Source organism: Mesoplodon mirus, assembly GCF_964341445.2.
Source record: "Mesoplodon mirus genome assembly, chromosome: 5".
In the NCBI taxonomy this organism is placed as follows: Eukaryota; Metazoa; Chordata; class Mammalia; order Artiodactyla; family Ziphiidae; genus Mesoplodon; species Mesoplodon mirus.
This window is the reverse complement of record NC_138980.1, coordinates 127050621-127194799: the sequence shown is the minus strand read 5'-3', so window position 1 is coordinate 127194799 and position 144179 is coordinate 127050621. Positions and strand designations below refer to the sequence as shown.

Below are 144179 nucleotides of genomic sequence, written 5' to 3'. Positions count from 1 at the left end.
CTCTAATAAACTGCTACTATTAAGAAAAATTATGTATTTTCCAAAGCAAAATACCTACAGCAACACGAACACATTCAAAATATCTTATTGAAACTCCCAGGAAAATGCTGGCCTCTACACAAGGTGAGGAGCTTACATAAATCTCAGAGGACTATCTGCAATGTTATAAGCAAATCAAGATGTTTCCATTATCACACACAAAAAATAATAACCAGAACTAGAGACAACTACCCACATTTTGGAGGATCTCAAAGATGAGACTGTGAGTTGTCATCATGCTTAACTGTGTATTGTGGATCATGTTTCACATATTCATCTCTTGGCCTAAACTGTAAGCTCCTAGAAAGTAGGAACTCAGTACCTAGCTCAATTCACTGTTCATAGTTAGTAAGTTAGTCTGAGTTCCCCCAGAAAAAAAGTGAATCTGAAGCAAGACTTTATTGGCAGGTGCAATCCCAGGGCAGCAAAAATGAAGGAAAAGGCAACTGAGTCAGAGGAGGATAGGAAGAAAATGCAAGATAATGCACTGAGCACACTGGCTACTAGTCTATAACAAGCAATCGCTTGACTGGTGTTCCCACTTGGCCATGCAGGACATGTCTGGACAGATTATATGGAAAAACCATGACTCAGAACAGTCTATTGTAGAAAAAATGGAGAGGAAATTTTTCTGCTAGCTCCATCTCGACTTCTATTTCCCACTGATCAAAGTTTGTTCTATGAGGATTTTATTCCCCTAAACACCCAGGCTGTGGCCTCTTCAGCAACCACTAGGGAAAATATATCATACTTCATACAAATTTGGAATTGGTAAAAGGGGCCAGAGATTTGGGGCACTGGTCTCAAGTAGCATAAATGCATGACCCCCACATAGCCCTTTACCACAGTAGCTATTGCAAAGCCATGAAAACCCAAGGTTTTAGGAACCAGGTGAGGCTGAAAGAATGCATTCAATACAGCCAGTGTGGGTAGATATCTGTGGATAGGACCTTCTTGTAGTCTGAATGACAAACAGGAGAATAACAAGTATCCAGTATATCTACAAAGTCCAGTTTTATCCAACTTTATACATAAATCTAACTTATCTAGTTAGCTCCAGCCCTTTTTCCCTGACACAAGCAAAATACCATTGTCTCAGAGACAGGGATAAAAGATGAAAGATTTTTACTGTCAACACTCTTTCAAGGCTGATCTTTTTAGGAACAATCATCAGGTTTTGGTTCAATTGCTCTTCTCATGTCTTCCCAATGATTCAAGCTGGCCTCAGAATCTCTAAAATGCAGCTTTCTCCTGCATAGCAGGCCAGATTAATTCATTTGCTTCCATTTTATGCAAATCTTAAGTACATGAATTTGAAATATAAGTAGTAAAGGCACATCTTGTGCATAAAATTTGAAATAGTTCAAATTCACTAATTTTTTTAACATCTTTATTGGAGTATAACTGCTTTACAATGGTGTGTTAGTTTCTGCTAAATTCACTAATTTTTAAGAAATTGTCAATAATTGCAAAATTTTGAAGCTGGTGAACTATGCTTATACTATTGTCACTTATTAGGACTATTTTGGATGGTAACAAGCAAGCCCATTATCATTTTTCAGAGTGAGTCATGAATTATATATCTCTAAGAACATATGTTCACAAAATGCATCTGCCTCCTATTCTTTTTTTTCCTGTTTTTTTTTTTTTTTTTTTTCAGTACGCAGGCCTCTCACTGTTGTGGCCTCTCCGTTGTGGAGCACAGGCTCTGGACACTCAGGCTCAGAGGCCATGGCTCATGGGCCTAGCCGCTCCGCGGCATGTGGGATCTTCCCAGACCGGGGCATGAACCTGTGTCCCCTGCATCGGCAGGCGGACTCTCAACCACTGCGCCACCAGGGAAGCCCCTGCCTCCTATTCTTGCTAGTGTTATCATTTTGCAGATGAGGAAATGGAGTCATCACATGATGGAATTTTGGGACTCAAAGCCAAGTCTTCAGTCATCAATGTCTGTGTCCTTTTCATTATATCATGCTCATGGTTCCATCATCTTGACTTTGTGTTATCATCAAACTTTACCTTCATGCATAGCATCAATGAAAATATTGGCTGAGCCTGCAGTATTCTACCTAACCTGTACCTTTAGGCAGACATAAAGCTATTAATGGATACACTTTTTACAGTATGATTCAACAATGCAGCCACTTAGCTACTTTGTGTCAATACACCATAGTTTGCCATTAATCTTCAAGAAAATAAAAATGACAGTAACAACCACAAGAATACTAATATCTATCATTTGGGGGGGCAACAGGTACTGTCTTAGAGTCTTCACATACATTATTGCATTTAACACTCACAACAGCCCTGTAAGGCAATACTATTATTTTTCTCATTTTGCTGATAAGAAGAGACTCAAAGACATTAACTAATTTGGCCAAAATTACCCTGCTAGCAAGCATATACTAAGTGCTGAACCCAGATTTTTTTCCACTGAACCAAACTGCCTTATATTTGCAAAGTACAGTAGAGTTAACAAAAGCATGTTTATTTTTACATGTGTATTAGCTCTTTTTAATCTTTATGACAAGTTATTTTATAGATAAAGAAATTGAGGCCCAAGAAGTTTAGGTATTTTTTCCAAATTCTTATAGCTAATAAGTGTCAGAGCTGGGAGTCAAAGCTTAGTTGTATTTCTTTCTATTCACTGCTTCTCACTGGATACTATCAGTTGAAATCAAGACTGCCTGTGTTCAACTCAGTGTTTGCTAATCTATCACCTCAGAAACAGTATCTAAAAATCAGTTTCTACAAAAAATCACTTAGAACAATTGTTTCCAAAGTTCCTACCTTCCGAAATAATGAGAAACCTCTAAGTTCATTGATGTAACTATAATTTTATGCTGGAAACTCCCAGGGATTTTGGAGAAGAGAGAGATGAGAACTGAGGAAATCATAAGACCCTTATAGAGATGTTGAAAATAGGGGTATAGCAATAAGGGTTCTCAAAACAGCTGACATCTTAATGGGAAGCCTGAAAGATTTTTGAAGATGGAAGATAGGACTAAGAAGCTAGAGATGAACAGAAACAAAACACCACATAATGGAAGTACTTTAATACACTGATAGAAAGAAAGAAAATTTCTCTTGAAAAGTTTCTGTTACTTCCTCAGAATACATATTAGGATTAGGTTTGGCTGCATATAACAGAGAGATCCAAAATGACGGTGGAAATGAGAAAGTTTGTACCTCTTTCGTATAGTGGCCAGAAATTGGCAGTTCTTGGCCAGTGTGGAGTCTCCACAGTGTTAGAGAGCCGGGATCTTTCTTTGTTGTTGCTTTGCCATTCTTGGCTACCATTCGAAAAGTCACCTCCTGGCTCAAGCAAGTTGCTAGAGCTCCAACCGTTATATTCACATTTCAGGGAATAAGAAGAAGGAAGAAGAAAAGAAGAGACTACTCTTTCCTTAAAAGGAGATTTTCCAGATATAACTCACAACACTTCCACTTATATATCACTGAACAGAATTTCATACCATAATCACATTCACACCTGGTTGCAAGGGAGGCTAAGTCCTTCAGCTGGATATATTGTCCCCATATAAATACAGGATTATATTACTGAGGAGGAAAGAGAACAGATACTGGGTGTGCAACAAGCAGGTTCTGCCACAAATGGGTAAAGGGTAAAAAAATAACAACAACAATAATATAATTCATTCAATCTACCTACCTCTTCAAAGACATCCACACCAGGATATTTCAACGTCATAAGTAAATTGGCACCATGGTACAACATTCTATTTACAAAATTTTAAAAGTGAAATTAATTTAGATACTTTTGTAGCAAGAATAAAGGGAACGGATTGACTATGAAGCCAAAACTGAGAAAATTTGAGTTTTACACTAAAATCACAATAATCTTCTAACCTGACAGTTGGCTTTTGTCCTCAGGCTGTGGTGCCTGGAAGCATGTGATAAGAAACTCTTTCACGTGTAACGCCCTCCGTATTCTCACGTCATTGCGCTGCAGATGACTTAAGCTGAACTTGCCATAGCCCTCTTTTCTACTTAACTACATGCACACTTCAAGCAAACACAGCTCAAATGTCAACTCTATCAAAAATGATATTTAACTTCTATATGTTCAAAATACTACATAGAAACTAGAAGTCCACTTCTCTCTAAAAGTGTACAGAAATACACAATTAAAGAAAATGTTGAAAAAAATAAGGTATATGACACATTCCTACACAAAACCACTGTTCTTTTTTTTTTTTTTTTTTTTTTTGTGGTACGCAGGCCTCTCACTGTTGTGGCCTCTCCCGTTGTGGAGCACAGGCTCCGGACGTGCAGGCTCAGCGGCCATGGCTCACGGGCCCAGCTGCTCCGCGGCATGTGGGATCCTCCCAGACCGGGGCACGAACCCGTGTCCCCTGCATCGGCAGGCGGACTCTCAACCACTGTGCCACCAGGGAAGCCCTCTTTTAAATGTATTTTTATTTCAAAAAATTATAATAATTTCTAACATTTATTAAGTGATTATTATGTGCCAAGAGCTTCAGTGTGTGATTTTGCTCGGTATGCTCTGTCATCCTTTCCATGAACATCTGCCAAACATGTATTATGTACCCAGCACTATGCTACTAGATAGGGATACACAGATAAAAAACAGCTAGTATCCTAAGGAAACTGATAGTATTTTTTTAAGTGAACAAACAGAGAAATAAAATGAGTACTTTCTAATTCCTGTGCACATGAGTTCTGGGACGAACTGGGGTTCAAATTCTGACTCCATGAATGCCTAGCTGTGGGACATGAGGCAAATCACATAACTTCTCCATATTTCAGTTTCCTCATCTGAAAAATGAGGATAACAAAGTACTGAATGAGAAGAGTCATGTAAAGCACTTAACTCACTGTTTGGCACAATGTAAGCATTCAGTAAATGTTAGTTATTATTGTTTGCATTAAAAATAGAACCCAGAGTGCTAAAGGAACACTAAAAAAGATGCTGGGCTTCCCTGGTGGTGCAGTGGTTGAGAGTCTGCCTGCCAATGCAGGGGACGTGGGTTCGTGCCCCAGTCTGGGAAGATCTCACATGCCATGGAGCAGCTAGGCCCGTGAGCCATGGCTGCTGAGCCTGCGCGTCCGGAGCCTGTGCTCCGCAACGGGAGAGGCCACAACAGTGAGAGGCCCGTCTACCGCAAAAAAAAAAAAAAAAAATACTGAACCCAGACACCAGGCTGAGAAGCCTTTAAGAAGATACCTGAGTTGATTGTTGAAGGCTGTACAACTCAAATGTTCCTCTAAGTTCTGAAGCTTTCAGGTGTCAACCTTCTTTTTCATGCCCAAATAACCCTGACTCACATCCCTGCAAAAGCAGAAAGTCTCATCTTTCATTGGGTTATCCTCTCAAGGACAGCAGTGAAAACTTGAAGAATGATGACATGTTCCACAAACACTTGGGCTCCCCCAGCCAGATGCTGTCTCTGGATTATTGCTCTACTTTGTGCACAGCATGTCTGCTCATACCTAACCAGCTGTTCCAGGCTGTTTCTGCTTTCCCAGTTACACTTCAGCCTCAAGATGGACACAGAACCCTCTACCGATGCCCCGAGGCAATCTAAGAAGGAGCTGTCCCTTTAAATAAGGCTTCACTGAAAGATTGGGAGAACAGAAATACATCAAGAAGGTAGTCCACAACTATGACTCAAGATGGTTACTCTGAGGGTCATAACCCAAACACAAGTTGTCTCCTCCTAGCTCTCACAGGTCCTTTCCTGATGCGGGTAGGTGCCAGCTGCACCCCATGCACAGGAATCCTTAGACATCTCACATTCCAGAGTCCAAGCTCAGTTCCCTCTTTGCCCCCAAGGAAGAAGAAAAACCTTCTCTCCGCAGTCTAAGACCCTTCTCTTTTCCACCTCAGGATGGCAGGTGCATGAACACCCGTTTCCTTCATGGTAATGCTGCCCTCAACTCAAAGACACCTAGGACAATCATGTGAGTCCTCAAACATTGCCCCAAATCAGGGTTATTCCATCTTAACTCCTGTGTAGGACACCAATGGCCTAATCCATCTAGTGCTGCTTCAAGCTTGTCTATATCCATATCACAGACCTCCCTCCCTTGGCCTTGGGGTAAAAGGAAGTCCAGGCCTGCATGACCTTCCTGCTGTGGTTCCCAGATTTTTATGGACACTTCTTGGAAAAAAATACACAGGACTGGACTTCCCTGGTGGCAGAGTGGTTAAGAATCCGCCTGCCAATGCAGGGGACATGGGTTTGAGCCCTGGTCTGGGAAGATCCCACATGCCGCAGAGCAACTAAGCCCGTGTGCCACAACTACTGAGCCTGCATGCTGCAACTACTGAAGCTTATGGTCTGCAACAAGACAAGGCATCACAATAAGAAGCCAGCGCACAGCAACAAAGAGTAGCTCCCACTCACTGCAACTAGAGAAAGCCCATGTGCAGCAATGAAGACCTAATGCAGCCAAAAATAAATAAATAAAATTTTAAAAAAAGAAAAAGAAAGAGAGAGACAGAGAGAGAAGCGGGGAGAGAGAGAGGGAGAGGGAGGGGAAGAAAGAGAGAGACAGGGAGAAAGAGAGAGACAGAAAAAAAATACACCTGACTCCACTGACACATCATTTTCAGGCAAAGGACAGTCTAAATCCAGATATACGGGAAGTTTTTTTCATTAGCTTGTTAATATACTGCATTTACTTTATCAAACAGAACACTTAATATGTTATTCTGAAGCTTTTGCATTTGGAGTTATTACGCTACTTTATGGGCTTCCTTGAGAAAAATGGGTAAGTGTTTGCCTTACAAATACATTACTAAAAGGATTCATCCAAGTGGTCCACCCTCAAACCAAGAGAAGTCTCACCTCAAAGACAAATGTTTCCCTGTCAAGTATCTCATTTCCTCAGAGTTCTGCTCTTAACCACATTATGTGTTAGGTATACTTTGCTTTTCCCTAAGTGTATGCTTCAGTTGTTTAGAATGAAAATAGCCAAGAGCATTTTAAAAACAATAAAGAACTGTCTTATTAAAAGGTATTTTAGAGACCTTCAAGATGGCGGAAGAGTAAGACGTGGAGATCACCTTCCTCCCCATAAGTACATCAGAAATACATCTACATGTGGAACAGCTCCTACAGAACACCTACTGAACGCTGGCAGAAGACCTCAGACCTCCCAAAAGGCAAGAAACTCCCCACGTACCTGGGTAGGGCAAAAGAAAAAAAAAAAAAGAGACAAAGAATAGGGACAGGACCCACACCAGTGGGAGGGAGCTGTGAAAGAGGAAAGGTTTCCACACACTAGGAAGCCCCTTCGCGGGTGGAGACTGCGGGTGGCGGAGGGGGGAAGCTTCGGAGCCGCGGAGGACGCAGCAACGGGGGTGCGGAGGGCAAAGCGGAGAGATTCCCGCACAGAGGATCGGTGCCAACCGGCAGTCACCAGCCCGAGAGGCTTGACTGCTCACCCGCCGGGGCAGGCGGGGGTTGAGAGCTGAGGCTCGGGCTTCGGAGGCCACATCCCAGGGAGAGGACTGGGGTAGGCTGTGTGAACACAGCTTGAAGGGGGCTAGTGCGCCACGGCTAGCTGGGAGGGAGTCTGGGAAAAAAGTCTGGACCTGCCTAAGAGGCAAGAGACCATTGTGTCGGGGGGCGCAAGGAGAGGGGATGCAGAGCACCACCTAAACCAGCTCCAGAGACGGGCCCGAGCCGCGGCTATCAGCGCGGACGCCAGAGACGGGCATGAGACGCTAAGCCTGCTGCTGCTGCCGCCACCAAGAAGCCTGTGTGCAAGCACAGGTCACTATCCACACCTCCCCTCCTGGGAGCCTGTGCAGCCCGCCACTGCCAGGATCCCGAGATTCAGGGACAACTTCCCCGGGAGAACGCACGGCGCACCTCAGGCTGCTGCAACGTCAAGTCGGCCTCTGCCGCCGCAGGCTCGCCCCGCATCCGTACCCCTCCCTCCCCCCGGCCTGAGTGAGCCAGAGCCCCCGAATCAGCTGCTCCTTTAATCCCGTCCTGTCTGAGTGAAGAACAGAGGCCCTCAGGCAACCTACACACAGAGGCGGGGCCAAATCCAAAGCTGAACCCCAGGAGCTGTGCAAACAAAGAAGAGAAAGGGAAATCTCTCCCAGCAGCCTCACGAGCAGAGGATTAAATCTCCACAATCAACTTCATGTACCCTGCATCTCTGGAATACCTGAATAGACAACGAATCATCCCAAAATGAGGCAGTGGACTTTGGGAGCAACGATATATATATTTTTTCCTTTTTCTCTTTTTGTGAGTGTGTATGTGCATGTTTCTATGTGTAATTTTGACTGTATAGCTTTGCTTTTACCATTTGTCCTAGGGTTCTGTCTGCCCTTTTTTTTTTAGTATAGTTTTTTTTTTTTTTTGCGGTACGCGGGCCTCTCACTGCTGTGGCCTCTCCCGTTGCGGAGCACAGGCTCCGGATACGCAGGCTCAGCGGCCATGGCTCACGGGCGCAGCCGCTCCAAGGCATGTGGGATCCTCCCAGACCGGGGCACGAACCCGTGTCCCCTGCATCGGCAGGCGGACTCTCAACCACTGCGCCACCAGGGAAGCCTTTTTAGTATAAATTTGAGAGCTTCTTATCATTGGTGGATTTGTTTTTTGGTTTGGTTGCTCTCTTCTTTCTTTCTTTTTTTTAACTTTTTAATTTTTTTTATTTTAATAACTTTATTTTATTTATTTATTTTTTTTTTCTTCCTTTTATTCTGAGCCGTGTAGATGACAGGATCTTGGTGCTCTGGCCAGTGTCAGGCCTGTGCCTCTGAAGTGGGAGAGCCGAGTTCAGGATATTGGTCCACCAGAACCCAGCCCCACACATCAACGGTCAAGTGGATTAAAGTTTTGCTGCGTTCTGCCCACTATAGCAACAGTCAGCTCTACCCACCACCAGTCCCTCCCATCAAGCCTCTTAGATAGCCTCATCCACCAGAGGGCAGACAGCAGAAGCAAGAAGAACTACAATCCTGCAGCCTGTGGAACAAAAACCACATTCACAGAAAGATAGACAAGATGAAAAGGCAGAGGGCTATAGACCAGATGAAGGAACAAGATAAAACTCCAGAAAAACAACAAAAGGAAGTGGAGATAGGCAACCTTCCACAAAAAGAATTCAGAATAATGATAGTGAACATGATCCAGGACCTCGGAAAAAGAATGGAGGCAAAGATCGAGAAGATGCAAGAAACGTTTAACAAAGACCTAGAAGAATTAAAGAACAAACAGAGATGAACAATGCAATAACTGAAATGAAAACTACACTAGAAAGAATCAATAGCAGAATAACTGAGGCAGAAGAACGGATAAGTGACCTGGAAGACAGAATGGAGGAATTCACTGCTGTGGAACAGACTAAAGAAAAAAGAATGAAAAGAAATGAAGACAGACTAAGAGACCTCTGGGACAACAGTAAACACAACAACTTTGCATTATAGGGGTCCCAGGAGGAGAAGAGAGAGAGAAAGGACCAGAGAAAATGTTTGAAGAAATTATAGTTGAAAACTTCCCTAACATGGGAAAGGAAATAGCCACCCAAGTCCAGGAAGCACAGTAAGCCCCATACAGGATAAACCCAAGGAGAAACACACCAAGACACATAGTAATCAAATTGGCAAAAATTAAAAACAAAGAAAAATTATTGAAAGCAGCAAGGGAAAAATGACAAATAACATACAAGGGAATCCCCATAAGGTTAACAGCTGATATCTCAGCAGAAACTCTACAAGCCAGAAGGGAGTGGCATGATATACTTAAAGTGATGAAAGGGAAGAACCTACAGCCAAGATTACTCTACCTGGCAAGGATCTCATTCAGATTCAATGGAGATATCAAAAGCTTTACAGACAAGCAAAAGCTAAGAGAATTCAGCACCACCAAACCAGCTCTACAACAAATGCTAAAGGAATTCCTATAAGTGAGAAACACAAGAGAAGAAAAGGGCTTACAAAAACAAACCCAAAACCATTCAGAAAATGGTCATAGGAACATACATGTCGATAATTACCTTAAACGTGAATGGATTAAATGCTCTGACCAAAAGACACAGGTTGCTGAATGGGTACAAAAACAAAACCCATATATATGCTGTCTACAAGAGACCCACTTCAGACCTAGGGACACATACAGACTGAAAGTGAGGGGATGGAAAAAGATACTCCATGCAAATGGAAATCAAAACAAAGCTGGAGAAGCAATACTCATATCAGATAAAATAGACTTTAAAATAAAGAATGTTACAAGAGACAAGGAAGGACACTACATAATGATCAAGGGATCAATCCAAGAAGAAGATATAACAATTATAAATATATATGCACCCAACATAGGAGCACCCCAATACATAAGGCAACTGCTAACAGCTATAAAAGAGGAAATCGACAGTAACACAGTAATAGTGGGCGACTTTAACACCTCACTTACCCCAATGGACAGATCATCCAAAATGAAAATAAATAAGGAAACAGAAGCTTTAAATGACACAATAGACCAGATAGATTTAATTGATATTTATAGGACATTCCATGCAAAAACAGCAGATTAAACTTTCTTCTCAAGTGCACATGGAACATTCTCCAGGGTAGGACACATCTTGGGTCACAAAGGAAGCCTCAGTAAATTTAAGAAAATTGAAATCATATCAAGAATCTTTTCTGACCACAACACTATGAAATTAGAAATGAATTACAGGGAAAAAAACATAAAAAACACACACACATGGAGGCTAAACAAAACGTTATTAAATAACCAAGAGATCACTGAAGAAATCAAAGAGGAAATCCAAAAATACCTAGAGACAAATGACAATGAAAACACGACAATCCAAAACCTATGGGATGCAGCAAAAGCAGTTCTAAGAGGGAAGTTTATAGCTATACAAGCCTACCTCAAGAAACAAAAAAAATCTCAAGTAAACAATCTAACCTTACACCTAAAGGAACTAGAGAAAGAAGAACAAACAAAACCCAAAGTTAGCAGAAGAAAAGAAATCATAAAGATCAGAGCAGAAATAAATGAAATAGAAACAAAGAAAACAATAGCAAAGATCAATAAAACTAAAAGCTTATTCTTTGAGAAGATAAACAAAATTGATAAACCATTAGCCACACTCATCAAGAAAAAGAGAGAGAGGACTCAAATCAATAAAATTAGAAATGAAAAAGAAGTTACAACAGACACGGCAGAAATACAGAGCATCCTAAGAAACTACTAGAAGCAACTGTATGCCAATAAAATGGACATCCTGGAAGAAATGGACAAATTCTTAGAAAGGTATAACCTTCCAAGACTGAATCAGGAAGAAATAGAAAATATGAACAGACCAATCACAAGTAATGAAATTGAAACTGTGATTAAAAATCTTCCAACAAACAAAAGTACAGGACCAGATGGCTTCACAGGTGAATTCTATCAAATATTTAGAGAAGAGCTAACACCCATCCTTCTCAAAGTCTTCCAAAACATTGCAGAGGAATGAACACTCCCAAACTCATTCTATGAGGCCACCATCACCCTGATACCAAAACCAGACAAAGATACTACAAAAAAAGAAAATTACAGACCAATATCACTGATGAATATAGATGCAAAAATCCTCAACAAAATACTAGCAAACAGAATCCAACAACACATTAAAAGTGTCATACACCACGATCAAGTGGGATTTATCATAGGGATGCAAGCAAGGATTCTTCAATATATGCAAATCAATCAATGTGATACACCATACTAACAAATGGAAGAACAAAAACCATATGGTCATCTCAATAGATGCAGAAAGAGCTTTGACAAAATAAACACCCATTTATGATAAAAACTCTCCAGAAAGTGGGCATAGAGGGAACCTGCCTCAACATAATAAAGGCCATATACAACAAACCCACAGCAAACATCATTCTCAATGGTGAAAAACTGAAAGCATTTCCTCTAAGATCAGGAACAAGAAAAGGATGTCCACTCTCACCACTATTATTCAACATAGTTTTGGAAGTCCTAGCCACGGCAATCAGAGAAGAAAAAGAAATAAAAGGAATACAAATTGGAAAATAAGAAGTAAGACTGTCACTGTTTGCAGATGACATGATACTATACATACAGAATCCTAAAAATGCCACCAGAAAACTACTAGAGCTAATCAATGAATTTGATAAAGTAGGAGGATACAAAATTAACGCACAGAAATCTCTTGCATTCCTATATACTAATGATGAAAAATCTGAAAGAGAAATTATGAAAACACTCCCATTTACCATTGCCACAAAAAGAATAAAATACCTAGGAATAAACCTACCTAGGGAGACAAAAGACCTGTATGTAGAAAACTGTAAGACACTGATGAAAGAAATTAAAGATGATACCAACAGATGGAGAGATATACCATGTTCTTGGATTGGAAGGATCAATACTGTGAAAATGACTATACTACCCAAAGCAATCTACAGATTCAGTGCAATCCCTACCAAATTACCAATGACATTTTTTACAGAACTACAACAAATCATCTTAAAAATTGTATGGAGACACAAAAGACCCCAAATAGCCAAAGCAGTCTTGAGGGAAAAAAACGGAGCTGGAGGAATCAGACTGCCTGACTTCAGACTATACTGCAAAGCTACAGTAATCAAGACAATATGGTACTGGCACAAAAACAGAAACATAGATCAATGGAACAAGATAGAAAGCCCAGAGATAAACCCATGCACCTATGGTCAAGTAATCTATGACAAAGGAGGCAAAGATATACAATGGAGAAAAGACAGTCTCTTCAATAAGTGGTGCTGGGAAAACTGGACAGCTACATGTAAAAGAATGAAATTAGAACACTCCCTAACACCACACACAAAAATAAACTCAATGGATTCGAGGCCTAAATGTAACACCAGACACTCTAAAACTCTTAGAGGAAAACATAGGAAGAACACTCTTTGACCGAAATCACAGCAAGATCTTTTTTGATCCACCTTCTAGAGTAATGGAAATAAAAACAAAAATAAACAAATGGGACATAATGAAACTTCAAAGCTTTGGCACAGCAAAGGAAACCATAAACAAGAAGAAAGGACAACCCTCAGAATGGGAGAAAATATTTGCAAATGAATCAACGGACAAAGGATTAATCTCCAAAATATATAAACAGCTCATGCAGCTCAATATTAAAGAAACAAACAATGCAATCCAAAAATGGGCAGAAGACCTAAATAGACATTTCTCCAAAGAAGACATACAGATGGCCAAGAAGCACATGAAAAGCTGCTCAACATCACTAATTATTAGAGAAATGCAAATCAAAACTACAATGAGGTATCACCTCACACCAGTTAGAATGGGCATCATCAGAAAATCTACAAACAACCAATGCTGGAGAGGGTGTGGAGAAAAGGGAACTTTCTTGCACTGTTGGTGGGAATGTAAATTGATACAGCCACTATGGAGAACAGTATGGAGGTTCCTTAAAAAACTAAAAGTAGAATTACCATATGACCCAGCAATCCCACTACTGGGCATATACTCTGAGAAAACCATAATTCAAAAAGACACATCACCTCAATGTTCATTGCAGCACTATTTACAATAGCCAGGTCATGGAAGCAACCTAAATGCCCATCAACAGACGAACAGATAAAGAAGTTGTGGTACATATATACGATGGAATATTACTCAGCCATAAAAAGGAACGAAATTGGGTCATTTGTAGAGACGTGGATGGATCTAGAGACTGTCATACAGAGTGAAGTAAGTCAGAAAGAGAAAAACAAATATTGCATATTAATGCATGTATGTGGAACCTAGAAAAATGGTACAGATGAACCAGTTTGCAGGGCAGAAGTTGAGACACAGATGTAGAGAACAAACGTATGGACACCAAGGGGGGAAAACCACGGTGGGGTGGGGATGGTGGTGTGATGAATTGGGCGATTGGGATTGACATGTATACACTGATGTGTATAAAATTGATGACTAATAGAACCTGCAGTATAAAAAAACAAACAAACCAAAAAAAACAACTAATACTAAACTTTCTTTGGGTTATTTGTATGGAAATATGTTAATATAAATGTCTCAGACATTACATGAAATTTATAAAAATCTTATATGTTCTGGTATAATGTTACAAGTCATAATTCTAGTCATTACTTTAAAATGTGTATCTCGGAAATAACTAAATTTCCTTGTCAATTGCATTATTATGAACTTTCATCAAACCTTTAACTGTGGTCATTTTTAAGTCTTTTATCATTTACAGACAGTTCTGGGTGTACTCTGATGCTTTTGCAAATATGTTCCTATAAAAGGGTTTCATCCTCAAGGAATTCATGGAAAAGACTCTGACAAGTACAGGTTTCTGGTAACTGACTATACTGCTGAACTGAATGAATAAGCATTTTCAGAACTCTAATGGAAAACTGATGAATTCATAAAAGGGCTAACAAAAGATCAAGATAAAAAAATTAATTACATGGGACTGAGTAAACTGATGAGGGTGATTATAATTTTTGTGACTTTCTGTTTGAATAAAAAAAAATCTCATAAGGACTCAGAGGCAAAAAATATACAAATCAATTTTCACTGCAAAGTAAAGGAGCTGTTACAGTAGAGGATTACTGGACGGAATGTCAATATTATGACATAGTATGAGTGGGTTTCGTGTTTGGTAATTGCAATCATTGTTGCTTTTCTTGTGGTCATCCATTTACAATGCTTGGTGTCAGTTTATTTATGTCTTGTAAAAATAAAATACAGTGTGTGTGTGTGGAAAAAAAAAAAGAAACAGGAAACCTCTCAAATAAAGAACCTAACCTTACATCTAAAGCAATTCAAGAAAGAAGAACCAAAAAAACCCAAAATTAGGAGAAGGAAAGAAATCATGAAGATCAGAGCAGAAATAAATGAAAAAGAAATGAAGGAAACAATAGCAAAGATCAATAAAACTAAAAGCTGGTTCTTTGAGAAGATAAACAAAATTGATAATCCATTAGCCAGACTCATCAGGAAAAAAAGGGAGAAGACTCAAATCAATAGAATTAGAAATGAAAAAGGAGAAGTAACAACGGATACTGCAGAAATATAAAGGATAACGAGAGATTATCATAAGCAACTATATGCCAATAAAATGGACAACCTGGAAGAAATGGACAAATTCTTAGAAAAGGACAACCTTCTGAGACTGAACCAGGAAGAAACAGAAAATATAAACAGACCAATCACAAGCACTGAAATTGAGACTGTGATTAAAAATCTTCCAACAAACCCTCTTGCACTGTTGGTGGGAATGTAAATTGGTACAGCCACTATAGAGAACAGTATGGAGGTTCCTTAAAAAACTACAAACAGAACTACCATACGACCCAGCAATCCCACTACTGGGCATATACCCTGAGAAAACTATAATTCAAAAAGAATCATGTACCACAATGTTCACTGCAGCACTATTTACAACAGCCATGACGTGGAAGCAACCTAAGTGTCCATCGACAGATGAATGGATAAAGAAGATGTGGCACATATATACAATGGAATATTACTCAGCCATAAAAAGAAATGAAATTGAGTTATTTGTAGTGAGATGGATGGACGTACAGTCTGTCATACAGAGTGAAGTAAGTCAGAAAGAGAAAAACAAATACCGTATGCTAACACATATATATGGAATTAAAAAAAAAGGTTATAAAAAACCTAGGGGCAAGTTGGGAAAAAAGACGCAGACCTACTAGAGAATGGATTTGAGGACACGGGGAGGGGGAAGGGTAAGCTGGGACAAAGTGAGAGAGTGGCATGGACATATATACACTACCAAATATAAAATCGATAGCTAGTTGGAAGCAGCCGCATAGCACAGGGAGATCAGCTCGGGTACTTTGTGACCACCTAGAGGGGTGGCATAGGGAGGGTGGGAGGGAGGGAGATGCAAGAGGGAAGAGATATGGGGATATATGTACATGTATAGCTGATTTACTTTGCTATAAAGCAGAAACTAACACACAATTGTAAAGCAATTATACTCCAATAAACATGTTAAAAAAAAAAAAAGACCCAAGAACGGAGACCCAATGCAGCCAAAAATAAATAAGTTCATTAAAAAAAAAAAAGGTATTTTAGCATTCTATTACTGTTGAACACAGTAATACCCCTTGGCCAGAAACTCTTTCAGGGATGTTAGACATATAAGCTAAAGACCCTATCTAAAATCCAAGAGAACCACTTTTTGGATAGTCAAAAACCATTTGGCATTCAAATGTGTACCCCAGAAGATTTTTACTTATATTACTCAAGCATTAATTTAAAGTTCAGTAGCTCTTATATCCGTAGTATCATAATACTCAGGGTAGAATTCAAACTATCTTCAATCATCTATTCACCAACCTCTCTCCTCTGTTTTAGACAAGAAATATTAAACAAGTTTAGACTTTCCTATCAATATATCAAGTTTTTTCTTTCCTCTGCAACAGGGAATTTTAAAAAATATTTTGTTACTATTAAATGTTACTATTTAACTGAAATTTTCAAAGATAATATTTTGCTAGCTACTTCAATGGATTGTCGGAAAAATCATCTGAGATAATAGGGTAATGAATAGAACAACTTTTAGGAAACTGTAAAAATTATTAACATTATTGCCTTGTTAAGGTGGTAGAAGGGTAGATAATTGTACAAATGGCATTTAATACATGACCCGAGAGAGCGAAAGGAAGAGGAATTAACGTGTATTGAGACCAACTTTGCATCAGTATTTCTTTTTTTTTTTTTTTTTTTTTCTTTTTGCGGTATGCGGGCCTCTCACTGTTGTGGCCTCTCCCGTTGCGGAGCACAGGCTCCGGACGCGCAGGCCCAGCGGCCACGGCTCACGGGCCCAGCCGCTCCGCGGCATATGGGATCCTCCCAGACCGGGGCACGAACCCGCATCCCCTGCATCGGCAGGCGGACTCTCAACCACTGCGCCACCAGGGAGGCCCTGCAATCAGTATTTCTTAATCCTTACAACCAATGTATGAATTAGATATTTCTATTTTACAATACTAAAGTAAACTGAAGATAACAGAGGTTAAGTGACTTGTTTTACAGCCACAAAACTAATTAAGAGCCTGAGTGGGACTTAGACACAAAAGAGAGGGCTCAGGAAGCATAAGCAGAAAAGTAGCAAGATCAGGACTGTCCAACCTACATCCCACTGTTGCCTGTCTAGCTTCACCTGGTTCTCTCCTAAGTGAAGAATGTGAGGGCCTTCCTTCCCCAGCCCTTCCAGTTCAGCCTCAGCCCCTGAGACCACCCAAGCAGTCCGACCCTGGCCATTCAACAGTGAGAGTGAGAGCTGGCACATGGAGTTGGTATGCTGTTGCAGGTCAAGTGTCTGGTGAACCTGCTCTCAGGCCCTGAGGATCCACAGACCCACTGAGCTATAGTATATAATATATATATTCTGCTTCTACCATTCTGACCAGGTGATAAAACTGAGGTTCTAACTGGGCTTTCCCATCTGACTTAGGGCGGCATGAGTCTTTGCCTCACTTAAGGTCCTATAAGGGTTTGCCATAAATGAAAAATGCCCAAGCTGAAAACAGGCCACATGCTGCAAATACCCGAGTGTCACAATTTATGAAGGCATAGCTTGACTAGAGAGTCACAGATTAAGAACAGAAGTTTGAGAAGAGGAAGGTATGATGAACTTGTTCCAGTTGCTAACTTTGTGATCTTTAGCCAATGTCTTTAGCTTCTCTGGGCTTCACTTTCCTCATCTGTAATATGAGGGCAGGGATACCCATGTGACTAGGTTTTTATAAAAATTAATTGAGATAATGTTTATCAAGATCAGGAACAGAACCTGGTATATAAAAGGCACTCAATAAATGCCATATATCATAGATTCAAAAATGCGCATTCATTTTCACATTTTAACATCTCGGAAATTGGAATGAATTTTATATCATGTTACAGTTTAGTCAACAGGTTTTTTTCCCCTTTCTTAATGGTACATAATGGTACAATCAATGGCATCTAAAGTTTGATCAAATACAGAAATATTTTTCTCTTACCACAGTATTCAAGAACATATTTTATTCCTTCCCAAACCTGACAAGTCACACAGCAAAAATAAAAACAGCACACTATAATGGATGGTGACTTATAACCATTTAGAACAACTGAGAACAATTTTTCCCCATCTTATGCCACAATTCCACTTTTAGGGCTGTGAAAAGAGCAACTGAGATTTTTGTGAAATAGCAAGAGCTTTAAAGAGGGCTCCCTTGCCTTTTTCACAGACAGCCTTGGTTTAGAGAAAAATAATTGCTAACTCTAGATAATGCAGTTCTATGAGAGGAAATATGTTCTTGTTTAAGAATGTTCCACTTAGACCATACTGGTTGGTTCTGCAAAATCATCAAACATTTCTAAACAGGATGAATTGTTTTGGTACAAATCCTGGTTTTAAAACTGATTCATATGACAATAGTTATGGGCAAATGAGTCACACAAACACACCTACACTCTCACTGGTCACCTGTCCCTTTGTTTCTGGGATGCCCTTTCTCCTTCCTTCTCCATCTATTGAATTCTTATCCCAAAGCCATCTAATGAAACAAGATAGACAAATGTAAATAATAGCTATAACTATTTTATAATATTAATAATTATCATTAAATCTGAGGTGAAGTAATGGTACCTAATCCTTTAAAGGTACATGTTGAAATTTCTGCAGATAAAATTATATGATGTCTGGGACTTGTTTCAAAATAATCTAGAACTGAGGAAAGTGGGTGGAGGTACAGATAAAACTCAGTCATGAAATTACTGAAGCTGGGTAATGGGTACATAAGAAGGGGCTCATTATACTATTCTCTCTAGTTTTGTATATATTTGAAATTTTACATAAAAAGTTTTTTAATATACCACTGTGAAAAGTACTACAACATATTTCACACCTAAGATGAATGAGTCAGATGAATCTTGTAGAATCTTCAAGATGGCATGCGTGCATATAAATAAACTCCCATTCCTTCAAAGTGGTCCTTCAAGATAAAGTATGGTATGGTATCCTTCAAGATAAAGAACACCATAGTCTGGAGGAAGTACAAATTTAGGTCAACACAAACTTACTTACCTCTACTTTTCATCCAAAGATGCATCTTTGGATAGGTTTGGGTCCAAACACACCAATCTTCGTGCATCATTACTTCTGGAAGATTCGCAGTCACCTATAATATTAATTATGTCATTAGAACATATTGGAAACAATCGTGCTCATTCCCATGGATCCCCTAGCATTGCTAAGGTTTTCCATTGGCACCTGTAGCCCTGTGTCTGGACCCCATGATTTTAGACTTACTGGTGCTAGCAAGTAATTTTATAAAGACATGCATGCCAGGCTCCTCTTCTGCAGCATTTTGGCTTAAATTTCCAAGGCCTTCGGTGCACAAAAGTACTAAATTTTCCTGAACAAGGCTGCCAGGCCAGGACCTAGGCCCAAACTGGCAGCAGCAATGGCAGTTGCAGCGGTGGAAGTTGCAGCGATGGCAACTGCAGTGCAAAAGCAGCGGCCGTGGCAGCAGTGGCCAGAGCCACGTGAGAAAGGAAGGTTTCTGCACACAGGCACTGCTGGGACCCATGGTGGGAGGCTCTTGCCCATCAGTCCCTAGAGCCTGACTGTGGCATCTGCACAAGTACTAACTCTGGCCTGAGGATGGGACAGGAACCGCCGGCACACAGGCAGTAAACTTTGACAGTAAGTTATTACAAGATAAAACTGTACACATGAATACTGCAAGAAAGCATGTCAGGGAGTCATTATAATCTTTTTTCTTTTCACATCTTTATTGGAGGGTAAGTGCCCCGCAACGTTGTGCTGGCCTCTGCTGCATAACAAAGTGAGTCAGCCACAAGTACACACGTATCCCCACATCCCCCACCCCCTACCCTACCCCTCCAGGTCATCACAAAGCACCAAGCTGATCTCCCTGTGCTATGCAGCAGCTTCCCGCTAGCCGTCCATTTTACATTTGGTAGTGTATGCATGTCAATGCTACTCTCCCACTTCACCCCAGCTTCCCCTTCCCCACCTGCACCCTCAAGTCCATTCTCTATATCTGGGTCTCTATTCCTGACCTGCCACTAGGTTCATCCGTATGCTTTTTTAGATTCCATATATATGTGTTAGCATACGGTATTTGTTTTCTCTTTCTGACTTACTTCACTCTGTATGACAGACTCTAGGCCCATCCACCTCACTACAGATAACTCAATTTCGTTCCCTTTTATGGCTGAGTAATATTCCATTGTATATATGTGCCACATCTTCTTTATCCATTCATCTGTTGATGGACATTTAGGTTGCTTCCATGTCCTGGCTATTGTAAATACGGCTGTAATGAACATTGGGGTGCATGTGTTTTTGAATTATGGTTTTTCTCAGGGTGTATGCCCAATAGTGGGATAGCTGGATTGTAGGGTAGTTCTAGTTTTAGTTTTATAAGGAACCTCCATACTGTTCTCCACAGTGGCTCTATCAATTTACATTCCCACCAACAGTGCAGGAGGGTTCCCTTTTGAATCTCAGGTTTTGAAAACTGCTTCAACATTGCAAAGCACATATCCACAGACTTTTTTTTTTTTTTTTGATGTGGACCATTTTTTTTAAAGTCTTTATTGAATTTGTTACAATATTACTTCTGTTTCTTTATGTTTGATTTTTTGGCTTCGAGGCATGCGGGATCTTAGCTCCCCCACCAGGGATGGAAACCGCACCCCCTGCATTGGAAGGTGAAGTCTTTACCACTGGACCGCCAGGGAAGTCCCCATATCCACAGACTTAGAAATAGAAAATAAATTGAAAGATCAGGGCATTTGACAGGAAGATACACTACCTACTATGAAGCTTCAGATGAACCAATTATTAATGAAGAGGATAATTTAAAAAAATTTTTCTTCCTTGTAGTTGAAGATGCATCAATAGAATGCATAAACCAGCACTTTGAATTTTATACAAATCATGAAGTCACATTTGGTTCTTGTACAACCTCCATAAATTACAGGAAATGTCAGAGGAAATATTAAAATGCCATTGTATAAATTTACATTTTAAATTAAATTTCAGCTTACACAAAACTGATTTGTATGAAGAATGAAATATTTTTAGAAAAATTGTTCTGTGGGATGCATTAGCTCTACATGCACTAAAATTTTTATTTCAAAATAATTTATCAGAAATTCATCCCAAATGTTGTCACAGCCTATAAAATACTCTTAATAGCTCCAATAATTGCATCAGCAGAGAGATCCTTGTCAAAATTTAAAATGATCAAAAATTATTTGCAATCTTTCATTTTCCAAGAGCAGCTAAGGTCTCTTACAATTGTATCAATTGAAAATAAAATTGACGAGGGGAAGACGGCGGAAGAGTAAGACGCGGAGATCACCTTCCTCCCCACAGATACACCAGAAATACATCTACACGTGGAACAACGCCTACAGAACACCTATTGAACGCTGGCAGAAGACCTCAGACCTCCCAAAAGGCAAGAAACTCCCCACGTACCTGGGTAGGGCAAAAGAAAAAAGAATAAACAGGGACAGAAAGATAGGGACGGGACCTGCACCAGTGGGAGGGAGCTGTGAAGGAGGAAAGGTTTCCACACACCAGGAAGCCCCTTCACGGGCGGAGACTGCGGGTGGCGGAGGGGGAAAGCTTCGGAGCCGCGGAGGAGAGCGCAGCAACAGGGGTGCGGAGGGCAAAGCAGAGAGATTCCCGCACAGAGGATCGGTGCCGACCGGCACTCACCAGCCCGAGAGGCTTGTCTGCTCACCTGCCGGGGCGGGCGGGGCTGGGAGCTGAGGCTCAGGCGTCTGTCGGAGCGCAGCGAGAGGACTGGGATTGGCGGCGTGAGCACAGCCTGCAGAGGCTTAGTGCACCACGGCTAGCCGGGAGGGAGTCCTGGAAAAAGTCTGGACCTGCCGAAGAGGCAAGAGACTTTTTCTTCCCTCTTTGTTTCCTGGTGCATGAGGGGAGGGGATTAAAAGCGCCGCTTAAAGGAGCTCCAGAGACGGGCGTGAGCCGCGGCTAAAAGCGTGGACCCCAGAGACGAGCATAACATGCTAAGGCTGCTGCTGCCGCCACCAAGAAGCCTGTGTGCGAGCGCAGGTCACTATCCACACCCCCCTTCCGGGGAGCCTGTGCAGCCCGCCACTGCCAGGGCCCCGGGATCCAGGGACAACTTCCCCGGGAGAACGCACGGCATGCCTCAGGCTGCTGCCACATCACGCCGGCCTCTGCCGCCGCAGGCTCGCCCTACACTCCGTACCCATCCCTCCCCCCAGCCTGAGTGAGCCAGAGCCCCCGAATCAGCTGCTCCTTTAACCCCATCCTGTCTGAGCGAAGAACAGATGCCCTCCAGAGACCTACATGCAGAGGCGGGGCCAAATCCAAACCTGAGCCCCGGGAGCTGTGCGAAAAAAGAAGAGAAAGGGAAATCTCTCCCAGCAGCCTCAGAAGCAGCGGATTAAAGCTCCACAATCAACTTGATGTACGCTGCATCTGTGGAATACCTGAATAGACAACCAATCATCCCAAATTGAGGAGGTGGACTTTGAGAGCAAGATTTATGATTTTTTCCCCTTTTCCTCTTTTTGTGAGTGTGTATGTGTACGCTTCTGTGTGAGATTTTGTCTGTATTAGCTTTGCTTCCACCATTTGTCCTAGGGTTCTATCTGTCCGTGTTCTGTTTTTTTAATTTTTTTCTTAATATTTTTTATTTTAATAACTTTATTTTATTTTATCTTACTTTATTTTACTTTATCTTCTTTCTTTCTTTTCTCCTTCCTTCTCTCCTTCCTTCCTCCCTCCCTCCCTTCTTTCTTTCTTTCTTTCTTCCTTCCTTCCTCCTTTCCTTCCTCTCTTTCTTTCTTTCTTTCTTTCTTTCTTTCTTCTTCTACTAATTCTTTCTACTTTTTCTCCCTTTTATTCTGAGCTGTGTGGATGACAGGCTCTTGGTGCTCCAGACAGGAGTCAGGGCTGTGCCTCTGAGGAGGGAGACCCAACTTCAGGACACTGGTCCACAAGAGACCTCCCAGCTCCACATAATAACAAACTGTGAAAATCTCCCAGAGATCTCCATCTCAACACCAGCACCCAGCTTCACTCAACGACCAGCAAGCTACAGTGCTGGACACTCTATGCCAAACAACTAGCAAGACAGGAACATAACCCTACCCACTAGCAGAAAGGCTGCCTAAAATCATAATAAGTCCACAGACACCCCAAAACACACCACCAGATGTGGACCTGCCACCAGAAAGACAAGATCCAGCCTTATCCACCTGAACACAGGAACTAGTCCCCTCCACCAGGAAGCCACTGAACCAACCTTAGCCACTGGGGGCAGACACCAAAAACAACGGGAACTACGAACCTGTAGCCTGCAAAAAGCAGACCCCAAACACAGTAAGTCAAGCAAAATGAGAAGACAGAAAAACACACAGCAGATGAAGGAGCAAGATAAAAACCCACCAGACCTAACAAATGAAGAGGAAATAGGCAGTCTACCTGAAAAAGAATTCAGAATAATGATAGTAAAGATGATCCAAAATCTTGGAAATAGAATACACAAAATGCAAGAAACATTTAACAAGGACCTAGAAGAACTAAAGATGAAACAGGCAATGATGAACAACACAATAAATGAAACTAAAAATACTCCAGATGGGATCAATAGCAGAATAACTGAGGCAGAAGAACGGATAAGTGACCTGGAAGATAAAATAGTGGAAATAACTACTGCAGAGCAGAATAAAGAAAAAAGAATGAAAAGAATTGAGGACAGTCTCAGAGACCTCTGGGACAACATTAAATGCACCAACATTCGAATTATAGGGGTTCCAGAAGAAGAAGAGAAAAAGAAAGGGACTGAGAAAATATTTGAAGAGATTATAGTTGAAAACTTCCCTAATATGGGAAAGGAAATAGTTAATCAAGTCCAGGAAGCACAGAGAGTCCCATACAGGATAAATCCAAGGAGAAATACGCCAAGACACATATTAATCAAACTGTCAAAAATTAAATACAAAGAAAACATATTAAAAGCAGCAAGGGAAAAACAACAAATAACACACAAGGGAATCCCCATAAGGTTAACAGCTGATCTTTCAGCAGAAACTCTGCAAGCCAGAAGGGGCTGCCGGGACATATTTAAAGTGATGAAGGAGAAAAACCTGCAACCAAGATTACTCTACCCAGCAAGGATCTCATTCAGATTTGATGGAGAAATTAAAACGTTTACAGACAAGCAAAAGCTGCGAGACTTCAGCACCACCAAACCAGCTTTACAACAAATGCTAAAGGAACTTCTCTAGGCAAGAAACACAACAGAAGTAAAAGACCTACAATAACGAACCCAAAACAATTTAAAAAATGGGAACAGGAACATACATATCAATAATTACCTTAAATGTAAATGGACTAAATGCTCCCACCAAAAGACACAGATTGGCTGAATGGATACAAAAACAAGACCCATATATATGCTGTCTACAAGAGACCCACTTCAGACCTAGAGACACATACAGACTGAAAGTGACGGGATGGAAAAAGATATTCCATGCAAATGGAAATCAAAAGAAACCTGGAGTAGCAATTCTCATATCAGACAAAATAGACTTTAAAATAAAGACTATTAGAAGAGACAAAGCAGGACACTACATAATGATCAAGGGATCTATCCAAGAAGAAGATATAACAATTGTAAATATTTATGCACCCAACATAGGAGCCCCTCAATACATAAGGCAAATACTAACAGCCATAAAAGGGGAAATTGACAGTAACACATTCATAGTAGGGGACTTTAACACCGCACTTTCATCAATGGACAGATCATCCAAAATGAAAATAAATAAGGAAACACAAGCTTTAAATGATACATTAAACAAGATGGACTTAATTGATATTTATAGGACATTCCATCCAAAAACAACAGAATACACATTTTTCTCAAGTGCTCATGGAACATTTTCCAGGACAGATCATATCTTGGGTCACAAATCAAGCCTTGGTAAATTTAAGAAATTTGAAATTGTATCAAGTATCTTTTCCGACCACAATGCTATGAGACTAGATATCAATTACAGGAAAAGATCTGTAAAACATACAAACACATGGAGGCTAAACAATACACTACTTAATAATGAAGTGGTCACTGAAGAAATCAAAGAGGAAATCAAAAAATACCTAGAAACAAATGACAATGGAGACACGACGACCCAAAACATATGGGATGCAGCAAAAGCAGTTCTAAGAGGGAAGTTTATATCAATACAATCCTACCTTAAGAAACAGGAAATATCTCGAATAAACAACCTAACCTTGCACCTAAAGCAATTAAAGAAAGAAGAACAAAAAAACCCCAAAGTTAGCAGAAGGAAAGAAATCATAAAAATCAGATCAGAAATAAATGAAAAAGAAATGAAGGAAACGATAGCAAAGATCAATAAAACTAAAAGCTGGTTATTTGAGAAGACAAACAAAATTGATAAACCATTAGCCAGACTCATCAAGAAAAAAAGGGAGAAGACTCAAATCAATAGAATTAGAAATGAAAAAGGAGAAGTAACAACTGACACTGCAGAAATACAAAAGATCATGAGAGATTACTACAAGCAACTCTATGCCAATAAAATGGACAACCTGGAAGAAATGGACAAATTCTTAGAAATGCACAACCTGCCAAGACTGAATCAGGAAGAAATAGAAAATATGAACAGACCAATCACAAGCACTGCAATTGAAATTGTGATTAAACATCTTCTGACAAACAAAAGCCCAGGACCAGATGGCTTCATAGGAGAATTCTCTCAAACATTTAGAGAAGAGCTAACACCTATCCTTCTCAAACTCTTCCAAAATATAGCAGAGGGAGGAACACTCCCAAACTCATTCTACGAGGCCACCATCACCTTGGTACCAAAACCAGACAAGGATGTCACAAAGAAAGAAAACTACAGGCCAATATCACTGATGAACATAGATGCAAAAATCCTCAACAAAATACTAGCAAACAGAATCCAACAGCACATTAAAAGGATCATACACCATGATCAAGTGGGGTTTATTCCAGGAATGCAAGGATTCTTCAATATATGCAAATCAATCAACGTGATACACCATCTTAACAAATCGAAGGAGAAAAACCATACGATCATCTCAATAGATGCAGAGAAAGCTTTCGACAAAATTCAACACCCATTTATGATAAAAACCCTGCAGAAAGTAGGCATAGAGGGAACTTTCCTCAACATAATAAAGGCCATATATGACAAACCCACAGCCAACATCGTCCTCAATGGTGAAAAACTGAAACCATTTCCACTAAGATCAGGAACAAGACAAGGTTACCCACTCTCACCACGCTTATTCAACATAGTCTTGGAAGTTTTAGCCACAGCAATCAGAGAAGAAAAGGAAATAAAAGGAATCCAAATCGGAAAAGAAGAAGTAAAGCTGTCACTGTTTGCAGACAACATGATACTATACATAGAGAATCCTAAAAATGCTACCAGAAAACTACTAGAGCTAATCAACGAATTTGGTAAAGTAGCAGGATACAAAATTAATGCACAGAAATCTCTGGCATTCCTATACACTAATGATGAAAAATCTGAAAATGAAATCAAGAAAACACTCCCATTTACCATTGCAACAAAAAGAATAAAATATCTAGGAATGAACCTACCAAAGGAGACAAAATACCTGTATGCAGAAAATTATAAGACACTGATGAAAGAAATTAAAGATGATACAAATAGATGGAGAGATATACCATGTTCTTGGATTGGAAGAATCAACATTGTGAAAATGACTCTACTACCTAAAGCAATCTGCAGATTCAATGCAATCCCTATCAAACTACCACTGGCATTTTTCACAGAATTAGAACAAAAAATTTCACAATTTGTATGGAAACACAAGACCCCGAATAGCCAAAGCAATCTTGAGAACGAAAAACGGAGCTGGAGGAATCAGGCTCCCTGACTCCAGACTATACTACAAAGCTACAGTGATCAAGACAGTATGGTACTGGCACAAAAACAGAAATATAGATCAGTGGAACAGGATAGAAAGCCCAGAGATAAACCCACGCACATATGGTCACCTTATCTTTGATAAAGGAGGCAGGAATGTACAGTGGAGAAAGGACAGCCTCTTCAATAAGTGGTGCTGGGAAAACTGGACAGGAACATGTAAAAGTATGAAAGTAGATCACTCTGTAACACCACACACAAAAATAAGCTCAAAATGGATTAAAGACCTAAATATAAGGCCAAAAAGTACCAAACTCTTAGAGGAAAACATAGGCAGAACACTCTATGACATAAATCACAGCAAGATCCTTTTTGACCCACCTCCTAGAGAAATGGAAATAAAGACAAAAATAAACACATGGGACCTAATGAAACTTAAAGCTTTTGCACAGCAAAGGAAACCATAAACAAGACCAAAAGACAACCCTCAGAATGGGAGAAAATATTTGCAAATGAAGCAACTGACAAAGGATTAATCTCCAAAATTTATATGCAGCTCAATAAGAAAAAAACAAACAACCCAATCCAAAAATGGGCAGAAGACCTAAATAGACATTTCTCCAAAGAAGATATACAGACTGCCAACAAACACATGAAAGAATGCTCAACATCATTAATCATTAGAGAAATGCAAATCAAAACTACAATGAGATATCATCTCACACCAGTCAGAATGGCCCTCATCAAAAAATCTAGAAACAATAAATGCTGGAGAGGGTGTGGAGAAAAGGGAACCCTCTTGCACTGCTGGTGGGAATGTGAATTGGTACAGCCACTATGGAGAACAGTATGGAGGTTCCTTAAAAAACTACAAATAGAACTACCATATGACCCAGCAATCCCACTACTGGGCATATACCCTAAGACAACCATAATCCAAAAAGAGTCATGTACTGCATTATTCATTGCAGCTCTATTTACAATAGCCCAGAGATGGAAACAACCTAAGTGTCCATCATCAGATGAATGGATAAAGAAGATGTGGCACATATATACAATGGAATATTACTCAGCCATAAAAAGAAACAAAATTGAGCTATTTGTAATGAGGTGGATAGACCTAGAGTCTGTCATACAGAGTGAAGTAAGTCAGAAAAAGAAAGACAAATACCGTATGCTAACACACATATATGGAATTTAAGAAAAAAAATGTCACGAAGAACTTAGGGGTAAGACAGGAATAAAGATATAGACCTACTAGAGAATGGACTTGAGGATATGGGGAGGGGGAAGGGTAAGCTGTGACAAAGCGAGAGAGAGGCATGGACATATATACACTACCAAACGTAAAATAGATAGCTAGTGGGAAGCAGCCGTATAGCACAGGGAGATCAGCTCGGTGCTTTGTGGACCACCTAGAGGAGTGGGATAGGGAGGGTGGGAGGGAGGGAGACGCAAGAGGGAAGAGATATGGGAACATATGTATCTGTATAACTGATTCACTTTGTTATAAAGCAGAAACGAACACACCATTGTAAAGCTATTATACTCCAATAAAGATGTAAAAAAAAAAAGAATACTTCCGAAATCAAAGAAAAAGAAAATGAAATTGCTAAAGGTATATATTTTAATGACTTTTAAAATGAATTTGCATAAAAGAAAGCCACAAAATTATGATTAATCAAGATATGACATTGATACAGTAGTATAATTTATTGTATTATATAAAATTATGGCACCAATAGTATTTTTTGCACTTTGTAAGTTATATTGTCACTCATATACCACTAGTACCTCTGTTGTATCTTATAAGTAACAAAATATTTTTAAAGGAAAAAACTGTATTTGTAATACTTTTAATGGCACTTTTTTCCTGCTTTTTCAGTAAGAGCCTGCATTTTCCTTTTGCACTGGGCCCCTCAAATTATGTAGCTTGCCCTATTCACGGAAAAGGGTATGTTTATGTCTCACCTGATTAAGAGAACAGCTGTATTTCTAGATATAATCAAGGCCTCTAAAGCTGGTTCTAGCACTGTTATATGGGAGAAGGGAAAAGCTATAACTCATAAATATTCAACCAATTCTTGCAAGTCCAGCATTATAGAAGATTCTAGTTGGGTGGGATGGCGGGGGGGAACCTTAAAGATGAACTATTTTCTTACATAGATAGCAAAACTGAGGCACCAAATTGTGATTGTTTCAAGGTCACAAGTAATTTAGAGGCAGACTTGGAATTAAATCTCAAGTCTCTCAAATCTACCCGGTACAATTTCTACCACCAGTTCTTTCTGATTGTATCAGTAAAGTTCCAGAAAACCAGAAGGTGCTCTAGGTATTTCAAACATAATAATGTGAGTGATGACCACAAAGGAAGGCCCATTCAAAGGGGCTGGAGCAACCGAAGGAAACACAGCTATTGCTGGAGGAGAGATACCCCTGCCTTCTTCCTCCCTTCCTGCCTTTCATCTTTCACTCCAGATTCCCATTAGCAGAACTGACCTTTAAGCCAGCTGACAGAGAGCCTGGAAAACTCAGTCTGTAGGAGTCAGCCCTCTGTGATATTGAGCAGAACAGGGAAAGGGTGAGCAGTGCATTGAAAGCAAACAAGCAAATGACTGGCGCACTGAATAAGCCAGGGCTAATAACTTCTTCAAGTCTGAGTGCTACCTGAAAATCTAAAAAGTGCTGGCAGCCAGATATTACTGGCAGGCCTCAATTATTGAGATAACGTATGTAAAGCCCTTAGCATGGTATATAGTTAAATGGAGCTTATATCATCCTCATCATTGTCATTACTATCGCTATTACTACTATTAAATGGGAAGAGGTTTAAAGAATTATAAAGGAATCAGGAGAGTTTGCAAAGGATGTTGAGACCACCACTCAGTATGTGAAATAAAAAGATAAAGCTGAATGGTCAGGCACAGTCTCTCCAAGCAGAGCAAACTGTTGACCTTACAAAGGGTCTTTGTTTGGCGGGAGCATGAAGTACTAGGAATTGTCAGATTTTCAGAGGTTTAAGTGGGTTGACATCAACTGTAGTCCGTGGTTACTCAGGTGAGACTGTTGTAGATTAGTTGGCACTCAGAGGTATGTTTATTAGAGTGAGTCAGTCTGTCCCTGATAGGCTGATTTCATGAGGGGCTTACTGAGGCAAGTTAGTCTTAACCGATTGAATGGGTTTAAAGCTGGTTTTTGTGGCTATTTGTTACCTTTGCTATAGCAAAAATCAGTCTTTTTCTAAGTTTATAGGAACTTCTTTATTCTCAGTCCTTCCTTTTGGTTGTCATTCAGTCAAGGCTTCAGGAGAGACCTTCAAGGATTGTGTAGGTCTTTACCACTGTTGTTGATTTTCCTTGAAGGTGAGGTTTCATCAGTGGAAATTTTATTTTCAGTTTACATGTCTATCAATGTGATTTTATTCTGTTTTGTCTTTAAATCATTTCTTGAATCATCTGTAAGGACAGTGGCTGCACTGAAGTGTTTAAGACTCTGGAAAATACACATTTAACAACAGTGAGCCCAGCAATCCCACTACTGGGCATATACCCTGAGAAAACCATAATTCAAAAAGACACATGCACCCCAATGTTCATTGCAGTTCTATTTACAATAGCCAGGACATGGAAGCAACCTAAATGCCCATCGACAGACGAATGGATACAGGAGATGTGGTACATATATACAATGGAATATTACTCAGCCATAAAAAGGAACAAAATTGGGTCATTTGTAGAGACGTGGATGGACCTAGAGACTGTCATACAGCGTGAAGTAAGTCAGAAAGAGAAAAATATCATATATTAACGCATATATGTGGAATCTAGAAAAATGGTACAGATGAACTGGTTTGCAAGGCAGAAATAGAGACACAGGTGTAGAGAACAAACGTATGGACACCAAGAGGGTAAAACAAGGGGGGCAGGGGTGGGCTGAACTGGGAGATTGGGATTGACATATATACACTAATATGTATAAAATAGATAACTAATAAGAACCTGCTGTATAAAAATAAATAAATAAAATTCAAAAAAATAAGCAGTGAGACAAGTATGACTGGAAGAGACTGGAAGACATTTCAAAACCATGATGCCAAATTTCCCAGACCTGATCATGAAAGAAGTCTCAAAGATTCTTGAGTCTATTTTAGAGAGCTAGGTTACCTTGCCTTTAGCTTAGATATGGATTATTCCAATTCACTTGTAGTATTTAGGTATAACATATAGTGTTAGCAGTGGTTCAGAATCTTCCCTAGTTGGCCAAAAGAAAATCCAAGGCCATTCTATTATCTATAACTACTTGGTTTAAAGATTTTAAACTGGTTTCTTGTGCCCCTGAGTTTGGGCTGTACTACTTACTATGTCAGCCAAAGTAATGAAACATATTTTTGATAAATGCCTTCAGTAGTTTAACTCCTCTGGATAGGATCATTATTCTCAGGATTCTCTCACCATTAAAAGTTTTATACTTTTGTACTCTTTGAAAGGAGATCTAGTCCATTTAGGATGTTGGGGAATTATATTAGTTATCCATAGTTCTGTAACAAATTACCTCAAACTTGGCGGCTTAAAAACAAGAATATTGACGGATACACCAGAAATACAGCTACACGTGGAACAACTCCTACAGAACACTTACTGAACGCTGGCAGAAGACCCCAGACCTCCCAAAAGGCAAGAAACCCCCTACATACCTGGGTAGGGCAAAGCGGAGAGATCCCCACACAGAGGATCAGTGCCGAGCGGCACTCACCAGCCCGAGAGGCTTGTCTGCTCGCCCGCCGGGGCGCGCAGCGCTGGAAGCTGAGGCTCGGGCTTCGGTCAGAGGGCAGGGAGAGGACTGGGGCTGGCGGCGAGAACTCAGCCTGAAGGGGGCTAATGTGCCACAGCTAGCCGGGAGGGAGTCCGGGAAAACTCTGGAGCTGCCGAAGAGGCAAGAGACTTTTTCTTCCCTCTTGGTTTCCTGGTGCGCGAGGAGAGGGGATTAAGAGCGCTGCTTAAAGGGGCTCCACAGACGGGCGCGAGTCGCGACTGAAAGCGCGGAGCCCAGTGACGGGCGTGGGACGCTGGGGCTGCTGCTGCCACCGCCAAGAAGCCTGTGTGCGAGCGCAGGTCACTGCCCACACTGCCCTTCCGGGAGCCTGTGCAGCCCGCCACTGCCGAGGTCCCGGGATCCAGGGGCGGCTTCCCTGGGAGAACGCACGGCGCGCCTCGGGCTGGTGCAACGTCACGCCGACCTTTGCCGCTGCAGGCTCGCCCCGCACTCCGTGCCCCTCCCTCCCGCCCGGCCTGAGTGAGCCAGAGTCCCCGAAGAGGCTGCTCCTTTAACCCTGTCCTGCCTGAGCGAAGAACAGACGCCCTCCGGCGACCTACACGCAGAGGCGGGGCCAAATCCAAAGCTGAGACCCACGAGCTGTAAGAACAAAGAAGAGAAAGGGAAGCCTCTCCCAGCAGCCTCAGAAGCAGCGGATTAAAGCTCCACAATCAATTTGATGTACCCTGCAACTGTGGAATACATGAATAGACAACACATCATCCCAAATTGAGGAGCCAGGAGTCAGTGCTGTGCCTCTGAGGTGGGAGAGCCAACTTCAGGACACTGGTCCACAAGAGACCTCCCAGCTCCACATAATATCCAACGGCGAAAATCTTCCAGAGATCTCCATCTCAACACCAGCACCCAGCTTCACTCAACGACCAGCAAGCTACAGTGCTGGACACCCTATGCCAAACAACTAGCAAGACAGGAACACAACGCCACCCATTAGCAGAGAGGTGGCCTAAAATCATAAAAAGTCTGCAGACACCCCAAAACACACCACCAGACGTGGACCTGCCCACCAGAAAGACAAGATCCAGCCTCATCCACCAGAACACAGGCACTAGTCCCCTCCACCAGGAAGCCTACACAACCCACTAAACCAACCTTAGCCACTGGGGACAGACACCAAAAACAACGGGAACTACGAACCGGCAGCCTGCAAAAAGGAGACCCCAAACACAGTAACATTAGCAAAATGAGAAGACAGAAAAACACACAGCAGGTGAAGGAGCAAGATAAAAACCTACCAGACCTAACAAATGAAGAGATAATAGGCAGTCTACCTGAAAAAGAATTCAGAATAATGATGGTAAAGATGATCCAAGATTCTATTTCCCAGATCCAAAATCTTGGAAATAGAATAGACAAAATGCAAGAAACAGTTAACAAGGACCTAGAAGAACTAAAGATGAATCAAGCATCGATTAAAAACACAATACATGAAATAAAAAATACTCTAGATGGGATCAATAGCAGAATAACTGAGGCAGAAGAACGGATAAGTGAGGTGGAAGATAAAATAGTGGAAATAACTGCTGCAGAGCAAAATAAAGAAAAAAGAATGAAAAGAACAGAGGACAGTCTCAGAGACCTCTGGGACAACATTAAACGCACCAACATTCGAATTATAGGGGTTCCAGAAGAAGAAGAGAAAAAGAAAGGGACTGAGAAAATATTTGAAGAGATTATAGTTGAAAACTTCCCTAATATGGGAAAGGAAATAGTTAATCAAGTCCAGGAGGCACAGAGAGTTCCATACAGAATAAATCCAAGGAGAAATACGCCAAGACACATATTAATCAAACTGTCAAAAATTAAACACAAAGAAATCATATTAAAAGCAGCAAGGCAAAAACAACAAATAACACACAAGGGAATCCCCATCAGGATAACAGCTGATCTCTCAGCAGAAACTCTACAAGCCAGAAGGGACTGGCAGGACATAATTAAAGTGATGAAGGAGAAAAACCTGCAACCAAGATTACTCTACCCAGCAAGGATCTCATTCAGATTTGATGGAGAAATTAAAACGTTTACAGACAAGCAAAAGCTGAGAGAGTTCAGCACCACCAAACCAGCTTTACAACAAATGCTAAAGGAACTTCTCTAGGCAAGAAACACAACAGAAGTAAAAGACCTACAATAACGAACCCAAAACAATTAAGAAAATGGGAATAGGAACATACATATCAATAATTACCTTAAATGTAAATGGACTAAATGCTCCCACCAAAAGACACAGGTTGGCTGAATGGATACAAAAACAAGACCCATATATATGCTGTCTACAAGAGACCCACTTCAGACCTAGAGACACATACAGACTGAAAGTAAGGGGATGGAAAAAGATATTCCATGCAAATGGAAACCAAAAGAAAGCTGGAGTAGCAATTCTCATATCAGACAAAATAGACTTTAAAGTAAAGACTACTAGAAGAGACAAAGAAGGACACTACATAATGATCAAGGGATCCATCCAAGAAGAAGATATAACAATTGTAAATATTTATGCACCAAACATAGGAGCACCTCAATACATAAGGCAAATACTAACAGCCATAAAAGGAGAAATCGACAGTAACACAATCATAGTAGGGGACTTTAACACCCCACTTTCACCAATGGACAGATCATCCAAAATGAAAATAAATAAGGAAACACAAGCTTTAAATGATACATTAAACAAGATGGACTTAATTGATATTTATAGGACATTCCATCCAAAAACAACAGAATACACATTTTTCTCAAGTGCTCATGGAACATTCTCCAGGATAGATCATATCTTGGGTCACAAATCAAGCCTTGGTAAATTTAAGAAAATTGAAATTGTATCAAGTATCTTTTCCGACCACAATGCTATGAGACTAGATATCAATTACAGGAAAAGAGCTGTAAAAAATACAAACACATGGAGGCTAAACAATACACTACTTAATAACGAAGTGATCACTGAAGAAATCAAAGAGGAAATTAAAAAATACCTAGAAACAAATGACAATGGAGACACGACGACCCAAAACCTATGGGATGCAGCAAAAGCAGTTCTAAGAGGGAAGTTTATAGCAATACAATCCCACCTTAAGAAACAGGAAACATCTCAAATAAACAACCTAACCTTGCACCTAAAGCAATTAGATAAAGAAGAACAAAAACATCCCAAAGTTAGCAGAAGGAAAGAAATCATAAAAATAAGATCAGAAATAAATGAAAAAGAAATGAAGGAAACGATAGCAAAGATCAATAAAACTAAAAGCTGGTTCTTTGAGAAGATAAACAAAATTGATAAACCATTAGCCAGACTCATCAAGAAAAAAAGGGAGAAGACTCAAATCAATAGAATTAGAAATGAAAAAGGAGAAGTAACAACTGACACTGCAGAAATACAAAAGATCATGAGAGATTACTATAAGCAACTCTATGCCAATAAAATGGACAACCTGGAAGAAATGGACAAATTCTTAGAAATGCACAACCTGCCAAGACTGAATCAGGAAGAAATAGAAAATATGAACAGACCAATCACAAGCACTGAAATTGAGACTGTGATAAAAAATCTTCCAACAAACAAAAGCCCAGGACCAGATGGCTTCACAGGCGAATTCTATCAAGCATTTAGAGAAGAGCTAACACCTATCCTTCTCAAACTCTTCCAAAATATAGCAGAGGGAGGAACACTCCCAAACTCATTCTACGAGGCCACCATCACCTTGATACCAAAACCAGACAAGGATGTCACAAAGAAAGAAAACTACAGGCCAATATCACTGATGAACATAGATGCAAAAATCCTCAACAAAATACTAGCAAACAGAATCCAACAGCACATTAAAAGGATCATACACCATGATCAAGTGGGGTTTATTCCAGGAATGCAAGGATTCTTCAATATACGCAAACCAATCAACGTGATACACCATATTAACAAATTGAAGGAGAAAAACCATATGATCATCTCAATAGATGCAGAGAAAGCTTTCAACAAAATTCAACACCCATTTATGATAAAAACCCTGCAGAAAGTAGGCATAGAGGGAACTTTCCTCAACATAATAAAGGCCATATATGACAAACCCACAGCCAGCATCGTCCTCAATGGTGAAAAACTGAAACCATTTCCACTAAGATCAGGAACAAGACAAGGTTGCCCACTCTCACCACTCTTATTCAACCTAGTTTTGGAAGTTTTAGCCACAGCAATCAGAGAAGAAAAGGAAATAAAAGGAATCCAAATTGGAAAAGAAGAAGTAAACCTGTCACTGTTTGCAGATGACATGATACTATACATAGAGAATCCTAAAGATGCTACCAGAAAACTACTAGAGTTAATCAATGAATTTGGTCAAGTTGCAGGATACAAAATTAATGCACAGAAATCTCTGGCATTCCTATATACTAATGATGAAAAATCTGAAAGTGAAATCAAGGAAACACTCCCATTTACCACTGCAACAAAAAGAATAAAATATCTAGGAATAAACCTACCTAAGGAGACAAAAGAAAATTATAAGACACTGGTGAAAGAAATTAAAGATGATACAAATAGATGGAGAGATGTACCATGTTCTTGGATTGGAAGAATCAACATTGTGAAAATGACTCTACTACCCAAAGCAATCTACAGATTCAATGCAATCCCTATCAAACTACCACTGGCATTTTTCACAGAATTAGAACAAAAAATTTCACAATTTGTATGGAAACACAAAAGACCCCGAATAGCCAAAGCAATCTTGAGAACGAAAAATGGAGCTGGAGGAATCAGGCTCCCTGACTTCAGACTATACTACAAAGCTACAGTAATCAAGACAGTATGGTACTGGCACAAAAACAGAAAGATAGATCAATGGAACAGGATAGAAAGCCCAGAGTTAAACCCACGGACATATGGTCACCTTATCTTTGATAAAGGAGGCAGGAATGTACAGTGGAGAAAGGACAGCCTCTTCAATAAGTGGTGCTGGGAAAACTGGATAGGGACATGTAAAAGTAGGAGATTAGATCACTCCCTAACACCATACACAAAAATAAGCTCAAAATGGATTAAAGACCTAAATGTAAGGCCAGACACTATCAAACTCTTAGAGGAAAACATAGGCAGAACACTCTATGACATAAATCACAGCAAGATCCTTTTGGACCCACCTCCTAGAGAAATGGAAATAAAGACAAAAATAAACACATGGGACCTAATGAAACTTAAAAGCTTTCGCACAGCAAAGGAAACCATAAACAAGACCAAAAGACAACCCTCAGAATGGGAGAAAATATTTGCAAATGAAGCAACTGACAAAGGATTAATCTCCAAAATTTATAAGCAGCTCAGGCAGCTCAATAACAAAAAAACAAACAACCCAATCCAAAAATGGGCAGAAGACCTAAATAGACATTTCTCCACAGAAGATATACAGACTGCCAACAAACACATGAAAGGATGCTCAACATCTTTACTCATTAGAGAAATGCAAATCAAAATTACAATGAGATATCATCTCACACCAATCAGAATGGCCATCATCAAAAAATCTAGAAACAATAAATGCTGGAGAGGGTGTAGAAAAAAGGGAACACTCTTGCACTGCTGGTGGGAATGTGAATTGGTACAGCCGCTATGGAGAACGGTATGGAGGTTCCTTAAAAAACTACAAATAGAACTACCATATGACCCAGCAATCCCACTACTGGGCATATACCCTGAGAAAACCATAATTCAAAAAGAGACATGTACCAAAATGTTCATAGCAGCCCTATTTATAATAGCCCGGAGATGGAAACAACCTAAGTGTCCATCATCGGATGAATGGATAAAGAAGATGTGGCACATATATACAATGGAATATTACTCAGCCATAAAAAGAAATGAAATTGAGCTATTTGTAATGAGGTGGATAGACCTAGAGTCTGTCATACAGAGTGAAGTAAGTCAGAAAGAGAAAGACAAATACTGTATGCTGACACATATATATGGAATTTAAGAAAAAAAAATGTCATGAAGAACCTAGGGGTAAGACAGGAATACAGACACAGACCTACTAGAGAATGGACTTGAGGATATGGGGAGGGGGAAGGGTAAGCTGTGACAAAGTGAAAGAGCGGCATGGACATATATACACTACCAAACGTAAGGTAGATAGTCAGTGGGAAGCAGCCGCATAGCACAGGGAGATCAGCTCGGTGCTCTGTGACCGTCTGGAGGGGTGGGATAGGGAGGGTGGGAGGGAGACGCAAAAGGGAGGGGATATGGAAACATATGTATATGTATAACTGATTAAATTTGTTATAAGGCAAAAAATTAAAAAAAAAAAAAAAGAATGTGAGCAGAGACTTCTCTCCTTCCTCTGTCCTGCTGCCTGGAACCTTGATGTGATGCTCGGTACCCCAGCAACTATTTTGGACGATGAGTCAATGGTCATGCTTTAAGGAAGGAGAATAAATGGCCAGGAGCAGTCATCACAAATGTGGTGCTGTCCTGTCGGCCCTCAATCTCCCATCTCCAGACTTTTTTTATGTGAAAGAAAAGTTAACAATCTTGTTTAAGTTTCTGTCATTTTCCTATTACCTGTTGTAGTAGTGTTTATCTGAAATAGTCTTGATAAAGTGGCTTGTGAACAAGAAAAAAAAAAAAAAAAAAAACCTAAATTTAATTTTAAAATACTTAATTCCCAGTTGCTAACCTACTGACTCAAAATTACATACATTGAAATACTCTTTCTTACTCAAAATTAAAAATGAAACCATGTCCAGTATAACATCTAACAGCTACTTTTTAAAAGTAGAATCAAAAATTCTAGTTTAACTTGTTAGACGTATTTTTCTCTTTTCTGAAATCCCCTGAAAATGACAGTAAAAGAAATTTTTTAAGGTATAAATTCACAAGCACAAAGACAGCTGGAAAGACACTATAGCAGACAAGAAATGTTAACAAATTTGAGGAGATGGAAAGCAGATGAAGAAGTGGAAACTGGCTTAAAAGAGAAGAGAAATCTGAAATCGAAGTGCCTAATGCCAAACTGAAGCAAGCTGAGTCTCTCCATAGAGCCCAGGAAGGGCTCAGGAATTGGAGGTACTAAAAAAGGCAGAGATGCAGAGTGGCACTGACAACAGGAGAACTGGTTGAAGAGAACACTGGAACCCTCCCCTATGAAGCCAGATGACTACTCTTTCTTGTCTCACCTTAAGAAAATGGTAATAAGTGAACCAGAGAGGCCCCAGACTTGAGGACTCCAGGCACAGTAGAACACAAGGATAGCACCAAAATGAAAATAAAGGACTAATCAGAGTTAGGCATAATGAAAAATGAGACCCCCCCACTTCCATCCTTATAACCTGTTCCTGGTCACAAAACACCGGGAGCCAGGCTTATTTCCCCCAATCAAGACATCAGAAAAGTTGTTGACACAAAAGTTGTCTCAGTGCCCCATCGCACTATGGAGATGCCCACCTGTCCACAAATTTCTCCATCACAACAGAGCCTACAATCTGCTTTTCAGTGCCTTACTCTTAAATATGTTTGGATGGAGAGCCAAGTCTCACCAGACATTTAAGGAAAGCTCCAAAATGAAAGGCAGAGACAAAAATAAAAAGAAGAAAAAGAACTTGGGGGGTAGGGAGGGGCAGAATGTAGGCAATAGAAGACAACTTTGTTTTGTAACTCTGATTAATATCCTCCAAGAGGTGAGAGGACTAACCCAGTCTTTTCCATCCATAAAAGAGCTGGATCTGAGATAACTTTAGGTAGCATTCTCACTAAGTTTTGCCACTATTTGCCGTTATTTCTGCCTTGCTGGGTTTAGACAATCTGCCCAATTCCTCTTTAGTAGAGTATAACACAAACACTCAAAACATTTATCAAAAAATAAACATTTTTAAAGAAAAAAGTTCACATTCCTCTATCATACTGTTAATAATGTTAGTATAATTAGCATTATTTTCAATTCACCTGGAAAAATTATTACTCTTTCCAAATAGCTGGAATTTATTGAGTGCTTTGTGCTAGGTGCTGTGACAAAACCTTTACAAGCATAGTCTCTTTTAATCCTCTCAACAACCCTAGTCAGTGGGTACAACTAATATTTTCATCACACAGATGAAGAAACCAAGGATTCCAAAGGTCAACTGACATCTCCAAGATGACAAAGCCAGGATTTGAATCTAGATATGCCTGGAACTAAAGGTTTGCCTTTAACCTCCCTGGTCACTACTTCTTAAAAAAATTTTAAAAGAAAATCAAAGTTGTATTATGAGGGTACAGGAGAGGGAGTAAATGGTAAATTGGTAATATGTGTCTCTTGATGGATGTGCTCCTCAAAAGTTTTTTAAGTTGAAGATAAATACAGACCTAGAAATATTACAAAGGGAGCAGAGATGTTCTCCTAGACAGAGCCTCACACAGGGCCCTTAACTTGATAGGGTATTGATAGGGTTACCACGGCCCAGTGGTGGGGGTCCTTAGTGCTGTTCCAAAAGAAGGTGTACAGCAAGATAAGGGGTCATCTGGAAAGAGTCTAAACCCAAAGGCACATCTCCCTTTCAGGAGCAAACTCTCGTTAACAAAATGTGGGGAGACACATGCATAAGAGCCAGAATATCAGTCCATGTCCAAAAACGATTAGAATGTTGTTTCTCCAATCATCAAATTTATGTGGGAAGTTAAGTTATAATCAGAAGGTTGCTTAGTAGCATGGAAACAAATCCAGGGAGTTAGCATGGAGTTAGGTTCTCTTAATGCTTCACCAAGCTAGTCATCCATTCATCCATTTATTTTTCCATTCACTAACTATTTATTGAGTACCTACTTTATGCCTGGCATTGTTCTTAATACTGAGAATGTGATTATTAGTAAGATAGACAAAGTTCCCACTCTAATGGAGCCTGCATTTTAGTGAAAGAGATGGACAACCTCAAACAAATAGAGAATGTGATTTTAGATACTGATACATGCTATGAATAAAATTAAGCATGGTAAGAAGATAGAGGTTTAATAGGGTGGTCAAGGAATAATATCTAGCAGGATCTTTGAGATCTGAAGAGATAAGAGAGATCGTTGTGTTAAGTCCTAGGGGGATAGCAATCGAGCAGAGGAAACAGAAAGTGTAGACAGCCTAAGGTGGAGATGAGCTCACTATGTTTGAGGGACAGGGTGGCTGGAGCCCAGTCAGCAAGCAGTAGACAGGTAGAAGGTGAGGTCAGAAAGTCGGTAAGGGCCAGATCAAGTAGGGCTTTATAGCTATGATAAGAATTTAATTCTAGGAGTTATTGGAAGCCATTGAGGAAGCTTTCAGAATGACAGAATCCAATTTCTGGGAGTCAGGCCTTGGACTGGAATGAGAGGAAAACTTAGACTTTTCTTTGGGAGTGGAGTTAAGCCTAGATGCTAAGCTACATATGTGTCATATGACAAGTGACAAAGTTCTAGCTAATGACAAATGAAAGTGGTGTGTGAAACTTTGTGAAAGGGAGGGTCCTATACCTCTCCTTTTTTTTCTCCTTCCCAGTGGCTGGGATGTGGTTGTAAATGGCTAAGCTGAAATCTGGTATTCCATATTAGACCTTGAGAAAGGAGCTTCATATTAGGGATGGAAAAGTAGCAAGATAGAGAAGCCTACATCCTTGATAATTATGAATCTTCCAGACCAGATGTGAACTGCCTCTGTTTACATGAGAGATAAATGACTATCTTGTTATAAGTTTTCTGTCACTTGCAGCTGAATATAATCCTAACTAACATACTTCGTTCTTAGCTTGTTTGAGACTGCACAATCATTAGAAATTTCAGGTCACGGCATTGACTCGAGTCTTCTCAGCAACACTGATGGAACATACTGGTCCCTATTTATAGTTTATAATAGGTTCTTCATAACTTGGCAGATTGCTCATTGTGGCACCCAAACTCCACTTAGTGGAGCCCTAGTTTATCACTGAGGTCTGCATTTTTATTCTGGTTGATGACTTGATTGGATGTTGTGTTCCTTTGGCTCTTAAGAGACGCAGATGCATTCTCCCTTCAACCCTAAAAAGACTTTTGAACTTGATGGAATCTTGAATTCTTTCTTAACTTAGAATCCCACAACTCTTACAAACATTAAAATCATATCCGGTTTAATTCTGGAAAAATTTTGGATCCAGTGGAGAGGGAGAGGTTGAAGATACAGGTTAGAGAAGGCTAGAGGAAGATGAAGCAGAGAGAATGAACTTTGCTAGAAGAAATCATGGATTAGCTTTTTTTCATTCATCATTCTCTGGAGATTCATCAAAGCTGTTGTGTGTATCAATAGTTTGTTTCTTTTTATTGCTGAGTAGTATTCCATGGTATGAATATACCACAGTTTTGTTAACCATTCATCCATTGAAGAACATATGGGTTGTTTCCAATTTGGGGCTATTACAAATAAAGCTACTATAAACATTCATGGACAGGTTTTGTGTGCAAGTAAATTTTTGTTTCTCTGGGATAAATGCTCAAGAGTGCAATTGCTGGGTCATATAGTAGTCACATGTTTAGTTTTTTAAGAAAGTGCCAAACTATTTTCCAGAGGGGCTGTACCATTTTATATTCCCAATAGCAACATATGAGTGATTCAGTTTCTTTGAATTCTCATCAGATTTTGGTGTTGTTATTATTTATTTAGTTAGTTAGTTAGTTTCAGCCATTCAGATGGGTGTGTAGTGATATCTCATCACCTGGGTTTTATTTGCATTCCTCTGATGGCTAACGTTGACTGGTTTTTGAACACTGATTTAGCCTTGCATCCCTGGAATAAACCCCATTTGGTCATTGTATATAATTCTTTTTATATATTACTGAATTTTATTTGCTAATATGTTGTTAAGAATTTTTGAGTCTATGTTGAGTCTATGTTTGAATCTATGAGAGATACTGGTTTGTAGTTTTCTTTTTTATACCATATTTGTCTGTTTTGGTATCAGGGTAACAGTAGCAACACAAAATAAGTTAGGAAGTGTTTTCACTTCTTCTCTTTTTCTAGGAGATATAACTGGTATTAATTCTTTAAATGTTTGGTAGAACTCTCCAGTGAAACCATCTGGGCCTCGAGATTTCTTTTGGGGGGAGTTTTGAAATTATGAATTCAATTTCCTTAATAGTTATAGCACTATTTCAAATTATATATTTCATGTTGGTGAGTTATGGTAATTAGTACTTTTCAAGGAATTGGCATTTCATCTAAGTTCTCACATGTATGTGTGCTGAGTTGTTCATAATATTCCTTTATCATCCTTTTGATTTCTGCAGGGTCTGTAGTGATATCCTGTTTCATTCCTGAGTTTTTGGTAATTTGTGTCTTCTTTCTTTTTCAGTCTTGCTAGAGGTTTGTCAATTATATTGTTTTTTTTCCCAAGAAGCTTTTTGTTTCATTGATTTTCCTTATTATTTTTCTGTTTTCAGTTTCAGTGATCTCTACTCTTATCTTTATTATTTCCTTTTACTTTCAACCTGCTTATATCACATTTGAAGTGAGTTTCTTGTAGACTGCATATATTAATACTTGGGTCATGATTTTAATCCACTCCTGCCAATCAAAATACAATGATGTTTTTAGACCATTTATATTTAATGTAATTGATATGTTAGGGCTGTCATTTTATTTCTTGTTTTCTGTCTTTTTTTTTTTTTTTTTTTTTTTGCTTTTCCTGCTTTCCTGTTGATTATTCACACATTTTTCTTTTTTTTTTTTCGGTACACAGGCCTCTCACTGTTGTGGCCTCTCCCGTTGCGGAGCACAGGCTCCGGACATGCAGGCTCAGCGGCCATGGCTCACGGGCCCAGCCGCTCCGTGGCATGTGGGATCTTCCCAGACCGGGGCACGAACCCGTGTCCCCTGCATCAGCAGGCGGACTCTCAACCACTGCGCCACCAGGGAAGCCCTATTCACACATTTTTTGAATTGCGTATAGATTTACCTATAATGTTCCTTAGTGTATCATTTTATATAGCTTATTTACTGGTTGCTTTAGGTATTACATTATATATATATTTAAATTACATACATTTATATATGATATATAATATATATAGTGTATGTATAACTTATCTGAGTATACTGGTATTGTCATTTTACCAGTTCAAGTGAAGTGCAGAAACCTTACCTCCCTTTATGTACCTTTACCTTCTCCATTTAAAAGTACAATTGTCTTAAATATTTCTTCTACATACATTCAGAATCATATCAGACAATGTTATAAATTTTGCTTCAAGCACCAAATATAATTTACAAGACTCAAGAAGAAGAAGGGAAACCTATTATATATTTACCTGTATTTTTGCTCAATCTGTTCTTCTTTCTTCCAGTGTTCCTATATTCCTTCTTTTATACTTTCCTTCCTGCTTAGAGTACTTCCCTTAGCCATTCTTTTAGAAAAAGTCTGCTAGTGACAAGATCTCTTAATTTTCCTTTATCTGAGAATGTCATGATTTTCCCTTCATTCCTAAATGGATATTGGTGCTGAATATAGGATTCTGGGTTGATAGTTCTTTCCTTTCAACACTTGAAAAACAGTTTTATTTCCTTTTGGCCTCCATGGTTTCTGGTGTGAAATTCACTGTCGTTCATATAAGCTTTTATAGGTAAGGTGTCATTTCTTGTTCCCTAAGCTTTCAGGGTTTTTTCCTTTGTTTTGAATTTTTAGAAGTTGAACTATGTGTCTTGGCATGGATTTTTTTTTTGGATTAATCCTATTTGAGTTTCATTTGCCTTATTTTTTTAAATAATAGCTTTCCTGAGATATAATTTATATACCATAAAATTTACCCTTTTAAAGTTTACCATAAAGTAAACTTTATAGTATATTCATGGGGTTGTGCAACCTCCACTGTCTAATTTTAGACTGCTTTCATCCTCTCCAAAAGAAACCTCTGATACATACTGGTAGTCACTCTCTATTTCCCCTCTTCCAATCCTTGGAAACTACTAATCTACTTTCTGTCTCTGTAAATTTGCCTATTCTAGATATTTCATATAAATGTAATCATACAATACATGGTCCTCTGTATTGGCTTCTTTCATTTGGCAAAATGTTTTCATGGTTCACTCAAATTGTAGCATGTATTAGTACTTTATTCATTTTTTAAATACCAATTAATATTCCATTGTATGGATATACTATATTTTGTTTATTCATTAATCAATTGATGGACATTTGAGTTGTTTCCACTTTTTGGCTATTACAAATAATGCTGCTATGAACATTTGTGCATAAACTTTGTGTAGACATATGTTTTCATTTCCATTAGGAGTGGAATTGCTGGATGTTATGGTAACTCTGTGTTTGTTTGAAGAAATGCCAAACTGTTTTCCAAAGCAGCTGTAGCATTTTACATCCCCCCTCCCCCACATCCTTGCCAATATTGTTATTATCTGTGCTTCTTACTATAGCTATCTTAGTGGGTGTGAGGTTGGGTCTCATTGTCTTGATTTGCATTTCCCTAATAGGTAATGATGTTGAGTATCTTTTCAAATGCTTATGGGCAATTTGTATATTTTATTTGGAGAGATGTCTATACAGATTCTTTGCCCATTTTTATTTAGGTTATCTGTCTTTTTATTATTGAGATATGAGTTCTTTTTTTTTTTTTTTTTTTTTTTGAGGTATGCGGGCCTCTCACTGCTGTGGCCTCTCCCATTGCTGAGCACAGGCTCCGGATGCACAGGCCCAGCGGCCATGGCTCACGGGCCCAGCTGCTCCATGGCATGTGGGATCTTCCCGGACCAGGGCACGAACCTGCGTTCCCTGCATCGGCAGGTGGATTCTCAACCATTGCATCACCAGGGAAGCCCATGAGTTCTTTATTCTAGAAAAAGTCTCCTATATGTGACTTGCAAATATTTTTTTCCCATTCGATGGGTAGTCTTTTCACTTTCTCTCTTTATGGTGTCCTTTGAAGCACAAAAGTTTTAAATTTTGTTGAAGTCCAATTTATCTAGTACTTTCTTTTGTTGCTTGTGTTTTTGACGTCATATCTAAGAAGTCTTTTCCTAACTCAAGGTCACAAAGATCTACTTCCATGTTTTCTTCCAAGAATTTTACAGTGTTACCTCTTAAATTTAGTTCTATGATCCATTTTGAGTTAATTTTTGTAATATGGTATGAGGCAAGGGTCCAATTTTACTCTTTTGCAGGTGGATACTCAGTTGTTCCCAGCACTATTTGTTGAAAACTGTCTTTCCCTCATTTAGTTGTTTGGGCACTTTTGTTGAAAATTTGCTCAACTTCTTAAATCTGTAGGTTTATGTCTTTTGTCAAATTTCAGAAGTTTTCAGCCATTATTTCTTTGAGTATTTTTAGCCTCACCTTCTTTCTTTTCTCCTTCCAGGACTCTGATGACACGAATGTTAGATCTTTTGTTACAGTCACTCAACTCCATGAGACTGTGTTCATTTTTTAAAAATCTATTTTCTCTCTATTGTCAGATTGGGTAATTTCTATTTTTCTATCTACAAGTTCACTAATTCTTTCCTTGTACTCCTCCATTGTGTTGTTAAACCCATCCACTTAGTTTTTTACTCCAATTATTACATTTTTTGGTTCTAAAATTTCCATTTGGTTCTTTTTTATATCTTCTACTACTTTGCTGACATTTTCTATTTTTTCTCTGTTTCAAGTGTTTTTGTAGTTGTTCATTGAAGCATTTTTGTCTGTTTTAAAATCTGTCAGATATTCCAAGATCTCTATCATCTTGGTTTTATCATTTATTGTCTTTTTTATATACAGTTTGAAATCTTCCTAGTTCTTAACATGACAATTGATTTTCAATTGAAATCTAGACATTTAGGATATTGTGTCATGAGATTTTAGATCTTATTTAAATCTTTTGTTTTAGCTGGCTTTTTCTGACACAGCAATGCAAGTGGAGTGGGGTTGGGGAGCGTGCACCACCTTATTACTGCCAGGTTGGGGGAGAAGTCCAAGTTCCCCACTTGGCCTCCACTGACACCCAAGGTGGGAGGCTCCTCATTACTGGCTAGTGGGATGAAAGTTCTAATTCCCTACTTAACTTTATCTGACACGAGGAGAGGGGAGGAGAGGTTGGGGCACCATGTTATAGCCTGCTGAGGGTGGAAGTCTAGGCTCTCCACCAGACCTTTGCTGGCATGAGTTGGGGGGGGTGTCACATTTGGGGTTTTTTCATAGTTTCTGTCTGGAGTAGAGCATTTATTGTCTAAATGTTTTCTATCTGCTATACTGCCCCTTTACTGGTCCTTCAGCTAAAGAGAGCAATACTTTGTTGGGCCTTTTGTTGTCTGTACCATTGGCACTTCCAGGTAGCCAGCTTCTTCAGTTTCAAGTCTGGAACATATGAGGCAAAAAGAAAACTCAGGGAACTAACCATCATGTTCCTTGGATTTCCAGGGCCCTAGATGGTCAGTATTCTCTCCATCTTTCAGAGTCTTATGTTTGTTTTATGTGTAATATTCAAGGTTTTTCATTGTACTTAGTGAGAGGAAGAGGGAAAAGTAGGTCTACTCCATCTTCCCAGAAGCAGAAGTCTAAGTAGACTTTTCTATAAATAGAATCATATTTTAATCACTAGGAGATATTAATAGTTACAGGAACTTTGAAGTTAATCCTTTCCCAGTTAATAATAATTCCCTTGTGTATCTCTTCTGTACATTCAAACTATATCTTGGATTTGATTTAAATGAGAAATGCTTATAAATTATATACACATTTCTGAATATTGACTACAACTGTCCTTTTCCAATATTTGAATTAAATTCCTCTAAATAATTACTTTTTAAATGTTTTTTCCTTATTGCCAATCTGAACATATTTCAGTAGAAGGCAATTCCTTAAACTGCCTAGTGTTAAAGGATTGAATGAGAATTCCCAACTTTCCAGAAGCATAAGATGGAAACAACATTTCTTAGAAGTTTTCTATTTTAGAAGCTTACCTGTATCTAATAGATTATTTCACTTCTCTTACTGAGTTTCTATATACTCACTAATAATTTACTATTGAAGATATTTATTTAACAACTTATGGATTTCCAGTCCTATTATTTTTTCAATAACCATTCCTCCTTCTCAAACATCTGCTCTTTTATACATATTAATACCTAGTAATACTGTCTTTTATTGCCCTCTAACTATCTGCCAGGCACTCTGCTAATGCGCTCCTAATATACTTTCATATTTAATCCTGTTTAAAGCAAGGAAAGTGAAGCTCAGAAGGACTGAACTGAAAGTGTTTGCAAGTACATACAAGCCCTCTGCCTCCCAGCTTCATGCTTGTTTTGACAGTGCTACTACATCCTACAGAGTAAGCATCTTTTCCTTCCAAGGTGAAAGCTTATAGGTATGTTTTCTCCCTTAATGCTATTTTGTAATTTCTACCATTCTTTGATTTTTATCTTGGTCAATTTTTTTACCTAAGAAATAAATTTTAATACAGAAATTTAAAATATAAGATATCTGTAATAGGTTCTGAAGTTAAGCTCAAAGTTTATTTACTGTTTTTAATTTCAGTATATGTCATTAAAAAGTACTGACAATTCTTCAAAGTTTTATCACATGAGCATTGCAGGACTGTATTTGGGTATAAAGAGGAAACACTACTGGGTAGCTGCTACTTCATGCACAAACTGTGCCAAGAGAAAAAAAATAACAGGAAATGTAAACTAAAATAAGCTGTGTTAATAAATCCTTGCTAATGATAAGAAGATTTACTGTTTACAACATGTATTTTTAATTTAACCTAAAGGATAAAGATAAAAAGGCTACATGTCTAAGTATCTCTTTATTCATTGCAGAACTATTTTATATTAAAATATTAATCCACTTTCATTTAAATTTTATAAAAGAATGGATATTTAATTTGCCTAGTCTTAATTTCAAAATACTGGTAATCAATATTTTTTCTTTCAAAAAATTTTGGCCAATAAATCCTCTCGCATACACTAAATAATACTTCACTTCTTTCCAATCCATTTCAATTATTTCCAAACTATTAATCAGGTGAATTCCTTACTAATTACTTAATCAATAGTTCTTTACATCGGTCATTATTCGCTACTCCTACACATTTAAAAAGTATTCCTGTTATTTTTCTTTAGCAAAGTAGAATACAGATACCACATACACGCTCATTTGTACAGAACAAGGCTCCCTATTCCATGATGGAAATTTTCAAATGCAGAAATAAACCCTGTTTGTTATTTGGACACATATCCCTGCAGATACACTGAACTACCATTTAGGAAGGTTTACATTAAGATTTTTTTCTTGGTAATCTATTTCTATTTTGGGGGCCTCTTTTTGCTGTACACTACTGTATTCACCTGCTATCGAATTACCATCAGAAAATGTTAAAATCATAATTACGAATACTTTAGTTATTTAAAATTTTTTTCTTGCCATGTTCAATTTCCTAATGACAGAAATGGTCCTTTTTTTTTTTAACGTGTTTATTGGCGTATAACTGCTTTACAATGGTGTGCTAGTTTCTGCTTTATAACAAAGTGAATCAGCCATACATATACATATATCCCCATATCTCTTCCCTCTTGCATCTCCCTCCCACCCTCCCTATCCTACCCCTCTAGGTGGTCACAAAGCACCAAGCTGATCTCCCTGTGCTATGTAGCTGCTTCCCACTAGCTATCTATTTTACATTTGGTAGTGTGTATATGTCTATGCCACTCTCTCACTTCGTCCCAGCTTACCCTTCCCCCTCCCTGGGTCCTCAAATCCATTCTCTAGTAGGTCTGTGTCTTTATTCCCGTCTTACCCCTAGGTTCTTCATGCCATTTTTTTTTCTTAGATTCCATATATATGTGTTAGCATACGGTATTTGTTTTTCTCTTTCTGACTTACCTCACTCTGTATGACAGACTCTAGGTCCATCCACCTCATTACAAATAACTCAATTTCATTTCTTTTTATGGCTGAGCAATATTCCATTGTATATATGTGCCACATCTTCTTTATCCATTCATCTGTCGATGGACACTTAGGTTGCTTCCATGTCCTGGAGAAATGGTCCTTTTATACTCAAAATTTAAGTTAAATAAACTTGTTCTTTCGTAAAATGATTGTTGCAAATGAAAATTATTAACAAGTTTATTAACAAGTAAGCTGTCTCAGTATAAAAACACTTCCTAGTATTGGTACTCTAATTTTATCTAGAATATTCCTGGAAGGCAACAATCACTACACATTTTCAAAACATAATATATACAGCACTTGCAAGTACGATAGTCAAAACTGTTGGCCTTTTGACAAACTGACCATGTGAGGAAGAATATCATCAGCGGCATCATCACCTTAGGAAATAATTATCTAGCTATGCAAATTTAAAATATTCACATATAGTAAATTTATATAGAAGAATACTGTGGGGTAAGGGCACTGCTTTTTATTTATTCACTACCATTATTATAATTGAGTATATAAAAAGTCTACCTCTCCCATTTTGAATTATTTTCTGTTCGGAAAATAGAAGACATTTTAATTTCTCGTGATGGCCGGTTACGGAGAGGAGGACTTGTTATTTCTAAGAGCAAGAACCTAGTTTTATATGAATACACGCCTGGAGACGTAAAACCTAATTTTAGAAGGCATTTAATTTCACCTACAAAGCAGTTGATGTGTTAGAAACAGCATACCTCAAAAGCTATCCTGCAATATTAGCGGAGGACCGTCCACCGAATCTATCCACTGAAGCCATTTCTACTTTTTACCAGCGGCGATGGAACTGTATTATTGTGGAATATGCGCCACGTTCGGTGTTTAAATAGGCTCCCAGGGAAGGGCTGTCACTTTGGAGGTGGTCCTGAGGTATGGAAGTTGGGCTGGGGTAGGGTCGTCGTGCTCGGAGGCAGCCACACTTACAGGCCATTTTGGTCGAGGCCTCACAGCGCGGAGCAGCGTCCGTGCGGGTTCCTCCAGTGAGCCAGAGGCTCGAGCCCGCGCGCCGGCCGCAGGGGTCGCGAGCGGGAGCCCGGCGGCGGGCCGAAGCCCGAGGCTGCGGCGCGGGCTTAGAAACCGCTGCCACGCGCCTCCGGACGTAGGTCCACAGGCCCGCAGGCCCAGGCCGCGGTTTTCCCAGCCCCGCCGCCGTTGCCAAGGCGACAGCCACCGAACGTTCCAGCAGCAGGCCCCGCCCACGCCCAATCAGACCGGCGCTCGCTGGAGCCCAGATTTTCTTTGTTCCGCAGCCATTTCAGGCCCCGGAGGGGAGGCAACGCCGCTTCGGCAGAGGGCCCGAGCGCCGGAGGCCTCTGGGATGGTGTGGGACCGGGTAGGTGGCGTGAGGGTGCGCGGCCCCGGACTGGAGGGCGGGAACGGAGACAAGCTATTCGGAAGCTGCCTGACGGGCCGCGGGGAGAGGCGCCGGACCCGCCGCCGCATTCTCGGTGCCCGCTCGGCCGTTTGGAGCCCGTCGGCGGCGGCGGCGCGGTTCTAAGGCCAACAGCTGCCCACCCGGGCGTCCCTGGGGATCAGGGCAGGGGGCTGGCGGCGGCTCTTCAGGTGTCCGAGGTTAGGGCCTGAAGCCCGTTAGGGGCGTTGGGAAGAGGGTGTGTTCCTCGGGGAGCCTTTGCCCCCGACCATTAAACCGCGGCGTTTCAGGGCCCTGGGTACCGCAGTCACTGCCCTGGGACACCTGCTTCCCGAGGGTTCTGGGCACTGTCGGGCGCCTCCCCGGATGCCCGGTCTTTGTCCCCGCCCGGCCCCCTCTGCCCTGGTGTCCCTGGTCCACACAGACCATCGCCACCACACTCCGCTGGCTGATCGCTTTCCCCAGACGGTTCTTTCCACTTGGGGACTCATGGTTTCACGACATGTGTACATAATTTTAATGTTTGTAACTGTACGGGTTTTGCGTGGGTTTGTGGGTTTTTTTTGCGCTTTTGCCCTTCTCTCACGCGAACGCGCCACAGGGAGCTGCTGCTGAGAAGCGGACCCACGCCACAGTCAACCTGTTTTGGTCATGGCTTTCATCCTTCAAAAACAATCGGCTGTTATTTGTTTCCTGATTTAAAAAATCAATTGGATTTTGCAAGGGTTGCTTACAGTTTAAGTCCATTATCTTAACAATCGCCTATCAGTTCGGTTCTTCAGCAGATAAAAATGTAGAAATTTAAAGTTGGAGACTGTCCACAAATTGATTTTGACAGTTGTATTAAGAAGCTCAGTAACGATCCTGCGTTGAAGCTCATGACTTCAATGATGAGTGCATAAATGGTGCTTTTCTTTTTTTTTCATCTAAAGGAAAGATGTTTTTAAAATACAAATTGTATCGTGGAATAGGTATTTGAAACTGTAAGGCTGTAAAATGGCTGTCCTGACATGCTCCTTATTAGGATAACAAGTTACTTTTGGATTTTAAGTTTTTCTGTTTTATTAAATTTTCATATTAGAATGGTAAATAAGTTATGCCTAATGAAGCAGGGGAGGATTCCGTCTTTTGAAAACGATTCTGTTTTCCACTTTCACTCCCTCCTGCACCCCATTCTTCTTAGAGAGTGACTCCGCCAAGTTGAAAACTTGCAACTGCAAAAGAGAAATATTAGCTTGAAGGTGCAGATTTCTTCTTTACTCCTCAGCATATGAATAAATAAATAAATGTGTAAGTTTGGCAGTACGGTTTTTACTTCACCTAATTTAACGGGAGCCTAATGAACTATTAGTGCTCCATTTTCTTTTTCCTAAAAGGGGCCACCACCAGATTAGCCTTGATGTAGTTACATCTTCATCCTAGATATTCAGGGAATTACTACATTCCTCCCACTGAAATATACATAAAAATATTTTAAGGTAATCGAGCTTATTATCGTTATATATTGTGAGCAGGATAAGCTTTTGGTAAAAATATGTATGATTCTGGTTGTAAATCTTTCCATTATCAACTTGTTATTGTATTCATTGTTTTTATGACTAGTTTTTCTTCTTTATATAATGTTAAAGCCATCTCATGAACTCTGTTTTTCTAAATACTGTAAATGAACTGCATTGAAATATAAATGTACTATGTTTAGAAGAATTGCTTGCAGTCAACCATGTTGGATTCTGCAGATACTGTTTTTAAGAAAAGGAATTTGGTTATAAAGGAAGCCAAACCAAGTGACATACGTAATGAAATAAATTTATCAAATGTAAACTGCAGAGAAGAACACAGCAGTAAGTGGAAGTTATTTTTATTGCCCAGGGTGTAAATGATGAATATTTTTTCCTGGAATTGATATTTGAATATGTATTGGTGCCAAAAAGACCTTGTTCCTAAAAAAACAATTTGGTTTACCAGCAAAAGGGTGAGAAAGCCGATAAAGTCAAGGTGATTGATTAACTGATGAAGTTTTTAAAAACAATGGAGAATAATGCCACCTTCAGAAAGGAGGATGAGAGACAGTTAAATTCCCCAGGTGTTGAAAATCTTTCTTAGTTAGTTCCATTCAGCCAGTGCTATGGTAGCTATCTGGTGAGTGTTGGCAGGTAAGAGGGGTCTCCTGGGTTGCAAGGGTAAGAACTTTACAATGGAGAACAGATGTTTGCAAAAGTGGTAACTGTAGATTTACCACTACAATTACAACTACAAACTGTAATTGTAGTTACATGGATGGGTGTTAGTGTGGGAAAGAGTTTCTAGAAGCCACCCTTGCTGGCTCTAAGACCTCCTTACTAGAAGAATTCTTTGAAGTACTGTCAGTAGGTGTAATAAGTAAGAATGTTAAGAGTTCCAGAGTCTCAATGGTTAAATGAGATATTGGAACAGGAAATAAGGGTGGAGATTTGTCTTAGAATTTTCTGGAGTAGATAGAACCTATGCAGGAATGGTGGCTACATCTTATTCCAAAATGGCACCTGATGGCAAAGCAAATATTTGAATTCAGAACTGAAGGAAAGCTGAAAGAAATCTCATATCTGAAAGGCCACAAGGTTTGAATTGACATGTGCCTTTTTAATGGTTAAAATTTTTAAACAAAGCAAGTCTTTTCAGTGTAGTATAACAGAAGCAGGAACTCTGGAGCCAGACTACTTGGATTCAAGTCTTGGCACGTTCCGTAATTAACTGTGTAACCTTGAACAAATTACTTCATCTCACTGTGCCTCAGTTATCTCATCTTTTAAGGAGGTAATCTTATGAGAATTAAATGAGTTAATACTAAGCTCTTAGAACTTGGCCTGGCATGTAGTAAACACTTCATACGTAATAACTGCTATTATTATCATCATTGTCATGATCATTGGAATTTTAGAAAACTATAGAAAACACCATAAAATAATAATTACTAATATCAGGACCATGAGGTAACTACTATAATCCCTTTGATACATTTCCTTCCAATATTTTTTCTCAGTTTGTTTGATCTTTACACAGTTGAGACTTTAATATTAACAATTTTGCATTCTGCTGTTTTCACCTAGCACCATAAGCTTTCTCTTGCTATTAGATTATTTCATCAGCATCTTTTCAAATGACCACAATGTTTTTTGTGAATTTCTCATAAGTAAACGTTTTACTGTTGGACAGTTAGCAAGTTTCTTTTTGCAGTTGTAAGAAACACTACAGTGAACATTCTTATACATAAAACAGTTTCTGTGTTTTAGATTATTTCATTAAGATAGATTTCCCAAAGTGAAAGTGTTGGGTCAGAGTATATGAACATCCAGAGCTCATGGTTCATATCGCCAAACTGCTTTTACTTAAGGGAATTTAATAAGGGACTTAAGTTGAGGAGCACAGCATTTATTGCCCTTTTCCTTGAGTTGGGAGGGAAGAGAGAGTGAATTAACATTTTTTTCTGTATAATATACTGGGCATCATTTGTAGGCACTTAGCATACATTGTTACTTTTATGTACATTATGCTCATTATCCTAGCCCTATGTTGCTTTACACATGAGAGTTACTTCCATTTTACTGGATGGGAGAACTGAAGTATCGGTAGGTAAGTACTTTGCCCAAGGACTCAAGAGTGTTCAAGGCTGGATCTGAGTCTAGATCTGCCTCATTACAAAACTCAAAACTTTGTAAAGTTTTATGTGATACACATATTCAGAATCTTATAATGAATATGTATACATTGAATGAATACAAAATCTTTAAAGGAATCTTATAATTCACTATAACAGTGAATCTATTAACTGTAGATCATAGATCACATTATTAAGATAGTGAAACTGAGCTGGAAGTAATGAATGAGTAAATTACAAAGTTAAAACAGGTAAGGCTTAACTATCCAAGTATATTTTAAAAAGGAAAAAAAACTCCTTACCTGGATGAGATGTAATATGTATGTATGTATGTAATGAATGTAATGAATATATAAAGTTGGTTTCTAAAATGATTGCAGCAAGCATTTGTGGGTGAAACACTCTTTGTAAAGACCTCAACACAAATAGAGGAGAAAAAAACAAATCCATCTAATTTAGGGTATAAGAGAAGTGACAAAGGCCCAGTAAATAACTATTTTGAAAAATATGTTTAGTGAAACCCCTGGCAAAGTAAACTAAAATCTTAATAATAAATAAATAAATAAATAATTGAGATATTCCAGTTAAGGAGAATAAGACTACCAACAAGGTGTGTGAGATTAATTTTATACTGAAAACTAAAGCAAGAAAATTTTTTTGAGTCACGTTTTATAATTGACTTTGAAGCACTCTGAAGCCATTAGTGAAATAATTATCAGTGAAGTCCCTGAAACCTCAGGTGCCAAAGTAACCACCATAGATGAAAAGGTGGATCCCAGAAAGGCCAAGATTCCATTGCTTTTGTCTTTACTAGGGAAGGAATTAGGGGAGAGAAATACTTCAGCAGATTGTGAGTATACAAAATAGATACAAATAAGTGATTAGGAATAGGTGGTATCCATCAAAATTGTAAGTAAATGAATATAAAACATTGATCATTATGCTGCCATTAGAAATAATGTTTTTGAAAAATACTTAATAAAGTAAAAATATAGTTTATTTTAGCTAGAGCATAGGAAAGTGATGAGAAACATGCCAAATTATGAAGGACTTGTGCCCTTTATTCATTCAGTAAGCATTTTTAGTGCTGACATTGTCCCTTGTCCTCAAGCCATTTAGATACTACTGTAGAGAGAGAGATGTAAACAAAAAGGTGCAATGAAGTGTAGATAAAGCTCTTATGATATAAATCTGAGGAGACACCTAGTAAATATTTTCTGCTTTGTAGGCCAAACCACCTCAGCCATTGTAGGGCAAACGCAGCCATAGACAATATGGAACTATAGGTGTGGCCAGATTTGATTGGTGGGCTTTAAGTAGAGAATCTCTTAAAGTATATCCTAGAAGGATTTCAGGAAGAGGTACCTACCAAGCTTTGTGTTGCCGTAGCATGAGCCATTGAAAGATTTGAAATGAGAAATATGCAGCGTTGATTTGTGTGATTCATTAAGAGCAGAGAAATAGAAAAATAAGTTATTTTTAGGTGCTATAAACTAGGAAGAGAATCCAGTTTTTTAAGTGGGCAAATTCACAGAAGAGGAAGTACACCTAGCCAATAATCATGAAACAATGCTCTACCCCACCAATAGGGAAATGCAAAGTGAAATTTTTTTTTACCCATCATATTGGCAAAAGTGATAAAGTTTTACTAGTATGTATCGATAAGATTGTAGGGAAACTCAAACATTGAATAAATCAGTATAGCCATTTTAATTTTAAAGTAAAAACATTTTCGACCTAAGCAATTTCCATTTCTTAGAGAAACGTAGGGGTATATCAGGAATCATGTATATTCAAGAATATCTTTGTCAGTTGCCACAGAACCTCCAGACTTCCAGGTCACCTTTTTTTTTTTTTTAATTTATTTATTTTATTTATTTATTTTTGGTTGCATTGGGTCTTTGTCACTGCACGCGGGCTTTCTCTGGTTGCGGTGAGTGGGGGCTGCTGTTGTTGTGATGCACAGTCTTCTCATTGCGGTGGCTTCTCTTGTTGCGGAACATGGGCTCTAGGTGCACAGGCTTCAGTAGTTGTGGCTCGCGGGCTTTAGAGCACAGGCTCAGTAGTTGTGGCACGTGGGCTCAGTTGCTCTGCAGCATGTGGGATCTTCCTGGACCAGGGCTCGAACCCATATCCCCTGCATCGGCAGGTGGATTCTTAACCACTGCACCACCAGGGAAGCCCAGGTCACCTTTTATCTCCTGCATTCTAAATCATTAAAAGGTCTATATTTGTCTTCTTTTTTTGAAACCGCTTAACAACTCTTCATATTCTTCTACTGTGCCCACTGGAATTTACAGTCATCTACAAAATCCAGTCTCAACCTAGCTACTATTCTCCCTCCCTTCTCCCTAAAAATCCTGTTTTGGACTATGTCATCAGATTATGTGACTACTACCCTTCATGATTGCTGTCATCTGCTAACTTTTCAGGTCATTCCTCCTCATTTCTCAATTATTTTAGCTCCAGGCTCATTGCCTCTCTCTCTAATATCCATCTCAGTCTTTATATTGAGATTAAAATGAGTATACCTGATCTTTCCTCCAGTGTTCTTCCCATCTGTTCTATCTTATCTCAGTCATTCACTCCCAAAGTGATACCCTCTTGCATTGTCAATAGCTACAGGCCCTCTATGGTTACCATTTCATGTTTTCTACTCCTTGACCATACTTCCTTTTTTAGTAGTTCACTTCTTCTAGTTAGTATCTCAGCCCCAACCTTCTTTTTACCCCAATGGAATCGCCAGTCCCTTGATCCTATTACTGTGTCCCTGCCATTCACCCTCTTGATGTTTTTACTTCCCTTTCTTACTCAGTTTAAATTCCATGGTTAATCACTCCTTTGGATAGCTCCCTTGCTCTTTGCTTGTTTAGTAGAACCATACCCTGGTTAAAACCAACTCTCTGCTTTCTTTGTGCCTGCCCCTATATAACTTAGTATGGCTGGAAGAAAACACACAACCACATATGACCACATACCTCACATTACTTGTTAATGCTGCCTGTTGATTATACTGTATTTTCCTAGTCTGTTCACTTTCCTACTTTCCTCAATAACTTTCATATCTTCTTCAAACCTCCAATATAACTTTTCCCATCTTCATTTTCAGTTCATGACCTTGCTTCTTATTTTGTTAAGAAAATTGAAGCAATCAGAAAACTTCCGCACACTCGCACCACCCCATGAACTACCATCATCTGTGTCAGTACATGCTATCTTCCTGCTTTTTATCTTGGATGAACTGTTTTATGTTCTTCTGTCTGCTTTTGTACTAGATCCATCCTTTCTCCTCTATCATCTGCTCAAGGAATTGCTTCAGCTTCTGTCCTTCCACATCAAATTTTTTCTTTACTGGATTATTTCTGTCAGCAAACAGACAAGCTATTATTTCTGCCATCTTAAAAAAATTGATCCCCATATTTTTGGTTTCCTTTTGCAGCATTATTCCCCGAAAGAGTCGTCTATATTTGCTATTGCCAAGGTTTCTCCTCCCATACTCTATTAAACCCACTCCAGTCAGGCCAGTGCACCATTCCTGCTGAAACAGCTCCTTAATTTCTCCAGTAACTTCCATGTTGCCAAATGCCATATGTCCTTGATTCTGTTATCTTACTTGACCTATCAGCAACATTTGACAGAGCTATTTCTCTTATTCTTGAGACACTTTCTTCTTTGCTTTGCAGGATACCTTACACCCTTGGTTATCTCCTACCTCAGTGCCTGCTTCCTTGTAATTCTCCTTTGCTTTTCTTCTCACAGACCTCTTAGTGTTGGAGAGCCCCAGAACTCGCTCAATCCTTGTTTTTTATTTTTCATAAATACTCAGTCCATTGATAATCTCATTCAGTCTCATGGCTTTAAATACCATCTAAATGCTAGCAATGCCCAAATTTAGATCTTTAGCCTCTCTCCCTAATTCCTTACATGTTCAACTCCCTATTCAACATCTCTACCTAAATGTCTAATAATAGGCCTCAAACTCAGCTTGTCCAAAACTTACCCCCTAAACTTCCTCCCCAGTACCTACTCTACCCATAGATTTCCCCATTTTGGTTTGTCAATGGCAACTCCATCCTTGCAGTACCTCAGGCTAAAATATTGGAGTTGTTCTTGACTTTGCTTTTTCTTTGACACTTTAGATCCATTCCTTCAGGGTGACCAGTTTTTTTCTATATCATCAAAATATATCCAGAATCTTACCATGCTGCACCTTTTCCACTGCCACCACCCTGGTCCAAGCCACTACCATCGTATGTCTTTGGATTACTTAAATAGGTTACTACCTGGTCTCCCTATTCTACCCTACCCTCCTCCCAGTAGTCTTCCCTCAGTATCGTAGCCAGAGCAAACCTTTCACAAATTAAGATAGTCCCCGTCACTCCTCTATTCAAAGCCCTGCAATGGTTCCCCCTTTCACTCAGAGAAAATCTAGTCCTTACAGTAGACTACAAGGCTCTACATAGTCTGCCCAGTCCACTCCCCTTTCTCCTTCCTTCCCTGACCTCATTTGCTACTACCACTTTCCCTCCTTGCTCACTGGCCTTACATCCAGGTCTTTGCTCAGATCTCACATTCTCTAAACACTCTGTTTAATACTGCATCCTAACCCCCCATCCTCCTTATCCTGGATTCTTTTTTACTTTGTGCATAGCACACACCACCTCCTAACACACTATATCAGGGATCAGCAAGCTAGAGCCCCATTGCTCTGTGGCCTGTTTTTGTACAGCTTATGAGCTAAGAATGGTTTTTACTTTTTTTTTTAAGGGTTGTAAAACAAAAACAAAGAACATACAACAGACGTATTCTTACTGTTTGGCCTGAACGTGGTCTGCAAAATCCAGAATATTTACCTTCTGGGCCTTTGCAGGAAAGTTAGCACTAAAAATTCTGTTTATTAGCTTTCTCCTCCCACATGAATAAGCTCCAAGAGGGCAAAGATCTTTGTTTTATTTATTGCTCTCTTTGCAATAACTAGAACAGTGCCTAGAATATAGGCACTCAGTAAATATTGGTTGAATGAATGAATTGCTTGTAATGGTATAAAATTATAATGAAATAGAGCTATATATACGATGAGTAGGAAAGCTAAGGCATATTTTGGATGAGTTTTTATAGAACAGAAATAAAATTCTTTTTATTTTGACAGAAACATACGATTTAAATAAGCAAAAAACAGCTCTGTAAGGATACACATCAAATGAATATTAGAGTACCTTTGGGGAGGAGACCGGGATTAGGAGAGGTACTCAAAGAGAACTTGCACTTCATCTATATTGTTTACTTTTTTTATACGATGGAAGCAGTAACATCAATTTTTCATTTAAAGATACTTTTTTTTTTTAAAGGAAAGGGCATCTATTTATTTATTTTTGGCTGTGTTGGGTCTTTTGTTTGTTTCTGTGCGAGGGCTTTCTCTAGTTGCGGTGAGTGGGGGCCACTCTTCATTGCGGTGCGCGGGCCTCTCACTATCGCGGCCTCTCTTGGTGCGGAGCACAGGCTCCAGATGCGCAGGCTCAGTAGTTGTGGCTCACGGGCCTAGTTGCTCCGCGGCAAGTGGAATCCTCCCAGACCAGGGCCCGAACCCGTGTCCCCTGCATCAGCAGGCAGATTCTCAACCACTGCACCACCAGGGAAGCCCTAAAGATACTTTTAATGAAGAGAAAGGGGAAAAAATAGGTACTGACTAAAGCAATGAAAAGAAATAGAGAGTAATGGGGTGGGGAGAGAGGGAAGAGAACATTGCCTTTCTTAAAGGTCATATTTGCAATCTGAATGAGAAGGAGTGAGCAATATGAATATTTGAAGAAAGAACATGCAAAAGTGAGACTCTTAAGTAGGAAAAAGCATAACAACATCAGGGAACTGCAAGAAAACTAGTGTGGAACATAGTGGAAAAGGGGGGTAGAGTCTGCTAGTAGGGAGGACCCCACATTGGGAACAATTTTGTAGGCCATGGTAAGAATATGAGGTTTTATTTTTAAGTGTGATGAGAAACCGTTGGATGGTTTTGATGGGAGAGAAGACATGATTTAATTCCAGTTCTAACTTGATCATTTTTGCTGCTTTGTCTCAGAATGGGGCTGTAAGTGAACAAGAGAGAAGGCTGGGAAACCAAATGTAGTAGACCATGCTTTTGTAGAAAATGGTATCTGGACTGGGGTAGACAGTGGAGAAGGTGAGAAATGGTCAGATTCAGAGTATATTTTGAAGGTAAATTTTAAGGGCATACTTTGACAGTACTGACTGATGGTTTAAATGTGGAATATAAGGGAAATGAAGGATGAGTCCTCGGTATTTTGGCCTGAACAACTGGATGAACAGTAATAACTGCATTTAGTGATAATAGGGCAACTGGAGGAGGAGCAGACTTGGGATGGGCAAGAGTTCCGTTGTAGTCAGCAAAGTCTGAGATACCCACTTAACAAACAAGTGGCTTTGTCTTATAAGGTGTTGGTTACTTGAGTCTGAAGTTCAGAGAGCTATTCAGTGGCACAAACTGGATGAGGTTATGTAGATAGGAGAAAGGTGCCTGGGATATTTAGGGGTGGGAGAGTCAGCAAAGGAGACCGACAAAGAGCAGCCAGTGAAGTAAAAGGAAAACCAAGGGAGATGTGGTGCCACCGGCTAACAGGTGAAGGCATTGTTGCCTGTCTTCAGCACTGTGGAGAAATTCAGATGAGGCCAAGAAGAAATCATTGGGTTTGGTAACAAGGAAATCTCAGTCTCTGAGGAGTGGAGTGAAGAGGGGGACATGGTGACTGTACATAACTTTCAAGATATTTCTGTGAATGGAAGGGAAATTGAGCAGTAGTGGAGGGTAAATGGAGTCAAAGCTGGTTTTTAAAGATATTTTTAAATAATTTGAAAATTAGAGAAAAGTTGTGAGAATAATTGGGAGAACTCCCATATACCCCTTACCTGGGTCCACCAATTTTTAATGTTTTGCCACATTCTTCCCACCCACCCCACACACACGTTATTATTTTTTTGATCATTTGAGAGTAGGTTGCATACATCTTGCCCCTCTACCCCTTAACCTGAGTCTGTATATCTTAAAAGCCAGGATATTCTCTTCTGAAAGCATACATAGTTATCGAATTCAGGAAATTTAGTTTTTTACAATCTGTATTACAATTTTGTCACTTGTCCCAGTAACATCCTTTATAACATTTTTCCTCCAGTACAGGATCCAGTCTAGGGTTTTATACTGCTTTTAGTTGTCATCTTTTTAGACAAAGAGTTTTTTTTTTTAGTGGAACTTTGCCATTTTCTCCTCATAACAGCCCCATGAGATAGAAGTACTATTAATTATATCATTTTATAGGTCATAGGTTAATTATTCTTTCCATGACTAATAAGTGGCAGAGCAAGAACTCAAAGTCAAGCCAAGGGGCTCCAGGGTTTGTACTCTTAAGCTCTATACAACAGTGCCTCCCACGTAGTGCTTGGAAAAATCTGAAATTCCATGTTTGAAGTGGGCAGATAAGTCAAATATATAGATCAGAGGCACTGATTCTTATATTAAAAGGATGATTTTAAGCTTCTGGATCTGGATTATAACTCTTTGTAATGGTGGATCAGAGTGTAATATGTCACCTTGATGAGCATCAGGCCAGAAGGAAAGCCCAAGGAAAGTGAAGATATTTAAACTTCATATGGAAATTTTACCAGACTTCAGTATAAATGATATGTTTTCAGAGTTACTGCTGCTGATTGTTTAGGAAGGTAAAATAAAGTACTTGGGTTAACTCTTTTGTGGTAAAGTTTAGTTGACAGTATATATGGACATGGACTGAAGAGTCCTGATATATGTTTCATCTCATAAAATGCTGCTTGTCAAACCTTTATAAGAAAATATTAGGAGACTTAATTTAGGAAAAGAGCATTAAACAGTGAATCATTGAAACCACAGATGCTCCAGAGCAGGAATTAGAATGCTCCATTGGATTTTTAGTTCAGTAATGTTCTATACAGTTTTCTGTTACACAGTTTTGAGGGGATAATGGGTAATAACTTCTGTTGGGTAGAAACTCAAGTTGTGATGAAAATTTTTGTACATAACATTTTCAGCTAAAGATTGTTCTTACTACTGAATGACTTCGGTAAGAAATGACCTAAACCTGGTGCAGTACTGTGCCCTTTCACAGGAGCCCAAGTATTTGCTGAAAGAATCAAATGACATGAAGCTCTCACTCAGGTAATTCAGTAGTCCCAGAACTACACTTGAACAATTGAGTTGAATACAAGTTTCCCTGAAGACTTGGAGAATTTCAGTAGCAAGTATAAAGAAAAGAAGTAAGGCTGGCTTTTGTATGTAGAATATGACCAGACTCATTATTTACTAAATGTTTTGCTTCTAGAAGCTGAAAAGGAGCATGGTCTTTAGTTGCTTTATAAATGAGGAAATGAACCAAATGAGTGTAAATGATTCGTACAGGATAGCCCAGCCAGTTCTTTGTGCAGAGAAGAACTGAGACAAGAGCCCCAGATCTCTGACACGCCTTTTTTCCTGATGTTATTTTGGCTCATCGTGGCACAGAAGACTTAAAGACCTGGGCAGTTTGTCTTAAAACCCCATGAAGTTACACTGTGGCTGGGAGTTGAAGTGTCTGTTTCGCTTCCCCACATGTCATCCTTCCCTTGGTCTGACACCACCCCACCGTAAGTCAAGGATGAAATGGTGGAGAAACTGTAAAGGTAGGAGGTTCTTCTGGAGTCTTGTTTTAGCACAGGTAGTAAGCTCAGAATCAAGAGAGTGGTATAGTAGTTTAAGATTTAATGTAGGAATTTGATGGGGAAGGTTAAGAGCCAGTAGAGAAATAAAAAGTTGAAGCATCAAAAAGAAAAGGCTCTAATAAAAAACCTAGCTTTATTTTAACCTTACATCCCAGTGGGCTAGAGGCTTTTGTGTTGGTGTTACTTGCTGATAAGGTGCACAGCAGGTATTTTTATTTGTAAAACAGAATCTACACATTCACCGGTGAGATTCTAGTAGAGTTGTCCTGTCAGCAACCAGGAAAAAAATGTGATTTCAGATAAAATTATCATTTGGGAATTATTATTTATTGGGAAGTACAAACTCCCATACATCTCAGATGCTTTGGAATCAAGTTCATCAAAATACCTAGCCACATATTGAATTGCTGAATTGAATAACATAAAAAAATCTTAGGAATTTCCTAGTTCATCTCTCTCCTTCCAGACTTTTATTGTATTCGTAGTTTCCAGCTATAAAATCCAGCTTATTACAAGTGCTGAATAAATGTTTGCTTATTGATTTAATTTCTGGAGTTTCTCCTTCTAGAATATGCATATTACTCCTGTAAGAGTATATAATGAAGAGTTAAATGAAGACTATGTATTTTATTAACTGTAAATAATATGGATTAGTGGCCTATGACATTTTTTCTAAAATTGAAATATTATATGACTTAAGACATAGGTTTTGCTTTCTATGTCCCCAACCCTACCCGAGGAAAATGATTTAGGAAAAATTTGTTTTATAATAAATGAATTTATTTTTCTAAGAACAGTTTAGTGTAGTAGAAATAGTGTATACTTTTAAGGCAGTTCATTAGACTCCTATGTCTACCAGTTATAAGTGTATGATCATGGATGGTATCCATCTCATAGACTAAATAGACACACAGAGCTATACCATTAGTGTCAAGTTATAATTTGTAAGCATTTTTTTCCCACCCTATCTTAGTTATTACATTAGCTTCCTTAGGCAGAAAAATATATTAAGAAGAAACTGTGGACGATTCTAAGATAATTTTTTTATCTTAAATGAAACAGTTTTCATTTATTTTCTAAAGATCTTAATTTTATTTCTTTCTGTTTTTTTTTAATTGGAATATAGTTGACTTACAATGTTGTTAGTTTCTGCTGTACAGCAAAGTAATTCAGTTGTACATATATATATATATATCCCCTCTTCTTTTTTTTTTTTTTTTTTTTTTTTTTTTGCTGTACGCGGGCCTCTCACTGCTGTGGCCTCTCCCGTTGCGGAGCACAGGCTCCGGACACACAGGCTCCGCGGCCATGGCTCGCGGGCCCAGCCGCTCCGCGGCATGTGGGACCTTCCGGGATCGGGGCACGAACCCGTGTCCCCTGCATCGGCAGGCGGACTCTCAACCACTGCGCCACCAGGGAAGCCCTCCCCTCTTCTTTAGATTCTTTTCCCATACAGGTCATTACAGAGTATTGAGTAGAGTTCCCTGTGCTATTTAGTAGGTTCTTATTAGTTTATAGACTTTATATATAGTAGTGTATATATGTCAGTCTCAGTCTCCCAATTTATCCCTCCCCCCTCCCTTTCCCCCTTGGTAACCATAAGTTTGTTTTCTTCATCTGTAACTCAATTTCAGTTTTGTAAATAGGTTCATTTGTACCATTTTTTTAGATTCCACATGTAAACTGTCTGACTGACTTCTAAAGATCTTAATTTTAAATTACTTAAATGATTTATGATTTATTTTCTTAAAGAGTGAAATAGTATATGACACAAATAACTAACAAAATGAAAAGTACTAGAACTCCAGCCTTTTTCAGTTCAGTATATGCTAAGTGACAAATTTAAATTATTTGTGGTATATGCTCATTGATTTATTTCTGTAGTCAAAATTTTCTTATTCATTAGTAATTTTTGCTTAAAATATTTATAGTTATAATTATTGAGAAAATCAATAGAACTTACTAGTACGGAAATCTCAAGAACTGTTGTAGAAGAATTGTAGATCCTCTTTTCTAAGGTAAAATTCATTTTAATTTGCTTTTGCTTTTACATTTTTGTGGGTTTTTTTTCCTCTAGTTCAGTGTATGGTTTAATTGAGCTATTTATTGATTTTTTTCTTAAATGATATTTCCAGAATTATGTATCGATGTTTTGAAAAATTAGGAAGTTGATGAGAGATGCTTGAAATTTTTTTTATATTAAAGAATTATGGTATTCTTGTTGTAAATTTTGTAGTAGGCTTACTGTTTTTGTGTATCTTTACATTTAAATGTCTTAACATTAATTTGTTACTATAGCACTGTTAAAAGATATCTCCATGCGTATAAGATATTAAAACCATAATAAAAAACTAATCACAAGTATGGAATCTGTAAATAATTCCCATTAAGCAAAAGTAAAACTGTGCTCTAATTCTCAGGACAGCCTTTCTCTGAGACTAGGTCTCTGGAATCATAAAACAATTTTTTAATCTTAAATAAACAGTTTTCTTTCATTTACTGTTTTCTAGTATAAGGTTTGGTACGGTTCCTTTGCTTTCCAAAGGTTGAATGCGTTTTTCCCCAGTACTACGAAGATACTCTTTATTTTCAATGTTATCTTCATGTCATTGTGTCTACTCATTTTAATGGCATGATCTGGGAAAAAGTTGCTGCAAGTGCATCACTTTTCTGTAACTAAAACTTAACACTTTAAGTACCATAACCTTTAAGCATTTTCACAAAAAAAACTTTCTAAACTATATTTCACACCTTCTTAAAAAGCAGGAGAGGTATAATTTAAACTTTGTAACAATTCTGTCATTATTATGAGTAGCAAGCGTCATACCATAATATAGTTACATTCTCCGGGGTCTTTTCTCCTGCCCTATTTATGACTTAAAGTAATTATACTGTTGGAGATTTTTATTATTTATTTTCATTATGAAGGTAATATAACCACAATATTGAAAATTTTTTAAAGAGAAAAGAAAAAAGCACTCATAATCTTAATATCCTAATACACTATGAGCTTTTCATTGTTTCCCTCCAGTTCTTTTCATTTAATAATTGTCTTTTTTTAATACATGTTTTTTACATATTTGTTATTGTTCTCTATTTTTTTTTTTTTTGGCCACACCTGGGCCCTCAGCAGTGAAAGCATGGAGTCCTAACCACTGGACCGCCAAGGAATTGCCTGTAATTGTTCTCTACATACAACTTTTTATCATTTTTTCACTTTCTGATCATAAACATTTTCCACGTCATTACAGAAATTATCTTTTTTCAGTTGGATGTTGTGTTAGTTACCCATATATTTATTGTTGTATTAGAAATACTCCTGGGTTAAAATCTTTGAGAATAATGCTTTCTTTTCTGTAATTAAGATTCTTAGGATGTAGTCTCAGAAATATAATCATGAGGACAAAGGGTATAAAAATGGATAATAGCTCTTGATATAGATTGCTGAGTTGATTTCCAGTAGGTTGTATTAGTTTACACCACCACCAGTAATTTGTTAGAGTTGATTCATCATGTCTTCAGCAGCATAGGAAATTGTTATAAAATTATCTTTGCTAATTGGTCTAAAAACATTACTTCATAATTACATTTATTGATTACTAGTAAGGTTCAGCATTTTCCCATGTTTGTTTACTGTTGTATTTCCTCTTGTGAATTTTTCTTTCATGTGTTATCTATTGGTTCTAAATTAGAGTTCCAGATAAGTAAAGTGATTAATGTACAGTTGTCCCTCGGTATCTGCAAGGGATTGGTTCCAGGACCCCCACGTGTACCAAAATGCACAACGCTCAAATCTCTTATATAAAATGGTGTAGAACCGTCAGCCTTCCACATCTGGCATGTGGAACCTGTGGATAGAAAGGGCCTACTGTATTACTGTTCTGTTGGATCGACTAAGTTTGTATTGATGAAATATGCTAGGCGCTCCCTTTTATAATTGTTCAAATAAAGCATGTGTTTATCCACCATATCTGTAAACAGTGGTGCCTCCTGGAAATCATGATAAGAGATGTTTTAGGTCCTTTGAGATGTGAACTGAGTCTTGGGAAGCAAGTATTACCTGAAAGCTGGCATCACAGTGAGGGTAAGTTACTACTGTCCCTACATATCCCACTATTATAAATGTTAATAAAATGAATTTGAGGCATTTTTTTTTCCCTTGATGGCAGCAGAGGCAGTGATGGCCAGTGCTCAGAACCAAAGTAATATAATTTGGAAAAGGCAAGAGAAGGGAGAGGAGGAATAGAAGTAGATGGGTAAGGAATTCTGTTGTCTGTAAAAAGGGTGCACACCTGAACTAGCAGCTGGCTTTGTTCTTGGCTTTCTCTATTCTTCCTATTCAGTTTGCTCTTTGCCCATCTGGGTGTACTCATTATACTCAGTACCTCTCAGAGACTTCCATGCCAGCTTTCAGGTTTACTCTGGTGTTCAGTCTGAGGAAATTGATTTACATGATAGTCATCAGCCTTCATTAGTTCCAAGCCCTACAGTTCTGAGAGAACTCCCCTAAAAAGTTCAGTTCCTTCTACTTAAAGCAAATACATTTTGGGAATAGTTTATTTTTATATATATATAAAATTATGTGATTATATATTTAAATAGTTATTTACTATTTCTATTCTGATTAAGTGCTTCTGGTTCCAAGGAAGAAAACTTAATTCAGATTGTCTTAAGAGAAAGGGAGAGATTTATTATTTTTTTTAAAGTCATTTGTGGAAATAGAAAGCCATCTGGAAGCAAGGCAGCTCCCAGAAGCAGATACTGTCATTCTGGTGGACCATGTAATCTTGCTCAGTGCTTCCTTGCTTCCTCTCTGTGCTGGTCCATTCTCCTCTGCTTTTGCTTACAATTCCTGCCTCTTTATAATTTTGTCATGTGTGTGGAATCGAATGATGGCCACTTGCCTACCACACTGTGACCTTTTAGCTTCTGCTTTGAGAACTGGTAAATGCTTAAATGATCCTAGTACTTCCTGTTTATATTTCTGAGAAGGGAAATTCAATTGACTTAGCTTATCTGTTTGTGCTGGGATTTATCATGTGGAGAGTTGGGTGCCCAATCCTGGTTTAATTAATTGCACTTAGGAAATGCAATCACAAAGTATCAACCTTGCCATTAGAACCATTGGTTAGACATGGGCTGTAGGCTACTTAGTTTCCTTTAGAAAGAGCCTTTGGTTTTACTGATAATTATCAGAAAATCAGTGCCCTATGCAAAAACAAAGAGAGAAAAGAACCTTATAATATAGAACTGGATGTTGTTACTATGTTTTTAAAAATAAAAATCAAATTATTTTTCTTAATTGTAATGTTGGTTTCTGGGTCTTGATATCCCCATTTTTAAAAAAACAAGATAGGGATGTTGTCTAATGCTGTTTTCATTTTGGAGATAAGATGTTGGGATCACTATTTTCTAATTACAGTCAAAGTTTAAATTGATAAATTCCAATTTCATGGGACGAGGGGGATGGATGGTGATAACAACATGATCTTTAGTTGGCTGATAGATAACTCAGTGTCTCTGTTTATAAGATAACAATAAGCTTTTCAACCCAAGGTTCAGTTTTTAAGGGTATATTCTTATAAACTGAACACTTCCTTAGTATGTATAAGAGATTAGTGTTATCTTTTTTTTTTTTTAATTTATTTATTTATTTATTTATTTATTTATTTATGGCTGTGTTGCATCTCCGTTTCTGTGCGAGGGCTTTCTCTAGTTGCGGCAAGTGGGGGCCACTCCTCATCGCGGTGCACGGGCCTCTCACTATCGCGGCCTCTCTCGTTGCGGAGCACAGGCTCCAGACGCGCAGGCTCAGTATTTGTGGCTCACGGGGCTAGTTGCTCCGCAGCATGTGGGATCCTCCCAGACCAGGGCTCGAACCCCTGTCCCCTGCATTGGCAGGCAGATTCTCAACCACTGCGCCACCAGGGAAGCCCCGAGATTAGTGTTATCTTTTATGTCTAGTGTAATCTCAGATTTCCTTACCATCTCACATTTTTTTCTAGGTTTTATATTCATTAATTTTTTTATGTGCCAGTCTTGGTTGAGCCTCATTGTTTCTTTGTCATGGTAATAAAACAACAGACTTGAACACTCAGAGTATGTGCTGTTGTTTTTCATACTAAACAATTTGTTGTATATACCATCTATCATACAACATTATTTCCTGCTTTTTGTCCATTTGTGGACTATCTGTAGAATTTATTTTGTGATATTCTTTTTCTGTCTCCTTGCATACCATGACGACTGCCCTTAATCACCTACTTAGTTTTCACACTTATAAAATTTTTACAGACTGATTACACTTATATCTGATTTAATATTCACCACTTGATTTCTGGTTCTTTTCTTTGTTCCTCTATTCCTCCAATATCTCTCTTTTGATTTTTCTATTTCTTTAGAATATCAGCTCATTTAAATGACAGGTCAAACAGCCCATTTTGTTGCATATTCTTTGATCATACAAAAATAATGTAAGTAATCTTCATCTTAATTCTATCTGACGATACAAACTATCATCAGTAAAACTGTGTCTTAATGATAATTTTAGTAGGGGGGTGAAGTGTGAAGGGATTGAACGTTAAGTACCTACTATTGCATCATTTTACATTCTCAGTTAATCTTCTCATCAATACCATTTCACAGATGACTAAACTATGGCTCTGAAAGTTAAGCTACTTTCCTAAAATAGACAACTGGGAGAACTAAGATTGTATGTATGACTCTGGAGCCCATGCTTTTCCTCTACTCTTATCTTCCTGCTTAGCAACAAAAATAGTGTAGAACAATATTCAGCTCAGGCACTAACATTGTGTTGAATAAAAATTGATTTCCTTTCATGAGTTTTTTCTGCTGTGTCTGTCTTCCCACAGCTGAAATCTGAATGATATATGCCCCTGTATGTGTGAGTGAGATTTCAATGAACAAAGGAAAGATTAGATAAAAACTAATGATAATCAGCCTACTGACTGCTTACCATTTATCACCTTTCTGTTTTACTGTCTAAACTGCTCTGACCCTTTTACCAATTCAGCCCTGGCCAGTGAGCATTCTGCTATGTTCCTTTTTCTGTTTACACTTGAAAATGTGAAATATTGAATCAGCCCATTACACTTTAACCATCAAAGGTAGTTTTGGACATGAATGAGAAACTCATAGGGCCCTCTCACTTCAGAACTTTAGGAGGAATCTAACTAATGAAACAGTATACTTGTAGTTACCAAAATGATCTGTAATGGTTGTCCCCATGTGCTAATTTTTAAAAAAACTATCAGCTTAGCTCCCTATCAACTATACAGGCATGTCTCACTTTAAAGTAGATACTAAAATAGTGAATCATACCTTTTTTTTTAACTTATAATTTCAGATGTGTTATATGAGAAAATATTTGGCTATTTGCATTATAGCCCTTTTTACCATCGTCTTAAATACAGTAAGTGCAGCTATAATCAATAGCTTGCCTGGTGCTGATACGTTCTTAATCATTCATTACCAGCATTTTACCAAGAGCTATTACAGTCTTGCTAAGGTACCTACAGATTTGTCTCCATCTTGCATGTATGTCCACACATGAACCATCAAGTAAATAATCAGTGTAGAGTGATGTTACTTTAAGACAAGCTGTTCTTTTAATTAATTATACTTCCATATTTTATGAACTATGAATTAAAGAAGCAGTTTGAAGTAAAAGAAACATTGGACCAGAAAGACATACATTCCAACCCAACGTGTTTTGTTTTCTTGTAGAAGTAATAGTAAAACTTACTTATTTTTTATATATTACCAGCTTTATGGAGATATAATTGACATATAACATTGTGTAAGTTTAAGATATACAACATAATGATTTGATATATGTATATATTGAGAAATGATTACTGCAATAAGGTTAGTTAACATATCCATCATTTCGTGTAGTTACAAGTTAAAAAATATTGGGGGGCGTAGGGTGAGAACTTTTAAGATTTATTTCTTAGCAACTTTCAAATATATAATACAGTATTGTTAACTATAGTCACCACGCTGCACATTACATCCCCAGAATTTATTCATCTTATAACTGGAAGTTTGTACTCTTTGATCACCTTCACCCATTCCTCCCTCCCCTGGCCACTGCCCATCTGCTCTCTGTGAGTTTGAGGGTTTTTTTGATTCCTCATATAAGTAAGTCATACAGCACTTGTCTTTCTCTATCTGACTTGACATCATGCTCTCAGGGTTCATCCATGTTGTCACAAATGACAGGATTTTCTTCTTTTTTATAGCCAAATAATATTCCTGTGTGTGTGTGTGTGTATCATATTTTCTTTATTCATTCTTCTGTCAGTGGACACATACCTTGGTTCCATGTCTTGGCTATTGTAAATAATGCTGCAGTGAACATGAGGATACAGATATCTCTTTGACATAGTGCTTTTCTCTCCTTTGAATATATACCCAGAAGTGGAATTGCTGTCTCATATAGTAATTCTGTTTTTAATTTTTTGAGGAACCTCTATCCTATTTTCCATAGTGGCTGTACCAATTTACATTCCTACCAACAGTGCACAAAGGTTCCCTTTTCTCCACATCCTCACCAGCACTTGCTATCTCTGTTCTTTTTGGTAATAGCCATTCTAACAGGTTTGAGGTGTTATATCATGGTGGTTTTGATTTGCATTTCCCTGATGATTAATGATGTTGAGCATCTTTTCAGTGTTGTTGGCCATCTGTATGTCTTTGGAAAAATGTCTGTTCAGGTCTTCTGCCCACTTTTTAATTGAGTTGTTTGGGTTTTTTTGATGTTGAGCTGTATGAGTTCTTTATATATTTTGGATATTAACCCTTTATCAGGTACATCATTTGCAAATACCATTTTCCTTTCAGTAGGCTGCCTTTTCATGCCAAAGGAGTTTAGTTTGATGAATCTCATTTGTTTATTTTTGCTTTTATTTTCCTTGCCTGATCCAAGAAAATATTGCTAAGACTGATGTCAAAGAGGGTACTGCCTCTGTTTTCCAGAAGTATGTTTTCAGGTCTTACATTCAAGTCTTTAATCCATTTTGAGTTTATTCGTGTAAATGGAGTGAGAAGGTGGTCCAGTTTCATTCTTTTGCATGTGAATATCCAGTTTTCCCAGTACCATTTATTGAACAGACTGTCTTTTCCCCACTGAGTATTCTTGGCTCCCTTGTCAAATGTTAGTTGACTGCATGCACATCGGTTTATTTCTGGGCTGTCAGTTCTTTTCCATTGGTCTGTATGTCGGTTTTTATGCTAGTACCATTTTGATTGCTTTAGCTCTGTAATATAGTTTGAAATCAAGGATGCCTCTAGCTTTGTTCTTCTTTCTCAGGATTGCTTTGGCTATTCAGGGTCTTCTGTGGTTCCATATGAACTTTAGGATTGTTTTTTCTATTTCTGTAAAAAAAATGCCATTGGAATCTTGATAGAGATTGCAGTATCTCTGGATGGCTTTGGGTATTATGGACATCTTAATACTATTAATTGTTCCACTTCATGAACATGGGATATCTTTCCATTTGTTTGTTTCTTCTTCAGTTTCTTTCATCATAGTTTTATAGTTTTCAGTGTACAGACCTTTTACCTCCTTGGTTAAATTTATTCCTAAGTATTTTATTATTCTCTTTGATGGTATTGTAAATGGAACTGTTTTGTTTTTTATTCCAGATAATTTGTTGTTAGTGCATAGAAATGCACCTGGTTTTTGTATGTTGATTTTGTATCCTGTAACTTTACTGAATTCATTTAGTTTTTTGATAGAATCTTTAGGATTTTCTATGTGTAAGATCATGCCATCAGCAAACAGAGACAATTTTACTTCTTTTCTAACTTGGATGCCTTTTACTACTTTTATCTTGCGTGGTTACTTGGTATTGTGGTTAATCGTAGTAGTGAGAAGGGGCACCCTTATCTTATTCCTGATCTTACAGGAAAAGTTTTCAACCTTTTACCATTGAGTATGATGCTTCCTGTGGGTTTGCCATATATGGCCTTTTTTATGTTGAGGTATGTTTCTTCTATACCAAGTTTGTTGAGAGTTTTTATCATGAATAGTTACTGAATTTTGTATGTTTTTTCTGCCTCTGTTGACATGATCACATGATTCATATCTTTCATTTTGTTAATGTGATGCATCACATAGATTGATTTGTGTGTATTGAATCATCCTTTCATCCCAAGGATTAATCTCACTTGATTATGGTGTATGATCTCTTGAATGTGCTGTTGAATTTGGTTTGCTAGTAATTTGTTGAGATTTTTTTCATCTTTATCCATCCGAGATACTGGCTTGTAGTTTTCTTCTAGTGTCCTAACTTGGCTTTGCTATCAGGGAAATGCTGTTACCTCGTAAAATGCATTTGGAAGTGTTCTCTCCTCTTCATTTTTTTGTAAGAGTTATAGAATTGATATTAATTCTTCTTTAAATGTTTGGTAGAATTCACCAGTGAAACCATCTGGTCCTGAACTATTCTTTGTTGGGATTCAATCTGATCAATCTTCTTACTCATTATTGGTCTGTTCAGATTTTCTATTTCTTCATGATTCAGTTTGGTACATCATATGTTTCTAGTAATTTATCTATTTCTTCTAGTTTGTCCAATTTATTGGTGTATAATAGTGATCTCTTGTGATCCTTTGTATTTCTGTGGTATCAGTTGTAATGCCTCCTCTTTCATTTATAATTTTGAGTTCTCTCTTGGTTAGACTAGCTAAAGGTTTTTGTCAATTTTGTTGATCTTTTCAAAGAACCAACTCTTGATTTTGTTGATCTTCTCTATTATTTTCTTTTTCGCTATTTCCTTTATTTCTGCTTTAATTTTTGTTATTTCCTCTCTTCTGCTAAACTTGGGATTAGTTTGTTCTTCTTTTTCCTATTTCCTTGAGGTATAAGCTAAAGTTGTTTATTTGATATCTTTATTTTTCTTGATGTATGTGGTTATGGCTGTAAACTTTCCTCTTAGAGCTGCTTTTGCTGCATCTCATAAGTTTTGGTGTGTTGTGTTTCCATTTCAGTTTGTCTCAAGATATATTTTTATTCCTTTTTTAGTTTCTTTTTTGATCCATTGGTTGTTTGGGAATGTGCTCATTTCCATGTATTTGTGAATTTTCCAGCTTTCCCCATTATTGATTTCTACTTTCATACCATTGTGATCAGAAAAGATACTTGATATAACTTCTGTCTTGAATTTGTTGAGACTTACTTAGTTGCCTAACATATGATCTAACCTAGAACGTGTTCCGTGTGCACTTGAGAAGAATGTGTGTTCTGTTGCTGTTGAGTGGAATGTTCTGTATGTATTTGTTATGTCCATTTACTCTCTAGTGTTATTCAAGTCCAGTGTCTCCTTATCGATTCTCTGTAAGAGTGGAGCAGTAAAGTCCCCAACTATTATTGTAGTGCTGTTTATTTTTCCTTTTAGTTCTGGTATTATATGCTTTATATATTTAGGTGCTCTAATGCTGGATATTTAAATGTTTACAATTGTTATATCTTTTTGATGGATTGATTCCTTTATCATAATAAGATGAACTTCTTTGTCTCTTTAGACCATTTTTAGTTTAAAGTCTATTTTGTCTGCTATAAGTATAGCTACACCTGCTTTCTTTTGGTTACAATTTGCTTGAAATATCTTTTCCATCCCTTCACTCTCAATCTATGTGTGTCCATAAAGATAAAGTGAGTCTCTTTTAGGCAGCATATTGTATCTTTTTTTTTTTACTTTCTTCCAACATTCTTTGTCTTTTGATTGGAGAATTTAATCTATTTACATTTAAGGTAATTATTGATAGGTAATGACTCACTGTTGCCATTTAGATCATTGTTTTCTGTTTTGTAGATCCTTTGACCCTTTCTTGCTGTCTTTGTGATCTGATGACTTTTTGTAGTGTTATACTTTGAATCCTTTATCATAATCTTTTGTGCATTTACTACAGATTTTTCCTTTGTGGTAACTATGAGGCTTACATAAAATATAACATCCTATTTTAAGCTGATAACAACTTCAAGAACATACAGAAACTTTATACTTCTACTTCTCTCCCTATCACATTTTAGGTTATTGATGTTACGGTATCCATATTTTTATACTGCTTATCCATTATCAAAGTATTGTAACTATGGTTATTTTTAATACTTTTTTTTTAACTTTTAAACTAGAGTTGTAAGTGAATTAAATACAACCATTACAATGTCAAAGAGTCTGTGTTTCATAATATATTTACCATTACCAGTGAGTTCTATACATTTATATGGTTTTAGGATGTTAATTAGCATTCTTTTACTTTACAACTTGAAGAATGTTCTTTTATCATTTCTTGTTAAGGCAGATCTAGTGGTGATGAAATTCCTCAGCTTTTGTTTGTTTGGGAATGTTGTTATCGCTCCTTAATTTCTTTTTTCTTTCTTTTTTAAAAAATATTTATTTATTTATTTGGTTGCGTCGGGTCTTAGTTGTGTCAGGCAGGCTCCTTACTTGTGGCTTGCGGGCTCCTTAGTTGCATCAGGCGAGCTTCTTAGTTGTGGCTTAAGGGCTCCTTAGTTGTGGCTTGCCAGTTCCTTAGTTGAGGCCCGTGGGCTCCTTAGTTGCGGCTCACTGGATCCTTAGTTGTGGCATGAGAACTCTTAGTTGCAGCATGAGAACTCTTAGTTGCGGCATGCATGTGGGATCTAGTTCCCAGACTAGGGATTGAACCCAGGCCCCCTGTATTGGGAGTGCAGAGTCTTAACCACTGTGCCACCAGGGAAGTCCCTCTCCTTCATTACTGAAGGACAGCTTTGCTGGGTATAGTATTCTTGGCTGACAAGTTTTGGTGGGATTTTTCCCCACTATTTTGAGTATGTCATTCCACTCTTTCCTGGCCTGCAAAGTTTCCATTGAGAAATCTGCTCATAATCTTATGGGGGCTCCCTTTTATGTGAAGAGTTGCTTTTCTCTTGCTGCTTTCAAAATTCTCTATTTTTGACTTAAGACAATGATAGATTCTTGATGTAGCCCTTTTTTGGGTTTAACCTATTTGAGATCTGGATATTCATTTCTCTCCCCAAGTTTGAGAAGTTTTCAGCAATCTAACCCAAGTCTTAACATTTACTAACCAACTGACTTTCGGCAAGTTGCTTAACATAACTGAAACTGTTTCCTCAACTCACAGTTTAGCTTTGAAAATTATAGATAAAGTGTGACAGTACTTTGAAAATTACTAAGCACTGTGTTTACCTGAAACCACTAGGCAATGATCAGTGAACATTCTGAAATGGAATTTACATTCTGAAATGGAATTTACAATCATGTTAATAAAAGAGGATTTTTTCTTAAATCAATGTCATGGAAATGACAACTGTGTTAGAGTATGGTTGACATATTCAATGAGAATAGTCAGTTGAATGTAGTATTGGGAAGATCTCTAGTAAAGCTCTTTAATGAAGCTACAATGCTAAAAGAATCAGGGACATAATTTACTTATTTTGTATATTTGTATTTAATGTGTGGGCTTATTATTTAGAAAGGTTTTCTTTCAATTTTACGAATGTCTTAATATTGCCATCTGAAGAAAGATGAGGTTATTACCTGCAAGATAAGTTGATTTGATATATGAATTTAAATTGTATTTGGCTGGTCAAGGACCATAATTGTTTAGTATGTTTTACTTATAATTTACTTAACGTATTTAATTTATATAACAGCTTTTGTTGTTCCCCCGTATCTTGACTTTTCCCAAGTTTCCATTTCTAAGAACCTAAGTGCAACTCCTTACCCAGCCTCTGTCACTGATAAATAATGAAGTAAATGACCATTGTACTTAATAGCTCCAACACATGCAGTCCTTACCAAATAGTACAAATTATGATGTGACTTTAAACATGTTCTTATGTTTTGGTTTTCATCAAAGACATTTTTCTAGTGGTTAGAATATTTCCATGTTAATCAGTGCAGTCTGCATTCACTTCCACTTTCTTCTATTTTCTGTCATTTCTGGTACAGCTAGGACACTGCTGCTCATTAGAGTAAGAAACTCATGAAAATTGCCAGGAGCAGATTTATTGAGTTAATACAAAGAGTCTCAACTGGCTGTATATTAGAACCACCTGGGAGTTGTTTAAACATACCCATGCTCAGGTGCCTAGGCTCCACTCCTAAATTGAATCAGTGGGGGTCATAGGCAACAGGCATAGTTTTTTAAAGCCCCTAATGAGTATAATGCCCAGTCAGGGCTGAGAACCACTGGTTTACATAGCTTAAGGTACATGGAGACTGAGACCAATTGTGATATTAAAGAGTTAAAACAGTTATATCTGTCTTAGAAATCAACAGAGAATTGGTGTTATGATGACAATTATGTGACCAAAAGTTAAATATATGGGAAGTATTACTCGTATCAGCTTTTTGTTTTGATGTACAATAAGAAGTTTGAATTCTGAAAAGCAAAGTGCCGTTATCACACCTGAACTAAAGAATGGAGACCCTTAAATAAGAGAGCTTTTGAGTTCTTGGTGATGCATGGAATAGAAAGAAAAAGATAAGCCTACCCGTGAACTCTGCCCAAGAGTTCTGTTAAGGATTAGTCACATGTTCGTGGAAGTGGCAGAATGAGAATAATATGGCAGCATGAATCAGTGCCCAGGCTCTGGAGTTGGGTGCATCTGAGCTTGAGTCCTGCCTTTGTTCTTTACTATTTCTGTGACCTTGGACACATTACTCAACTTTTCTTAAGCCTGTTACTCTTCTATAAAATGGAGGTAATAGTAGTTCCTACTCATGGAATTAAATGAGGTCATGCATTTAAATCACTTAGTATAATAACTGGCACATAGAAGTGCTCCATAATGCTAACAGGGTTGCTTTTTTTTACTAGACACAGTCCAGACTTCGGAATTACACAGATGTGGTTTTCAATGCCCAATCTGCCACGTACTGGCTGGGCAAGCTACTTAACCTCTTTGAACCTCAGTTAATATAAAGTAGAGTTAATATCTGCCTCATAGTGCTGCTGTGAATATTTAATGAACTAAATTATATAGGAAGTACCTGACTGTAGATGGGAGTGAGTTTTGAGATCTAGTTTTCCTTCTTGTAACCTGCTCAGTTTGATACTAGCCTTTTTAAAAAAATGTTTGTTTGTAAACTTTAGCACTTGAGTCTCATGACTAGTCTTCAGAGGTCTTCCTGAAAGGGCACTCTAAGAATACATTTATTTAAATTTTCCATAGTACTTATTTTTCATTTTCTTTTTTTTTCTGTAAATCTTTCAGCTCTTAGATGACAATAAATTGTAATGCCAGAGGATTGTAATTTTAACCTCTTAGCATAATTCTTCCAAGTGGTGAATGAGATCCATCACCCTAATCAATCAGTCAAGAACTATTTAAAACCTACTATGTGTCTAGCACCATGTAACATCAGAGGATCCATATGCTGTGGTCCCTGCCCTTTAATCTAGTTGAGTTCATTTCCTCAAGTAGCTTAAGCTCAATGGTTGCTTTTGCTTTTTCCTCTCTTTTTTTTTTTTTGATCCTTAATCTCTGATTACTTTATAGAATCTCTTGAAGAACCTTCTAGTTCTACTGATATCTATTATTTAGCAAGCCTGTCGACATTTTCATTCTTTGACATTAAAAAAACCTCATTTTAAAAAAGTTACTAATAATCATCTGCCTTTAGACTTTCCCTTCTTTCCCTTCATACCTGAATTTTGGTTCAATTTCTTATAAAAGTTTTATTAAATAACTTTAAAAAAAATAGCATGCTCTTTTTAGCCCTCTAGACATCTCTGATTGTTTTTTCTTTCTTGTTCATCATAACATCTTTTTGTAAAAAACCAGTGGAAGAGACATTTTATTTTGGAAGATCTGATTCACATTCAGCAAATGATTCAGCAGATGACTTCAGCTGTATTTTGATTTATCTGCTTGTCAAATGAAGATAATACTTGCCACCTACTTACAAGAAAGGGATGTTGTAAAGATAAGATTTAGAATGTTTTGAACTCATCTACTCAATGCTATTGAAATATCTCATTTTTATTATATTTTCACACTGTATACATACTGCTTTTTTAGATCTATTATAATTGTTATAATAGTGAAATACGATTTTTACTTTTCTACCTCACTACAAAGGTATCAAATACATCTTATTTCTTTAGTATACAAATGGTTTTCTTTATGATTGGTTTCCCAGTTTACAGAAATTGATGTTTCTGTTTAAAAGGCAGTTTATCAGGGACTTAGAGACTGGACCCTGGAACCAGGTTAGTTGGGTTTGAGTCATGGGTTTGAGTCAAACTCCCTAACATAGTCTGTGAGGTCTTCCTAGCCCTGCCTTTCTCTCACTTTCACTTTTTAGTAAGTCCTATTAGATCTCAGGTAAAAAGTCACTTCCTCAAGGAAGTCCTTTCCTGACCTCTTAACTGGGTTAGCATAATGTCCCCACAGCCCCTGGTACTATCCCCTACCACAGTCATTCTCCACTGAGGCAGTGCCACTCTCTGAGCAGGGAGGGGAATGTCCTAGTAATTGGGAGGTGCTCTTGCCACTTAGTAGGTAGAGCTGAGGGGTACTAGATGTTCATCATTAGGAATTGTCTGGAGCCCTGAATGACCTTTGAATGTCCCATTAGGGAGTTACATAGGTGAAAAAAAATCTGTTCATAGCTGTCAGAGCCTAGAGCCTAACTTAGTTTCACATATACACATGGAATTTTTTGCAGGATTTTAATTAAATGTTGAGTTTTCCAGGAATAAAACTACTGTATTTTTTTTTTTTTTTTTTTTTTTTTTTTTTTTTTTGCGGCATGTGGGCCTCTCACTGTTGTGGCCTCTCCCGTTGCGGAGCACAGCCTCCAGACGCGCAGGCTCAACGGCCATGGCTCACGGGCCCAGCTGCTCTGCGGCATGTGGGATCTTCCCAGACTGGGGCACAAACCCGTGTCCCCTGCATCGGCAGGCGGACTCTCAACCACTGTGCCACCAGGGAAGCCCAAACTACTGTATTATTGAAGGAAGATTGTACCTTGTTTTGCTTGGAACTCTACCAAGGATTGTTCACCATTTTGGGAAATCATGTCACTGATGGTAACATTTATCACATTCATGGTGATTCACCATATAGGTGGAAACATTTGACTGCTCAGTAAATATTTGTTCGAATTTAATTGAAATTAGGAGAGAAGAAAGACTCTGAAGCATATGGGAGAAAAGCACATCTTTCTTCCTGGCAGAATTTTTTTTTTTTTTCCTATTGCACTTCAATCACATACTTCATTCATAGGTAGTGCATCTGTCTCTGTCACTAAATGAGAACTTAGGGCAAGAACAGTATTTTACTTACCTTTGAATCTCTAATGCTCACTGAGTACATGATAGTTGCTCAGCTTAATATTTATTCAGTTGAATTAATGGACAATAATAGTATTTGAGTAATGAACAACAATAGTATTTATTCAGCAAATACTTACTGAATCACTCTGCTAGAGTTGATTCAAAGGGGCAAAAAGATACTGTCACTGCTCTCAAGGAACACATGATGTGTTGCTAAGACAGACCTGGAAATAATTATAATATGACAGTTTGTGAAATGGAAATAGCCATAAACTATAGATTTGTAATGAAAAAAATACTTAAGTCTTGTGGGGAGGTCCTACAATAATGTTACAGAAGAGAAATAGTAGTATCCAATACCAATCATAGTGCCAAGGACGACTCTCAGTAAACACTTGGAAACTGAGTAGAAGAGCATATCTCTGAAGAGTGAGATGGAGTTTGCCAAATGGTCAAATTTAAAGAGTTCACTCCAGACAGGAAGTCCCTATTCAAAGGCTCAGAGGTATGAGAGGCACAGCTGGTATTGCTGGAGCATAAAAGTTAGAGGTTGAGTTGTAAGAGATAAAGCTGTCCCTGGAGGTGATGGACCAGATCATGAAGAGCCTCTTCCATGAAAAGGAAGTTAGATTTCATCTTGCAGGCAGCAGAGAATCATTGATTGATGTAACAAACAAAGCCACTAAATTTCAAACCATACTGTATGCCAGGCAAGTATCTATAATCCTATTACAGAGTCAGTATGTTCTCATTTTATAGTTGGGAAACTGAGGCTCAGAGAGATTAATTAACTTGCCCAGATTTTCACTGCTACTAAGTGAAAGAACTAGGATTTAAATTTAGGTTGGTTGAGTTCAGACCTTCTGTCTGCCTTATCTTTACTTCAACCAGTCTGGCTTCTTTACCTCTCATAAACTCTAGTAAATTCAAATTTTTAATGTAAATTCAAGTTCTTAACAGTTTAGGACTAGAGTAAGTTTTAGTCTTCTGAAGGCCAAGATGTTATCTTACAGTAACTTACCTCTTGCAAGCTTTTTATTCTGGTGCCAGCTTCTGAATAGATAGTTCAAATAACTGTCTTGGCTTATTGAAATGCCTTTTGTGGCGGAGCAGGGACTTACCATTGAATGTCATGGGCCAATCAGCATGATTTGTGTACTCTAAAAGAGAAAAATTTGAAGTGCTATTTCCCTTTTCTGAAACATTTCTAAGTCTTCAATGTGCAAAAAGAATAGTAACTATTTTAAGAAAATTTAATATTAATCTTAATATTCTATTTAATTAATATAGATGTAGTTTACTGTTTAAGTAAATGATTTCTACCTCATAATTCTGGTGTGCTTGGTTAGCTTGAAGTACTTCAGACATGTAAATAACCCTGCGATATCTCTGGCTACCCTAGGATAAGATTCTTCCTAATTTTAATGGCTATTAAAATGTGGTAAGTTCTGGAGATAGAGGTGGCAATGGTTGTACAGCAATGAAAATGTACTTAATGCCACTGAACTGTACACTTTAAATGGTTAAAATGCTAAATTTTATATTATGTATATTTTACCACAATTAAAAAATGTGGTATAGAAGTTCAAAGTGGCCTGAGATCTCTTATCAAGCAATTAACAATGAAATATTTTTGAGAGCCTTTTGTTCCAGATAACTTGAGTAAGGTGTGAGGGAACAGTTTATCTCAATTCTTCCTATCTCATCATCATAGGCTGAACACATTAAATGTTCTTAATACTAAGCTATTCAAAAAGAAAAAGAATTCTGTTTATTTGATGCAGGGATAAAGAAGGAAGCATGGTGATGATATGGGGCAGCCATCCTCAGGATAGGTATGATGAAGGTATCTTTTGGACTTGGCTGCTCTTGGCCCCTGGCATTAGTTTCTTTTTCAGAAAGGCAGCTAAGGAGTTAAGTAGGTATCCAGTTGTCACCTCAACAGGTGGAATATGCATGGTAGCAGCTCAACTCATAACTAAGGCTCAGACTTTAAGGTTCCTCACCCCCTCTTCACCCACTCCCTCCCCCGTCCAGGAACAGGAGAAATTTAAAATGTTCACTCATTAGATTAACCAAAATTAAAAGAACGCGCTGGTGGATATATGGGAAACATATTATTGGTGAGTGTGGATTGCAAGTGTTTTTGGAAAGTAACCTGGTAATAACTATTAGAAATTTTTAAATACACATACTTTTGACCTAATAATCGCACTGGGTTGCCATTACTGGGTAGGGGGACATTAGTACAAGGATGTTTTTTGCCTTGTTTGTAGTCACAAAAAGGTAGAGGCAACCTGGAAGCCAATCAGGAAATAGTTGAACAAGTTATGTTCTATCCATTCTAAAGACCAATGTGCATCTATTAAAAAGTGAAAAGTTAAATCTATATGTAGTGGCCTGGAATGATGGCCATGCGATATTATGTGTTTTAAAGTTTTTAGTTAATAGAGTGTAGTATGTGGCATGATCCTAAAAAACAAACCAGAACTATGTGTATGTTTGAGAATAGAGAAAGGTGTAGAAGGATTCATATCAAACTGTTAAAACTGATTCTGTCAGGGAGGTAAGCTTAGTGATGGAATTGAATTAACTATTTTATACAACCACGTTGTTTGATTTGTTGTAATATTGTTTTTGTAAAGTTTTTTTGAAGTTTCTGAAGTAAAATAGTCAAGAGGGAAAGGGGAGAGGTCTATAGTGATAGAAATTATAATAGGGATTATGGCATGGGTTGATGACCGAGAATGGGTACAAGAGAAACCTTGGTACTGGTAATAATCTTTATCTTGATGTGGATGTTGGTCACACAGGTATTCACAGGTATTCACTTTATAAAAATCCATCTAGTTGTATGCTTATGATTTGTACAGGTTATTGTATATATTATATCAATTAAAAGTTTATTAAAATTATGGCATGTCAATACAATGGAATACTTCTTTTAAAAATACTTTTAATATTTAATGATATATGGAGTTGGCCAAGAAACAAGACAATCCCATTATTATAAAATATATAAACACACAGAATGAAGACTGGAATAAAAACACTACAATATTATTAATAGATATTATGTCCAGATATCATTTTTGTTTTGGGGGGTTTTGTTTGGGGGTTGGGTCATTTAGGAAGTTGGTAGAATTTGGTGAGCAAAGCCAGATTACAGGATATTAAGCAGAAAATAAAGGTGAAGAAGGAGAGAGGAAAAGGTTTTTTAAAAATAGAAAAACGGGCTTCCCTGGTGGCGGAGTGGTTGAGAGTCCGCCTGCCAATGCAGGGGACACGGGTTCGTGCCCCAGTCCGGGAAGATCCCACATGCCGCGGAGCGGCTGGGCCCCTGAGCCATGGCCGCTGAGCCCGCGCGTCCGGAGCCTGTGCTCCGCAACGGGAGAGGCCACAACAGTGAGAGGCCCGCGTACCGCAAAAAAAAAGAACCTTAGGGGCTTCCCTGGTGGCGCAGTGGTTGGGAGTCCGCCTGCCGATGCAGGGGACGCGGGTTCGTGACCCGGTCTGGGAGGATCCCACATGCCACGGAGCGGCTGGGCCTGTGAGCCATGGCCGCTGGGCCTGCGCGTCTGGAGCCTGTGCTCCGCGACGGGAGGGGCCACGGCGGTGAGAGGCCCACGTACCGCAAAAAAAAAAAAAAAAAAAAAAAAAGAAGAAGAAAAACACTGCTAACTAGAGAGGTACTGTAAGGTCAGGTAATTTTTTGTAACCCCTGCTAGGAAGGGACTCCTGCTAGAAAGGGACTAAATTCAGCTGTCAAACCATCAAGTAGTAGTAGATCCATATGAAAAAATCCTCTCCTTCAGCAAATTCAGTTTGATTTTTACAATAATTCATGCCTGATACTTAAGTTTTGTTTTTGTTTAAGCATTTAGTTTTAAAGAAACTGTCATTGATACGATAATTTCCATTGATTGTAGCAGATGCAACTCATGGTAGTTTAAGAAACCTATATTGTCCTCCCAATCTTAACTAATTAACTGTTGTAATTTCCTCTGATCCTTTTGCTCCATAGTTGCCACATGGGGGCAAATAATACTTCCTCCGGTCTGAGTGATAATAAAATGAGAAAATATATGTGAAAACACGTTAATAGAATTAAACACTATCCAGTTGTAAAATTGCGTTATTTTTGTTGTGTTTCTTCAGCCCAAAGTCATAAGTTGTGAAATGCGGTTATTTCAGGTGGAGTTTATTTCACGTAAAGAGTTCAAAAGTTGAAGTTTATGAAAGGATGCATTTTTCGGTCAAATTATGCAAATATAAATGCAACATGTAGTGTTTATCGAAGTGTGGGTTGTGATTGCAATGCATCTTTAATATTTTAGACTAAATATTAGTATTTAGTGTTTTATATATCAAACTGAAATGTAAACATTTTTATTTCTTCTCCTTAAGTATTGTTGAGCTGTCGGGGGAATTATCAGGCTTTTTTCCTTATTACAGTCATTCTTAATTACTAACCATGTTAACTTACAATGACTGAAACCCAAAATCAGATCTCTTCAGGTGTTTCGCAGGGATTTTGATAAGGACTTGATTTTTGATTAGCCCTTAAATCAGTAATAATCTGGATGGAACTAGAGTTGGGTTGGAGAAAACTGCGTGGCACTAGGACCCAGGGGGCTCCCGTGAGCGGATCTAGGGGCCAGATTGCAAATTCGCGGTGACTCAGTCTGGTCGGCTCCTTGCGCTCGGCGGCCGCGGCGGCAACAGCAGCAGACATTGGCGGCCGAGCTGCTAGGATCAGTTTCCCCGGGTTTCACCGTCCGAGACTTCTTTCGGGGCGCCCCAGGCAGGTCCGAGGCGTCCGGGGAGCGCAGGGGTCGCTCTGGCGGGGAGGAGGGGGGAGCTCGGCGCGGGAAGCCCTCGGGCCTGTGTACGGGGAGTAACATTTGCTCCGTCTCTTCCTGTGTCTGGCTTTATTTGCAGCAAACCAAGATGGAGTATGAGTGGAAACCTGACGAGCAAGGGCTTCAGCAAATCCTGCAGCTGCTGAAGGAGTCCCAGTCCCCCGATACCACCATCCAGAGAACCGTGCAACAAGTATCCTTTCCGAGGCCTCGCCGCCGCCCGCGCAGCTTGCCCCGCGCGGGGCCCGCTCTCGGCGGCCGGGTGGCTCCCGCCGCCCCTCCCCCTCCTCCCGCTCCCCGGATCCCTCCGCCCTCCGTCCGCCCGCCCGTGAGGAGAGGCCCGCCCGCCGCCGCCCCTGCCCGCCGCCTCGCGCACGCGGCCCTCGTGCCTCCGGTTCGGAGCGCCGCAGCGCCCGCCGGCTTCCGGCCCGCGGGAGGCTGGGGGTTCCTGGCCGCCACCCGCGATCGCGACATGTGAGTCAGCCGCCCATGTCGCCCTTCACGTCTCCGCCCGCCGCTGACCGGCTGAGAGGGTGGGGAGCGGAGCAGCCGGGTGCCGGCGCGGACCCCCGACCGACGCCTCGGCCCACACAATGCGCGGAGGGGGCGGCTGGCAGAGCGCAGTAAATGCGGCGGAGATCGGCGGCCTGAGTGGGGTGGAGCTGGCGCGGGGTTTGAACTGCCTAGGTGTTGGGCCGGGGGTTTCTGCCAGGCCCTTGCCCGGAAGGGCTGGAAACCAAGAAGTGAGGGGTCTCAGGCCTCACCCCGGGGCTGTTCGTGCCAACACCTGTTGCGAGCTCCCTGCCTCCCAAGTGAGATTTTCCTTTTAAATCTTTGGCTCAAGACGGTCTGCTCAATTACCAAGTCTTTACCGAGTTTGCTGGTCCTATTACTACGGATTTAGAGGCAGAAAGGCTTAAGAGAAGAAGCAAAACCCCTACTGTGTGCTTTCTGCAGTGCCCTAAACTGTGATCAAATGGAGAGCTCTTGCTGCATCCAATAAGGGAAACAAATTCACCCGATCAGAAATAACCGTTTTATCTCTTATTTTAAGCCGAAGTTAATTCTTTAGGAAACTTAAGTCTGCTGTTTGCCAAAAAAAAAAAAAAAAAACTTAATTTTTATTGTTAATAAACGGGAAATTGCTTAGTATGGAATTTGGTAAGTAAGTTTTTTTGGCGTAGTTTGGACGTATTTAAATTTAAAACACTAAACGTTAAGTTAAATACAGTTACTTGAGAAGTTCTGGTAAATAAGTTTCTCAAAGAAGTACTGCATTGCTGTAACTTAAAACTTTTCAGTAGGTAAGTATCTAGCCTTTTGGTTAATTAATACTGCTTATTCTAAAATGGAGGTGTTAATGATTTAGGTCTACTTGGTTTGGTTTTTTTTTTTTTTAAACCATTTCGCTTGTATACTGCTAGTACTGAGGGAAGAATAGTCGTTTTGGGGTGTATTGGAGCTTGTATTTGAAACGTTGTGGCTCAGTCTTAATTTGTGTTGTCATAGCTGTAGAAATGATAAAAGTTGATATTTGATGAATTGTAGGTGTTATGTGACAGTTAATTTCTTATTAGCCAATCCCAAAACTGCATTGTAATTTCTTGTACAGCACTGTATGTCATAATTTTTTGTTTTAGTACATATTTATTAAGTACCTTTTATATGCTCAGTACTATGCGTGCGCTAGGAATCAAATTTACGGTTTATTCTGTGTGCCTGGAGCATAGTATGGCATGAGGAACAAATTAAATTTCAGTAGATAAAAGTTAATAGTATTTTTAAAATACTCACTACTTTATATTTTCAGAGTGCCTAATAATGACCTTGTTCTTTTATGTTTCTTTGGGAAGGAATGTAATTATTGTTTCTGTATAGGCTTGAGCACTTTCAGAAAGACTGTTATACTATTATGGATAGATAGCTCAAGTCCTAAGAAATTGAACCTTATCAGGAAATATTTATAAAAGATTATTAGCATATCAGCATGCTGTTAATCTTGGCTGTTCACTATAGAAAGAAATCACTAGGGTTTTTTTGGTCAAAGAAAGTACACCTTGGAATTTTTCTAGAGAAATGTATTTTGATAGTTAATTTATGTCCCGAGCACTGAACACTGAGAGTATTCTAGTGTATAATAAGTAGCTAATATGGTGTGCCTAGAGTGTGTATCGTGGATTTAATTTAAAGATTTAGGTCTATTGAGAAAATTCTGTCTAATAAAACACAATTAGTGGTGTTATTAAAAAGCATGTTAGGGATTAGAGGGCTTGAAGAACGACATAGTAGAGCATTATGTCATTGTTGCCTGCCAACAGAATGAAATACCTGCACGTAGGTGTCACTGGAAATGTTAGGTCTTGTTGGGGGATGGGGGCAGAACTGTAGAACTGTTGCAGTGTGGTAATTTTATAATACTGACTGTTACAAGGTTTGATATGTAGACTTCCACATAAATAACATTTTATCTTAACTTTTTGAATTCTAAAGAACAAATGAGTCTAATAAAAGCACTTTAAGTTAAAAGGCGATTTATAAAGTTAATTTCCCTAAGTGATCTTTAAGAGACTTGTTTTTGTTTCTTTGAGATGCTTTTCATTTTGTCATTATTTTATACTTAAATACCTTTCTGATTAGGGTTTTTTTTTAAGTTCAAATAAATCACAGAAATTGTTTTGAAAATTTTTTTCATATGATATGCGCCTGTGCTGAAGGTGGAGCTTGGCTTATGTTGTCTTGAATATAATTGATGTAAAATATTAATATTTCAGCCATAAAGCGCCTAAGAGGTTTAACAACCATTGGTGTGTTCTTGGAATAGCATATTAATGGTTTTAATAAGATAACTTTATTCTTGCTGGGAAAAATGCAAGGCTAAAAATCTCAAAAGAGATTCTTGATTTTAGGTTAAAACTGCCTAATTCCTTCCTTAGATTACACTGAGAAGTTTCCTTAACTACTGTTTGTTCTAGAAACTGGAACAGCTCAATCAATATCCAGACTTTAACAACTACCTGATTTTTGTTCTTACAAAATTAAAATCTGAAGGTAAGTAGGGTTTGTGTTGGTAACTACTTAAAAGTTTCTTACACTTCAAATTTTGTCTTTGAGATGTGTTAAAATATACGAAGAGTTACTTATTTCAAAGGATTTCACTTTGTAGTAACCACTTGCTTTAAACATGTGGAATGAAAGAGTTACTATCACTCTAAGCATTTGGATGCTTAATGAGCATTCAGTTGTTAATTGGGTGTTTTTGTAATAAATTCACTCATTCTTTGCAAATGAAAAGAATGTTGCAAAGTCTACTTTGGTGTTTTGCTTCAGTCCTTTTACATGAATGTCATAGAGATTGATTTCTTCTAATACACAGATTGAATGCAGGATTTGCTAAATAACTGACTATATGTGTGATCATATTTGTATGATTAAAAGTTCATATAACCAAAATGAAAAGTCATGTATAATCCCATCACTCAGAGACAATTGTTAATCTCTTAATTCTATACTCCTTTATATGGCTATGTACTGTTTTAAATTTTAACCAGAAAAAGGATCATTCTATTTATAGACTCCTGTAACTTTTTTAAACCTTCTAACAGTATACATGAAACTTTTTCATTAACTATTCTGCAACAGGTTTTTTTTGTTTTTTTGTTTTGCGGTATGCGGGCCTCTCTCACTGTTGTGGCCTCTCCCGTTGCGGAGCACAGGCTCTGGACGCACAGGCTCAGTGACCATGGCTCACGGGCCCAGCCGCTCTGCGGCACGTAGGATCTTCCCGGACCGGGGCACAAACCCATGTCCCCTGCATCGGCAGGTGGGCTCTCAACCACTGCGCCACCAGGGAAGCTCTCTACAACAGTTTTAAATTACCCCTATAACAGCCTGATTTTTAAATGAAACGGTCATTTGATTGTTTCTAATACAAATAATGTGTCCATCTCTACTTTATTCATTTTACAAATATTTATTGAGCACCTCTTCTTTGCCAGGCAGTTTGCTCGCTCAGGGGCAATAAAGTGAACAAAATAAATGAGAATCTGCCCTCGTGGCGCTTACATTGTAGTGACAGGTGTTCTTTGTAGAGTTAATTTGAGTATTCCCTTCCTGGAACATTGTCAGGTGCCCAGATCGCACTCAGGTATTTTTTGAGCAACTGACTGGCCTCTAAATGAAAGCACTATACCCTTTCAGAAGCCATAGCGCAATTAGTAAAAACTACTACACTTGGAGTTGAGAAATAAGTCTTAGACTCTGACACTCATTTCACCTCTCTTGCTTTTTTCAGCTATAAAATGCCTGTGTTAGCCTACCAGACCGTCCATAAGGTTTCAACTCCAAGCACTAGCGAGTAGGTTAACGGCCTTAAAATCTCACTAATCTTGTATTTATTCAGATTTTAATAATTCATGCACAATATAATGATTTATTTTGAATTATTTTCAAATTTTCTAGTTAATTTTAGGGATTTTAATTTGTGATTGAAGCATGCAAGAGAAACTTTTTTTTTTTTTCTTTGTGGTACGTGGGCCTCTCACTGTTGTGGCCCCTCCCATTGCGGAGTACAGGCTCCGGACGCGCAGGCCCAGCGGCCATGGCTCACGGGCCTAGCCACTCCGCGGCATGTGGGATCTTCCCAGACCGGGGCACGAACCCGTGTCCCCTGCATCGGCAGGCAGACTCTCAACCACTGCGCCACCAGGGAAGCCCAAGAGAAACTTTTTAAATTTCTAAATTTAAATTTTAAGAAACTAGAAAGTCCTTCAACATATCTTTACATTCAGCAATTAATATTCCTAGTTTGATAAATATACCTTAATGTGATGTGTTATTTCTTAACATAGAAATTTTATTTTTCCCACATCGTAGTTGTAATCAGATAATTCTATAAGGACTTAAAGATTTAATAAGTGAATAAATTTAATAAATGAATTTTTCTAAACTATATTGTTTAACTTGAAAATTTTAAGTTTGTTTTCACCAAGTCATCTATTCTGTCATGTCCTCATCCTGAATTCCAAATATTAAGATAGGTATAATATTATACTCTTTCTTAAAACTTTCTTGGGCTATGAGGATATATCAGAAGTATTTTTAAAAGCAGACAAACTTACAATTCAAATAGCAGCAAGAGAGGTTGGGTGTGTAACTGCCTCCCAAAAGACCTATTAATTACAAACCCACAAAATGTTGGAAAGGATTTTATGTAATACTTGGTATTTCTTCCTGTGTTTATTCATTTGGGACACAAGTTTTCTATATCTAGTTTTCTATTTAAAAAAATTAGCATTGTGGCCATTCATATTAGAGAAGGAACATAAGTAAATTCTTGAAATGAAAATGCTTATTTATTTAGGAACCTTTTTGCCATTCCTCATGTGAATTTGTTTACACTGAATCATGGAGTAAAATTTTAGATGTGGAGAGACCTCAGTGATCAGGTCATCTACTTCCCTCACTTTACAGATGAGAATTGAGACCTAGTAGTCTTTTTAAAAAGGTTAATTTTTGGCTCTTCTAAATGAATTTGGGACTGGGGATATTTTTAATTAAAATAAGTATTTTGATATAAAATATTTTATGTTTTTAATTTTAAATCATTTCACCTCGTAATTTTTTTTTTTTTTTTTGCGGTACACGGGCCTCTCACTTGTGGCCTCTCCCGTTGCGGAGCGCAGGCCCAGCGACCATGGCTCACAGGCCTAGCCACTCCGCAGCATGTGGGATCTTCCCAGACCGGGGCTCGAACCCGTGTCCCCTGCATCAGCAGGCGGACTCTCAGCCACTGCACCACCAGGGAAGTCCGCACCTCGTGATTTTTTTAAAACTTCATCTTGTAATCTTAATTGTAAAAATGATATAGTGTATTTCTTATAAACAAATACACATGCCATTTAAAATTACGACTGAATTATTAATGGCTGACAAGAAAAAAGCTTATTGCTCGAAGTTAAATTTATAAAGTTAATTAAATCTTTTCATTTATTTTATGGAAGTTTTAAACTTTCAAGAGAATTTAGAAGTGTTTTTGTTTCATTATAAGTTACTGATTGAATGATGGTAATTGAAACCAGGAAGAAATTTTTAGAAGGTGACATAAAAAGCTCGTAGGCTATATTGCTGTGATGGCTTGAATGGGGTTTATATGCAAAGAAACACTATCTTTTTGCCTCCCCCTGTCCTGTACCCCTGAAGATTTCAATGCCAATCAGACTTTGAGAGCATACTACTAACTAGAACAAGCTTGGGTAGTTTTATTTTTTAATAAAATATGTAAAACAGTAGTGCTGAAACAGCATATTGTGTTCAATACACCACCTGTTCATGTCTTCCAGCCCTTTGAGGAGGGTGATCCTGTACCGTGCATCAAGTGTAGGCTCTGGAGCCAGACTCCTAAGGTTGATGTTTTGGCTTCCCCACTTCGTAGCCTTGTGTGACTTTTGGCAAAGGCCTCAGTTTCCTTGTTTGTGCAGTGGAGATAATTCCTGTCTCATGAGGTTGTGAGGATTAAATGCGAACTACTTGGAAAGCACTTAGCAGTGTTTAGTACCTAATAAACATTCAGAAAATGTTAACTGTTGCTAATATTGCTGATGAGGCCAATTGTTAAAGCATTGGTTATATTCTAATATTAAATTGGTCTTGGAAAATTTCTTAGTACTATCTACGGATTAAACTTCTTTTACATAGATTGTATTTTTTAAAAACTTCCGGAAATTTAAATATTGTTTTACTCCCCACCCCACCCCACCCCTTTTTTTTTTAGCTCAGAGGCAAGTGAAAAACATGATATAAATGAACGGCAGTTATTTGTATGTGAAGGTGATCCCATATGTTCTTTGTCCACTTAATTTTTTAATAGGATATCTTTAGTGACTAATACTTTCAGATCTGTAATTTGATGTTTATATCAGGTTCCAATAAAGCTTGAGTACATTGGCCATATATAAACTAAATTAACTCTTAAATTAAATCAGTGGTTCTCAACCAGGTGCAGTTTTGTGTGTGTGTGTGTGTGTGTGCGCGTGCACACGCACGCGCGCGTGTCCCCACTGCCCAATGAGACATTTGACATTATCTGGAAACATTTTTGCTTGTCACAACTTGCTTGTCACAATACTGGCACCTATGGCCGGTGATACTGCTAAACATCTTACAGTGCACAGGACAGCACTCCTCAACAAAGAATTACCTTGCCCAAAATGTCAATAGTGCCAAGGTTGAGAAACCCTGAACTATAAATCATGGAGCTAATCCTTGGATAATCATTTATGGTATTTTTTTTTCCTGGTTATAGCAAATTAATGAAATGTTACAATCAGTTTCTGAATACATTTTTAAAGTTACCGTTCTTGGTATATTTTGAAATGAAAGCTACTTTAAAACTCAGTGCTGTTATTTTGTTACAGATGAACCCACAAGATCATTGAGTGGTCTAATTTTGAAGAATAACGTGAAAGCACACTTTCAGAACTTCCCAAATGGTGTAACAGACTTTATTAAGAGTGAATGTTTAAACAATATCGGTGACTCCTCTCCTTTGATTAGAGCTACTGTAGGTAAGTAATCTGTTACAATTTTGCTTGTCCTGTTTGTAACTGGGTTGGTTTCTGATATGACAGACCATTTCCATAGGAATTTTTATCGTCCATTTCATGTTGAATTGTGATGGGGAAAATTCTTCAATACTGCTTTTGAAATAATGTTACTAAAAGCTCTCTTAATCCAGTGAGACCAGGTTCTAGACTAGTAGTTGCTTAATCAAAGTTGGTTACAGTGGGGCATTAACAAGTGATATTAATCTAGAACTACTGTTTCTTCTGTGGGTTCCTTAATTATGTCTTCCTTGTGTCATACATGGGGTATAATTTCCAGTTTCACTTTCTTTTACATGTGAAGAAGAACTTCTTTGTAAAACATCTTCCGTGTAGGACCTTAGATTTTCACTATATCCCCCGCCTTGTTTTTAATTCATATTTGCCTTGTCTGTACCTAATTACAGTAATTTTTGAGTCTTTTCAGTGTTCAACTTGTTTTCAGTGAAAGAACAACTTTCTACCATTTTATGAAAGACTGTGTTAAAATGCTTAGTTTATAGTAACTGGAATAAGTAGGTTTGGGAGCCAATACAACTGACTGTGGGTAAGCACACACATCATCTGGTAGAAGCAGAAATAGACATGTACTGCAGAATAGCCCACCAATGGGTAGATTCCATATGCCATGGGGTTTCAGCAGCTATGTTTTACAAGGACCTGGAAAGCTTCTGTTAATCTGGCAGGTTGGTTAAATGGAATTCAGTTAAGAACCTCCATAATGAGTCAGTCATTTTCATTAAAAGTTATTTGCTTTTGTATATTTTGTCTCATGGTAGGTTTGAAAAGTACCCAGTTCATCTCTTACTCAAAAAGCAGAGGCTCTGTAACTTCCCTCCAAATATTAAACATTGCCATTATTAACACTGATTTTAAATAGGATAGATAGAGGGCATTTATAATTTGAGGAAAGGGTCTCCCTAGGGTATTCTCATGGACCCTCATATACTCCTGATTTTCTACCAGACTCTTGACAGTGGTAAAATGGATGGTGTACCAGTGTATACCAGTCTTTTAAAACTTTTTTTAATCTTAGCAGTACATACGGTAAATCTTGCCAGGGAAGTGTGTTGGGAAGGACCACATTTCAGTGACTGTGTGGTAATCCATTAGAGAGGTGTAAAATTGTTTCTCCTTGTTAAAGAATGTATGGTTTGTAATTTTATTATTTCAGTGAACATCCTTTTATGTATTTCATACACAGGTGAGAAAGTTTCTATAGAATTCATTCGTAGAAGTGGTATTACTGGGTCAGAGTGTGTGTTTTAAACATTTAAAATTTTAATAGGTATTACCAAGCACATCAGTTTTCACTCCCGTCTTTGTTGAGTCCTCTGAGAATTACAGTTTTTCACTTTTTGCAACTGTGTTGGCATTAGAATATTTTTTGAGAGTGGATGAGATTATATGGGTCAAATTAATTTGAATTTGTCAGTCTGTCAACATTCTTTAATATTCTCTCAGCAGAAGTCATGAATGTCAGCAGACTCTTAGTACCGAGTTTTAGTTTGTGTTTAATTTTTATTATTGCTTGTTTTAAGACATGTTTGGTTTCCTTTAGGCAGATCCAGAAATTTCTCTTTCCCTCAATTCTTTCATGTCTTAACTTCAGGAAAGAATACATGGCAAGAAGGAACAGATCTATTAGTCTCGCTGCTTTTTGATCTTACCAGAAGGCCACTTAATTGAACGGGTTATATCTTAAAAATGCTATCATTTTAAGACCCTTACCATATAATTTAATTTTTTTAGTGGAGAGTAAATCTTGGCTAACAACTTTACTCTTTACATTTTTTAACTCTTTACCATTGGGAGCAGCCTTCTCAAAACTAACAGTGGAAAACTCAAAGAGAATTTATATACACAGACAGTAGAATTTGCTGTTCAATAATAATTATTGAGTATTTACTATATGCCTGGCATTTTGTGTGCCTGTCTCACTGAATTCTCAAAATAACTATGAAGAGAGAACTTTTTCTCTTCTTTTAAGTTTTTTTTACAGAGTAGTATTTTGAATTACATATTATTTGCCTACTGTTTATACTCTTAATTAAGGTGCTAAAAGATCTGTAATCACCAGGCATATTACATTATGTTACTAATATTAAATTTACTAAGGCAGAGAAAAATACACAGAATTTTTGTGTTACATACATATTTCTGTATTTGCATGATCCTTAGCTATTACAGCTAAGCCACACAACACAGTTGAAATAATCCATTCAGAGTGACATGATCAGTCAGCCTGTGCCTCCATGATCCAAGATCACTTTGCCAGTGATTCATCCTTGGAATGTTCTGGGCTAATGGCTCATCTACTTTCTCTCTCTCTGCCTTGAGTCATGTCTTTGATCCCAGGTTAAGTCAGAGAGCTGTTATCTCTTTTATGTGTTTTTATTTGAATCTAACAGACTCATACTCATCACCCAGTGATAAGTGCTGCTAATAACATTTTGGTGTATTTCTTTCTACTCTTTTGTATATAATTTTTATAAAATAGGGGTAATTTTAACTAGTAGAACTATTCTTGGTATTGTTGGAGAAGAGCAGGTTGTAGTCTTTTGTACAGGTACTTGTTAAAAATACAAAGAGGGTGAAGTGTTGGCAAGCAAGATTAGAAATGGATCTGATTTATGTTGGGGTTTCCACAGATGTACTGTGGTGATACAGTGATCCTTGGTGAACGTTACTGTTGACATGGTTTGCAAGTCGTACACTGATTTGGAACATTTAAACTGTGTGTGTGTGTGTGTGTGTGCACGTGCAAACGTGAGCACTCACATTGGCTTGTGGTGGTTCACAAGGCAGTATCTAACATAATGCAGTCAGATTTCCTAAAGGGGTGTGTTTTCTTTACAAGGTATTTTGATTACAACTATAGCCTCCAAGGGAGAATTGCAGAATTGGCCTGACCTCTTACCAAAACTCTGTAGCCTGTTGGATTCTGAAGATTACAACACTTGTGAGGTAAGGATTTTTGCTTCATATATAATTTTTCTTTTCTATTTTTCTTTTCATGTCTATTAGTAATATTGAGAAAAAATAATTCCTCTGAAACATGTAACTTCAAAACTTAGAAGCCTAAAGTTACCTTTTTGTTTTATGTTAGTGATCGTGTATCTTACTGTTTAAAGACCGTTAAGTTATAAAATCTCTTTACTGTATTTCCTACAAAGAAATATCTTTAGTTTTTTGTATTTTAAAACTATTCTTGGGTGTGTGTATATGTAATCAGCAGAGCAATTGTCAAGCTTAATCAGGTGAAGTCGTATTTTTTGAAGATGGACTTAATTAAATTTACCCAATTCCCAGACTGTGGGTACATTTTCAGTGTCTCTACGTTGTTTTTGTGCCTCTTGTTGTATTGTATGTCTGAGGTATATGTAGTATAGTTGTTTTTTGGTTTTTGGGTTTTTTTGCGGTATGCAGGCCTCTCACTGTTGTGGCCTCTCCCATTGCGGAGCACAGGCTCCAGACGCGCAGGCTCAGCGGCCATGGTTCACGGGCCCAGCCGCTCCGTGGCATGTGGGATCTTCCCGGACCGGGGTACGAACCCGTGTCCCCTGCATCGGCAGGTGGACTCTCAACCACTGCGCCACCAGGGAAGCCCTGTAGTATAGTTTTAATTATATATTAATTATAGTCTCTTGTTTGCCATTGATCAAATCAGTAGCAACCTTTCCATTTGGGGAGATGAAAGGGAATCTGTATGGATTTGTTTTCCTATAATTTCTCACTTAATGAGTACCTTAACCATCTCTTTCATTAGCAGGCTTCCAGTTTGGATAGAAATCTGTTTTAAATAGAAATCATTTTAGGTGTTTTGCCTCTCTTAAGGCAGTGACTTATCTCCCTCTCAAAAAAGAGCAAGGCTTGGAGGCAAGGCAGGTACAAAAATAACCTAATAAAAAGGAATCAGGTGGTCTTTTTGACTTAACATTTTGTTGCCAGATCCGACTTGGGGAAGAGAGGACCAGGGAGAGGGAAAGCTAGCAAACAGGAGTCTTAAAAAGTCACTCTTCTCCCTCCCTCAAAGAAAAAGAAAGCAATCTTGCTTTCTCATATATACATTTTCTAGTAATGCCTTGGAAGTTTACAGAAAAACTAAAATAATAATATGTAGCCATCAGGTAACAGTTGATTAAAATTTAAATAGTGCTTTGGTATAATGATAACATAAAAGGAAGCCAAAATTTTAAGCAAGCACTTTCCAAGAATAAAAAGTTTAAACTGATAATCATGAAATTGTGGAGCTACTAAGTCATACAGTATTCTTAAATTAACCTGTAGTATAGAGAATAAGTCCCAAGGTGCTGCTGATAGAATTATAAGCAGAGTAAATTAGGTGGTTGAGGTAACTGGTAGGTTAGATATTATGTACAGGAGCTCTGTAGGTAAGCCACTTGGTTGTAAAGTGGTTGTAGGGGAAATTGCAAAATTGAATTGCCTGCCCTTTTAACAACTTTTGTCAATGAATGGTTTACATATAAATAATTTTTTGATGATAATTAAGACCTCCTTTTGTGCTTCAAAAAGAGAAGTGGTACAATGGTTAAATGCACTTATACGTAAACATAGAGTTTTACATTGTTTTAACAAACTGGTATTTAATAAGAGAAAAATTAGTGTTGATGTAAAATTGGCAAGAATACTTCAGAAGTTAAGTTTTTAAATTAGATGATATTATTTACAGTCCCTGACGATCAAAATTCTAATTCTAAGACATTTAATGCTAAAATTAAAATGTACCATTATATTTAAACTGAGGTTTTAAATGAGTCGATGGTATAATAAATTTCTCTTATAGCTGATGATTAAATGTATGGATTTTATGATGCAGGTTTTATGCAGACTGGGAACATTAATCCATACAAATTAGTTAATATTCCTCAATTTGCTTTTAAAATGGCTTCATTTTTAATTCTCATCATTGAAATGTCTTTTACAGGGAGCATTTGGTGCCCTTCAGAAGATTTGTGAAGATTCTGCTGAGATTTTAGACAGTGATGTTTTAGATCGTCCTCTCAACATCATGATTCCTAAATTTTTACAGTTCTTCAAGCACAGTAGTCCAAAAATAAGGTATCTATATAGCCAATCTTAAATTAATTTATAAACTCTGATACGAACCTGACCACTCCCTTATTTTGCACTACCTAGTATTTTTGCGATCGGCAGAAGATAACTGGCTGTTCCATAGAGGTGGACTTGATAATTAAAATCTACTCCTAATGACAGCCTGTGAAATGTCACTCTGCTGAAATTTTCATTGACTATGACACTTCTCCATCATCTGCATGGTTAATTACATTTATAATGGTTAATAGGCACACTTTTAAAGTCCTTTGTGTGAGGCTGAAATTCAGTGTGTTGTGGAGCTTGTCGGGGTTGACACATACTATGGAAAAATGGCGAGCATAAGGGGTTAGGTAGTGATTCACAGGTGTGTTATGCAGCACATTCTTTGTCACAGGCAGCAGTTGTGCAGGAACCCTGATCAAAGTAAAGTAGCAAGGCTTTCTGAACGATCAAAGCCAAGATCACTTAAGAGGGAACAACAGTACAAAGTCCCTGGAGTTAGGAAGAAACCTTTTAGAGTGACAGAAGAAAACGATTTTGTAGCACAGTAGGAAATGGAGCTAGAGGGGTAGGGAGTAGCACATTACAGGGGATGTTTACGCCAGTAATCGTCACGCTGTGACCCGTGTGGCCAAACTCAGGCGTGACTTATGAGCTACAAATGATTTCATAGTTTAAAAGGTTGAAGTGGGCGGGTGGGTAATAAAGCTGCCACAGAGGTCTTATGTGGCCCACAAAGCTTAAAATATTTACCTTTTGACGTTTGTCAGGAAAAGTAGATTCCTACTGGAGCAATCTGAACAAGGATATTATGTGATCTTATTTATGTGTGTCAAACAGGTAGTGGGGTTTTGCATAATGGAAATTGGGAAACCAGTTATAGAGCCTGTTGGCATAGTCCTGATGGGAGATTATGGTTTGGACTAGAGGAGAAGTGGAGGTAGTAAGTGATTAGATTATGGGTATATTTTTAACAGTAGTGCCATTAAGAATTGCTATGGGATTAGATTAGGTATGTCAGAACACATAGGCTGTAGAACAGTCCACATTTTCAGTTTCAGAAGGAATGCATACCCATTACTTTAAGATCTAAAATAATAAGTTCCCATTATGTCCCCATCCAACCTCCCACTCTTGAGAGCGAACATGTCCTTCCAGACGCTTTTCCACTTTCTTAGTAGCATTAACATATTGCTCTAGAACCTGCATTTTTCACTTAACATGGAAAGAATGTGAAGGTATGTTTAATACATAGAGAATTTTGACTCCTTCTTTTTAGGGTGTGTGTGCGCACGCATGGCCGTACATACACTGTAATATTTTTATGGAGGAACGTTTAAATTCTTGCCAGTCTTCTGTAAATGGAACAGAGCTTCAATGAGTGTATTTTGAATTTTGTTTCTAGGTCTCATGCTGTTGCCTGTGTCAATCAGTTTATCATCAGTAGAACTCAAGCTCTGATGTTGCACATTGATTCCTTTATTGAGGTAAGATTTGTCCTCTGCCCACCCCACCTTATTTTTGAGGAGGTTAGAAACTGTTCATTGCATGTAGTTTTATTTTATAAATACTGTAATCTATAATTATGAGCTGTCAATATTTAAATTATTTCTGATAGTATTAAAATTGGGTACAGTCTAAACTTTGTGATTCTCGTTAACTGAAAATAAAAGTACTTTTCCTCTCACTGAGTTTTCTACTTGTGCAAACATTGATTATGGTATGTCTGTGTTTAATATCTTGATTATAAAAATTTCTACCTCAATATACTGTTCAAATTGCATATGGAAATTAAATCTCCCACCTCATTTGTGATATTAGAAACATGAAGAGGTTGAATAAACTCAATTTGATAAAGAATCTGAAGGTATAAATTAAAAGGATAGTACTTCTATTTTTCTATTGGTTTTCAGTGTAAAATGAGAAGTTTCAGGGGGGAAAATTGGCTGTTAAAGCTCAGCGAGCATTTCTAATGGCACTTTTTAACTTTTTGATAAAAGCAGAAAGACAACAGGACATAGTTTTTTGTCCATTGAACCCTAAGCAGTAGAATTTCTTTTCAGAACTTCTGCTTGATAACAGCGATGGTGAAAGGATTATTAAAGTTCCTTAAGCACTTCACTTTTATTTTCATCAAATGAAATTTAAATAGTCTTTTCCTTTTCAGCTCTTCTTTAAAAAAAAAAGTCCTTCAGAGACCATATTGCTGGTATTCCTGTTGGGAAATTACAAGAAAGAAGGGGGGGAAATTATGTCTTTTTTTTTTCTCACCACTTAAATTGACAAGCTTCTTCTAAACATCTTTTACCAGTAGACTACAAGTAGTGGCCATTAGAATCCTCAAGCCATTTGAAAATTGAAATGAAAACATGCATCTTAAATACATTTTACTGAATACCTACTGTGACTCAGGCACTGTGCTTGGTGCTAAGGATACATAAAGAAATTTTATGCTTCAAGGTGTTTTCAGTCTAGTTTGGTATAGAGGGTAGTGGACAGTATTAGAAGTCTGGAGTAAGCCTGCCTGTGTTCAAATCCCAGCTCCACAGCTTAGTAGCTTGTTAACCTTGGGCACCTTATTTAACTGGTATTTTCAGTTTTTATAAAATACAGCTAATAATAGACTTACCTTGTTGGATTGTTAAAAAAGGTATTGGCTAAAAATAAATTGGAACAGTGCCTGCTACAAAGTAAGCACTCCACATGCTAGCTACTGCTATTATTTTTAGAAGCAGTGGTAGTTTTTATTGTAATTATAATAGTATTCCCTCTTAGTGTTCTTCTCTCATGGCTTATTAAAGAGAACAGTAATAGACATACCAGCATCTTATACAGAAATATAATTTAGAATAAAATAAATTCTTTCTGAAAATAAAAATTCCACAGGGCCATCCATACTCAGCAAGTGGAACAAGAACGTTTCCTGACATGTAATGATATTTTCCAGTAGTGTTAAATACCATATTAACACTTCTGTGCTACTTGGTAATCCAGCAAGATTCACTCGGTTCTTCATCCTCTAAGAGTAGTAAACCTCCAGAGGAGGCGCCTGACACATGGTGGGCTCTCAGTAACTATTTGCTAAATCAATAACTGGCTCGTTTTCTTCAGTCACCAGTGTTTTTGTCGGGGGCTGAAATCATGCCTGCTACGTGTGCTGGTACTGATGAAAAGTGTATTGGTTACTAATACTTGGCTATAACATACCTTGGCGAAGCTGGGTATTCATACTTAAGACAACGTCAAATTTCACGAAGGATTTATATGAGCAGCACCTGCTGGAAAAACTGTATTCTTTCTGACCATGTAAAATTAAAAGAGCAACTACAGAGTTTTGAAAGCCTCAGAAGTAGAGGCAGGACCTCGAGAAATGACAGTTTTTAAAATGCTACAACAGTAGTTCACATATTGTCACATTTGATACTTAAATTTTTCCATTGTCTTACCCGTGTCTTGTAGTACGATTTCAGGTTCATCTCTTTGGAGATGTTTCTGTGGTCCTGGGAAGAGACAATGGGACACATTGGATTTTACTTAATTATTTTAATCATCTTTTTACTGCTTTCAGTATGTGTGTGTAAGTAAAGTAAAACCTCAGGAGTGAGATAGAGAAGGCTTAATCGTTTTTTCTTCTGACATCTCCACTTGAACCTCTGCAAGAGACAGCTTTTTCTAGTGGAGGCTTGTTGGTATAATGAAATGAGTGTGGACTCACCCATGATTTCGTGAAAACCAAATTCAGATTCCCCCACTTGCTAGCAAGTTATATAACGTCTAAACTTGTAAAATTGAGTAGCGGCATCTTAGAGTTGAGAAGGTTAATTGAAACGGTGTTGTTGATTCACACTTTTTTAAAACCTTGTAGAGAAACTTAACAGCATAAGCTCGACTGCTACTATTACTGTTTTTTCAGTAGTTGACTCAGTGAATGACAACAGTTTAGGGTCACATGGTTGGAAACTCAGTATATATTTCCCAATTGTTGGTGCTTTTATAGAATGTATGCCTACTAAGAATCAGTGTTGGTAGGAATAATCTCTTAACAGACGGTAATTTTGAAGGGTAAATCAAACTGTATTTTAATGATTATCTCTAATTCTGGGTGATCTGGGTGAATGCTCCTATGTCCTAATGACATGGTTTTATTCTCATAAACTAAAGATTACTTCAAGATGCAACCACTCATACTCTGAAAAATGGCTTTAGATCATTTACCAAAATCATAGTTTTTGGCAGTTATCATCCTGCATCTGTCTTATTTTATAATCTAATGCTATAAAGTATTAGTAGGGCCAGTTAATTCATAAGCCTTTATTTGTACAGTATCTTCTTAGGGTTTCTTTAAGTGTTGCCACCTTGCAGATTATTGGTTATTATGTATAAACCTTTCTAGTATGTTGGAATACTTAACTAGAAGAAAATATTTCTTGTGCAATAGAATCTCTTTGCATTGGCTGGTGATGAAGAACCAGAGGTACGGAAAAATGTGTGCCGGGCACTTGTGATGTTGCTTGAAGTTCGAATGGATCGCCTGCTTCCTCACATGCATAATATAGTTGAGGTAATACAAGCAATTTAAAGGCTTTCTCCTCATCTTCCCCTCAAGAAAAATCTTGGGCACAAAACGTATAGTGTGAAACCACTGTCTTCCAATTTATTTGTCACATTTGTTGGGGGGGACTATAAAAATTAGTTATGATCATCTTAAAGCTAAAAATTATCTTTATGGCGATTTTTCTCTCATGAGATATAAGATGTTATAGAGGGGAACGTTGTTTAAAGGAGTAGATAGCTTTTAACCAGTGTAACTAGGAAATATTTAGATTTGTATTTATTAGATATGGGTTAGGCCAATAAAACTGTAGTACTTAAAAGAGTTTGTTTTTGACCCATTAACTGGTAAATTGATCTGATCAACTTGATTTATGGTAACAGTGGTAACAATTTCTGAATAGAAAATACGTAACCATTATAGTGAGTTCTAGCAGACCATTTAGATTTTAAAAGGCTCTCTTTCAGTCCTTATATGATTAAAATAATTTTACTAGGATATTGTAATTATGTTGAGCACAGATAGTTGTAATTAAAGGAAGGAATACATGATAACATAATTATTATTAGGACAAAGTAATTTGTTGGGCAATACTCATTATTGCTAGTCATACCTAGTTTTCGTATTGCTGAATATAGTTGTACTTAAAGGATGGCATCTAAGATTGGTTAGAAGAAGGCTGGCATTCATGATGTTCAGTAACTCCTTTTCTAAAACATCAGGAAAGATAGTTGTGGTGATAAGGATATGTAGCAGCAAAAGATGGGGATAAATGACCTTCTCTCTGATAAAGATATTCTCTCTGTAAAGTGTTTAGAAGAAGCAGGTGGGGTTGGTTGAGAGTTTAGTGAGAGTTTGGGGTTAACCAGAAAGTTGAGAAAGACATTTAATCATTTGCCACGTCACAGCTGGGGGAGCTAATTTACAAGGCTACAGTTCCTTCTTCAACAATACCCAGCATAGTAGTAGGACATGGTAGGGGCTAGCCTGTCACAGCAGTTGTGTTGCTGTATTTTGTCGTGTGAGATGTTTCATTCAAGAATTCATCACTTGACCCCAGATTCAGTCCCAGGTACATTGGGAATTCATGCCTTTGATTATGCTTATTTTGTTTTTGCATGTAAGGTTTTTTTTTGCGGGGGGGTGGGTGTTGGCCGTGCTGTGCACCTTGCAGAATCTTAGTTCCCTGACCAGGGATCGAACCCAGTGAGAGCGCCAAGTCCTAACCACTGGGCTGCAGGGAATTCCCGGTATGTTAGGTTTTTAAAAGAGGGGTAGATTTGGATAGATTTGGAGATCAGATTCTTCCTCCAACTTAAGAGTGGATTTGGCTTGGTATGTTCAAAGGACATGAAGGACATGATAAACCTATTTTGCTGGCAACTAAAAATTATATAGTTGACAAAGAAATGTCGCTACTTTTTTCCAAATTAAAAATAAAATGAATTTTTGTAATTGTATAATATGTATATATGTTTTTAAGTATGTGGAAGTATATACAGTTGACCCTTGAACAACACAGGTTTGAATTTCATGGGTCTACTCATACCCAGATTTCTTTTTACTAAATATGTACTGCAGTACTACACAACCCAAGATTGGTTGAATCTGCAGATGAGGAACTGGATACAGAGGAACTGTATATATAGAAGGTTGGCTATAAGTTATAGGTGGATTTTGACTGCTTGGAGGGTTGGCATGCCAACCTCCTCACTGTTCAAGGGGTAGTTGTAATTATAAGAGACAGTTTGGGTGGTTATGTTATAAAAAAGATTGTCCATTTTATGAACGGTTTAATGGTGTTTTTTATTTTGATGCATCTGTGAAGACAGTTTTTGAATATTAATACTTTTTTAAAATCTCAGTGGTTTCATGAAACAATATACGCCTATATAGAAGCAGATAAACGTGAATTGGACACTTTACATTAGGCAACATTCAAAAGCAGTAGTTCTTAAGTTTGGCTGCTTTTTAGAATTGATTAGGAAGCTTTTTTAAAAAAATCCAAAGCCTAAGTCGAGAACCACTGTAAAAGTGCAAGGCCCATAGCAAAGGGCCGTTAACTTGCTGAAATTAGATTAGGTTTATTTTAATTGTATGATTTAAAATGATTAATACTAAGCCTCCTTTGTTTACAGTACATGCTGCAGAGGACCCAAGATCAAGATGAAAATGTGGCTTTAGAAGCCTGCGAATTTTGGCTCACTTTGGCTGAGCAACCAATATGCAAAGATGTACTCATAAGGCATCTTCCCAAGTAAGTGTTCTTTCTTACAAATACTCCCTTGTTGTTAAATTTAGCAGTGATTCCTCATTTTCATATTTTTAGGTTACATTCTTATGCCATCAGGTAATGAAGTTCTAAAGAAGTAACAATTTTGCTGATGCTATAAGTAAAGACATTTTTAAAGAAGCAGTTACTTTTGTTTTCTAAATTACATGAGGGTGGTTTATGCTGAATTATAACTAATTTTGGATAATCCGTGGCACAATTTTTTATAATCTTATAACTTGACTATGGGGTCTCATGGATTTCCTACTAGTTGTGATGCTATGCAATTTTTGGTTAATCTGTTGTTACACCTATTTTTAACCCAGTGAATGCTGTTAAATCAGTTATTTTTTTACTATATTTTTTCCAGTCTTATTGAGATAAGTTGAATTTGATATAAAACAGCGTATTAGTTTTAGGTGTACAACATAATGATTTCTTATATTAAAGTCAGTTACTTTTAAAAGTAACGCTCATGTTCTTTTGAAAATAAAGAAAATACAGGCTCATAAAAGAAAATCAAAATGTAGAAAACTTAAAATGTCTTGGATTTCCACCCCCTTGAGTCATCACTGTTAGTATTTTTGGTGTGTTGTCTTTTAATGTTTTTTTCTGTGTTAGTACCATATAACAAATGTGATATATTCAGAGTGTTTTGGGAAGAAATAAATTTGGTACTATGTACGTGGCATCTGGCTATAGTTGATGCTTAAATTTTTGATTTTACTATTTTATGGTTGGCTCTTTTCAGTTATTGTAGGTTGTGCACTTTCCTCCATGTCATTAGTCTTTAAACTTTCAGTACTGTTCTATCATGGTATGTGTACCATATATATATAATCGACTCTTCTTCTATTGTTGAATGTTTAGTTGTTTGCCCCTTTTTTTTTAAAACTCATAAATAATCCTGGACTGAGCATCTTTCTTTGCCCATAAGTAGTGATTTCTTTCAAGTAGAGTTCTTAGAAGTGATTTTTACCAAGGTCAAAGGGCCCTGAGTATTTTAAAGCATCTTCATAAATATTGCACATAGTTCTCTAGGGAAGTTATACCAGTTTACACCCCACCAGCAGGGTCCCATCTTGTCACAACTTTTGCAATCCATTAATCATAATTTTTCCAATCTTAGCCCTCTGGATGAGCAAAAAACAAAACCATTTGTTATAATATGTTGTTGTATTAGTGGAGTCAAATTTTTTTCAGAAGTTAGGGTACTTGGATATTCTCATTTTCATGTAGTTAGTTAAGTTCCTTTTCTTTTCCAATAAATTCTTTCCCTACCAAGAAAACAATGCCACCTATGTCTTATTCCAGTCAATCTAGAATTTATTTGGGAGTAACGTGCAAGGTGATGTGCTAAATGGATTCTTCCCCCCTTAGGAAATTCATATATTAATTATTCTCTTCTCCCTGATTTGTGATTCCAGTTTTATGATATGCTTGTTTCTTACCGTAGGATCATATAATTCTAAAAGTTATATAAACAGACATTAATTCTTATAAAACTGAAGAGATTTTATTAATGAAAACCTAAGCCGTAACATTAGGAGATGATAAGAGCAGTTATAGGTTGGTGGTCTCTTTCATTACCCTAATAAAATCTAAACATTGGTAAGCAACCAAGAACTTGGTAGCAGGCTAAAAGATCAGCAGTTCCCATTTAGTTGTGCTATGTGCGAACATTAAACAACCCATTCCAGTGATAAATGGATTTGAGTTGTATGTCTTCCAAACCACTGGTTTGGGAACCATTTTTAGATTAAACAAGACTGCTTTTATTTTTGGTTCAAATAATGTATTGTGAGGATGGGAAAATATCAACATCAGTCTGATCTGGAGATTAAAAACACAGTAAAAGAACTGTTTTTCCTAGATCTGTTAACCAGATTCTTGTTTAGTATGAGCAAAAAATGTTTGCTGAGGAATAAAAATTGTTAATGTGATGAGATCTTTCTTATTAAAATGAATTCACATAGAAAGCATTAATGTAATAAAGAGTAAGGTTAAATTCTTTTATCTTTCTGGGCTGTGTCATGTATTCTTGTTTTTTCTTTTCCTTTTTCTGTTTTTTTTTTTTTTTTTTTTTTTTTAAGCCAGTACTATGCTCTGTTGATTATTGAACATTTGCTAATATATTTTGTTATCTGGTAGAACGGGTCTTCTTTTATTTCCCTGAATTATTTTGTTTTTTTCCCACCTTTATTCTTGTTCGTTAATATCTCCTGGGGCTTATTTATGAATTAATCCATGTAAAACAACTAACTCAGTGCTTGGCATATACTTAAGTACTCAGTAAACATTCATTGTTGGTATTCATTGTTGCCTTTATTCATTGTTGCCTTTCCATGATGTTGCATTAAAATTCTCTTCTTGTTTTCTACATGAGGCTTCAGGAGAAAGCTTCTTAACAATTAGATTTTTTTTTAAATAATGGTCTGCTTTTGTATGATTGGAATTTGTCAGACACATGCCATATTGCCACGTGGTCACAGTTAACTCCAGTATCTCTTTCCTACCTCACTTTTTGACTCGCCCTGCCTTATCAGTCCCTTATTTCCTACACATCTTCTTATTCTTTCTCTATGTGGCACAGATATCATGATCCACAAATCAACAGTACTGACCATAAACCTCCAGCTGCCCCCTGCTCTGGATTAATCGAACTGTCTTTGCCACTTCTTAAATACTGTTGGGAAAAGTTACACTGCCAGGAGGGTTGGTGGCCATAGAAATCCATGGTCTTCAACATCAAGTGGACCCTTCATACCATCTGCCAATTTTTCCTGTTCCAGATCAGCTTTTATCTTCCATTCACCAGAGCAACTATTTGATACCTTTATCACTCTTCTGAAGTTCTCTTCATTCATTTTGAGCACTTCTGCTTTGTAGGGAAAACAGGTGACCCTTCACGTTTTGCCCAAAACTTATAGATATATTTTCATGTGAATTGTCTTCTTGCTAACCAGGCTTTCTATTTATGGTCTTGGATAGCATAATTTTTTTCTTATCCTTAGGGACCTCACTCTATCAAATAGATAAATTCTCTCTAAACTTTTCCCTCTCTGCTGCCTTAACTTTTTAACTGGCTGCAGTTTCTTTCATCTTAAAAAGATTCAAAGAATAGATGGGGCTCACTGTCTTTACTTCTTTACCTCACCTCAGGTGAACTCTTCAATGTTTTATGGTCTGCCATCCATCCTTATCATTTTCGTGAAATTATTGACAAAGATCGTAAATGATTTAACTGTTGGTGATCCAAATGGACTTGGTTCTCTTGCAAGATTCCTGTAGCTTACACAGTGTGGTTCTGTGTATTATAATTTTATCTACTTATGGTATACTAGCTATAATGTTGAATTACTACCGTTAATCTATTTTAGAATTTAGAAGGACTTTGAACATGAAAGTATGGGTGGCTCATATTTTCCTTTTTACAAATTTGAAATCCCACTGCTTCCTTTTTACTGTTAGTATTCCTTTGGTTAATGAGGGCTTGCAAAATTACCTCATTGAAAGTAGAGGTGTGCTTAAAATTGGTTTCATACATATTTATTTAGTGTGTGTTAAAGCATGTAACTATTTGAAGTAAAGCCACAACAAACACTGAGGACATGAATGTGGACAGAGATTTTTACATCTGGGGTAAAGAAAGGAAATTTACTTAACATTTATGGCCTTGTGGAAATAATATTACCTCTCTGAGCTTTAGTTATTCATTTGTAAAATAGGAATCATAATACTTTTCTCACTAGGGTATTAAGAAGGTGCTTTATTAATAACCCCACAGCTGGTACTCATGAGTCTTTTGCCTGTTCACACTTTCCATGCCCCCCAGAACAATGAAAGGTAGAATTTGGAAGCAGTGGACTGTGGACATTGTTACGTGTTTCCAAAGTATTCTCATACCTTTTGTCCTCAGTAGACTCATTTCAGTGTGTATGATTGGACAGTGAGGAAACAATTCAAAGTTTAAGAAAGCTGTCCAAGATAAAAACATCATAGCTACAAAAGGAACTGAAATTAGTATTTTGATCTTTACTTAACATGTTTTGATATTTTTTTTAACTAGTCATCATAAATATTTCAGTATACCTGGAATTCTGTGTTTACAGACATTATGGTTCCCTTTTGGTGACAACATAATACTTCAGATTAGATATAATATTCTGATTTATTTAACTATTTTCTTATTGGAAGCTTAAGTTCTTAATGTCTTAAGAAGTTAGAATTTAAATTTCCAAACTTTTTATCAGACTGTGATAACCTTGTTGGTAGAGCTCTTTTTTTCCTTTTTGATTTATTTCTTTTGGATTAATTCCTTTAAGTTTACTGTTTTTATATTTTAAACACTGTCATCTCTTATTAAAAGGAATACAAATACTGAATGTAGGCTTATTGTAAAATTGTCACACCATTTAGAAATAAAGTAGAAGATGGATACCGTCCCTTTTTTTTTTTTTTTTTTTTTTTTTTTTTTTTTTGCTGTACGCGGGCCTCTCACTGCTGTGGCCTCTCCCGTTGCGGAGCACAGGCTCCGGACACACAGGCTCCGCGGCCATGGCTCGCGGGCCCAGCCGCTCCGCGGCATGTGGGATCTTCCGGGATCGGGGCACGAACCCGTGTCCCCTGCATCGGCAGGCGGACTCTCAACCACTGCGCCACCAGGGAAGCCCGATACCGTCCCTTTTTAGCCCACTCACTCACCTCTCTGAAGACAGCAGTTTATTGTATAGCCTTCCTAGATAGTCTGTGTATATAAGTTATTGTATAGGTAATCTAATTTTTTAAATAATTTTTATCGGAGTATAGTTGATTTACAATGTTGTGTTAAGTATCAGATGTACAGCAAGCGAATCAGTTTTATATATATATATATATGTATATATATATATACACACACACACATATATACGTATATATACACACACACACACATATCCACTCTTTTAGATTCTTTTCCAATGTAGGCCATTACAGAGTATTTACTAAGTAGAGTTCCCTGTGCTATACAGTAGGTCCTTATTAGTTATCTATTTTATATATAATAGCGTGTATATGTCTATCCCAATCTCCCAATTTATCCCCGTCCCCCTTCCTCCTTGGGAACCATAAGTTTGTTTTCTACATCCCTGACTCTTTCTGTTTTGTAAATAAGTTCCTATGTACCATTTTTTTAGTCTCCATGTATAAGTGATATCATATGATATTTGTCTTTGACTGACTTCACTCAATATAACAGTCTCTAGGTCCATCCATGTTGCTGCAAATGGCATTGTTTCATTCTTTTTTATGGCTGAGTAATATTCCATTGTATATATGTACCACATCTTCTTTATCCATTCCTCTGTTGATGGACATTTAGGCTCCTTCCACATCCTGCCTGTTGTAAATAGTGCAGTGAACATTGGGGTGCGTGTATCTTTTCGAATTATGTTTTTCTCCACATATATGCCCAGGAGTGGAATTGCTGGATCATATGGTAGCTCTATTTTTGTTTTTTAAGGAACCTCCATACTCTTCTCTATAGTGGTTGTGCCAGTTTACATTCCCACCAACAGTGTAGGAGGGTTCCCTTTTCTCCACACTCTCTCCAGCATTTATTGTTTGTAGATTTTTTGATGATGGCCATTTCTGACTGGTGTGAGGTGATACCTCATTGTAGTTCTGATTTGCATTTCTCTAATAATTAGTGATGTTGAGTATCTTTTTATGTGCTTTTTGGCCAGCTGTATGTCTTCTTTGGAGAAATGTCTGTTTAGATCTTCTGCCCATTTTGGATTGGGTTGTTTGGTTTTTTGATATTGAGCTGCATGAGCCATTTGTAAATTTTGGAGATTAATCCCTTGTTGGTTGCTTCATTTGCAAATACTTTCTCCCATTCTGGGGGTTGTCTTTTTGTTTTGTTTATGCTTTCCTTTGCTGTACAAAGGCTTTTTTAAGTTTAATTAGATCCCTTTTGTCTTTGTTTTTATTTTCATTACTCTAGGAGGTGGATCAAAAAAGTCTTGCTGCAATTTATGGCATAGAGCGTTCTGCCTGTATTTTCCTCTTAAAAGTTTTATAGTGTCTGGCTTTACATTTAGGTCTTTAATCCATTTTGAGTTTACTTTTGTGTATGGTGTTAGGGAGTGTTCTAATTTCAGTCTTTTACACGTAGCTGTCCAGTTTTCCCAGCACCACTTATTGAAGAGAGTATCTTTTCTCCATTGTATATTCTTGCCTCCTTTGTCATGAATTAGGTGACCATAGGTGTGTGGTTTTATCTCTGGACTTTCTATCCTGTTCCGTTGATCTATTTTTCTGTATTTGTGCCAGTACCATACTGTTTTTATTACTGTAGCATTGTAGTATAGTCTGAAGTCAGAGAGCATGATTCCTCCAGCTCCATTTTTCTTTTCTCAAGATTGCTTTGGCTGTTTGGGATCTTTTGTGTTTCCATACAAATTGTAAAAGTGTTCATTCTAGTTCTGTGAAAAATGTTATCGGTAATTTGATAGGGACTGCATTGAATCTGTAGATTGCTTTGGATAGTATAGTCATTTTGACACTAGTGATTCTTCCAATCCAAGAACATGGTATATCTCTCCATCTGTTTGTGTCATCTTTGATTTCTTTTATCCGTATCTTATAGTTTTCTGAGTACAGGTCTTTTGCTTCCTTAGGTAGGTTTATTGCTAGGTATTTTATTCTTTTTGATTTGATGGTAAATGGGATTGTTTCCCTAATTTCTCTTTCTGATCTTTCATTGTTGGTGTATAGGAATGCAAGAGATTTCTGTGTATTAATTTTGTATCCTGAAACTTTACCCAGATTCATTGATGAGCTCTAGTAGTTTTCTAGTAGCATCTTTAGGATTTTCTATGTAGAGTGTTGTGTCATCTGCAAACAGTGACAGCTTTACTTCTTTTCCATTTTGGATTCCTTTATTTCTTTTTCTTCTCTGATTGCTGTGGCTAGGAATCTCTCATTATTTTTATCTTAAATGGAAATGTGCTTTATGTGTTTTACACCTAGAGGGCTTTTTGTTTTTTCAACTTTACTTAATTTGTTTGTTTGTTTGTTTTTGGCTGTGCTGCATCCAAAAATAAGATCCTTGCAGGATCTTAATTCTCCAACCAGGGATTGAACACTGGGCCCTAGCAGTGAAAGCGCAGAGTTGTAACTGCTGGACTGCCGGGGAATTCCCAACTGTAATTTATTTTTAACCAAGCCCTTAATGATGGACATTTAGATTGTTTCCATTGTTCTTGTTCTTGCATCAGGGAACATTGGTCTTTAAAAATTGGGGGGCTTCCCTGGTGGCGCAGTGGTTGAGAGTCTGCCTGCCGATGCAGGGACACGGGTTCTTGCCCCGGTCCGGGAAGATCCCACATGCCGCGGAGTAGCTGGGCCCGTGAGCCATGGCCGCTGAGCCTGTGCGTCCGGAGCCTGTGCTCCACAACGGGAGAGGCCACGACAGTGAGAGGCCCGCATACCGCAAAAAAAAAATAAAAATAAAAATAAAATAAAATAAAATAAAAATTGGGAATATTCGTTCATATATTTGGGATAAATTCTTAGGGGAAAAATTGAAAAAAAAAATTATTGTTTTTATTTCTAAGCACTCTTGATAAGCTATCTTATCCCCACTAAGATTCCATCCAGTAGATCCCATGCATGAGTATTTAAAAGGCCTGAGATACATATTGGGAGTACTCATCATTTGAGAAGGGCAGACAAAGAACATACTATAAGGCAGTATTAGCAGTGGTGGTTGTTTTATTGGTATTATTAGTATTCATGAGGTTGTTAAGACTTTGAAATCTTTAGATCTTTGTTTCATGAATTCATTTCTTTACAGGTTGATTCCTGTGTTAGTGAATGGCATGAAGTACTCAGATATAGATATCATCCTACTTAAGGTAAGGAAACTATTTCCTGATGAATAGGGAAGATTATTTTTATTGACTTAGTAGATCTTTGGATTTGACTAACAGAACATTTATTTAGAGTAGGCCCTATGTAAATAGGCTTTCTGTTATATAGTATGCTACGGAGTTCAAAGATAATGAATTTGGGTGGTAATAGATTCTGGCTTAATTGGAACTAACTAGACGGTGACACTAATAGAGTTCGCATCCATTTCCTGTTAATACAAATTGTTTGGAGTTTATTTTAAAATATGTTAAATATGTTCTGATCTTGATTCAGATACTCTAGATTATACCAGCTGGTGGGAAACCATACAATGTGGTTTGAAAGTGCCTGATACCTAACATGGGTTATGTGATAGCCTATTCTCCCCTTCACAAAGAACAATTTTCTGCCCAGGGGAGTGGTTCTTAATGAAGAGGTATACAGTTGACCCTTGAAAATGGGATGTTAGCAGCATTGACCTTCAGCGCAGTCAAAAATCCCTGTATAAGTTTACAGTTGGCCCTCCGTGTCCATGGTTCCATATCTGCAGATTCAGCCAACCATGGATTATGTAGTAGTGTTAAGACTTCATTTACTGGAAAGAAATCTGCATGTTAGTGGACTCGCACAGTTCCAACCCATATAGTTCAAGAGTCAACTGTATTCCAAAATAATATGCATAACCCCATCTCTGAATATTCTCATTCTTTTACTGATATACATATTAGCTTATAATGAATATAACCAAAATCTTCCTTTAAAAAAAAATATACAGGGTGATGTTGAAGAAGATGAAACAATTCCTGATAGTGAACAGGACATAAGGCCACGTTTTCATCGATCAAGGACAGTGGCTCAGCAGCATGATGAAGATGGAATTGAAGAGGAAGATGATGAAGACGATGAAATTGATGATGATGATACAATTTCTGATTGGAATCTAAGTAAGTTAGAGAGGGAGAAGCACAGTCGCCTGCTTTGATAACAGTTTTGTTGAGAAATAATGCATATATCATACAGTGCCCTCATATCATACAATTCACATACCATACAAAAGGATATAGTTGAGTGGCTTTTAGTGTATTCACAGAGTTGTGCAACCATCACCACAGTAAATTTTGGAACATTTTTATCACCCCGAAAAGAAACCCTGTACCCATTAGTAGTCACTCCTATTTTCTTCCAGTTCGCTAGCCTTAAGCAACGACCAATCTATATTCTGTCTCTAGGAACTGTTCTGGACATTTCCTACAAATGGAATTACACAAAAAGTGGTCCTTTGTGACTGACTTTGTTCATCATTTGATGGACATTTTGTTTCCCCCCTTTGGCTATTGTGAGTAATGATGCTGTGAACAGTTATGTAAAGTTTGATGTGTAAACGTAAGTTTTCAATTCTCTTGGGTATATACCCAGGAGTAGGATTACTGGGTCATATGGTAACTTTATGGTTAGCCTTTTGAGGTACTACCAGGCTGTTTTTCAAAGTCGCTCCACCATTTACATTCCCCCCCCAGCAGTGTCTTAGGGCTCCAGGTTCTCCACATGCTTGCCAATACTTTTGGGGTGTCTTTTTCTGTTATAGCCATTCTGGATGTGAAATGATAATCTTATTGTGGGTTTGTTTTTGTATTTTCCTGACGGGTCTGCTCTTCATTTACTTGTCATTTTATTCCTTAAAAAGACTTTATCTCACACTGTCATTTCTCAAAGGGGTATATATTTTGTTTGATACTATGAAATAGAAACATTGACCAGCTTTTCCTGTTTTCCTAACATAAACTTATTTTTTGTGTGTGATAATTTGCATGAAAATTGGTTGATTATCATGCAGTTTTCCAAAATGATATAAATTGCTTTTGTCATATTCAGACTTACAAATACGCTTTTTAAAATCTTGGTTTTCAGCCTTACCTGCAAATCCACATCATATGTTAAGCCTGCATTCTGGGCCACATACTAATTAGATAACTCTGGGGAGAATCTAGACACCTGTGTTTTGCTTTTGCTTATGTACTGGTTTTTAAATCTTGCTGCTCTGGTTCACAGCACGTTTCACGTTTTGGGCCATGTAATTCTTTGTTGTGGGGTCATCCTGTCCATAATACGATTTTGAGCAGCAGCCCTGATCTCTGCCCAGTAAATGGCAGAGGCGCAGGAGGTGGGGGGAGAACACACACAAAATTGTGACAACCAGCAGTGTCTCGAGACATTGCCAAATGTTCCTTGGGACACAAAATCACCCCCAGTTGAGAACCACGCTGTGATTCAGAGGGTTGAGGTTTCTAGTAACTAACTGATAGAGCAATTAAGGACATGAATCATCACCTTGAACTGTGTAAATTATTCGGAATAATGCTGATTACTGCCCATGTAGTTTCCTATAACTAACGGTTCCTTGGAGTGACTAACGTGCCCAGCCCTAGGCCAAGGACCTTGTATGCCTGTCACATTTAATCTTTCCAACAGCCTTGGGTAGGTAAAGATACTGCAAAAAGAGAAACTTCCTAAGGTCAGCTTAGCTAGTCCTGGTGGCACATGTAGTTTTGGAGCCCAAACCTCACACAACAAGAGAGCCCGAGGTCTTCATTACTACCACAGAATTACCTCCCAGTGTATCCCTACTTTAAGGCTGGTGGGGAGCATGCATTCAGATTTAATGCAGATAACTGCAAAAGTAATAATGTGTGTTGAATTGGAGGGGGGAATACTTCCTTTTCACATCCCACCCATCTGTGTTCTTCCAGAAGTTTTTCTATACAGATACAGAAACACGGGTACACAGGCTTAACCTCCTTTTGTTCGCTTCGCTTTCTTGCATTTCATAGCTAACTGCATTTTCCATAAAGTGAACGTTCGTAGCAACCCTGCACTGATCAAGCCTGTTGGCGCCGTTTTCCCAACAGCATTTACTTACTTTGTGGCGCCGTCACGTTTTGGTAACTCTTGGACTACTGCAAGCCTTTTTGTTGTTGTATTTGTTAGGGCAGTCTGTGCTGAGTGATCCTTGTTGTTACTGTTGTACTTGGGGGGGGGGCTGCGTGAACCATGCTCATATAAGACAGCAAACTTACTAATTAGTCAATGTTGTGTGTGTTCTGACTGCTCCACCCACAAGCCATTCCCCTTCTCTCTCCCTCTCCTTGAGTGTCCCTGTTCTCTGAGACACAACAATATTGAAATTAGACCAGTTAACCCTTCAGTGGCCTCTAAGTGTTCAAGTGAAAGGAAGAGTTAGTTGCATGTCTCTCACTTTATTTTTATTTTTTTTATTTTATTTTGTTTTTGGCTGTGTTGGGTCTTTGTTGCTGGGCGCAGGCTTTTCTCTGGTTGCGGTGAGCGGGGGCTACTCTTCATTGCAGTGCATGGGCTTCTCATTGCGGTGGCTTCTCTTGTTGCGGAGCACGGGCTCTAGGCGTGTGGGCTTCAGTAATTGCGGCACACAGGCTCTGTAGTTGTGGCGCACGGGCTTAGTTGCTCCGCGGCATGTGGGATCTTCCCGGACCAGGGCTTGAACCCGTGTCCCCTGCATTAGCAGGCGGATTCTTAACCATTGCACCACCAGGGACGCCCCACGTCTCTCACTGTAAATCAAGAGTTAGAAATGATGAAGCTGGGACTTTAAGCCCGCGAACTGCAGCTACTGAAGCCCGTGCACCTAGAGCCCATGCTCCGCAACAAGAGAAGCCACCACGATGAGAAGCCTGTGCACCACAATGAAGTAGCCCCTGCTCACCGCAACTAGAGAAAGCCTGTGCGCAGCAACGAAGACGCAACGCAGCCAAAAACTCAGGCACCTAATTAATTAAAAGAAATGATTAAGCTTAGTGAGGAAGGCATGTAGAAACTGCGGTAGGCCAGAAGCCAGGCCTCTTGCACCAGTTAGCCAAGTTGTGAGCAAAAGAAAAGTTCTTGAAGGAAATTAAAAGTGCTACTCCAGTGAACACACAAAAACAAAACAGCAAAACAGCTTGAATGCTGATAAGGAGAAAGTTTTTGTGGTTAACCAGCCACAACATTCCCTTAAGCCAAACCTAGTCCAGAGCAAAGCCCTACCTCTCTTCAGTTCTCTGAAAGCTGAGAGAGGCGAGGAAGCTGCAGAAGAAGAGGTTGGTTCTTGAGGTTTAAGGAAAAAAGTCTTTATATCTCTATAACATAATGCAGGGTAAATCAGCAAATGCTGATGTAGAAGCTGCAGCAAGTTATCCAGAAGATCTGACTAAGATAATTAATGAAGGTGGCTGCACAAAGCAACAGATTTTCAATGTAGACAAAAGAGCCTTCTGTTGGAAGAAGATGCCATCGAAGACTTTCATAGCTAGAGAGTAGAAGTCAGGCACCTGGCTTCAAAGGGCAGGCTGATTCTTGTTAGGGGCTGATGCAGCTGGTGACTTTTAAGTTGAAGCCAGTGCTCATCTACCATCCCGAAAATCCTAGAGTCCTTGAGAATTACACTAAATCTACTCTGTGCTCTATAAATGGAACAAGAAAGCCTAGATGATAGCACATTTGTTTATGACAAGGTTTACTGCATATTTTAAGCCTACTCTTGACACCTACTGCTCAGAAAAAATGATTTCTTTAAAAATATTACTGCTCATCGACAAAGTACCTGGCCACCCAAGAGCTCAGGTGGAGATGTACAATGAGGTTCATGTTTTTTTTCACATCTGCTAACACAGCATCGATTCTGCAGTCCATGGATCAAGGAGTAATTTCAACTTTCAAGTCTTATTATTTAAGAAATACACTTTGTAAGGCTATAGTTGCCATAGGTAGTGATTCTTCTGAAGGATCTGGGCAAAGTAAATTGAAAACCTTCTGGAAAGGATTCACCATTCTAGATGCCATTAAAAATATTTGTGATTAATGGAAAGAGATCAGAATATCAGCATTACATTAACAGGAGTTTGGAAGAAGTTGATTCTTCTTAGGGGGTTCAAGACTTCAGTGGAGAAGGTAACTGCAGATGTTGTGGAAATAGCAAAAGAACTAGAATTAGAAGTGGAGCCTGAAGATGTGAGCGCATTGCTACGTCTCATGAGAAAACTTTCATGGATGAGGAATTGCTTCTTATGGGTGAGCAAAGAAACTGCTTTTTCTTGAGATGGAATCTACTCCTGGTGAAGATGCTTTGAAGATTGTTGAAATGACAACTGAGGATTTAGACTATTACATAGTGTTGGTTGATGAAGCAGCGGGAGTGTTTGAGAGGATTGATTCCAATTTGAAAGAAGTTCTACTGGGTAAAATGCCATCAAACAGCACTCCGTGCTACAGAGAAATCGTTCATGAGAGGAAGAGTCAGTTGATGGCAGCGAACTTCACTGTCGTCTTATTTAAGAAACTGCTCATAGCCACCCCAGCCTTCAGCAGCCACCACCCTGATCAGTCAGCAACCACCAACATCAAGGCCAGACCCTCCACAGAAAGATTACAGTTTTTCGAAGGCTCAGATAATGGTTAGCATTTTTTAGCTATAAAATATATTTTAGTTAAGGTATGTACATGGTTTATAGACATAAAGCTATTACACACTTAAGTAGACTACAGTATAGCATGAACATAACTTTTATATGCACTAGGAAACCAAAAAGTTCAGTTGACTCACTTTGTTGTGGTGGTCTAGAACTGAACCTGCAATATCTGAGGTAGGCCTATGTCTTCTTTTTAGGAGGGGAGGCTGATTTTCTAGAAGTGAAATCAGATCATACTCTGCTGATTCTTTTCCATATATCATGCAACTCATTCTGTGTCAGTACATAAATATTTCATTCTGTTTCCTGGCAGTATAATATTCATATGAATGGATCTACCATACAGTATAACTAAGACCCTTTTGATGAGTAAGGTGTTATTTCTGGCCAACGTAACAGCTTTATTTAAAAAAAAAAAAAGGCAGTCGTATACAGGATAAAATATCTTCATAATTAGTTTGCTAATTCTTGGTCATAAAGTATTCTTGTCAATAGAATTTTTTTTCCTGTGACAGACTACCTCCGATTTAATTGAATTCTTTAAAACTTTGTAGAGGTAAAAATGAAGTGTTGTACATACAACAAATTTTATCTGTATATAGATACAGATAGATTTATAGATATTTACCTATAGATGATCATGGAAGTTAATGTAATGTCTTTGAATTAAATATTTCCTTAGGAAAATGTTCTGCGGCTGCCCTAGATGTTCTTGCAAATGTGTATCGTGATGAGCTTTTGCCACATATTTTGCCCCTTTTGAAAGAATTACTTTTTCATCATGAATGGGTTGTTAAAGAATCAGGCATCTTGGTTTTAGGAGCAATTGCTGAAGGTAAGTCTAAATCAAACTTGAACTGTAAAGTCCTCAATAGGTGCTAATGTGACTAGGCTACTTTAAGGACTTGTTACTCTATAAGCAGAAACTGTTCACGTACTTTGCTGTCTTATGTTGCTAATAAGACTACTGAAGTAGATGAGACTATGATCCACATTAACCTTAAAAACGATATTTGAGTCTAAAAGCCATCTTAGGATGAGTTTTTACTTTGAGCTAGTTAATTATTATTAAACAATCATAGACTGACTTATAACCCCAGCCAGATATTTTGCAAATGCTTTTGTTATAATAAAGAGAACAGAATGAGAGGATTCTGATGTCAGAAGCATCCCTGTTGCTAGAAAAATAACTTCCATAGGTAAGTGTAAGAAACGTAAGTCAAGTGTCATCATCCTCTATAAAGGATTATTATTCTGTCCTAGCTGTAAACATCTATCTACAAGAAACTGAAGCATTTTACAGGCATTTTTGAAAGCCATAATTTCTGTAGCAGAAGTAAAATAAGCTTTCCTAATCCTACTGAAAGATACTTAAAGAGCAGTTAGCGCTCATTTCAGTTATTTCTTTAAAATAATTTTGGAACAGATTATTGCAATGTATTTATTGGAATGGAGATGATCTGAATATGTTTCATGAATGCACGTATCAGTTTAGTATTCAACTGAAATAATTTTGTTTTAACCAAATTTCAGCACTTCCTGAAATAGTTCTGTGGGTTTTTTTCCTAGGTTGCATGCAGGGCATGATTCCATACCTACCTGAGCTCATTCCTCACCTTATTCAGTGCCTCTCTGATAAAAAGGCTCTTGTGCGTTCCATAACGTGCTGGACTCTTAGCCGCTATGCACACTGGGTAGTCAGCCAGCCCCCAGACACGTACCTGAAGCCATTAATGACAGAACTGCTAAAGCGTATCCTGGATAGCAACAAAAGAGTACAAGAAGCTGCCTGCAGGTGAGACATTCATAACGAAATGTTCATTGTGGGAGATGGGAGTGTGGGTATTTCAGGGAGAAGCTTAATTTTCAAGCTTGTGATGGAATGTTGATATTAAACCACTAATGGGGTTTTTGTTATCTGTATCTTTGACCTGATGGTTTTATAAATCCAAATGAGACTCTACCTAGACATGTATATTTGCTGTTTCTTCACATTTTTTTTTTCCTTAGTGGCTTTAACAGTAGCATCATCTTCCACCCTAATTCCTACACAGGTATCTGGAGTGGAAGTGGCAAGGGTCCTACTCTTGAAGGAATAAAAAAGTGTGAGCAGAGTGACATTATTAGTCGACAGGTCAACTGTGATAACTGAGTTGCCACATAGTGATTCAACTCCAGTAGCCACTCTGTCAGTTGCATTTGGGGCTGTCTCTCTTTTTACATCAGATCAGCAGTTAGTTTCATTACTACCAGCATTTCCGTTTTCTGGAACAAACCTTCACGTTCTAAAAAGGCTTGCCACCTAATGTTTATTGTTCTTAATTTTTCAAATAGAATTGCTTTTACTGTTGACTTTGTTAATAAGAAATAGCTGTTGAAAGAGAGGAAAGTAAATTTCAGTGTAGCTGGACTTTACCAGATCTGAAGCAAAAATGTCTGGAAGAGTCCTAATTCGTAATGATGTGAAAGAAAGTTAAACAAAGGAGCTTTGGTGATTAATAGCACTCAGTTTTTTTTCAAGCGGGGGGGAGGATACCGATTATGCTTGGTTTCCTGTAGATTATTCATTCAGCAAGGTTTTTTTTAGTTCTCTACTCATTGTTAGGCATATATTAAATGCCGAGCTTACAGTCTCTGCGTCTTAAAATTTACAGGCTAGTAGGGTGTACTGAACAACTAAATAATTATAATTTGTGGAAAGTGCCATGAAGGAAATAGCTATAGCTCAGTGTTAATGAATAAGACTTCAGTTAACAAATGGCTTAAGCCTATCATTTTAGGAAATTCTTACCTGGCTAGAACAGAAGAAAATAACCTTAATTTTACAAACGAAGGGCCAGATACACCTTAAAAGTCAAGACACATTTAGGTATAAATTGAAGTAATTGCCCTGAGGCCCTGGAGTTTGTTCGTTTCTTGTATATTTGTCCTAAAAAAATAAGCTGCAAATAAACAAATTTATAATAACAAATGCACTGTGCATTCTAATGTATAGTGTGGAGTCTAGAGAAAATTTTTTAAACTTTACTGAGGAATAAATGACAAAAATAATTGCATATACTTGAAGTGTACCACATGTTGATTTTGATATACATCAGCATGGTAGAACAGTTCCTGTAGTTAACATGGGTAACTCTTTTTTCTGTGAGAATGCTTAAGGTCTACTCAGCAACTTTCAAGTATACAGTGCTGTGTTAACTATAGTCACTATGCTGTGCATTCGATCCTTAGAATTTATTCCTTTTTTTCTTTTTTTCGAATTTTTTTTATACAGCAGGTTCTTATTAGTTATCTATTTTATACATATTAGTGTGTACGTGTCAATCCCAATCTCCCAATTCATCCCACTACCCCCACCAACCCCGCCACTTAGAATTTATTCTTATAACTGAAAATTTGTGCCCTTTGACCTCCAGCACCCCATTTCCCCTTCCCACTGAGAGAAACATTTGAGAGATCGTCATACTGCTGTGTTCTCATACATCTCAAGCACCCTAAGTGTTAAAAAAAATGTTTCTATCATTTAACAGTTTCAATTCTGATTTCATTAATCTGGAACATCACTAGAATGTAAACCCCCCGAGAATGGGGACATTGTTTTGTTCATTGCTATGTTCCCAGCACTCAGTCACTAAATAAATAGTAAACAGCAAATAAATTGTTGAATGAACCAACAGTAGTTTTAGATTTTACCATTGTAGTTAAGCAGATGCCCGTAAGTGACAGCATAAGGAATGGGAAAGAAATGGTTAAAAATAAGCATCTGGTGTGGTACGGTAGGGAGGTATGCATGTAAAGTGTAATAGGTATTCTATAAACTGTAGACTTAGATTCCTACCTCTGTTGTAAACTGTTTCTTTTCTACAACAGTGATCTCTCTTTTTTTTTAAATTATAGTGCCTTTGCTACCCTGGAAGAGGAGGCTTGTACAGAACTTGTTCCTTACCTTGCTTATATACTTGATACCTTGGTCTTTGCATTTAGTAAATACCAGCATAAAAACCTGCTCATTCTTTATGATGCCATAGGAACATTAGCAGATTCAGTAGGACATCACTTAAACAAACCTGTAAGTACCTATGATGAACTGTTACGAAAAAAATTAAATATAAAGCATAGTTACAATCAATAGGTTAACATATTTGAAAATTAATATATTTGGGGAGATGTGAACACTTAGTGTTTGCTGCTTTAAGAATGTAGAGCTGAAAAAGACAGCAAGTGTATTCACCTTTTAAGTAGAATTTTAAAAAATAAATATGTGCAGGGTGTGAAGATTACAGGAGCGTATCACATGAATGCATCAACACTTTTTAGAGTGACTAAAGGAAAGAGGATAAAGGTTTTATACTCTGGATTTCAGCTTTTACTTAATTGCATGTAGTTTTGTGTCTCAATAAACACTAGCTTTAGAGTACCACATCTAAACATCTGTGTTTTCTCACTGGAACTTACAAGTATGAGGAATACACTAAGGTAAAATAGTTACAAAATTAGGGTAATAGGTTAAATTGCTAAATAGTGGTACAGAGGTGTGGCTAGGAAGCCAGACTCTGTCTCTAGTAGTGTTAAGAATAGAAGAGATGGGTGGAATTTGATTTGTTTAAATAGGATTTAAGTAATATTAGAATTTTAATATAGCTTGAAATTCCCTGCTGAGGAATAGATTTCATGTTTATGATTACTCTCTGAAACATCATAAGAAATTGTCTGTGTTTATAAGTTATACTTAAAACTTGGTGCAGGACACTTGCTTGTGGGTTTGCTTTGATGTTGGTTGTTTTGGTTTTGTTTGGTGGGGGGATTCCTAATACCTTAGATTAGACCATGTAGAATCTGTGCTCCTGTTTACATGATTACTATGTTTATTGACTTGGTTGCATGAATTCTTCCGTTTTAGTAAGAACATTTAAATGATTATGAATTTTTTTCTGCAAATGTCTTTAATAAGTTTACCTGTCATTTATAAACCTACTGCACAGCAGGAGTCATTACATGTCACAGGCCCCAGGACTAAAAAAGAAATTTAGTCAAAGAATGAGTCTTAAAATTCTTTCAGTAATAATTTTACACAATTACTGTAAATGGATTTTAATTTTCATACACTCAAAATGGACTAGTTTACATATGGTAGTGGAGCTTTATGTGTTTTTCATCATTGTAATTAGGAATATATTCAGATGCTAATGCCTCCACTGATCCAGAAATGGAACATGTTAAAGGATGAAGATAAAGATCTCTTCCCTTTACTTGAGGTATGCTAAGCTGGTAACATTTAGTTAATCTGTGTTTCATCAAAAAACACGTGTTCAAATCTAAAATGGGTGTGTGTGGTAAGTGTTAATTTACATTCTGAACCATTTCTGTTAAAATGCTGAATAAATATGTAACTTTCCATAACTTTAATTATGGTATCTAAAATTTTCTGTTTTCACAGAAATACTGGGAAACAGAAAAAGTGTAATGGATGTGTTATGCTTTTTTTTTAAGTAGACAATGGATTGAATTGTGTATGTTTTCTAGCCTGCTCTACTTAATTGATAGTGAATTAGCTTGGAAATCTTTCCATATCAGCATATATATGTCCATCTCTATTTAACTATTTCTTTATATGGATATATAGCCATGTCATAATTGACATAAATTCTTTTATATATTATCTATTGTTTATACATACATATACTCATATATGTGAAGTAGCATTGGGTCTCTGATGGGACGGACTTAACTTTATACCTTTTCTGTCTAGTTTGAAGTTTTGTTTTCTTGTGTATTTAAATGCTTTTTTTAACCAAAAAAAAATTTATATGCTCTTCAAATAACTGAATACATTCTCACATGTGGTAACTTAAACCTAGACGAATTGATATTGGTAGAGCCAGTTCAGTCACTCTTGTTCCCCCTGTCATTTCAGCGGTCACCACTTCTGCCATGGATTGTCCCTAACCAGCAAAGTAAAAACTTCTGTGACAGAGCAATGGCTAATCCTGGGCCCAACAAAGCAAGAATTATTATTATGACTAGATATATTTACTTCCAGGCAGGGGCTCAGAAGTGTCCAGTAAAGTCCACCCACAGTATTGACCAGGATGGGAGGATAAATAAATGTCTCTCTTACATTTGAGGAAAAAATAGGAATACATAATACTTAAATCTGTTCTTGAAAGATAATGTTCATTATAGAAACCTTTACATTTTTTTGAGGAAACCTCCCCTGACCAGCTAGTAAACTTAACAGCAATGAATGGCATCCACAGGAGAGGTTTGAAAAGGTAAACCTGCTATGCTATAGACTAGTAGAACAGGCTCATAAGTGACCAGGATCTTACGTACACTTTGAAGCATTTATCGTAATCTCAATTATACCTGGAAGTTTTACACGTCTGCCTTATCCTTTCTAGTGCCTATCTTCAGTTGCCACAGCCCTGCAGTCTGGCTTCCTTCCATACTGTGAACCTGTGTATCAGCGTTGTGTAAACCTAGTACAGAAGACTCTTGCACAAGCAATGGTATTTTAAAAAACTTTTCTCTCTCTCCCTTCTTGCCATCATAAACATTTTTCTAAGGATAGGCATAATGTATACAAACTTTTTCAATAATTGATTCAAAGTAAGTTTTCAAAAACTTGTGTCTTAATTTCAGCTGAACAATGCTCAACCAGATCAGTATGAGGCTCCAGATAAAGATTTTATGATAGTGGCTCTTGATTTACTCAGTGGCCTGGCTGAAGGACTTGGAGGCAACATTGAGCAGCTAGTAGCCCGCAGTAACATTCTAACACTAATGTATCAGTGCATGCAGGTGAGACTTATTAAATTGAAATGAATTGAAACCTGGTTCTCTGTGTCACATTGGGATTAATTTCTTCTTCTTTCTTGCAGGATAAAATGCCAGAGGTTCGACAGAGTTCCTTCGCCCTGTTAGGTGATCTGACAAAAGCTTGCTTTCAGCATGTTAAGCCTTGTATAGGTATGAATATTTTCTGTTGCTGTGATGTGATTTTTAACATTATTTTTCATCAACTATGGTTTTCATTATTAAACTGAAATTCCATGAAATCCCAACATTTATAAGTGTACATTTTACTGGTTAGAGCTGCTCTGATTCAAGCAGGCAGGATGGGAACCCCTGTTCCTTGTTTCTTTGAATTCACCATCACTTCAACAGCTCATTAGGCATTCATGTGACTGGAGAGAAGTTGGAAAAGTATTACTTTAGAGTAAAGGACATGCCCACCTGTGAATCCTTGGTCCTATATGCTAGTTCATGGATACTTCTTGAATAGCCTCTTTTTTTTGGTAGAGGTACCCAGTAATAATAATAATCAGGTTTTCTCGTGATAAACCAACATAATTTTTCAGGTACTGTAGGAAACTTCAAACTATTTTCTTAAAAGTAAATAATGATTTGTTTCTGTTGAAATGGCATAGCATTTGTCTTAGCCTTTTGTGAAGATAAGAAGGGATTCCTTGAATAATGTAACCTGATTTGCTGTCAGACCCATGGATTAAATGGGGTTTTGGTTATTTTTCCTTCATTTCTGTATCCCATCATTTAATCTTGGTTTAAAGCACTGATCTAAAATGTTTTTTTGTGTTGTTTTTTTTTCATTTGATACGGTGTGCTTTGGGGGGGCCCCCTCCAGTTTTTATTAAGATGTAATTGGCATATCATTGTATAAGTTTAAGATGTGCAACTTAATGATTTGGTATATGTATATATTGGGAAATGATTACCACAGTGTTTAATTATAACATCTACCACCTCACATAGTTACAAATATTTTGTGTGTGGGGGGGTGAGAACTTTTAAGATCTGCTCTTTTAGCAACTTTCAAATATACAATACAGAATTGTTAACTATAGTTGTAATGTGATATACTACATTCCCCCAGAACCTAACTTATTTTAGAACTGGAAGATTGTACCTTTTGACCTTCAGCCAATTCCCAGTTATACTTTTCAATAATAACTGTCTTTCTGAACTTTGAATAATAACATTATTTATGACGTATTAAAGTAAACCATCAAGTTTAAGCCTAACCACTCTAAATGAAAGTGTGATGAATTCTTGTTTTATAGAAAGCTTGTTCTACAAATATTTTCCACCTGATTTAGTTTTTATGAGTTTAAACTTGTATGAAAGATTACATTTCTTTTTTTATTTTATGACTTTATAGATCATGTACCTTCTTCAGGAGGTACAGTGTGTCTAGTTGTCTCCCTGTTTTTAATGTTACCAACCATGATGATTATTTTCCAGGTTAGTGTTTCTCAACTGGAGCAATTTGGCAATGTCTGGAGACATTTTAACACTGGGGGTGTGTTACTGGTGTGTAGTGGGTAGAGGCGAAGGATGTTGCAAAACATCCTACAACACATGAGACAGCCCCCCGCCACAATAAAATAATCTGACCCAGATTATCAGTATTGCTGAGATTGAGAAACTGCGAGATCTACTGGTTTATTAGGGGTTAAACAATGATATTCTAACTCTTCATTTAGTAGTGAGAATGCATATATAGAGACATTTCCTATATCAATAAATTATTGCCCTGAGGTACAAATCATATAGGAGAAGAGGCAGGATAATTACTTGATTCTTATTTACCAGTTTTCAAAATAATAATTGATTTCCAGTATCTTCCATAGGTATCTATATTATGTTTCAGAGTTTAGTTTGTGTTTGTTAGAGTGTCAGTATGAACTCATGATGCTCAAATTGTCCTACCGCTGGCAACAGGAGCTTTACCAACTTGGGTCCGGAGTCTTTTCTGGTATGAAATAATAGTTCAGGCTTGTTTTGTACATTTCCTGCCCTTAGGCTGCGATGGGACATTTCTCTGATAGCCCTTTTCCCTTTTAAATGGAAAGTGATATTTAGAGACCACAATCTGAGCACTAGGGTAAAAGTTACCGTAAAAGCCAAAATCATTGATTTAAAATTTTTTTCTGAGTGTGAAAAACCAGCTTTGAAGAAAGTTCTATTGTATCATGTTTTCCTCACTTTATTTTAAATTTTCTCAGTCTGATGACAAGAGAGATTACTCTGACCAGCTCTTTTCAATGATACTTAAAATAAAACCAAAACTTGGGCTTCCTGATACATTTCACATGAACGTTCAGTGGCCAGATATTGCCTCCTTCAGTTTCTTAAGACAATTATTACCAACAGCTTTTTTTTTTTTTTTAAGGCTGTTTCTTGCCTAGATTTTGGTTTCCATCTGGTAGATTTCCTTTAAAGCACAAAACACTGCTATTGAGAAGTTTACTACAGTTTTTAAAAACTTTTTTTTTCTAGCGGATTTCATGCCAATATTGGGAACCAACCTAAATCCAGAGTTCATTTCAGTCTGCAATAATGCTACATGGGCAATTGGAGAAATCTCCATTCAAATGGGTAAGATTATTTTCCCCTTTAAAAATATAAAGTTTTAGATAATTTAATATTTTATAATGAGCTTTATATATATGAATATTATAACATATCACAGTAAAGGGGGCAAAAATATTTTACATTGATATTTTAACAATGAAATTTTTCTTTTTTGTTTTCTCTTTTGGGAATGATCTAGGTATAGAGATGCAGCCTTATATTCCTATGGTGTTGCACCAGCTTGTAGAAATCATTAACAGACCCAACACACCAAAGACGTTGTTAGAGAATACAGGTACCATATGACTGAACTGTTATGGTGAAGAGAAAATTATTTGCCTTTTAATTTTACATTAAGATGTATAGAGAAACTAAAGCAAAGCTAGCTTTAGAAACCCAGCTTATTAATTAACAGCTAATTTGTATTCTCAGTAATGAAATTACTGTTTTAGCTTCATTCCACAACCAGTTTTCAGAAACTTTCAAAAAAACACTTTCTCCCCTGTTATAGTGTTTTAATACTCCCTAAAATGGGCCCCAACTAAAATAACTATTGAATGATATGAATTTTACTTTTACATTAATTCAGAGAGTACCTGGCAGCTGGGGAGTAATTTTTTTTTTTTAATCTGTAAAAATGTAGCCAAAAATAGATTGCATTGTAGTGGCTAGTTCATTAATAATGGCATATGTATTTTGTATTTTGTTGTATACTCTTCTTCAGATTGGGAACTTAAAGCAGTATCTTGTGGGATTTTTATTCAGGAGGCTTGTTTCTCTTCTGCATTTATAGAGAGCATGTTTGTATTAAAGAGTACCTTCCATACTATAAAACACATTTCAGGGTGATTTTCCACCCTCCCTGATTTTTTAAAATGTAAATTTTGTTTTCAATCAGGCACATCTTTTTCTTTATATACTAAGACAATTCCAGTAGTATATTCATAGTCAGTGAATGCCTTACCAATATACTGGACAAAGAATCAAATAAGTTTTTCTAAATAAAAATTTATCTTCAAAAGTATTTTAATTTTACATTTTTTAATTATAGAAAGTTTATTATCTCCTAATGTGATTAATTAATGTGATTATTGGTATGGAAGGAAATCTTTTAATTATGAAACAGTTATATGGCTGTTTGGCTGTATGGGTACTGTTTATATCATGAAGTGAATTAGATTTTCTTGCTGAAAAGTATAAAAAGCTATGTATAGGATGGTTATGAAATCTTGTCAGGTTTTTATCTCTTTAGAATGCAGTACCTATACATGACATTCAGATTTGGAACACTTGGCCATTATCAAATTACTGTTGAACCTTAAGAAACTTCCTATTTATTTTTAAATGTGAATGCATAACTGCAAATAAATGTTGAGTGTAATGTATATTAAAGTTTCTTGTGGGATATCAGGTGGTGAATTTGTTATAGTTCCTTGAATAAATTGGCTTTATATATAAGATTATATTCTAAGTATGAATCTACCCTAAGTAAATCAAAAGGTAGTTGATAATGCCCTTCAAGTTGATGGATTGAATTGATATGATTAAGAAACACACTTGGGATTCACTGTATTATTCTTATCACAAGTGACTGCAGAAAATGTTTCTCTTATTCCATCCCCAAAGGAGGGGGGTGGATAATTATTAAAATAAAATCATTGTCAGTGGGTAATATCTATATATTTTAGCAACTTAATTACCATTATCTTAATATTTCATAAAGCCAATTCCTTAGTATATGCAGTTACTTGCTTTTTTTCTAATTAGTATATCCTACACTGAACTTTTTCAATGGACCATCATCTGCTTTATCGCATGTTTCATTGGGTTGTTCATACTTGCCTGTTTAATGAGAATGTTGCATAGTTTGTGTCTTTTGAACATAGGTTTTCTTTCTCTTGCTTCATATGAATCTGCTGGATTTTAGTATTATCTGTGTAGTTTGCTTCAAGTAATCCTTAAACATTTTTCTTTACCCCCCCACCCTTTTTTTATGAAAGGTTAACCTGTAAGTTTTTGAGAGAACACCATTAAAGCACCTCATGGTTTGTTTTCTGTTTGTTTTTTTTTCCCGTTGTGTATAAATGTATTTATATGTAATGTACCTTTGAATTGCAGAATGCAGTTCTGAGTTGCACTTGTTTTAACTCTGTAAATATAAGGACTTAACTGAATTTTGATGGTGAATATATGTTTGATTAATTCCCACTTCAAATTTTTAAAAATAAAATATTAGCATGTAATCAGTGTGTTTTATTATCTATTATTGTGGGCTGTGCATTTTATAGCAAGGACAGAATATTTGTTCCTTTGGTCCACATATCACATGTCATTACAGTGGACTGTCTAAATTTCCTTTTTGTTAAACAGGGTTTGAAATTAGTGGACTATTTGAGTTGTTATCATCATCACCATCAGAGGGTTTTTTTTTTGGAACGGGATTTGACATAGCACAGCAATTTTCCAATCCATTTACTCAGTATGTACCACAACACCTAAAATTTAGTAGTTGATTTTGATATCAGGCAACAAATGGTCCACTGGCTTGTTTTGGAAATGCTGGCAAACCAAAATTATACCAAAATTTTGATCAGATTCCTAGATAATTTTCAAAGAATGGAAATCACATAGAAAACTACGTAAAGAAGTGAGAAAGCTTTTAACTGTTAACTTCTGAGAAGTGTGTTTGAATAGACAATTCAGAAATGTAATCATTTACATTTACTAGTATTTCCTGGGGGAGAAAACCTAGATTTCATTGTTAAACTGAAATTTCAACTGGCTTTGAAGGAAGAATCTAAATCCATCTGTTTAATTGCTCATCGTTTTACTAACAATATCTTGACACTTGATTGAGCGAGAAAAGCAGTTCATCACGGTTTTTGGTGTTCTCTCAATCTTTAAAGTTTTTTTAATTCCTTTTGTTTTTTTTTTTCCAAGAGTATGCCATATATGTTGCTGCCCCTTATTATAGGGGGTGGTAATAAACAGCACTGGTGAAATCTTATGTTTATTATCATACACAAATTCTGTTGGTTTCTGTTTCTGAGTTATTTGTTGTTTTTTCTTTATTTTTTCTCCTTCCCCCTCATTTGCTCATGTCTTGGTTGGCGTTTGGTGGTGTATAACCGTGATTGCGTTACCTTAGCAATAACAATTGGTCGTCTTGGTTACGTTTGTCCTCAAGAGGTGGCCCCCATGCTACAGCAGTTTATAAGACCCTGGTGTGTATTATTCAATCTTTTTTTTTAATTCATTTTTCTTCACTCTTTCTTTCTCTTTCTATCTCACTTTTAGATATATTTTCAGTTGGTTACAAAAATCACAATCCTTAATCATTGCCAACCATGTGACTAATCTTGTCCTATCAGGTTTGTGAGGTTTTTCAGTAGCATCGTCATGTATATTTATTTTATGTTGTGGCTAACGACTAATTGATGCATGGGATAAGATTGTCACATGCTTGCTGTGTTAAAAAGCTTGATTATACATAAAAAGCATTTAAATATCCACCAGTAAAATAAAGATGCATGCAAATTCTATAAATTTAGGTTTTTGCATTGTTTCTTTTTTAGAATTAATTTGAAAACTTGGATTGCATTAAGAAATACATGTTTAAATTTGTTATGTATAAAAATCTTATTTGCTTGTTAATGTAAAAATTAAACATCTACATCATAAGTTGTATAATAATAGTTTCTACTGTGGCAGTATATCCTATGTTCTGCTTCTTTCGATTGACAGTCTTTCAAGACATTTTTAGTAGTGTTTAATGGAATACAAGTCATAATACAGTTTTAAAAATGGGTAATTTACTCTTGGCTCATGCTCATTAATAGTTTAAATGGGAAATTAAAATCAGTTGTTATTACTTAGATGCAATTTATTAGTAAGAATTGCGAATTTCAAGGTTTTTACTATATTGAGATTAGATGGGCCCAACATAATATAGTAAGTGTGAGAAACTTAAGCTTTATGAAAATTCTTTGAATATAAACATTATCTCTACTCTGGTGCTTATTCCATTAAATACTGTCCATTAGTATTGTAGTTGAACCTGCTTTTTACTTAAATGCTAAACTCAATTCTATAATTTAATAGGTGCACCTCTCTGAGAAACATAAGGGACAATGAGGAAAAGGATTCAGCATTTCGTGGGATTTGTACCATGATCAGTGTGAATCCCAGTGGAGTAATCCAAGTAAGATGTTCAAAAGGATTTAACTTTTAATGTTCTGAATTATGAAACTTTAAAGTTTAAACTATAATTATTAAAAATATTACCTATTTTTACTGAAGATACTGAAACAAATTATGTTTTAAATGTGTATATCCTAATATCTTGAAATGATGATGCCTATTTTTATTTCCTAAATGTTTTTTTGGTCCTGACATATAATAACAGCAGATTGGGAGAATAAAAGTTATATATATATATATACTTTTTTTTTTTTTTTTTTTTTTTTTTTTTTTTTTTTGCGGTGTGCGGGCCTCTCACTGTTGTGGCCTCTCCCGTTGCGGAGCACAGGCTCCGGACGTGCAGGCTCAGCGTCCATGGCTCACGGGCCTAGCCGCTCCGCGGCATGTGGGATCTTCCCAGACCGGGGCATGAACCCGTGTCCCCTGCATCGGCAGGCGGACTCTCAACCACTGCGCCACCAGGGAAGCCCAAAAGTTATATTCTTGACTTGAATTAAGCCAAAGCTTCTTTCATTCACATTCAAACGTCATTTATTTACTTTGTAAATGCTTCCTAAAACTGTGAATATCAATTTGCTGAGTTTGAGACTCTCTACACTTCAGAGGGTGATCAAATAGTAGGATACTCTTTCTGTTACTTAGATCAGAAACTCGGTAGTGAATAAAGTAGAATACTGAATCAACCATTGAAACTGCTTTAACTTTTGAGAGTTTATGATTTAGTGATTTATTCATTCTTAATTTCATTTCTTACACTATTTCAAGCTATATTTAGACGTCTTTAGCCTTTAAAAAATTATTTGGCGGCAGTACTAAACGTGAATCTGATCAAACCTCTGGATCCAGCTGACACACAAAACATAAAGGGACGTGTTGATTTACACCATATGTATGAAATCAACAAAATACAGGCTGTGGGGCTATAGGTTAAATGCCCCAGGTTCCTCAACAGATGAATTGTAAGGAAAAGAAAGTATGGGAGGGGTTTTCCAGAAAATAACCTTTCACTTTCAAGGGATAGGTGCTTTGAACATTTTTTAACTGAGACCTTTTGATACTTCCTATCTTACGTGGATTACTGTGTTGTTTGTTAATTCAGGTTTAGAAACATTGTGAAATACCAGCTTATAAAATTGAAAATTGATGTAGGTGATAGGCATTGAAAACATATGAAGTAGAACTGGAAAAAATATCTTTTGGCTAATTTTACATTTGTATAACATTAATAACTTACTATTAAAATAAGCCAGTACTGTCTTAAAAGATGATCCCTAGTTGCAAAATAACCTCCTGGCATTGAGTTTCTGGGTTTTTTCCAATACTTAAGAACTTTGTGTCACCTTTAATACGTTTTAGAGGTATCTGATGTGGTTTATACCATATTAAAGAAGGAGCATTTTCATACAGGTTTTTTTTGTTGTCATTGTTGTTTTTCCTTTTGCATTAACATTTAAGACAGTGACAGTAACACATGAGGTCATGAAATCACTACCAACTTAAAAGTTGGTATACATTTCTACTTTTTACATACTTTATTTGGGTGTGGTTAAAAGAAAATGTCTGAAGTTTTATTCTTTATGTTTAAATTTTTAATCACAAATTCTACATGTATATATAATTTAAATTTTTAACATCAGACTTTGATATTCAGAAGACACAGGAATCATAATTTGAATAAACCATAAACTTTGGGCACGTGGCATTTTATTTGCTTAAATATGTGTTTTATGCACATATTTTAGTATTAGTGTTTTTTTTTAAATTTATTTATTTATTTATTTATGGCTGTGTTGGGTCTTCGTTTCTGTGCGAGGGCTTTGTCTAGTTGCAGCAAGTGGGGGCCACTCCTCATTGCGGTGCGCGGGCCTCTCACTATCGCGGCCTCTATTGTTGCGGAGCACAGGCTCCAGACGCGCAGGCTCAGTAATTGTGGCTCACGGGGCCAGCTGCTCCGCGGCATTTGGGATCCTCCCAGACCAGGGCTCGAACCCGTGTCCCCTGCATTGGCAGGCAGACTCTCAACCACTGCGCCACCAGGGAAGCCCAGTATTAGTGATTTTTTTTTTAATTAATGAGGTTTTCTGATTTTTTTTGTGTGTGTGTGGTACGCGGGCCTCTCACTGTTGTGGCCTCTCCCGTTGCGGAGCACAGGCTCCGGACGCGCAGGCTCAGCGGCCATGGCTCACGGGCCCAGCCGCTCCGCGGCATATGGGATCCTCCCAGACCGGGGCACGAACCCGTATCCCCTGCATCGGCAGGCGGACTCTCAACCACTGCGCCACCAGGGAGGCCCTCTGAATTTAATAGTAAAATTTAAAGTAGTTGTACATCAGCAGTATCTTGTATGTTGTATGTTGAACTGTTGTTTCAGTAAGATAGTTGAACTTGCAAAATACTTAAATGAAGTGTTTCAAGCATATACCTGTCATCACCTTGTTCTTTTAGTCAGAATAACGTAATTATCTTTTAAATAATAGTCTGAGCATTGGGGGTTGTTTTGTTTGTTTGAGTTGGGTTGGGCTGGGTGCTGTTTGTAACTACATAATTTTTCTTCTAACTTATCATTTCATTTACATTTCTATCTGGAGGTGGATCTTGAAATTTAGATCTGTAAATTCCTATGCTTTAAGTCAAACTTGTTTGGTATATACTTAACTAGCTTTGAATTATTTCTAAGCCAATCAGAACTGTAAAATTATTGAATTTATATAATTAATTCCATAAATGAAGATTTTTTAAACTGGTGCTTATTTGATGCTTTCAGTCCTTGCTGATGCTACACATTTACTAGACTGGGGTTTTGTAATGTAAAATGAAATATTGCGTTGGCCAAAGAGTTCATTTGGGTTTTCCTGTAGCACTAAATTCCAATATAAACTGAATAAGTTAGAGGTTCCTTGATGGTGGAGTAACAGGGACAACCATTAAGAAATTAATTTCTTATTATAGCTGTTTAAAAAAGTGTTTTTTTTTTTTTACCTAGGGTTCTGTTGATATATATTCTGAAGTTTACATGTATCTTTTGTTGTGATTGACAAATGCAGTATCAATTGAAGATGTATTTCTTGCTTGTTATAGGATTTTATATTTTTTTGTGATGCTGTTGCATCATGGATTAATCCAAAAGATGATCTGCGAGACATGTTCTGTAAGGTAACTAAAAAGTCTTTATGATGCACATCATGTGACTGTTACAGTCTTAGTTGGGAAATTTAAATTATGTTTTTATTTCATATGAAACTTAGACTCTTCAAATCAGTACTGGTAGACTATATAATCTTTGTTCTTGGTAATAAAGAAGGTGACTTGATCTTTTCTTAATATACAGTAGTGACTTTGTATCAATAGAGCATGTATTTTAAAAATATTTTCTCAAGCAGTACCACTGATTCATGAAGTCCCGTTATCCCACCTGTGCAAAATAGCATGTATTTTCAAAGATGGCTGACTAAGATTGGAGTATAATATAATCTGTTGAACAAAGTAAATCTAACTGGTCGCAGCAAGGATTAAACCTGTGAGTTTGTTTTAGTAATGCCCCTTGTGGTTAACTCCAGTCAGCCCTCAGCCATAACAAAATAAGAAATAAAATGCTGCTACACATTTGAATTACCTAATATTAAAATTAGTGAACTATATAGTTGCAACTATGAACCCCCAAAGCTTTGTATATTTTCAATTTGAATAAACTTAATAAGGCATAAAAATTTTAATCCCTTGGGTGAATTCTGTACCTTTTTGCTTGCTTTTCATTACTACTGTGTCAGATTGCTTAGAGTACTTCTGTTACTAGGACACTTGGCTGAATTCTGACCTTCTCAAAGCAAAGTGCAGCATATTCTATGAGGTGATTTTAGGCAAGACATGGAAAGGTGTAGAATTCAACAAAGTTTAAGAATAACTACTTTAATAGGGGTAAAATTTTAGAATAGTAAAATCAGTAGTGTTTCATTTCAGAAGCTACGCAGATATGAGAGTTTCTCTTTTGTTATTGATAAATTAATGATTTTTTACTTTTTTGCAGATCCTTCATGGATTTAAAAATCAAGTTGGGGATGAAAATTGGAGGCGTTTCTCTGACCAGTTTCCGCTTCCCTTAAAAGAGCGTCTTGCAGCTTTTTATGGTGTTTAATCTCATACACTTAAGCTGCAGTCCCATAATTAGGGGTAAGTTTTAAGAAATTTGGAATTTTCCAGGATGAAGAAACTTAAGTTAGGACTTCAGTCTAAAACTACTGAATAGAATAAAAGCTATTTGTTTTCCACAGAGGTTGAGTAAAACAGTCTCATGTTATATTTGACTTAAAATTACTTACATGAAGGCTGGAGATTGATTGATTGATGAGCCAGCAAGCAAGATAAAATGCATGGTTCCACTTTGAATCCTAAGTATAGAAGGAAATCCAAGTTGGTGTACTAGTTGGATTACTCACCATTTCTTCAACCAATCCTTTTTTTAATTTTTGCCCTTTAAGAGATCACTGACATTCACTGTGGCAGGGTGGAGATGATTCATTTTTAAAGTATGAATTTATAGTCTCTTATATATCAAGGACTTCCTATGTTGTAAGCTTTAGGGAAAACCCAAGTAGAATTGGAACTGGATTTGGTCTCAGTAAATAGGAATATTTAATATTTATTCTTCATATTTTATTGAGCACCTTCCTTGTTCCCAGCACTGTGTTTTTAAAAGGTCAATGGAAGATTCTGTTTTGATTTGGAGTGGTAGAGGGGTAAGTCCACCTGCACTCTTCTTGTTCTTTGAGTTTTTCTGACTTAAGTCAAACTAACAGTTCTGGTCTTTTAGCCTTAGTTCCCTCGTTAGGTTATTTTGAGGATTAAATACTATTCTATATGTGGTGCCAGGACTTCGTATATTGCCTAACACATTAAGTTGGCTCAATAAATATCAGTAATATGGGTTAGTACAGTGAGCCAGGATGCACTTCATTAGTTTTTGAACATGAACTGAGACCTGTTCAACTGGAGGGTCAGAGAGTGTACTCAGAGTGTATTGAGAAGGCATACACTTACTTGAATTACCTTGTATGTTGGAGTTTCTGTTTGCGTGCTTGCTTCTTTACTCTGAGCTAGATTTTAAACCTGGAAAGATTTCAACATCTAAGTTGACTAGCCTAAAAGGGCAGTAGAAATGGACTTGCAGCCTCTGGAATGTCTGAGAGCCCTTTGTGTGTGTTGTCCCACAGTGGTCTTGAGTCCTTACGGCTGTCTTGTGGCTTTAGCATTTTAGAGAAGTGCTTGATTCACTTTACGTTAAATCATGAGAATGCAATAGATGAGAAATAACTTTTAGCATCAAGGGCTAAATTATTCAACAGTGAGCTGAGTCTTGAGCACTTTCGGGTTAATAAATCTGATTAATAAACCCTATATGGTCTCTGTCATTTCACCAGTTATGAATTAACTGTGGTGATCTTCATAAATGTCCAAAGTTTCGCAGGAGTAGTTAAAAGTTTTGTTGTGAAAGGACAACTGTCAGGTACTAGTTACAGTCTCCCAGTAATCTACCTTTATTTCTTAATCTTCTCATAATTAAAACTGTGCTAGCATTGAAAAAGTCTTTATCAGGAAAATCAAGAGGCCTGAGAGTATAGGACATGACTGAGTAAAATAAGTCACACTCTTTTTTTTTTTGCTTAACATTGGGAATACTGGCAAAAATGATAATGTTTTAATTCTCACTAAGGAAAGTGATTGTCCTAAAGAAAGTGCTAACTTAATTTTGAAGAAAGCAAGGCAACTTGTTATATAAGAAATAATCGGCTCCCATTGGGACCCACTGTGCAAACGAGGATAGATAATTAGACTGATGGCAATCTACAAGGTGTATTTCATCTATATTTCATCGGTATAAAGTGCTGCACACCTCTCTGTGCATGTCCCCAGCTTGGCGTCACTTTTCGTATCTGATGCAGATGACAGTTGAGAGCTGCAGGAGAAGGGAGCAACATGGTTCTCGTTGACGAGCGTGATCTTAGGCAATTTGTACAGTTTCTCATTTTCTTTAGGTAGAGATAGCATTGCTACTTGATTGATTTTGTGTTCCATTGGCTTTAAAAGAAAAACAATTTTACGTATAAAATTGTTTTTGTTTTCTTACAGGTCCTTCAGTCTTGGAGACTATGAGGGAGCCTCTGCACCCAGGGAAAATGTTACCCTTTACAGGGGGGAAGGGTAAACCAGTAGGGAATACAGTACAATCCCAACCCTACTGGGAGGGGCGGGAGGGAGGTGTTGCCGTCACTGTATTAAGTCGCTGTTGGGAAACGTTTTAACATCTGGAGCCTTTGTGGGTGGAAATCTGTCTCCAATTACAACTCTGCACTGGATGTGAAGAAGCAAAAAAAAAAAAGAAAAAGCTATTCAATCTACTCACAAAACAGTACATTCTGGAATATTATGGGGAATTGTACCAAAACAAGAACCATATAAATGATACATAGGGATGAGAAAGAGGAAAAACTCTATAGCGCACAATAAAGGAAACCTAAGGATGAGGATTAGAAGACAGTAAAGTTTTTGGGTTTTTCCGGGTTTTTTTTTTGTTTGTTTTTGTTTTTTTTATTTAAAGGTGTTTATAAAATTTCCCACATTGATGGGGACTTGTTTTTGCATGCTGATGAAGAACTACACAAATGAAAGCTAATAAGAGTTAAAATCAGCTTGCCTACCTATAATAGCAGAAGCAGGTTCTTGGAAGTTACAATTTAAGGTACCCCAAAAAGTTGGAAATAAAACAAAACAAATATAAACAATGAAGCACCCTGTGAAATGCCAAATGAGTCACTCCTTTTACCTTTGTGGGGTGGGCAGGGAGGGAGAAATAAATGGGGTTGGACATATCAAACTAAAGATTGACATCTTGATTTTGCATTAAGACATTAATGTAGTGGATATAATTTGATGGTTGTACTTCATTAGATTTAATTTCTAGGCCAAGATGTTATTTTTAAAGTGCAGTTTAAGGTTCAGGCATGCATTCTGGCTCATAGTGATTGAAAGTACTTTAAATTAGTGGGAGAGTAGCATGCTTGCATCACATAGAGTGAGATTGGTATTCAGTTACCTCTGTTGCGCCAGTTTGTGTTGCAGTTTACCAGTTCAATATAGCCCTGCATTTAAAATTCCTTTTTAAGATTTGTGGATTTTATTTTTATTAAGAATATAGATATAAAGTACTGTAGTTTACAGCTAGGCCTTGAAATATCTTTTTTAGGATCTGTTAGGAATAAGATTGATATTGTATTGTGTGTAACCTGCACAATGTGGAAAGCTGATATACCTGTGCAAAATCTTTGCCTCTGTGCTGTCAGTGTGATGTGCTTTCTGCATGGTTATATACTACTAGTGATTTTATCAAAACTTCTAAAACTTAAATTACATGGTAAAAGATCTGTAAGAGGCTGCATAAATGTTAGTTGGCACATAAAGACAATTGTAGAAGTTGAAGACATGATTGCTATATTTCAATGTTTATTCCCACTCAACATATTGCCTTCTAAGCTTTCTTTTTTTGTTCAAAGCATGATCTTAAAGATATGTTTAAGTTAATGGATGTAATGCAGGGTTCCTACACTGTATTGGCGCATGTTGGTGGCCCTCTGTGCCCTAGATATATGCACACAGGGTGCAAGTAAAAAGCTACAGAGTGAAAGTTGGTTTGGATCCTCTTCATTTCATTTGTTTAGCTTTTCTGTTATTTTTCTCTACTTACATGTATTCCTGTGAATAAATCCTTGTTAAGTTAACCCTTTACTTTTCCTTCCATGTGTATTTTCTTATATACTGTGAATGTGAAAACCTAACTGGTACACTTGATCTTGTGTCCATATGAAAGTGCAAGTCTTTATTAATTTGGATTGCCTGAACAGTGTATCCCATGATGATGAAGGAAAATGGAGAGATTTTTCTTTTTAACTCTGCTGGTCAGAGATGAAGCCACACCTTTCCATTTTTCAATGCTGCATATTTAATCTGCAACAGAAATGTTAAGCCATAACAACCTTTTTATATTTTAGTTTGTCACCTTCTCATTGCAGAATAAATACTGAATAACCATTTTTGTAAGCAGTTGCTCCTCTTTGCATGGTTCTGTTCCTCTAAAGGTGTTGAATGATACAGCCATTGCACTGAAGTTTGAGCTGTATGTGTGTGAATTTATAAATATCATTTCAAAAAATTTCAGATGCATGGTAGCATGCAGAAAGGTTTTTGTTGTGTGTGTGTGTGTGTGTGTGTTCTTAACATGTTCTTTCACCTTCTTTCCTCTACTTTGGCTTTGCAAATTTCAGTCTGTAGAGCCTGAAATTAAATCATATTTTTACTGTACAGTTTTTTTTAAATTGTAAGTTGGATCCAAAGGGTATGTAGCATTTTGCTTTCTAGTACCATTGCCTCACTGGGAGCTCAAAATTTGCTTCCTAGTTAGTCTTTTGATTAGGGTGGCTATTTTATCCTTAAATTCTAGTGATATACTGTAGTTTTCCAAAACATTTTAGAATTTAATATGGGAGATATTTTAATATTCTGGAATAAGTAGTAAACATTTCAAATTGAAAGATTCAAATTCAGAATTCTCCTGAACACTTTAAAATGAACGTACAAAAACAATCTTCAGTAAAGTTATCTGGACCTGTGATTGCCAATTCTCTATTGACTGAAAAGCGTTGTTATTATCTATTGGATTGAAAAATTAATTTCTAATTAAGCAGATATGTAACATAAGAATGTGCCCTTTTTTGTAGTCACTTAACATGTTTTTAAATTAAAAGGAAATATAATTTAAAAATACAAAATATAAATAAATATGACTGACAGCCTGAGATGGGGTTGGGTTTTTTGGGGGTTTTTTCCCCCTTGAGGTTATAGTTTCTTCCTAATTATATTTCAGATACATAGTATAACATAGGAATTTGCAGAAGCCATTTAAGTTATCTTTTGAGGTAAGCTCTGATTTAGCGTTTCTGATGAAATTTAATACATCATGGGATATATATATAAAGCAACTTAATTCTTGTGGTGTAGTCTTAATAGTTTTGAATGTTGACTGAATGTCTATGAAATTGTGAGTTTGTCTTTGTTACATTCCAGTGTTTCTGCCTCTTGGCATGCTTAAAAGCACGGCTTACTTCATCTGCTCCTTACACACTAAAGTGCTGTTAGTGTGCTCAACTACAGAAATAGCCGCTGCTAAGTGATGTAGATTTTCTACTTGAATATTTTTATGTTGTAGGAACCTCAGGAGGTCAGTGTTTACTGTTTTATATATGCCTTCTTTTTCCTGTTTGAGCTTCTCTCTTTGAAGGATTCTAACAGAACAAAAGCTGCTGATCAACCTAAGTTGGAAACAGAAAGTGTATTTAATATAATTTAAATGCATGTTTGGCAGTTCCATGTTACAGTCCATTAGTAAGTGAACTTAGTGCCACAGATATTCATTTATTCAGGAAAGAATTTTGCTTTTTGTATTGTCTAATCTCTTTAATAACTTCAGACTGTGTAAAAAATCACTTTTTTATATTTTTTGGTTGGTTATTTTCCAAATAGTCAACATGTAAATAATCTTTAAGAGCCAGTTCTGATGCTTTACATTATACTGCTACTTGATTTTGTTAGGCAGGTTGGATTTCAGAAGAATAGATTTTAAAACAACCAAGCCATTACATCTTAAAAACAAAATAAGTAGCATACATTTTGTAATTAACATTGATAAACACTGTGATTTTTTTTGTTAAGACTTTTTCATTGACCTGAATTGCTTAAATTGCATATATTGTAAAATAGGATCAGATGTATATTTTAAAATAATTTCAACTGACTTTCCTCTATTGAAATGCTTTGTCTACTCAGTTATAAAATATTCAGATACAAGTTTTATCTCAGGTGAATACTCTTGTATCCTTCTTGCTTTGGTGACATATGCTTATAGAGAGTCATCATACTTACAGTCTTTGTTTTTTTAGTGTATTTCATGAAGAATCTTTCCATTTAGTCTGATTTTCCAATCCTTAATTCTTGCAGACTGTGGTGGTATAAGTCCTTCCTGGCGAGAATTCAATTTGGTTCTCCTTTTCTCCAAACTCTAAGATAGGAAAGTGGAAAATTTTTCTGTCATATATTAAATTACCCTGCATAGCTGAAATGCCAGAATTAAACTATGTCTTAAACCTTTTAGTCTAAATTTAACTTAAATCCTTTGCCATAAAGAAAAAAGTGGGATTTTTTGCTTCATATAGTTAACCTATATTATTCATATTGAATGTATTAACAGATAACGGTGCAAAAACATTCTTCCCAAGAGAAGAGTGTATCGTGCATAACTGCAATTTAAGTCCTTCCTTTAGTAGTACTTTACACACAGCTTTGCTTATTGGATTATTTTTGCAAGTAATACAAGGGGGGGACACTTAACTGTCGCTACTAGTACTGTTACTGAAATGTAGGCATTGAGACCTTGATGAAAACTGTGGTCTTCAGATTAAGGGCCTAAAATCTAGATTAAAAGATCAATAAAGAGCTGTGTAACAACATTATCTAGTAATAATACCATGCGAGAGCATTGTATACCTACTTAGTACCTAGTCATACTGTATTAAATACGGAGATACTTCGAATGCCTCTTAAAAATTCAATTTTACGTGAAAGTTTCATTCACTTGTACACTTTCCAGGTGACTTGTGACTAATTTTTTCAGTCTTATATAGATCTTCCCCCATTGGTATTATATGTAGAGGATTCTTTATCTTTATGCCTAATTATTATGCTTATTAATTTTAAGGTATACATTTAAATTATAGCAACTGTTTATTGTGATTTGTATCCCAGAATGTATTGTTTTTATTTTTTTTTAATGTATGCATGATTTTGACGGAAGTTAAAATGGTGATTATTTTTTTCACCTCTTGTACATTTTAAAGTCAAACCAAATCTATTTGCCAAGCATTATATCACTAATTAGGAAAATAGGATTTTCCCATTTATTACAATTTTTATTCATCTACTATAGAATCCCCTTAACTATGGCTTGGTATTATTCACAGTTAGCTATTTTGCAAGTTCAGTTATCTTCCTAAAAGCTTACTGTAACATGGTTAGCCTATAAGGCAGTGTTGGTTCCCTCCTGATACCAGCCTCATAAAGGGGTTCCTCTGTACTTTCCCCATATTGCTTCATTGTTGTTTTTCCTCTGTGGATATATAACCAAATTAAGATTGGATGAATTTTATGGAGATAATAATAAGGCAATACTGTATAAGTAATTTTGCTTAATAGATTATCATCTGTGAGAAGAGATGTTTAAACGTGGTTGATGACTTCACTTCATATTATAAAACAGTTTTACACTTAATATTCGTGTTAATATTGGGTGCAATAATTTAGTATTTTTAGCTTTAGTTATAAATAACTGGATCTTTCTGCTGACAACTTAGGTTGTATGAGTTATGCTTAAAAGCTTTAAATCTGATGTTTCCTGTACCTGCCACACTATGTTAGAATGTGTCCTTCAAACATATCCTCCTGCAACTTCTCAAACTGTACTAAATTGATATTTCTTGAAGTCAAACTCTGTGCTAACAGATCTTCATTTTAAATAGAATACGGTTTTAATTTTTGATAAGCTGCTGAATTTTAAAGAGAGTTTTTTGGGGCCACCAAATATTTTGGATCATGCAGAGAATATATATTGTACTGTAGTAATTTTGTATTTACATTTGTATGATGTGACATAATAGATGTGAATGTTAATCACTGCTTGACTATGTTAATAAAGTTGTTTAACTATAGATGTTTCACTCTGATTTTTAATGGAAGGAAATGAGCTTTCTTCCCCCCTGTTCCCCCATCCCATTTTGGGTCCAGATAGGTCTCCTTCTTGTCTTGTTCTTTGTTTTGTTTTATTGTTTTGTTTGTTTTGAGAGGGTTTTTTATCTTACACTTTAGTGCACTCTTGTTTGACATCTATTTTTTTTAATTGAGTATTTTCTTAGTTGTATAGTGTAGTAAAAAAA

General features: G+C 37.4%; 1 protein-coding gene across 4 annotated transcripts; it reads left to right on the top strand.

The window, feature by feature from the left end:
- Positions 1-51005: 51005 nt before the first annotated feature.
- On the top strand, positions 51006-143954 carry TNPO1 (transportin 1). 4 transcript variants are annotated; one of them, XM_082620474.1, is made up of 25 exons: positions 51006-51111; positions 85781-85894; positions 88674-88749; positions 93114-93263; positions 96160-96266; positions 98248-98381; positions 99784-99865; positions 102817-102939; positions 105069-105187; positions 113043-113103; positions 113874-114042; positions 119258-119410; positions 120145-120370; positions 122473-122644; positions 123744-123830; positions 124977-125084; positions 125218-125376; positions 125457-125544; positions 127876-127974; positions 128150-128245; positions 131099-131174; positions 132052-132151; positions 135229-135303; positions 136175-136317; positions 138274-143954. In XM_082620474.1, the coding sequence occupies exons 1-24, from the start codon at positions 51097-51099 to the stop codon at positions 136280-136282; spliced, it is 2697 nt and encodes an 898-aa protein (XP_082476600.1). In that variant the 5' UTR covers positions 51006-51096; the 3' UTR covers positions 136283-136317; positions 138274-143954. The 4 variants fall into 4 exon arrangements, with proteins under 4 accessions (XP_082476600.1, XP_082476602.1, XP_082476601.1 ...); XM_082620476.1 differs by lacking the exon at positions 51006-51111 and adding an exon at positions 85532-85647; XM_082620475.1 differs by lacking the exon at positions 51006-51111 and adding an exon at positions 85546-85643.
- Positions 143955-144179: the final 225 nt, after the last annotated feature.

Excerpts from the sequence above, each read along its gene's own strand:
- TNPO1 (XM_082620473.1), top strand. The coding sequence starts at position 86,295 with ATGCGCGGAGGGGGCGGCTGGCAGAGCGCAGTAAATGCGGCGGAGATC. Across the intron at positions 96,267-98,247 it reads AAGATTACAACACTTGTGAG|GGAGCATTTGGTGCCCTTCA; the intron begins GTAAGGATTTTT and ends TGTCTTTTACAG. Across the intron at positions 114,043-119,257 it reads AATTTCTGATTGGAATCTAA|GAAAATGTTCTGCGGCTGCC; the intron begins GTAAGTTAGAGA and ends ATATTTCCTTAG.